Below are 144,179 nucleotides of genomic sequence, written 5' to 3'. Positions count from 1 at the left end.
AAATTAGCTAAATGCAACTGTTTATACTTCTATTAAGCATTTCCAATAAACTTAGCCATAAGTCTATTGGAAGATCTTTGAAGGTCTTTTGTAAACACTAGTTAAGGTCTGACTAGACGAGAGGAATGCAAACATAATACTATGTCTTTTTTCTTTGGTTAAAGTAGATTAGTGATTTTCCACTCATTACATATTGTGTTTGAATGTTCTGGGTGAAATTCTACTATTTTGACACTGGTTAAGTGTAATGCAATCAAAATCATGGTAATTATATTAATATATTTGTGCACTTCCTTTGAATTTTCTCAGGCTGGGCCTCAAGCCACACGTGATCACAAACATTTGGGTAATGTTGCCATTCTTGGAAATGTATAGCTTTGGAAAGAAAAAGTATTTCGGTCTGATTGAGAGCACTGTTTTGAGTAGAAATATCTACTCAATACTACTCCAATCCCAAGTGATTAAGTTAAGAAAAGCAGAAACAGTGTTTGTTGGAGCTATTCAGAATGATTCAGAAATACTGTTTAATAAGTAAGCATTGTTTCTCTCTTTTTTTTCCCGCATGGATAGACAATTTTGTTAGGCTGATGCACGAAAGATTATGTATGGAAATTTTGTTTCCAGTAGCCTTAAGATATGCATATTTTATATTTAAATAAGGTGTGTATGCTCCAAGTTCCTAAGACTAAATTAGAGCAAGAAAAACAACTGGATTTATATTTCTAATTCCAAATATTTCAAAATCAAACATAAAAAAAGAGAGAAAGGAAAAGAAGAAAACAAAAAGAAAAGAAGAAAAGAGAGAAAAAAAGAAAGAAAAACTAAAAATCCCCTAGACCATTTGTTTAGATCAAACGTGATTATTCACTGGTCTCCACTGATAGCTGTCTAACCAGCCATTCAGAAAGTTGCTCTGTTTCCCATTATGAGTTGCTAAGTATAATGTAGTCAGGATGGTTTCTAGATCAGTAATAATGCTTGACATCTTTCAGAAGACGTTTTATGAGAGAGCAGGAGCAAGTCCTTAGATGAGTAATAACTTCATCTGCAAAATATTCTCTTTACAGGTTTGAGGTGAACCTTAAAAAAACCCACTAGTTACTGTTTTACAAAGAAACATGGAAGTGTGTTTTATGATGACTGCTCTACTTAATTTTTTTTATGCTTTTGATGTAGCGAGCGCTCTCACAGTTCATGTAATTTCCTTGTCTGTTCAAATAAAAGAATGATTGCTGGTTATTTGTTTGTTTGTTTGTTTGTTAATTGTCCATTAAAATTGAAGAATATTTAAGTGAGATAATTTCAGAAGAAACTGGGATGGAGACTTATTTCCATTCACAGGACTAGATATTATCTAATCTCCCTCTGAATCTTCTCTCCTCTGTTCCAGACATAAATAGCACCATTTTCTCAGACTAATTCCTTTTCAGTAGCTTATGCCAACAAAAACAGCAATCTGAGAGATTTGATTGTTCAGTTTCAAAATTAAATACCCACTATAGGATTTCTCAAGTCTCTAAGACAATTTCCCTCCCTCCTCCCCCCCCCCAGCTCTGCCTACTAAGATCTGAAAACACATTTTGCTGGTATTGGGTATTGTAAAAAAAATCCCACTTTGATAAAATGACTTTTCTTTTCTTTTTTACTCCCTGAAATGGACTTGATAGCAAATCTCTTATGTATATAGTGCAGCAAAATATAATTATTTGCAGATAAAGAACTATCCTGTTTTATTTGCTACTGAGTAGTTTACAGGTTAGCTATGATCTGCAATGACATTGATGCAGGTGTGAATTGGGAAGGAATACAGAAGGCAGTGTGGAAAGGTTTGCAGGAAGAGAAGCACAAGGAAAAGGACAGCCAAGATATATTCATAGCTGAGGAAATCAAACCTTTGCTCTACTGATTGCAGTTTATAAGTAGAATAGATATTTATTTTTGAATGAAAAATATAGATATTTTCAATTTAAGAAATATTCTCTGCTTTATAAGTATCAAGGATACTGATTACTAGTATGCATGCTGTTATTTTTTTTTGGATTCTTGTTGAAACTTAGAGATATTTTATTTAACAATGAGTGTAAAGTGTTTACAGCTTAGGTGACCTATTTTCGAGTTGCTTTATAGGAGACACTACTCTGGATTTTAAATCTCCATAGAATTCTATTTCATTTTTAACTGAGCACTATGCTATTCAAAAGTAACATTAAATTAATGAATAGCTTTTCATACCTGCTTACTAAGCAATTAGGAACTGATATTTTTATATCCTGATATTTATAATGTCAGATGAAAAAAATAGGTGTTAAAAGGGTTGTTTTGCAAATTGCTGCTAAAAACGGAAATTCACAAACACAAAGTATTACCTGGGGTCCAACCTAGCTGATACTGAAATCAGTTCTTAACCTATACTGACAGCAGTTTTGTGGGATTGCATATTGCCTTTTCTGTATTTGGAAAGTTAATTTTACTTGTGCTAGTACAAGAAAGACAGGGAGTTGTTGGAGAGGGTCCAGAGGAGAGCCATGAAGATGATCAGGGGACTGGAGTACGAAGACAGGCTGAGGGTGCTGGGTTTGTTCAGCCTGGAGAAAAGAAGGCTGCAGGGTGACCTCATTGCAGCCTTTCAGTACCTCAAGGGATCCTACAAACAGGAGGGGAATCAACTCTTTGAAAGAGTAGATGACTGCAGGACAAGGGGAGATGGTTTGAAGTTGAGGGAGGGAAGATTTAGGTTGGATGTCAGGGGGAAGTTCTTTACAGAGAGAGTGGTGAGGTGCTGGAACAGGCTGCCCAGAGAGGTTGTGGATGCCCCGTCCCTGGTGGTGTTCAAGGCCAGACTGGATGGGGCCCTGGGCAGTCTGGTGTAGTATTAAATGTGGAGGTTGGTGGCCCTGCATGTGGCAGGGGGGTTGGAGCTTCATGATCCTTGAAGTCCCTTCCAACCCTGGCCATTCTGTGATTCTGTGATTCTGTGAAGATGGAGCTTCTCCTCATATGCACTCTAGGTGCAACAAATGTACTACTGTTCCAGCTTCAGAATACATGAAACTATTTCTGAGGATAAAAGAGCTTTCAAACCCATCCAAGCAAGCTTTATGTAACATTTTTAGAGGTGTGAAGGAACTGGCTGTGCTTAGCATCACCTCTGCCTTTTTTTTAGCCTGCAGAATTTCTCACCAAAGTCCTCTGTGTGGGATAGAAATTATTCTAGTAGATCAGCTTCAGGCAGGAGGAATGCATATGCACACTTGTCTCCATCAAAAAGTGACATTGTCTTATAATGTGCCTGGAGGACATCACTCCTACTCACCGTAAATTTTTAGTGTGGTCAATAATGTAATAGAGAAGGAGCTTCTGGGCAAACTGGGCACTGCATTAGGATGATAATTCCTGAAATAGCTTATTTCTATAGTGTTTTCCAGTTTTCCACCCTCAGTAGAAATTCAGATTAAGACAAGAAAATCCTAAATTTGATCACACAATGCAGATGCTGAGACCATAGGTATAATGGTATTTTGGGTTGGTGTAGAGAAAAGAAAGGCTCTTTACTCCTACTCCTACTTGTGAAAAAAGCTTTTTCTCTATAAACATTTGTCACATGGCAAATACTCACTAAAAGATAAGTGCAGCTTCTTTAGGTCCCTTTAAATTTAACTTCAGTGAAAATTTTTATTTCTCAGCCAGTTCATACTTCATTTGCTAAAAGGCTTTTCAGTCTATTACTTAGTGTTGATACTTCTTCCAGTCCTAACTCAGAACTCATTAGAGGTGTTGAAATAACTGGCTACAGACAGCTCTTTGGTAACAAACAGAGGATGTAACTAGCATATCTATGCTTTCTGAAGTATGACTACTTTTTTTGTGTGTGATAAGCACTTTTTTTATGTGTGATAAGCACTTTTTTTAGCTTAAAAGAATAACTTCCAAACCTTAGCATGGCAGTCTTTTTCACATACTCTGAAGTGTAGATACCATGGAAAAAATTAGGCATTTGAATGGAATTAATGCATTCAATTTATTATCATATCCTTACTTAAGCTGCTTACATAGATAATAAAGCACTTTGGAGTTCTACTGTGTTTGGTGTGACTGGCTCCCTGTGCTACCTTTGAAGGATATTGTGACTGCTGTGTACAGTGAGTAGACCAGGAAATGAGCCATCCCTTTGATGGCCTATAGATTCCTGACAACCCAAACGGATTCCTTTCAGGGTGCCATCAGTAGACTTTTCTATGAAGAGGAAAATGCTTACTGCTTTAATTTCTTTCTCCACAGGTTAATATGAGAGGAATCCAACAGCTGGCTCTCATGAAATTTGGACAAACAATGTAGGTGAGCAGCATATTATATTCTTGTTAGGTTCAGGTAGTGTGATAAGAATTTTCATTTTCATTTATTTATTTATTTATTTTCCTGGAAATACTTATTCTGCTCAAATGGGGAAAGCAAAAATGTTGGTCAGAGAGGAAAAGCAATTTAGTGAGTTCACAGAAGGTGAAATATCTGAAATTACTGACACTTGACTTAGAGTGTTGCCTGCATTCCCTGAAGATCCTAGACCTACACACAGCATGGGTTTGAGATATTTTAATGGCTTCTTTCTTCTCAGCATGTGGAAACATGTTTGTGCACCAGACAGCTCAGGTAAAGGGATTCACCCTTTCAGTAGACAGCAAACCTCATCCCTGAGCAAAAAATAGTATTTCTAGAGCTATCTAGAATTAGGCACTGCAAAGGATTTAATCCAAGTTGATGCTAAGCTCTGTAAACATAAAGAACTAGTTTTCTCCCAGTTAATTAAACTAGCAAATTATTCTTCGGAGAAACTTCCAAATTTCTAGGCTGTTTTACTGCCTAGTCTTCTTTCCATCTGTTATTTTTTGTTGCCATTTTATTGTTTTTTTTTTTTTTTTCTATTTGCTTTTTTGTTTGTTTGTTGTTTGTTTTGAAGTGGATAGTATGTTAGGAGAACTTTCAGGCCAGCAACACCAACACCACTTCACACAATTTTCCTCCCTATAAATACTCATATGCATTATATGAAACAGTCTTTTCTTACACCCAACATTTCCCTTACCCTAAGGATTAAGAAACAAATTACTAGCAAGGAGTGTCTCAGAGTGGATGAACCACAAAGACCCAAGGCAATATAATTGTGCCTAATACCATCTCACCGCTGCATTTCTCTAAGGACCACATTGATTCTTCATAGCAGCTCATGTAGAACATAATCATGTGACTGGCTTGCCTCTGTTCACTTACCTGATAAATACTTTACTGACAGAAACATTCTGGCAGAAAATTTCAAAAATGGTAGTATGCACTTTATATTGTCCAGATGCAGTGCCCAGGAACAAATTTGGATGCTGAAGTATTGAGCTTGATACAATCTTTACTGATTTTGTTTTTCCAAAGGAGAGACTGAGATAACAATGCAAGTGGAGTCCCAAAAGGATGTGCAATGTTCTGTATGCACCATGGCAAGGGAGGTCTACTGTAACTAAGGGAACATGTCCAGAAAGGAAATGAAACCAAAAACTTTGCTATGGCAATGTCCTATCCATTCTTCACTGAAATAACAATCCCCCACAGACATAAAACTTACCACACGGTTGCAATATTTTAAGAAACACCTGTAGATTATTTCCTTTGTAACTTTAGTCTTGTAGTACCGAACACAGTCTGCTGGTCCATGAGGGCTCACTGAATACCAACATGTTCATGGACCAGATGCCCTCTGGGCTTCTTTGTATATTTGGTGTGTTCACAGAAGGTGAAAGAGTTGAAATTACTGACTCTTAGTGCACTGTCTGCATTCCCTAAATCTCCTAGCACTGCTGCCCATGGCAGTGGGGAGAAGATGAGCTCGGTCATCCCTTCCTTTCCTGTGTTCCCGTGAAGCCTGTTTCTGTATGCACAGTTTCTGTTGTACTTACATATGTGTTGTCTCTAGCCTTTTGGGAGATATTAATCACCTTTGATCTAATTTTTGCCTTACCTAGAACATACCTCTCCTTGCAGATGTGAGTCTCAACTGCATACATGCCTGTAAATTGCTGATGTAGTGGCACAAAATATTTGTAAGTCTGACTTGTAGCAGGGTTCTGTGAATTGTAATGGGCCAGGCAGCTGCCGGCGTGCCTCTCACTGTCTCTCACTAATTCTGAGATCGTGCCAGCAACATGGGTACAGACACAGGCTTAAGCAATAAGGCTCAAACATTTGGATTGCTACTACATATCAGAGAGAGGAAAAAGTCAGAAAGAGTGAGAGAGGAGACAAGTACGCCTATTTAAAATTAAAAGGAAAAGAGCAGAACTTGAAGAGCTAATACTTTCATCTGGCATATCTGTCATCCAGACTAAATTGTGGCCCTAATATATGAAAGGAAAATAGAAAATTGCCACATACACACAGTCACATAATAAGCAAATGTTAATTGATGTGCTTTGCTTTTGATAGCTCCTGGGAGATTTGCAATGAGTGAGTCTTTTCTGTATGGGCAATTCTACAGCATATGCTAGCACATCTAGGAAGAGTTATCATCTCTAAGTACTTTCTACCATCTGCTAGGAAAATTGAAAGATTTCTCTCTCTTTACCTCAGTATAATTGTGATTTCAGTTCTGTCATTTTAACCCATCACGCTAAATGTTGCATTCTTAACACTTCGTAGAGTCCTTTACTGTGAGTCTTTTGTAAAGTAACATACATAAATTTATGTGTTAGTACATGCTAGTACACATATATATATACAAATACATGGGAAATACGATATATTTTTTCCTGTAGGTAAATTACATTGATGTAAAGGATACAGAAGGAACATAATATCATAATACCAAATTATTTTTCTGACAACTTAAAAATTTTATTCTTTGGCTTGTCTTTATATTTGCAGTGCATGATTCAAAGACTCTAAGTGCTCTCTACTGACAGCATTAGTCATCTCAGCTGTTAGGTTGCCTACTCACCCAACCTCCCTTTGTCCTTCTCACTGAAGTGTCCCACAGTTGTTCAGTGCTGTCCTCGGAGCCAGTGGTTTCTCCATTGGATGGGAATGACAGAGAGCAATAGTATGCTGGACATGCCGCATTCTTCCAAATATTTCTTCCTGAAAATGAGATGACTGCTTGTGGAGCAAAAAAAATTACATTCTCTTCTATTCAAGGTTCAAAATTAGATGAATTCTTTGACCCAAGATAATGGATTAGGTTCATAACCAGATATTTCCTTCTGACCTTATTTATGTCTCCTCTAACAATCGTAAGATGCTGCACTGCTATGTTTTAAGGAAACTCAGGCTCCTGACTCATAAAGAGCGTGACACAAAATCTTTCACAGAGCAATACAAACACACAGTAAGGAAAAAATTAAAGAGAAGTGGCTTGCTTAGAATGTAGAAAGTTTCAGGATGAACTGTTCTGCCATGCAGACTTAATCTTTGTGAAAATGTCTGACCTACATTCAAAGAGGCCAACAGGGCATTTAGCTCCTCTGTTTAGTTTCAATGCAGGATTTATATGTTGCACTGCTAAAGCATGAAGCATTCATTTTTAGATGAGTTCCAAGACTAGCTCAAAGAATGAAATCAAAAACTCAAGGGTAGATGCCAAGAACCTAATGCAGTGCATAAAAAGCACATTCAGACTGTGAAAAATACATAGAAGAGCAAGCCTTTATCATTTCCTTTTAATGGGACTAAGTAAAGCATATGTGTGCTAACTCACTTCTCTCCTAAGTTTAGAAACTTCACACAGGGCTACACCTACCTGAGACAGAATCTTCCACTGAGTATAAGGTTATGACTCAAGTACCTGCTGAGAAAGATAATAGTATCAAACTTCTCATATTTAATAACACAATTAACCAGTCAGTTGGAATGAGAGAGCACTATGTTATCTGTCCTTTTCAGGCAGGAGGCAGCAGAATCCACATCTATCAGCATTCATGATTTAGCTATCTATGTCCTTTTCCAATTTTGTCTCAGATCCTCAGAAAATATGATGGTAAAAAAACAAACAAACAAAAAAAAAACAAAGGAAAAAAAAATGGTAATAATAGATTTCCCAAGAAATGGAGACAGAAATTCCTGTGTATTTGATTTGTCTGGAAAACACTCTTCTAAACTCTTGGAAGAGTACTATAAAACATTAAAACAGAAATGTCACCATTTACCTGTATTTCTCACTTTTACTGCATACGAGAACAGCCAAACAAATGCAGGCATACTGAATCTCCTGTTTCTGAAGAGCACATGTGAACTTATAGGTAAATTCTCAGTGCAGAAGGTGTTTTTACAGCTGGTATAAACCCTGAATAAATGGAGTTTATAACAGAAGTGTTAACATTGCTATAATAATACAGTGATATTAGCAGAAAAGTATGAAAAATTTAAAATGTATTAAACCTGAAGAAAACTGTAGAAACAAATTGTACACTTACCAACTTTCTTAACTGAGTTGATGTACCTGTAAAACAATACTAATAAACATGTCAAAAAAAGTAAAAAAAAAATCTCAAAAAAAAAAAACAAAGCCTGGATAATACTGTTTTACAAACATAGAAAAGCAGGCTTCCTTCCATCTGTTTACTATCACAAGGATTGACAGGCAAACGAAATGAATCCTAACTGACTGGGTAGGGGTTGCATAAAGATCTACAATAATCTGCAAATAGTTTGTCATTGGTATTTGAAAGCAAAATTGACAGGTTGTGACTTCTTATTTGCTGACAAGAAGGAGCAATTATGTTACGTACATAAAAAGTGCCTGCTTAAAACATTACATGACATTTTGAAGATAACAGCTTCAATAATTATGTTCAAATTATGGCCAAAAAAATGTGCCTTATGAGCATCTCATTTAATGTTTTAACTTACAAGAGAAAAGTAATTAAAAAATGGGTGAGGACATACCAACTTGAGATGTACAAGGAGAGAAAAGTAATGCTAGAGGGCCTGTATTTTTAATGTGGAAAAGTACATTCAAAGGAATGGAAAAACATCCTCTTCTCCCTCTCTGGAATACAGAAAGAGTTTGTAATTTGTCTCCTTAGAAAGTAATCAGGCTCCTGAAATGAAGATGATTTCACTTCTTTAGCAGTAGGCTATATTGCATGTGCTCACAAGAGCCACTACTGTTGCACACCTTACCACTGAAATGAAAGCAATAAAATTTCCAAACTTTCACTGAAGCCAAGTATACATGTTCTTTGAACAACTCATTTGCTTCTATAGAGCCAATGGTGGCAAACTTGCATGTGATCAATTCACATGGGCCAACCATACACTCCAAAGATCTACTTTGCAAAAAATGCTTGTTTTCATTTTGGAGAACTTAGCTTCTCCAAGACTGTTACTGGCTATCTGACCCTTTGAATTCACTGTTTGGAAGGGTTCTGTGAAATTTGTTCTGAAGAAAATTAATGTCTGATTCAGGTCTGATCTTTACAGTGAAATACTTATATGCTTTGCATTTAAACAGCCTTGTCTGTGTTGATGTCTGTGTGTCATCTCAGTATGGTGCATTATCAAGAGTAAGCTTTTAAATAAAGATTGAAGTTTAGTGTGTGTTCTGAATTTACTTTTAACCAAGTACTCTAGGAACCTTGTTCCGTGGGGGGCAACCAGTCATCAAAATAAAATGATATCATTCAGTACTATAAAAGGCTTAGATAAAGACTTTACAAGCTAATCATGTAGCCCTTCTGCATACAAAAGTAACTGTGTGGATTTCAGAAAAATTAATAAACATTTTCTTTTATTATATTTTATTTCAGAAAGATAAGAAATAATGTTGAAACTTCTGCTACATTGTAAAAAAGTTTTGTACCAGAAGTATCAGCTATTGTATTTGTCCAGAGCAAATAGAAGTTTTGCACTTCTGTTTGGTGGTGCAGTTTCAGTGTAGCATCACTGAAATCTGCAGTGATATCTTTTTATGCAAAAAGATTTTAGAATCGATCCTTAAAATATCAGGATAACATTTTGTATCCCAAAAACTATCTCCTAATGAAAATGAGGATAGTTCAGAACCAGTTTATTGTCCTAGAAGGGACAATATATGCTCACTCCCACAGTTGGCCTAGCGTGTAATTACTAAGTCTCTGAATAAATCATCTAGAACAAAATTTGATATGATATATACATACACATCCAAGTTCTAAAAGTCATCAAGGACAAGAGCCAGTTCAAACTGAGTGTACACAAAAACCACGATGACCTTAGTGAAGACGTAAAATTCAGTCACGAAGACTAGCTAACGTCTATGTTTTACTTATTCTTCTGTGCTGTAGTGTGTCTTTCAGTGTTCATGGTATACTAAGCTTTTTCACCTTTCTAGTGTATTGAACGTGGAAGGTGCTAGCAAATTAATATTTTATTTTGTAGTTAAGAAATCTCTTTAATTTTGTAGAAATTCTATTACTCTCAGCATAAACTGAGACTGACAGTACCAAATATCAATTCTTGGTCTGAAACTAACTATTCAAATGATTTTTCAGACTACTAGTACTTTTCGTACTACAGTATGACCAGATTTTTGTTCTTCCCTTAATGTTCCATTCATGCAACTAATCCCAAAGATCTCACCCCTTTTCGGTGATAATAAAATATATGAAGCCACAGTAACATGTAAGTGTACCAAAGCTTTTGACATTAGATAAAGCTGCCTTTTTCCCTTTGTATGCATCAAAAACAAAATGTGGTAGATTGGAAATGAAGGATGACTACAGTTTGCTGCATAAATAAGGAAAAATGTAGCCCATAAAATCTCAGCTACAGTTTCAGGATCTGTATGAAGCTGCTTTGAGATCCAAAAACTAATGGCTTCTAATCTCAGGAATAACTTGTGTTCTGGAGGGAGAATATAGGCTTGGCAGCTAGCTGACTTGTCAAGCAAGTACTTTCATGAAGATAGATTCTCAGACTCATATAGCTGAGTTTAACATTGTTCAGTGAACAGATGCAAATTTGAAGTTCGGAAACATCCTGCATGTAATCTAATCAGAAGTGATTGAAATTAGGACTACTAGTTACAGCTTTCACTGTTTCTCTGTTTCTCAGTACTTTAATTTGTCAGGAACTATCAGCCATCACAACTGAATTCCAGCCTTATTTTAGCTGAGCCTGACATCTAGTGCCCTCCAGAAATGCTTGGAATATCCGAGAATCACTTTGTTATATCAGCAATTAAATTTTTCCCATTTATCCTGGCATGCTTTGGCAATCACAGTTGGAGATGGAACTGGAGGAATGGGACAGCTTCATGGGGATGTTCCTTTCTCATTGTTAACATTGCCAGTAGTGTCTAGAACTTGGAAGAGATGGGTAAAGAAATACAAGCCAAGCTGTCTGTGATACTTTAAATCAGCTGAACATCCAACTCCAGATCTGCAGGAGGTGCAGTGATACTCCATTAAGTGCATGATCCATCCTTGCTGATCTGTCTTCCCAAATTCCTATCTTCCTTTGTAGAAATGGAGAAGTGAGATGCTGATTCTTACAGGAAATTGAGATGACTATTTTCATTCCTTCTCTGGGAATTTTTTAGCCTATTAATGCTATTTGAGCTGAATCTCAAGAAGCTGTTGTGTCAAAAGGGTACCCATCTGTTATAAGCTGCCTATAACGGATTGGCATGAGTATGAAGGCAGTTTTACTGTGTTTCTGGGTTGTACTGGAGCAGAGTTCTATCACAGCCTCAACATTCTAGCTTGTGGCCTTCAGTCTTCTACCTTCTGTGTTTATCTATCCCAAAGAGTAGAATGAAGCTGTTCCTTCTTGTTACAGTAATACTCAAGTCTAGCACTGTGCCTAGGACAGTCTTTATGGAGGCCTCCAACCTTAGCAAAGGCATGTGTTGTGTAGCAATAATTACAGACCCAGGATAACTGTCTTCCAGAATGTGAGCCAGAGAGGTAATATGAGCTGGCTGTGGGACCGGCCTTAAGTGAGCTTAATATGCAACACGTCAGCAGCCACCGTTTGTGGATCTGACCAGGGATTTTGTAAAATCTAGTCATGAAGCAGGTTCTTCCTCATTTATTGATCTATCCTGACAGTTCAGCAGAGCTAGTATTTGCCAGGATGTGGGCACGACGCATGTTATATGTTTTGCAGACCTTTCATGGAATTTTGTAGCAAGAAATGTAGCTTACTTATTAATAAATAAGGAGTACGCTATATTCCATTAATTTGTTGTTGCTTTTTCTTGTTAATACATATCACTAAATAGCTTTAGAGACAGCTGACGTTATTACTTTATAAACAAGGAAATACAGTGAACAGCTACTTCAAGAATAAATTTTAGTCAAAAGCAATGTATTTAGTTCTCCTTTTTGGTTAAAGTTCTGTCCTATGTTATCTCTATAAAGAAGATGATGTCTCTGGAGGTGGGCTCTTCTGGGCATCATGCAACAATCAAGTAGTAGCTTCCTTTGATCATTTCTTGCCTGAGATTCTCCAGAGGACTGGAAATACTCCCAATTGCAAGGAAGATTCTTTTTCTCATCTGTCTTTAAGCTCCTCTGCAAAAGGAGGCATTCTACAGCATTTACTATTGATCCTGGAAAGCACCCAGTCACTTGTGGTGACTTCTGACTCTGTCTTCAACAGCAGCTGAGACACAAATACTAAGCAACATTGAGTATGATGTTCTCATTGCCTTAAGGTATTTCATTCAGAATATGACAGTGGAAAAACAGGGGAAAAAAAAGAAAAAGAAAAAAAGAGGAGAGAGAGAAAGAGAGAGAGAGAGAGAGAGAGAGAGAAAATGGGAGTTTTTTTTTTTGTACTTTAAATACTCTCTGCATTTTAAAAATAACTTCAATAAATAAAAACCCATAACCAGATGAGTAGTGCATTTCCCCTCTCACACATAGATTTGTTTTAGTACTGACTGATTTGCACACGTATCTGGTGGAATTTCTACTGACAATAAAACACACACAGATGTGACAACTTTCTCAGTTGCTTCTCTTCCTTCAAACAAAGAGTAAAACTAAGCCCAGGAAGAATAGTAATTTTGACAGAATGTCTTAGCATGTTACTGAAAAATGACATGAGGAAAAATCAGGAGGAAAAGTTAGCATACGCAAACATTTTTCTATCATAGCCAAACAGTAATCAGCTTGGCCTATTTTTATTCTCTTCCGCAGCATGGTTTGTTTATCTTGAAAATGATGCTCTGTAAGAATGAGCCACTGCTTTCTTTCCCTCTCCTCCACAAAAGCAAGCAAACAAACAAAAACAGGATTAAAAAAAGAAAAACAGCGACAACAACAAAAAAGAAAAAGTAAAAAACCCAACACTTCAGCTTGATTGATCATGATGACACAAGGAGGTAAAGAAATTCACAGTTGCTCCCCTTCTGCTATGTGCTGTGTAGCTTGAGAGTGCATCTGAACCAGCACATCCAGCTGTTCACTCTGCTGGAGACCATTGCCTTGCAGCATTTCCAAATGGGGACAGAGATGGTGGTTGTTTTCCAGTCTTTTGACATCTCAAAACGTCACAACAACTTAAAACAAACTGTGCACTTAGGTCAGCATAAAATCTGGAAATATAGATGAAAATCCTTTTTTTCCCACAACTGTGTTTGGATCTGAAGAATTCTATAAGCAAAGGGAAAGGAAAAGCTGCTAGGATCTTTGTTTCTTTGGCTGACATATCTTTTTGCATGACGTGACTTTATTGAGCTTGCCTGCATTTCCTGATATCCAAGTGACTAATAGGTAATTTATTTAATTGGATGACTCAGAATATTTTTCCATGACAGAGGTAATATGGATATAGTTCTGCCTGGCAGAAACTACAGCAAGGCCTAGAAAAACAATGATATTTTATTCCTAAGTGGGTAAGAATGATTTCCAATAAATCTTTTTTTTCTTCAACTTTTTCTAAAGTCGAATGTTTCTTAGATGCTGACATATGAAGCAGTCTGTCAAAATCATTAGTCACTAGGGGCTTGATTTTGCTTTTTTTAAAAGAGAAGGAAGGGCACGGGGGAAGGAGCAAAAGAACAGATCTAAAATATTAGGTCTATGCTGGAATGCTATTTGCATGGTTTTATTCTTTTTTAATTCACTGGAAAAATTTATGTAGGATCTGGTTAGTACAGTATAATTTCCATTTATCTTCTGTAACTACATTTGATTTTCAAAAGATTTTTCTACTCAGTGTTTGCAAGATTGTCTCCTAGTTTTGCTATTATTGATCTTTTTCTTATCTCCTTCTACATTCTAAAACTGAGATAGACAAAACAACAAAACATCCGCCTCTAAATTGTGACCTTACTTGTACTCATTCTGTGCACTACCTCAGTGAGAGCTCTTGGTGTTTTCTACTTCCTCCATGGCCAAAAGCACTATGGTCAAGTGTAGACTGCTGTTTTTGCTTATTCTTTCTTTGGTTTCAATTACAACACTTTTAAATAATACAGTTAGATAAAATGTTCATTGGGCGTTTTTTACATCGACAGAACAGAGTCAGCAAAGTCACATATCATAGACTGAAATATGTCATTGGAAGAATGGAATTATTTCTCAGCATTTCACAGACTCATGGAATCATGGTGTAGCTTAGGTTGGAGGGGATTCTAAGGACCATCTAGTTGCAACCCCTCTGTCATGGGCAAGGTTTCCACCCACAAGATCAGGCTGATCAGGAACTTATTTATCCTGGCTTTGAACATCTCCAGGGATGGGGCATCCAAAGCTTCTCTGGGCAGCCTGTGCCAGTGTCTCACCACACTCTGAGTAAAAAATATCTCCCTGACATATTACCTAAATCTCCTCTGTTTTAGTTTGATGCCATTCCACCTTTTTTTTTCCCTATATCTTCTTTCATGATGTCATTTCATTGGCTTTTACTATTGAAAATTATGTTTCTACTAGATAAGTTACAGTGAAAACTGCTAAAGGAGCAGCACTATTTTATCTATATACTATGCCAGAAAGAAAACTGTAATGCACTGTTTTCATTTTTTCAGATGTCATTTATTTTTTTAGATACATTTTTTCAGTTATGTGAATAGAACTCTTCATTTAATATCCAGCTGAGACTGCTAACTTCCCTTTATGCTACTCAGTTGGTGGCAAGAACCTAAGAGCCTTTACCCAAAAGACTCAGTGAAAGTTGAAGACCATGCAGTTAAAGAATTATAAAAGGCCTTAAGCAATTTCAAGAGCTGTGATTGAATGTATCATTACACTAAGATGAAATGAACAAGGAGATTTTCTGTGCAATAGTTTCACTGTTATAACCATCACATAGGATTTCTTATTTTTAACCCCTGATTGGATCAACACAGTGGCACTTTTGAAATATGCAGGTAATGGATATTCTTGACACAACTCAGGAATACAGAGACTCAAAATTGTCATTCAAATGGAGAAATTTCTCATTTCATCTCCTGATTTCAAGGACACAGATGCAATCTTGCCTTGGCACACATACTTTCCATCATAAGATGCTATTGACTTCCTTCATTTTACAATGAAGAACACCCCTAAAAATTGGCTGTTTTCCCTCCTCTATATTTTACTTAATAATCCAGAAACTACATTGTAACATTCTTTCTTAACATGTCCCATACTGTGCAATCATATTTGTATTCACTGCAGCTTCCCTCATTAATTCACGGTGGCTATTCACCTTTACCACAAATAGAAAAGCCCGTAACCTACAGGCTTGCCAAGTCCCAGTGGCATTTATTTTGCAATGTTGGACTAGGTAGAGGGGAAGACTTACAGTGTCAGAAGTACTCAAGAAAGAGTTTAAGCTCTACTGCTACTACTTTTATTTCAGACTTTAAAAAGTTATACTTCCTTTTGGTCTGGTAAAACAGTGATTTATTCTAATCAGCAAATAATTCATTTTTGTTAAAGTAGTAATATTTTAACAAAGGTAGTTATTTTAATTAGTGAGGGAGAACTATCTCAAAGCATGCAATATGAAAGAGAAGGCAATATAAGTATAGAAAGCAGTTAGAATAAAAGCAGTAGAATGTGAGATGCAGATGGAGAAAAAAACAACAAAAACTTCCCATAAGGAAAGACAAATAAGAAAACTTTGTAAAGTTAAGTTTTGCCTTCGTTTTTGTAACTGAATATGGTAGCTTAATGTTTTTAAGGAGTTTTTACAGTTCCTGTTGGACGTTGCACAACATGAGATCATAGTTTTCTCCTAGAGGTTGATACCTATAATACAGAATAAAGTTTTCATTATTAACATTCAGGTTAAACATCTTGTATTGGTTTTAATGTGCTCTTCAAGAATGCATATACATTATTATAATTTAGTTGTCTGTACCATAATTACGTCAACAAAATTTTACAGATACTTTATTTTTGTACAGCCAGATGAACATCTGCTGCATTGTTTAGCATTTCCTCTTTCACTTATGTTCTCTTCTTGTTTGCCACAAAGATAATGTTGAGCAGAAAATTAAAAAAAAAAAAAAACACAAAAAATGCACAACCTTACTCAGCAGAAATCTGCAAATGTTCAGTTACTAAATGAAAGCATTGCCAAATACATGTTACACTAAGCCACTTTTTGTTATTAAGGTAATACTGGGCCTTCAGTCATTGGGAGTAAAGTGACAAAAGATGTAGCATTGCTAAGTCAGAAAGAATTGCTCTTCCTAAGAAGCTATTACTGTGTTGCTGTTGTCCTAGGAACCAACATACTGTGTTTTATATAGTATGTTCTCCGGGTTTCTGGCTCACTGGAATTGTTAAGATCCTGTAGTACATTTCACAGGAGACTGATCAATCAAACCTACTTCTTTGAACTAATTCCAAAATGCAATGAGAGAAGTAACCACTGCTATAGGTAATACGTGTATATTAGGTGTTTTTGTTTGTTTTCATCTCCTGTGGTTACTTTTTTTTTTTTTTTCTCTTTTTATGGCTATGTGAGAGAAAAGATCTGCTCTCTGGAAAGCAGTAGAGAAAAGGCCCTCTTTCTTTTTAGATGTATGTGCAATGATCTTAATATTACATTAATATTGTATGTTACTGCTTTTGTGATTTCCACACATACCTGTCCTTCCGTAATATTCAAGTGCTTGTACTTTCTTTTCAAGCTAACCTACTGGACTGGATGCAAATTATTAAACTGTTGAGGTTTAACTCAGCAATTTGTTAATCACCAAATTGTCATTCATTCACACTCTGCCCTTCCTAGTGGGATGAGAGAGAAAACTGGGGAAAAAACCCCCAGAAAATGCAACTTATGGGCTGAGATAGAACTATTTACTAAGAGAGAGAAAAGGAGAAGGATAATCATTATGAATATATGTATGTGTGTATATATATATTATTTATATATATATATAAAATACATATGAATGTATATAACAATTGAATCACAAGCTCACCACCTCCTGACTGATGCCCAGCTAGCCCCCTGAAGCGGCAGAAGAGTCAGATGAACTCCCACCCCCCACAAAACTCCTTTTGTTTGATGTCATGTAGAATGGAATATCCCTTTGGCAATTTATGTCATCTGTGCTAATTCTGTTCCCTCCCAGCTCCTTGGGCCCTTCACTGCAAATGACCTTGGCTCTATACAACACTGGTCATCTGCAACTATAAACATCAGTATGTTATGAACATTACTTTTCTCTTAGAATTGAAACATAGCATCATACTAGGCCCTGAGGAAAATAGTTCCATCCCAGATGAAACTAAGATGGTATCCACGCCTTATTGCATGCCGTGTAACTTCTATATCTATGGGCTAGACATGTTTGCCCATGGTATTCATTTAGTTCATAGCTTTGGGTTCCATCTGTCAAAATAGTCCTTCAGTGCAGGAGAGATGATTCGTAGTGTTGGGTTACTGTATGCACAAACTAGTTCTGGTTCCATCAGATTTTTTTCTCTTCCTTTTCCTACTGCTTTTGTGATAGCCCTGCTCCACCTTCTTCTTTTCTGGACTTACAAGCTTCTTCCTTTGCTAAATGTTCTGACTTTTGTAGACGTTTTTTCATCTTGTTTGCAAGGACAATTGATACTGGCATTGGTTGGTACTGTGGTTGAACTATGGGGTTTGTCACAGGGGTTGGAGTGATTACAGGACTGACTGTGAGGCCACTGTCCTGTGTCACCTGCAGAACTCATTGGAAGGTTTAGAGAAACCTCAGTCTAAAAGGCTAGAGCAACTGCAGGACCCATCATGGAGGCTGGAGTAGCCACAGAGCTCATCACAGGAGATGAAGCAGCTGTAGGACTCATTGAAAGAGTCAGAGTGACCACAGGGCTCATTGAAATGCTTTGGAACAACTACCTGTTGTGGTTGTTCCAAACCACAGGAATTTGAACTATTTCAGGGTCTATCACAGGAGTTGGAGCTTCTGTTGAATTGTCCAGAGGTATTCTCTTCCTCTTGAAAACACTAAATAATGTGAATAGAGATCAGTAGGTGTAGACAGTGCCCCAGCACTCCACAGCAATTTGTTCCCCTTCAGGAACTAGGGTGTCAGCAGATCTTTTGCAGATATTAGACTGTTTTTTTCAGGATTCTGCAGTTATTCACAGTGAAGTTCCAAATCACTAGGGGTGCCCATGGCTCTAGGCACCTGCCTATATCATCCCACGCCCCCTGCAACTCAGAACTATCACACCTAGCAGCAGATCTCTGAGTGATATTCTTAAATAATTGTTTAATCTTAAACATAACCTGAAACACATTCACGACACAGCAATAGCAGCATGCTGGTTTGAACATCCCACAGATATTCAGAACTCTCAAGAGCCATTGTAACTAGCTCTTGAGCTCTAGGGAGAGAAGGAGAAGTGAAAAGAAAGCTAAGAAACTGCTGAGAAGTGTCCTCCCCTATCTCCTCCATAGCTGGGCTCCTTGAGAAGACAAAGCATAACTACTAATAGTATCAACAGTATGGCTTTAAAGCCCAGAGATGACTGCAATGCTGAACACACACAAAATGCTAGTTTCTCAGTTGCCAATTTTTTCATAATATAAGCCAACTCTTCACAGCAGGGTAAACTAAAATCCTTAATCCTGCCCCAGAGATGACAAACAATACAGCAGGGAAAACAAACAGCAAGAAAGATGCTACATAATACAGTTCCATGAGAAGACTCTCAAAGAGCTCCATAGATAGGGAAAAAATCGATGTTGTGACTAGCAATTACAAAACTACTACAGCAACATGTGTTAATATACCCTGGTCAGGTCTACTGGCATCTCAAACCTTTGTTCCCCATGTTGGGAGCAAAAAATAATTGTAGTTTAACTTGGCAGGTGGCTAAGCACTAAAGTAATTTGCACACTTCCCTCTCCTCCCAATGGGATAAGATACAGAATTGAAAAAAAACCAAAACAAAATAGAACTCGCGGGTTGAGATATAACTTTTTACTAAGATGGAGAAAATGATAAGGCTAATAGTTAATGAATACATCTACATCTATATCTATATATAAGAATGTATATAATAAGTGATACACAAGCAATTGCTCACTACCCTCCAACCAATGCCCAGCTTGCATTGGAAGAGAGCAAGATGAACTCCCATCTCCTTCAAAACTCCTTCCACATGATGTCATATGGTATGCAGTGCCCTTTGGCCAGTTAAAGTCAGTTGTGCTAATTCTATTCCATCCCAGCTCCTTTTGTCCTTCACTACAAATGGAGTTGACTCTATAGAACATTGCTTAGCTGCAACTATAAATATCGGTATGTAATCAAAATTGTTATTCTTTTGGAAGCAAAACATAGCATCTATCAGACACTGAAGAAAACAATTTAATCGCATCTGAAACTAAGATGTTCTTTTAAGTTTCTTTGTTTTTAGCTTGTACTGATACTCAGATACAAATGCAGTAAAGTCCTTCTCATAACAGAGAAAAAGACTCAACTCAGACTGACACAGAAGATCTATCTTTTCATTCTGCCATACACTAAGAATTGATTAACAAGAAGTGAAGAAGAATAAATAAGTTGGTTAGAATAGAAGTCAGAGAACAAATTATTTTATTCTGTTGTTTTAATCAAATCTCATGACATGTTGAGGCACTACATTACACCGCAAAATTCAGTCTAACAGAAAGTATGTATGTTGCTCTGAAATTAATGCCTCCTACTTATTTCCATGGAAACTACAGAAGAAATAAAGAACAAAATAGCATTATTTGACAAAGCAAATTCTCAGCAAGAAGTCAGAATTTTTCAGCATAGTAATTATGATTAGCTATGCATTTTTGCCAGCAATGAACAAAAGCTTCTGTGACCTGCTCAAAAAATCTGCAACATTGGAGGTGACCCACAGTTTCACAGCTGAAGTGATGGTGTAATTACTAGGAAAAATTTTATCCATCTTTCATTGATCAAAACAGATGGAAGTTAGAAGGTGCCTTACTATACAGTGGGTGAAGTAGGACAGTCCAGTCAAAGCTAGCAGTATGTTTCACAGTCTTCAAACAGGTGTGGCACCTACTGTTATCACCGAAACATAGAACTGTGGGAATAGGAAGAGACCTCAAGAGATCATTGAGTCCAAACGCCCTGACAAAGAAGGTACCCTACAATAGGTCTCACAAATAGGCATTCAGATGGGTCTTGAATATCTCCATAGAAGGAGACTCCACAACCTCTCTGGGCAACATGTTCCACTGCTCCATCACCCTTCCATAAAGAAGTTCTTCCATATGTTGGTATGGAACTTCCTATGTTCAAGTTTTGGGCCATTACTCTTTTACCTATTGCTACACGTCACTGAGAAGAATCTGGCCTCATCTTCCCTTTAGATATTTATAAATAATTATCAGATCCCCTCTCAGTATTCCTTTCCCCTGGCTGAATAGACCCAGATTTCTCAGTCTTTCCTCATACAGAAGATGCTCCAAGACCTTCATCACTTTTGTAGTCCTCTATTGGACTCCTTCTAGAAGATCTCTGTCTTTTTTGAACTGGAGAGCCCAGAACAGGCCACAGTATTCTAAATATTGGCTTCATCAGGGCAGAATAGAGGGGAAGAATCAGCTCCTTCAATCTGCTCACTGCATTTCAGTCCTGCACCCCAGGATACCATAGGCCTTATCAGCCACAAGGGCACACTGATGTCTCATGGCCAAGCTGTTGTTCACCAGATCCTTCTCTGAAGTGCTCATCTTCAGTTGGTCATGTCCTCATATGAACAGACAAATGCGGTTATTCTTCCCAGGTGCAAGACAACACTCACTTGTTAAATCTCATAAAATTCCATCCTGCCCAATTTTCTATTGTGTTGCAAGAGATTTTGTCTTCTTCTCTGGCCTGACTCAGGAATTTTGAACCTTCAGCTGAATCAAAGTTGTGACGTAGCTGTCAGAATTGATGGTTTGTCTGGGATCCAGGAAATCCAAGAGGTCCCCATCTTTCCTATCCCAAAAGACAGTACACATCATTTAATGTGCTGAGAGATGCATCTTGACCTTTTTCTTCGGTTGGGAATTCACATGTCACCACTCCATGGACTGCTATTTTGACTCTGGCATATAACGGTGAGACCACAGCTCGTCATTGGTGATGATACAATCCATATGATCCAGCCTCAAATTTGTTCAATAAGTCCTGACAAACTTGCTTGAAGTATTCATTCTGTTCTTGTGTGAACTTTCTGGGACCCATCTGGCACAAACTTTGCTATGTTCCAGTGTGGTCACCATTGTTTCCAACACATTCAAGCCAATATTCAGCTCCATATACAGTTTCCTGGTCATTACTGCCAATTCATGTGGGTAAACAGATCAAGACACTTTTCATTTTACAGTATGACAGCTGTGCATGGCCGTCTGGAATGTGTCTTGTCTTTCACATCACTATCACCACTGCTGAAACTCACTACCCACTGCCTCAGTGTTTGGTATCCATAAATGTTCAGCAAGCTTCGATGAATGTCAGTGGATACTGTTTTTTTCTGGATGGAGGAGTTCAATTACACATTTTTACTTCATAGGCATTTTCATGTCAGATGCCATTTTGTCAGACTGCTCCTCTGCTGCCATCTGTCACACAGCAACGAAATGGAATGGAATGGCCATACCACTGCCATACCACCACCATCCACCTCTGAGTAAGTTGAGGCATTACTTTCAAAGCCGTCCTTGTAGTAGAAGAATGATGGACAGAAACAGCATACTTATATGCCCACCATTTATAGACATGGTTAATGTTTAGATCTTCCTTTTATGACTCTCAGAGAAAAATTACTGAAAAAATGGATGCATAAGTATTTGGAGGGGCTTTCTATGTTAAAACAGACAAGGAGGAATGAGGGAAGAAACTGCCCAGAACTGAACACTTAAGTCATGGGAAGCATGTAGTGAAATAAACTTAAAAATTTCTTTTTGATAGTGCAGACAGCTTAAATCAGTCACTGTGAGTTTCCGTTAATTTCTAGATTTTCTGTGTTGACAGGATAAAATATGGATAAATTCTTATGGGTTTCCCATGGTTGGATACTTTCTGAGCTACAGGGCAATTAATATAGTTTGTGACACCAATCATAGAAGAGTTCAAATGATAAATCATGAAGACAATTCTAACAGATATAGGAACACGGTTACTACAGTGGATTGCTTCAAGCTCTGTGACATCTAACTAAGTAAGAACACTGGTTTCTTTGTCTTTCTAGTCAAACAACTCTGAAATAAAACCAACATAATCAGAAAACATTGAAACTGTAAGTCTCACTGTGTTATCCATCTGGTCTTCCTGTAGGCTGCAGAGCTGTCTAAAATCCCTTTCCATACCTTTAGGCTCATACTGTTGCCTCTATTTTCCTTCTCAGGGAAAGGTTAAAACCACATGGATTTCCATTCATAAACCTGACAGTGCTTGGGGGATAGCAGGCTGAGCACAGCAGCTGCTCCCTGACTGTCCCCATCTTTCTTAATGATATGTCCCTAGACCTGTCAGGTCCCAACTGCACAGCATCCATTGTGGGTTGCCAGAAAGGAGTTAGTTGAAACCTCCTCCAACTGGCCCTGTTTCATAATGGACATCACTAGTCATTCCTGTAATTTCTTCCCTTTTCCTTCATGGCATTGACAGTTTCACATTTAATTCCGAATAGAACACATCCTTTATTATGTGTGCTTTCATATAGTGTATCTCTGAGAAGATGCAATGCATGTATAGCCTCTATCAGAGCTTACTCAAGCTACACACATGGCATGGGTTCTTGTAAAGGACACCCAGAATGAGGATGAAAGGACAGACATTTGTACCCAAAAATTCTCTTATCTTATATGTGTCTTCTGGGATCCTCCTTCTCAGGTGGAAAGATTTTTTTCTCTTCCCCTTTAGGTTCAATAAAACTCACTCTGAACAGAAACGTGTTCATTTTTTGAGAATGACCGTATAATTGTAAGTTGTCTTTCATGAAGGAAAAGATGATCCTTTTCTCTAGCCAGCTTTTTCCTCTGTATGGCACAGACATATCTAACATTACAGTCTCACTTCTTGTAGTATAGTTTGGCAACTAGACCATTACTGAGAAGTCTGAGCATCCCTCTAGTAAAATGGACAACAACAGTGGAGTCCCAAGTTAACAGTCACATGTCTGGCTTACCAAAAAAGAAATTTACCAAAAGAAATTTGTTTATGTTTAAGGTTGTTTAGTCACATAAAATCTAGCCCTCCTGTCCCTTCAGCACACTGTTTTAAAGGAAAAAAAACATGTTGTACAAACACTTCCAAGAATGTACAGTTTGTTGGGGAAGCAGTGCCTACAGCCTCCTCAGCTACTGCGAAACAGTCATCTCATTTTGCAGAGTAAATCTTGTTATTCTTACACATTTCACTATTTGACTGTAGGCAAAACTGGCTGAATAACTGAAAGTCTGTGGGACTGGATTGTGATGTGCACAAAGGCTACTGTTACAGTAACTAGCAATTCCAATATGTCTGTGGGACTAATTTATGTAAAAGACAGAAGAATTCTATTGACAGGAACAACATACTACGTATGTCTAAGAAAAGGCTTTGTTCCTTCTATTCAGAGTATGTAGGATATTTCAAAATGTAGAATTTAAAAAAAAACAACAAAAAAAAATTAAGCATCTTTTTGTATACACCAAAATGCAAATTTAAGCAGGCCAAATTTAAATGTCAAAATTCATAGTTTTTTTCTTAGAGTTTCTAATATTAATACCAGATACTCTGAAGAAAGTAAATGGTCACAACAAAGAGAACACTTGATTTATAGTAGATAAATTGTAAATGTAAATTGATCTAGAAAACTGACAATACTGCGATGTATGTAATTAGTTTTAGAAATCTGGCTTTGAATCTTCATTTGGGGATTATTTTCTTTTGGCTGAATTATATCTTCAGAAGATTTTAATATCTTTTAACCTTGCTTAGAGCATTACTATCAACAGCAAGATAGTTTCTCCTATTTAGAAACAAAATCTGCACCACAAGAGGGCAACCTAAAGCAATCTTCGATAAAAATGGTATTTTATGCAAGATGACTGATTAGAAATGCCTACTAAACATTCTTTTAAATCCATACCATGGGTCTGAGGCAGCCATGTTTTTGAAATAATCCAGCCAGTGCCTGTAAATCATGATGCATACTTTGATTCACATCAAGTTGTCAGAATTACAGTTATTTCTAAAATCCACAACATTTTCACTCCCCTGATAATTTTTGTTGGAGGAATATCCCCAAAATTGTCTGAACACAGAGAACTGGTTTAATAAAGCAAAACAAAAAATGGTAGTGCAGTGAAATCCCTTTTAAAGGTAAAAGTAGTGTTCATAATTGAAATATGCAGGGAGAAGTGTCTAAAGAAGAGTGTTTGGCTTGAATTTCCATGGAACATTTGCAGTTTCCTAGCAAATAGCCTAGTAGCTATTGTTTTCTATGGTTCACAAACAGTGCAAATTCCCTAACCATGCAAAAATTCTGCCATTTTTCTCATACAGAGTACTTCAGCAATTTACTTTTATTTTAATTTCCATAAAAGATTATAAGCAAGTATATCCACTGGTAACTCTAATACATGGAAAGTATTGAAATGGAGTTAAAGTGTTGCATATTGTTTCAGTATTTACATTTATCTTTATCTGAATAAGAGATTATGATTATTCAATGATTACAGTATTTCAAATGAGCAGCTTGTTGGAGAAGAGCAGCTAGTTACACATCTAATAAAAAATGAATGCAGACTGTTCTCAAAATAGGATATCTGAGAGCAGTTCTATGTGCTACTGAATTCAGACCTTCAAATACACCTATAACTGAATTAACAAATCACCAAAAACAACTCTTAGCCCTGGATATTCTGTAATTAGTAGAGGATGAATAAAATCTGCATTAACTGAAATCTTATTAGATTTAGTATGCCTGTTATTTACAGTTTGTGTCCATTCAAGCACACATTTCAAGCTATCAAACAATGGAATTATACAGAAGAATTATGTGCAAAGATCTGGAAACAAATCACAGAAGACCAATATTTATCCCATGCTTTTGTTAGGCTAGACAAAATGAGTAGTACTCGCTATGTCAGGAAAGAGAACCAAGAAGCTTGCCATCTTTATGGCAAATTTTATGAAGTAATTGCTAAAATGCAGAATCTTAGACAATGAATGCTCACCCAAAATCTGTTCTTGTACAGCATGTAGAGACATCATGCATAAGTTGAACAAAGTAATTTTGAATGAAATAAATACATATTTTTAAAAGTGTCTTCTTGAATATAGAGAACAGAAAAAGAATGAAGTGAAATCTTGTTTAGTCAAACAACTTATTCCCTAATAACAATTTACTCAGCAAAATGAATTAATTTTATAGCTGTTTTAAGTCAACATTTGTAAAAGAGGAAGGTATAGATTAAAGCCAATTGCAGAGATCAAGACTCCAATATCTCTGGGCCTCTGTATATAATAATATAATTACATATCTTATCCATATGAATACTTAATCTAATTTAATATGCAATATTCACTTATTAGAAAACATGGCTTTTTTTTAAGCAATCAAAACAAACATAAGGCCATTGTAAACTAGCCTGCTTTGTGGCTTACTATAAACGTGATTCCTTTATTTCATTTTGGGTAGGCTGTTTTCCTGAAGTTTCCTCAAGGCATTTTATAAAGCAGGGAAACAGGTAAACACATTAGATTTCCCAGCATTTAGTGTTTGCCTACCAGACTAACTCAGAAATTTATGCAGTTACCTCTCCCTTACACCATTCTTATTCAAAGCAATGCTGTTTGATGAAACATTGAGGAGTATACAGTGATATATGAAGAACATATTTGAGGAGAGTTATGCAAGTATCAGACTCCTCAAAAGTCAGTAAACTTATACAAGGCAGCAACTCTCAAAGTTCCACTGCACTTTGGAGAGAAATGCTAGCCACATAGCCAAACTGCTTTAACTGGAAAATAGACTGAAAGCAGATAGTCTGCCTTGCAGGAGGCAAGCACAGTGTATCTGAATGCTCTTGCTTCTCTCAGCACAGTCAGTGAGCACATAGCCCTGAGGCACATGCTGTGGGTCAAGAAGAAAACAGGTATGATTTAATCCAAGCTACATCTGTAAGACCTGAGACAGCTGTCTACCTTTGCATGAGTTTCCAAAGACAGGAAAAATACAGGCCAGCTAAGGCTGCACTCACTGTGCACCAAAGTAGCATGATAACAAAAGGAAAATAAATGACCACCACTCTCTCCTTTCTAGACACCGGTTAGTGCAAACATGAAGATTCTCACTGGTATATGAACTTGTTAATGAACAACTCCTCCACATGCACTGTCACATACAAGTAGTATGCCTCTAGTTGCCTTGCCAAAATTACATTTCTCTTTCCCCGGCAATGTAGAGTACAGATCTGGAAGAAAGAAAATCTATAAATAGATACAGAACATTCTAAGCTGCTTTTCTACATTTAGATGGTGGTGTCTGCAAGTCCTAGGAGCTGAGGATCTGTATTAAAGTTCAATTTGAGGCATCTGATGACCAAAATTAAAACAGCTGTCTTATAAAATAATAAGGCACTAGTAATTGCAACATAACAGATTGCAAAAGCACATTAAGTTGCTGCCTGAAAAGAATCTCTACAAGACTAGCCAAGTATGAAATATATTAGAGTTGACACAGATTTGTACTTCATGTAGAGAGAAGAGTGCTTAAAGAAATTCTAGTATTTTCTGTTGTTTGTAGGGCACTGCAAAAGGCTCTCTCTTTTCTTATCTTTTCCTTCTCCCCTTATAAAGCATAATGGTTGTGGATGTAGAGAATCACATCTGCCGTGGTAGGTATGTATCTCTGTCTGTCTCTCTATATAGCCAGTATATATATGTGTGTGTGTGTATGTACAGTGAGAAGCATCGAACTAAATTCTCATATATGCAATGATAAAATATGTGCAGTTATGCCTGCACATTTCCAAAGCAAGTGCAGTTGTTACAGGTTTGGGAATGTGAAGTGTGAGTACTATACAGTTCGACATCCACAGAACAGGCTGTGATTTCAGCTTCAAGCTGGTGACTTAAAAATTACTGTATACAAACTCCCTACTCAGTAGACACTTCTAGTTCAATGTGAGTTCTACCTGAGCACTTCTCCATAGTAACAGTGGTCTTACAAATAATTTCTATACAAAATTCCCATGGTTATTCAGAAACCAGAATATATTTCAGGAATAAACGTAAAAATTTACAAGAAAAAAGAGATGGAGTCATTATGCCAACAAGTACCACAAGATATCTGCACTGCAAAATGAACCTCACCTCACGCTCCAGAGGCACGACGTATATTTCAGTAGGTTAGATGAAGGCATACAGACCAAGATATGACAGGCCAAGAATCTGTCTTCTTGTCTTACTTTATAGATAACGGCTGACCTTGGGATGTAAACATTCATTTTCTAAAGACCTCGGGGAAATGAATGTCAAGAATGAACACTGTGTATTCCTCCTCTACTCTTCTACAAATACACAATATGAGACACAGAATAAATATTCTGTTCTGTTGCCATTTTCATACATAACAGTTTTCATTTAAAACAAAATGAAAGAACAGTAGCAACAAAATTAGAAATTATGGCAATAAGCGATGATGCTGCACTACAACAAAGATATAGCACAACCACAGAGATAATAAACATAACAGTGAACTTGCAGCAGAGTAGAAAGCACTCTCTCAGAAGAATGCTAGGTTTACTTATAGAATTTCTCTCCTGTTGGTTTCTTGGGTAAGGAGATTAAATGCATGCATCTGTCATATTTTGAAGATTTATCTGAGGAGGAAAAAACCCTTCCCCTCGTTCAGATATTCTAATATCCACAATGCCCAACAACTTTTTGTGTAATCCTATCATCACACAGAATTACTGAGTTCACATACTGCTGATTTTTCCAAAGCTGAATGTGATACATCACATGATACTGTTTCATTCTAACGTCACCTCCTGTAAAATGCACAGGTATGTGCATTTTTGCCCATTTTTGAAATAATGCATTTTTACAATGCTGAAAAGGCAATGCAAAATTTGACATTTTCATTCCTCTCAAGGCTTTTAAAAATACACCAATAAAGGAATTTGCCTTTTTTTTTCTTGAACAGTAAGAAAAAAAGGAGCTTGCATTCATATAAACATGTCTAAAATATGGATTGTGAATGTCACCTAACTAACCTAAAATACAATATATGTTTTTGCAGACTTGCATGCAGTATTTAGAACGACATAGATTTTCGTGTTGCTGACCTATTGCTTATATTATTAAATTGTTACCCTTCCTCCGCAAGCTAATATGTTTCCATAAATAACTATAAAGTAAATCTTCCTCCTTCAGAATATGCTTTTAAAATTGTTCTTCATTGCAATGCCTACTTAGAGCATGACAACAGTTGTTAGGCTGATGATGATCTGAGACTACCACCTGTCAGGTTGACTGGTGTTGTCAAAGTGTTCCTTGTTCCACCAGTCTGTCTTCTTCCATCTGCTGCATCTCCTTTCCTATAGAAAACTCAAGAATAGGGATGGCTTTTGTGTTTTGTGCTTACAGCACTGAGCACAATGAGGTGCTGGTTGTGAGCAGTGTACCTGATTACTACTGGAGAAATAGAAGAAAAAGAAATTGTTCTTGCCTAAAACCTATGCAAGAAGGGAAAAAAAATCTTGAGATGTTAAGAGAAGCAGAAGGCCAGTGTAATTCTTCATATATAAAACAATCACGTAAAACCAACCAACCAACCAACCAAGCAGCCAAAACTTACATAAAAATGTGAAGTACCTATCTGGTTTCTGTGAAACATTTAGTTCTTTCACACAATAAGAAATCTCTTTTTACATCAGCTATGTGTGTTTGAGTTTCATGTGATTCCTGGCAATAGCTTCATTATCATCCATCAGCAGAGTGTTACTAACAAGCCAGTAAATGGGAAAAGTGACTATTAATTTGCCAACAAGGACTCCCTAACAGCCAAAGAGATGTAGTCTTGACTACATGATTTTCTGCCTACAGGCAGGGGGAACCCAAAGCTGACATCTCAGTATAGAAATTGTGCTTGTCACTGCAATTGCAGAAGCTCACTTTGCATGATGTTAAGAAACTTGCCATTGGTAGATCTTTCTCCTCACTGGTTGGCAATTGTTGTCATGTGTCAATAGACTAAAGCTTCTGCAAATAGGTCTGCAGCTTCCCTCAGAGGGAACTTTTAACCTCCTCTGAACCTACTCAAGTGTGCAGCGTCAGCTGCCAAGTTCATATCCTGACGCTATTGGAGCCAAATTTCCAGTGATTTCAAAGTCACAAGGCCATCATGTATGGGAATGTGGAATTCTTCCCACTGACCTTTCTTTCTTGTGAAGAAAACTGCACCTCAGCATTGCAGCATAGATACTAAATCACTTGTGATACTAAATAGTAATTCATAAAAGACATCAAACAGAACTGTAAATGAGAATCATCATTGCACAGCACAATTTACTCCATTAAACTGAACATTATTTAAAATGAAATCAGTGAAAAAGTATCAAAGTTTCTGTTAACAGTTAACCACTACCTTCAAAGGTTTGAATTTTAAAATTCTATCTAATCTGAGACCTCTTTGTTCATGGAAGTGTGTTATTGACTTTGCAGGCTATTTCAATACTGTTAGTATTGTGAGGACTCTTTTCAGGTTATTGGGCCTTTTGATGTCAAATCACATTTATTTCTTGAAGCATAATACTGCTTTTTATTGCTAGGCATATGAGATTGATGTGTTTGTTGTTAGACAACTGATGTAAAGTAATTACATTTTGGTTGGCTAATGAAGTGAGACTGGATGTTTTGCCTATTAATCATTGTGGCAGAAGTAGAAAATTTTTCTTCGCAGTAAATCAACCTGTGTTTGCTTGTTCTTTAATTTCCAGATGTGAGAAATAATGAATGTAAAGTGCGTTGTAGCCACCTGAAGCAGACAGTGTCAATTAATTAAGAAGTAATGAGCTCTGAAGTTTTTGATTCTCAAGCTGTAGGCAACCCAAGCTACTTTTTTGTTCTGTACTCCAACACTGTCATAGCATGATGCTTAAGGACTGTTCATTACTTAGAGGTGTAAGTCTAACATACATGACATTAGTGAAATTATTAACTCCTAACTCCTCTTTCTGATAACTTATTATTTTTAAAAATGCATTATTACTCCTGACTCCTGAATTTTCAAGAAAAAAAGCCTGATTTACACCCAAAAGTTGTGTTGTTAACAGACAGCTATATGGCTTAATTGGCTAACCAATGGAGTAAAATACATTTCTAAGTGACCTTACTGGATTTGATTTTAGAGCAAAATGCCCTTTGATTTTCATAGTTTTGGGGACTAATTATTTAACTTAGTCAGTTTTGAAAGATGGTGTTATTACTCTGATTCAAACATGTAAAACTTCATTTTCCTATCAGAAAATAAAGCATTGTTATGGAATTGAACTTTGTTATTTACATACTTAAAATCAGATATACTAATATTAGAGAGAACTGTGAGACCTTATGAAATGATGCATGTAAATCTCTGCAAAAATTATCCTTCTAATATTTCATGACCACATTTACAAAGTCCTACTTTCAGGCAAACATGTTAATCAATCCATTCTTTCAGTGCTTACTATCTGAATGTAAATCCATATTTGCTCTCTTAGCTCTTTCTTTCCTGCAAAACTGCAAAATGATTAGGACATAAAAATGTCTCCAAACGCTTCCCCTCCACTTCTTCTTGCCCAATGGAAAAGCAAAGCATATGACAGAGAAGTACTAAAAATTGCAACAAGGTACTTTCCAGAGTTCATTTGAAGATCCAGGAAGTTACAGGGGAAATAAATGTTTTTATTCATTGTGTGAAAATCTTACTGACAAGCATTTTTGCTAACTTCCTTATGTCCACTGGAACTGATCTGCCCTATGATTAATTGGATGACCTCTCTCTTGCTCTGGTGTTTTCAAAAAACAGAACAAGTGGCTCTAAAACATTTTCACCTTTTCACCACTGACAAAAGTAGATACTATATATGACTTCATGTTTGAAATCTCACATGAATTCTAGGTACACTTCGGATTAAAATGAGTCTATAGTTGGAGCAGAAGATTTCTTAGAGGAGGTACAAAGCATCATTCAGAAGGTGAAGTTTATTACCCTGCCTCTTGAGGGATTCCTCTGAGGGGTCCAAAACCCAATACAATCAGCTTTGCACCCATGGCACTTTTCATTCTTCTCTCCTACTCAATAGACTTGGAAAGCAAGTGATCCAGAAGCATTATTAGTAGCCCCTCAGATTAAATAAACTGAGTTGAAAATATGTGCCACAGTTAAAGAACCATTCGTATTACATGCAGATCTGTTCCATACAGATTCCCAGTCTCCTCGGAGGGATATGTCTTGCATCACAACACTTACAGCTAGGAATATGGAACCTGGAATATTCAATACCAATTTCCACTGTTTTAAAATTTGTAATACATTTAAATATCTTAGTTAAACATGCTGCCTTTTGGTCCAAACTGGAATATTTAGTTAAATAATTGAATGTTAGTCTCTGGCAGAAAATTTTCTCACATTAAATCTAAAATTGACTTAAAGTAAATTTTGGTAATAACTATCCAACAATAAAACAACACTGTAAGAAATGTGAACTGTCACCAACAACTAAATGGCAGATAAAATTAAAATAGATCATAGAAACTTTAGCTTGCAGTTCTCTGGAAAGCCCAGTTTCTCCATAATACTTCAAGAGCTCACAAAATGTACTAGGGAAAAGAACGAACCACATTTAGCTCAGCACATTTTAAATTTTTCCTACCTTCATTTCAGTTTTAGAGTTGACAGTTGAGGTGGTGGGTTACAGGCACACTATAAATCAATGAGTATGAAAGAAAGAATCCTTCTAAGGAAAGACTTTGTTACTACTCTCTAACTGCTGAACAGTTACTATGCAAACAAATAAAAGGTAACTCAGTACACAATGAAATCCAATTGATCCAATTGATTACAGGAAACTCAGCAAAAGTGATTGTACACTAGAGACATAAAATTGTCCTGGGAGGTCCAAATGCCTACCAAAAAGATTGTAACAAAACATAGCCAATATTTAAGAACCATTCAAAACATTGTTTAAAAGAAATTTAGGAAGTGCATCACATATTAGAATCAAAGAGTGTCCACCTAGGTTGGAAGAAACCTTCAAGATCATAAGGTCCAACCATCAACATAAAGACTAAGTAAAGCCTATAGCAATTACTGCACATAGCAACTCAGATTATGTTAGAATCTGATTTTATGTAAATGGTTGTTAACCACAGAGTATGGAAAAACTGTTGATCAGCATTGAAAACATCTTAGTTACACTTTGTACATTCTAGAATTTTTTTTAGTCAGAGTGCGGTGAGGCACTCACACAGGCTGCCCGGAGGAGCTGTGGATATTGCATACCTCAGGGTATTCAGGACAGGTTGGGTGGAGCCCTAGGCAGTCTTATCCAGTGGCCTTTGAACTAGATAATCATTATAGGCATCCCTGCCTATAGTAAGGAAGTTGGAACCAGATGATATTATAACTTCCTTCCAAACCAAGCCATTCTATGATTCTATGTTTCTGTGATTGCTCCTTCCAACCCAAGCCATTCTATGATTGTATGATTGTATGATTCTATTATATGCTGGCAGGGGTGACAGTTAGACAACTACTGCTCCACCTGTGCTGTCACATGTCAATGGGGGCAGATGGGATCCACCAAGGATGCTGAGGGAGCTGATGGAGGTGTTAGCCAAGCTGCTTTCTATCATCTATCAACAGTTCCTGGCCAACCAAAGATATGCCAGAATGATGGAGCTTACCAATGTGACTCCCATCTACAGGATGTGTCATAAGGAGGATCTGAGGAACTATAGGCTTGTCAGCCTAACTTCGATGCCAGGAAATGTTACGGAACAGATCTAGTGTGAGATCACACAGCATGTGCAGGACAACCTGGGAATCAGGCCCAGCCAGCTTGGGTTCATGAAACAAAGGTCCTACTTGATCAACCTGATCTCCTTTGATCGAGTGACTCTCTTGGTGGATGAGGGAAAGTCTGTTGATGTAGTCTACTCAGACTTCAGCAAATCTTTGACACTGTCTCCCACAGTATCCTCCCGGGGAAGCTGGCAGAAATCCAACCAGCAGAAATTCTCCTTTCTGAAATTAAGAAAGAATGGTTCAGCTCACCTATAGTTTAAAATTAAAAATTTTCTTGGATGGGATTCAGTTGACTTAGAGAAGAGTGAGGATACTGTAATTTATAGGGAGAAGCCCAGAGAAAATTAAGAGGCATCCAAAATATGCATTCATTCACAGAAAATAGAGCTGGTCACAGTTAAAACCCTAATTGATGGAGAACACATAAAATATTACTTTATTATAGACAGAATACTAAATGAAAACCAGAATGATCTAAGAATAATTAACTCAAATTTAAGGAAAGAAATGAGGCAGCCAGCTGTAGATACAACTAAAGATACCATAGAACAAACTGGACTCACTTCATTAAAAATTATGAAATAGCTGGCAGGCAGTCATCAAAACCCTAGTTACAAGTTTTTAGATGAGTCAAAATACTTCTGAATTCCAGGCCAGATTCTACCTCACATTATAAATCCTTTGGAGCACTCAGGTGGCTAAAATTGTCTGCAAAATCAACTTCCAGAAACAGATTGGAGTTGGAGAAAAATCTGCAACAGTGCTGAGACAGTAAAATGACTCCTTATGATCTTCATATATGGGTCTTGAGAAGAGAGGAGCATGTGGAACACTACTGCAATAGATAGACAAGGATTGTCAGCAGAAAAAAGGTCTCTCACTACTGCAGGTGACGGAATATGTTTTGTTATTGACCCAAGAACACAAAAATGTTTATCAGAAAGCTTCATATTAAAAAAAAAGGTGAATATCTCAGAACAGAGATGCAGATAGGAGCAATAACAACAAAAATACATTTTAAAATTGCTTTTTCACGTGTCCAGAAGAAATCATATTCCAATCCACTTGTGGAAAGAGAACAGCATAGTTTAGGGAGGGATGTTACACATACTGCTATGTTTGCATATTCCATTTCCTAAAATTACAATAAGGCCATTATTGTACTCCTTTCCTCCTGGCCAAAGTACAATTTTGATTCAAGTGATAATTTTGCCTACTATGCCCCATGTAAAAAATGTGTCTCAGGAAACCATTTGGATTTGCTTAAAATTTGCTTTATCCTGGAAGAGCAGGCCAAGGTCAGAGGACTACAGAGAGAAGTAGAAGCCAACATTCAAAAGGAAGATACTTAAGGTTGCATTATAGTATTTTTATAATTTTGCCATATCTAAGAAAAACTTATTTGTAAAACTAGACATGTAGAAAAGCTCTGTCTGCAAACTTTTATGGGGGGTAATGCACCACAAGTATGGAAATATTGTGATATTCAGAAGTCATTTTATTTACAGTACAAGCTTGGTTAGGAAGTAATAGATAGACAAATATCTCAATTCACTAGATGAGTCAAGAGCCTAAGGAATCAGACCACAAGGATTTATAAATGAAAATAAAAAGACATATGCTAGTAGAACTTTCCCTTTATTGGAGCTTAAAGATTTTAGTGTTACAAATAAAATGTTCATATACAATACATTAACACTGTGGCAATACTAAGGATGCTTCAGTTTACCTGTACTTAAATACTACAGTGTTATTTGCCTATGATTGCAGCAGCATGATTTTGGCAATAAATCAACATGATTTCAATAGGGCAATTTAAGCTTGTTAGCTGAATGAACATCAATTTCATTCAGCTTGGTGTTCTGGCTTACTGTGTGAAGGTAGAATGGTTTTACATTAAAGAATACTTGCTGCTTGTAGAGATGGCTCATGCTATGGACATCTGTTGGGCAGCGACAGGAGTTGGTATGCCAGCTGGCTCGAAATGTTGTAGCTGCACCAACGCACTCGGGCACTGTATCAAGCCCTTTTGAGCCTGTACACAGCAGCAGTGATTTCACTTCACCTATTTACAGTGTATTACTGTGTTACTGCAAAATATAGCCGGATTATCAGGCATATTAGCATAGTAACAACCACAAAAATCTCATTTACAAATGTCAGCTTTTCAGTATTCCTCAGAGATTTCACTGCCGCAGTATTTTGGTGTTAGAGGGCTGGTGAATATTGGAAAGAAGGAAAGTAGTAGAACTGTTGTTTTCTTGAAAGCCATATTGTGAAGTGTATGACACAACTGTTTTTCCCCTTGAAATATCACAGCCCCAAGGATATGTTCAGGAATGATTGGATTCAGGTTACATCCAGGAAAGAAACAAGAAAGAAGAATCTGATACATAAATCAACATCTATTTTCTGCTTCACTGGATTTTTTTTTTTTTTTTTTTTTTTTTTTTTTTTTTTGAGCCAGAATTTATACTTATCCTTTCCAATACTGGGTCATTTTGCCCTGAATTGATCTACTCTGACCAAGTCTATCTTAAAAAAAATTTGGGTTATTTAATGATTGCACTGAGGAAACTGCTGTTTTTACTTCAGATGATATGAAATTGTTTCCAAAAAAAATACAAGCAATGTGGATGGCTTCTCCAGATGAGACTGTGCCATGGTACTCAGCACAAAATTCAGAAGGAGGCAATGTAGAGCTAAGGAGCTGAAAGTGCAACCAATCATCAGGTTAAAGATGGTATTGGTTGGCAACAAAAAATAATATCTAACACAGCCAGTTTGTTTCCAGCTTTGATTTTACTTTTCTTCCATGTATTGTAGCCTTGATAGCTGGAGATAAAGGGCTAGACTATCAGTTTTGAAAACACATGAATAATTATTTACTTAAAAAATAGAAAACTCAAAGATTTCTAGTTTTCTTTTAAACGTTTATGCTAATATGAACTGTATAGTAAAAGTAGAATTGATCTTCCACTACAAAATTTTTTTTCTTTTCAATTTTTCTTGACAAGATAATAGAAAAACAGTCTGGATTGAGTCTCAATTGTGTAATGTTCTTACAGTGCAGCAGAATTTCAAGGCTTTTTTCAAGTAGGCAATTATTTAAAGGCCAACAACTGTGTGAAAAAGAGGGAACAATATTTTTCTGCTTTAAGGACTAAGATGACACTATGTGAATGAAGAACAAAGCGTGCATTATACCTTGCCTGCAAATTAAAAAAATATATATTATTCTCATCAGAAAAATGATACTTTCTAATTTACAAATACACTTTAAAGAGATACTCAATGAGCTAATTAGCTATTAAAAATATGGATTAATCATAATTGATGTGGCAGACGCAGTCAGAAAACTCTCAGAAAATGTTCATACTTTGAACTTGGTGTTCATCCTTCATTACCTGCTTTACCATAGACAGCTCATTGCTTGAATTTTTATAACTATTATTTTAATGAGAGTATTTATCTCAATATCAAGCCATAAAGTTATCTGAACTTAACTAAATGACAGTGATTCTCATGTAGTTTCTGTTGTATATCTAATTCCTCATATATAAAAAAATGTTGTTTTTTTAATATAATCCTTAGATAGACAATTAGTTCAAACTCCCAGCAAGTAGAAAAACATCCAGAGATTTCATAATTCACCAGCTCTGTGTGCTTTGATTGAGATTTTTTTTGTTGTTTGAAACTTATCAATCAGCAGTCACTTAATATTGCATCTGACTTTTGTGTGGAAGCATATCTGCTCAGAAACAGAGGGGAAGCACAATTTATATATAAAGGAAATTATGCACTGTAGAATTACTGCTAGAACACATCCGTGTTCAATACCACTGTGCATTTCAACTTTATCACTTAGATCACTATCACCTTAAACTTGCATGACTTTATAAGAATATCCACTCAGACTAAGACAAAAATTCAAGAGAGAACAACATTTTTTGTATCTGGAAAATTTCTACTGTCTGTATTGAAGCCTTTATGACATCTGTGAAAGCCAAGAGGCTTCTTAGTGCCTGATTGTCTTAAAGCAAAGACTGTGTTAATAACTACCATCACAGTCTGTCTGGTTACACATTCTGCAAGAGCTTGTGTTCTCTTGAGAGCAATTTATACTGAAGGCTTGCCAGAAACCCTTATGACTATCTTCTTTGTATTTATATCATTATAAGTTAGTATTCTTCATGTCTTTGTCCCTCTAGCAGTCAAGTAATTCACTGTACAGATGTTTAAGTATTACCTGTTTTTCTGGATTCAGCATTCAGTAATTACGAAGGTCATCCAAAGTGCAAGGCAGCATAGGCATAACTTTAGAAAAATATCTATTAAATGTCATACTTATTTGACAGATGTAACAAAAAGTGCAATAAAATTATTTAGGTTGTTAAAGAGAAGAAGAAATTTTTACTTACATTATGGAAACATGTTGAATTCATTCTCAACATCCATTCTTGCCATCTTTCCATTTCTGTCCTTTCAATCTTTTTGCCTCGATACCATGCATAATTCCACTATATTCTATAATCTCATCATATACTGTCAAACTCAATTCCAACATGTGTTTCAATGGTAGAAAAAAAAAAGCAGAGATTATAACAACAACAACAAAAAAAAAAACAACAAAACAACCAGATATAGTGTATTCTAGTTTTTTATTCTCCCCACATGAATGTGTTTCTTTGTCTCACTGGGATACTCTGAACACTAAAAATGATCACCTGAGATCTCTATGTTGCCAGTATGATATTAATTTGGTTTTTAATTATTACTGAATATATATATTAAATTTCATCAATCTCCCTTTTTTCATTAACTTCTCCCTTTGATATGTGATGTGCAGAAGAAAAATTACCTGCAATATGGCATTGTCCTCCTTGGTCTACCCTTGCTTCTACAGAACTTCACTTTTTGATTATTTTACTATCTAAGTGTTACACAGACAGAACTCCATCACTGTACTCTGCTACAAGCGTGGTTTCTTAGGCAGTAATCACTGTATAGCATCTAAAGTGACTTAGTGCTTGAAAATTAGCTCACAGGAGTAACATTGCCTACAACACGCCTGTGCTGTAGATGTCCATCCTGCTGCCAGGGAGGTACCTATATTGTCAGTGATTTATAACAATGGAGTTTACTACTGGTGCAAAATTCTTTCATTTTGAAAACTGCTATCTTCTTTCTGTGCACTGTGGTCCTTGCTGAAATTTAATTCTGTCAGTTGAGTTGTACAGAGGTGTAGTGGAAAATCTGATCCAAACTTTGTAAATTAGTAGGCAATGTTGTCCTTGGATAAGAGAATTCAGAAGTCAGTACTCTCAGTAACATCAGTTCACATATAATTCCATGCAACTACTCATTGCCTAACCACACAATTCTAATGTTGAAGCTATTCTTTGTACCTAGTGTTATGTGAGACTTGTCAATTCTGTCATTACAAATGCAGAGCAAGTCCAGATATATTCATAATATCTCTAAGCCTCCCTACATAAGTCCTTCCACTCTTAATCCTGCTATTGATGACACTCACTTGTCTCAGGGGTCGGTCTTGGGACTGGGGCTCTTCAACATCTTCATCAGTGACACAGACGATGGCATCAAGTGCACCCTCAGCAAGTCTGCAGATGACACCAAGCTGAGTGGTGCTGTCAAGACATTGGAAGGAGGGGAAGCCATCCAGAGGGACCTGGACAGGCTGGAGAAGTGGGCCCATGAAAACCTAATGAGGTTCAACAAGGCTAAGTGCAAGGTGCTGCACTTGGGTCAGGGCAATCCCAGGTATTTATACAAATTGGGGAAGATCTCCTTGAGAGCAGCCCTGTGGAGAAGGACTTGAGGATCCTGGTGGATGAGGAGCTGGACATGAACCAGCAGTGTGTGCTTGCAGCCCAGAAGGCCAACTCTGTTCTGGGCTGTATTCAAAAAGGGGTGGCCAGCAGGGAGAGGGAGGTGATTGTCCCCCTCTACTCGGCTCTTGTGAGGCCCCATCTACAGCACTGCGTCCAGGCCTGGTGCCCCCAGTACAGGAAGGATGTGGAGCTCTTGGAATGGTTCCAGAGGAGGGCCACTAAGATGATCAGAGGGCTGGAGCACCTCTCCTATGAGGAAAGGTTGAGGGAACTGAGCTTGTTTAGCTTGGAGAAGAGAAGGTTCTGGGGAGACTTCATTGTGGCCTTCCAGTACTTGAATGGAGTGTATGAAATAGGAGGGGGCATGACTGTTTACGCATGTGGATAGAGATAGGGAGAATGGTTTTAAAGTGAGACAGAGGAGGTTTAGGTTAGATATTAGGAAGAAGTTTTTCACCCAGAGGGTGGTGACACAATGGAACAGATTGCCCAGAGAGGTTGTGGATGCCCCATCCCTGGAGGTATTCAAGGCCAGGCTGGATGTGGCAGCCTGGTCTGGTGGCTGGCAACCCTGCACATAGCAGGGGGGTTGAAAGTAGGTGATCATTGTGGTCCTTTTCAACCCAAGTCATTTTATGATTCTAGGATTCTATGATGATTCTCATTTCTTACTAGAAAACATGCCATTGATACCATGGTAGAATGTTTACAATTATTTTAAGTTAACAAAACTTTTCTTGAACAAGTCCCTGCCCATGGAAGAAAGAACCTCAACTACACCTTAGGAAAAGGTACATACAAGAAAAGTTTCCCCTCTTTTTACTTGAGAGAAAAAGCTGTAACACATCTCCACATCCAGGATGCCCAAATTTGAAAAAATACGTTTTCATATACATTTAAATGCAGGATATTGTAATTTTAGCCAATCCAAAATTTCTTCTCACTTCACTACATGTGCTCACAGATTGCCTTTTTAAGTTATTCTGGCTGTTCTTTATTATTAGCACTTGAGGTAGCATTCAGAGGCAGACAGTATTTACACGCAGGGTTGAGGCTGCACTTCTGACAAGAATCTGATTTCTGAGCACAGGTTTCTTCAGATGTATATTTCTCACAACTAAATCTAAATCCTTTGAACCATTTTTCTGGTGACCATCTTTTATCCTTGACAAATTAGGAATATTTTTAGTCACTTCTTCTCAATAGGATTAAAACTAGCTGTAGAGTCACAGGGCCAGAGTACTGAAGTGATACATTAGTTCAGAGAACTGCATTCAGGCAGAAATTCCTCTTTTAATCAAATGTCCGTACATTCAAGGTGTTGGATTTGTTTTGTTTTGTTTATTTTGAAATGTTTTGTACTGACCTCAAACTTTGTTACTTAACAGAGGTATCAGTGTTACAAAGAAAACTTTAACTCTAGTTTGCCATAACCAAAAATAACTCTTGTTAAGGATAAGACATTGCCCATACAGTTTGGTGTTAGTGGACAGATTCAGGTGGTTAAGTGGCCATCTATTGCACTAATTACATGATAATCTAAATATTATGTTTCTTCTCTTTCTTTGATCACATATTAAAGAGTTTGTTATCCCTATTCAGAAAGTGACTATCTCCATATATTTAATTCCACATTATTACAGAAGGTACAGATTATACCAGAATTACACCAAGCAAGCTTGCTAGCATTTGCTGCATTAGAATTCAGTAAATGTATGAAGCACATTTTAGTAACTAGATTCTTTTACTTACAAGGTAAGCTCAGTACTCTATGAGTCTAGAAAAAGTAAGGTCCATCCCAAGTTCTGAATGTGCTAATGACCTTGTAAACTCCTACTTCATATGGACTTTTGCTACAAGTAATAAAACCAATATTCCACACTGCTTTACATTTTGCATTTCACTTGGATCAAATGAGAGAAAACAACCCTGAGGTTTGACAGTATTAAATTCCACATATCTTTTCTACAGCTGCAATTAAAAGAGGAGTTAATATACACATAGCATTCAAATAATTATAGATCAAAATCAAGCCCAATCCTCTAAAAACATGATTATGTCCAGGAACCTTGTGACACCACGGCTATGAGACGCACAGTTAAATATGTTGTTTTGTGCCGCTAGGTCCAGTCTTCTGCATCTGTAAGCACAATATCAAACCATGTATTTCATAAACCAAGCTTGGTGTTAAAAACAGCATACTTTCTTTGCCTGGCATGAACTGTCCATAGATTACACATAACTAGTGCCTTCAGCTATGTATCTGCTCTGTCAGTTGAAAATACCTTTATATACCACAAGCTTAAGTCTTGTTTTTCACGGTCATACATACAAATATTGCAGCAATTTCATTCTCCTTGGCTTTTTCCTAGTGATGAGTTTTGATGCATATTCCATATCTGTATAAGCACATTATTTCTATTATTTGATCTCCCCCTATCATTATTCACTTTCATTCTTTCTGCCAAAATATCCTAGCCAGGGCTAATGTGACATTTTTGCAAACTTCATTATTTCTGACGAATAATCAGTGATAATGAGTTCTATGAAGCCTGTTAAGAGAAATCATCATAATCTTGGGAGCTGCTGAAAAGTGGACATGGCTTATACATCTTCCACAGTTAAGTTTATTTTGTCATTTAAAAAATATCATTTCAGTTGTTTTTACATTTGTCACTTAAATGAATTGTAGTCCCACAGTTCGCTCTATATTGACAAATCAGATCAGGTAACGAAAGCTTTTAGCATGAAACTATTAGAATTACCAAGGCAGAAGACATAGTGGTACAATGGCTGAATCACTCATATCTTTGGCAGGTACTGACTGGGTCTTTACCTCAAAAGTGAGTACCTGAAATAGACCAGAAGAGATTTTATAGTAATAGGTTAGGTTTCATTTCACTAGAAGTTATAACAGGTAATTGTTTTAGACTACAGAAGACAGTTAAAAAATAAAAAATGATTTTAAAATATCTCCCTCCTACCACTATGCCTTTGCAGAGAACATCTTTTCTTCCAAATTTGTTCTCAGTCTTTGCTCACTGACTACAAACTGTATCTCAGGTTTCTTCTAATCTTGCACAGTCTTTCTAGGACCTTAGGAAGCATCTTTCTTTCACCATTAGAGATCATTCCAACAGGGTTATGTCCAAAGCCCATCCTGCCTTTGAGACTAGTCTAAGATATATGTCCTTATAAAAAAATACCGCAATGGGGTAAGAATATGGTGATGGTTCCCCTGTTGTGATGAAAAGTACATACCCTACATATTCCCCAAGCTACAAGCATAGGTAGCCAGGACTTCCAGAAATAGCTTCCAGATACTTAGTAAAATCAATAGATTTTTCTGATGTGAACTTGAACTCTTGAACCTTATAATAAACTTCCAGGTTTATGACTTCCTGGAACAGTGGAGTATTAAGGTTTAACCACACATGCAAAGATCTATGTTTTGTTTTGTTCTGTTTCCTGAAGATTTCAAGCTCTATTTAGTGGCTTCTGTGAGAATGGAATACTGAAAGAGACAGTGAACTATTGATCTGTGTTCTATTCTTCTTTTGTTGTCTCTTTCAAAGCCAAAACATTGGCATACTTTGCTATTCCTTGTAAAGGAACGTTATTTCAAACCTCGATTAGTTGCTATTGTTATTTTTTTTTCTTTTTTTTTTTTTCTCTGCTCTATTACAGACATTCTAAGGACATATTACATACAAGATGGAGAGAACCATAACATATTATCTGTTCTAGTTTCTACTTTTCCCCAATCATTTCTGACACTACTTTTGCTTTTTATCTGCTAGTGAGCACAAAGCTGAGTTTATGACAGTTTTCTGAAAATCTCAGTCTCACCTGAGTGGTAATGGTCTGCTCAGATAATGTTATATACCAGACTGTCAACGGTTTACGGGCTGGTTCGGCCCGGTTCCGTGACTAGAAGGGCGGAGGGATCCGCGGATCCGCGCCCCCGGAAAAAAAGAAAATAAGGGACCCCGAAATAATTGAAAACAGTGGCAACAATCTGAGGTAAAACAAAGTAATTTACTAAATATGGAATCAACAGAATTTTATAAGGAGAGAGAATGTGAAATTGATGGTGGATCGGCCTTACCACAACACTGAGATGAGAAGCGCAGGCAGAGAAGCGCAGGCAGAGAAGCGCAAGCGAAGCAGTGCAGGCAAAGAAGAGAGCATCAGGTGACCTTGCCGGGAGTTATATCTCCTCGCTGACCGCAAAGCCCCCTGGGGAAACGTAGCTGCTCTTCTCCTCTGGACAGGCACCCGGAACTTGAGCATCAGCAGTCAAACCCCCAGTGCATTGCATGATGTTATGATGTGGAATACCGATAATGAAAAATCATGAAACCATGACACAGACTCAAATTGTTTTTATCTGCATGCATCACTTCACAATTACTTACACTGAATTTCATCAGTGTTACTGCCATTCACAGTGCCTTCTAAAATTCACACAATGTTCTTCTGTGTCGATTCTCATGTATCACTACAAAACTGTCAGTTTGTCATTCATTCTCTTTTCTAGATCAACTAAGCTAAACAACACAGAAACCTGTTGAACTCTGTTAGAGATGTTTATGCACACTCTTTAATCTTTTATATATTCAAATATATTTATATTTACTTTATTCCAGACCTACCTACTTACAATCTTCAAAAGTGGGCCCATAATCTTGAAAAATGGGCCCACAGGCACCTGATGAAGTTCAACAAAGCCAAGTGCAAGGTGCAGCTCTTGGGCTGGGGCACTCCCAAAGGTGTGAACAGACCGAGAAAAGAACTCATTGAGAACAGCCTTGTAAAGAAGGATGTGGGGGTTCTGGTGGATGGAAAACTGGTCATGAACTAGTACACTTGCAGCCGAGAAGGCCAACTGTGTCATGGACTGTAACAAGAGTGGTGGCCAGAAGGTCAAGGGAGGTGACTGTCCCTCTCTGCCCTCTCTACTTTGCCCTCATGAGGCCACATTTAGAGTATTGCATCCAGGTCTGGAGTCCCAGCACAATAAAGTTGTGGATCTCTTGGAATGGGTCCAGAGGAAGGCCACAGCAATGCTCAGAGGGCTGGAACACCTCTCCTATAGTGAGCAGCAGCCTTCCAGTACATAAAGTGAGCTTATAAACAGAAGGGGGGCTGACATTTTATGTAATGTGATGGTGATAGGAGGATAGGAGAGATTTAGGTTGGATGTTAGGAGGAAATGTTTTACTCTGTGTAGTGAGGCATTAGAACAGGTAACCAAGAGGAGTTATGGATGCCCCATCTATGGAGACATTCAAGGCTCGGTTGGATAGAGCCCTGGAGAGCCAAATCTGGAAGGTGGCAACCATGCACATTGGGGGGTTGGAGCTTGATGATTTTAAGGACTCTACCAGCCTACATCAGTCTATGATTCTATGATAAGTTTTGGGTGAACTAAGAAAAACCTTTCGAAAAATCCGGATTGACTGCATTGACTAGGTAACCTATTTTCAATTCATTACCAAGTTTCAAGAGAAAAACAAGCAAACCAAAATCATCTCATAGATTTACACAGTAATATTTCCTTCTACAAGGCCATGTTAATTCTTTTGATGTGCGCTTAGCCCCATGTGATAACCTAGGTTTATTCTTCAGTTAATAAGATTTGAGGGTGGTCAACAGTTTGGCTGGACAACACTTTCTTTGACCTCTCCCACACCTCTTTCACAACTGCCAGTACTTCAGTTTCCTTCCTGTTATTTAGTATCAAAGAAATTTGGTACAATAGGTTGTGCACTACAATCATTGCTCACGTTTTTTTCCCCTTTCTTAAATGCCTTTAGATCTACTGAGCAAATTACATGTTATCTAAGGAATATTGTTAGCATTTACCTTGGCCAAGTATTGCTCCAGATCAGTCAGGCAGCATCTGCTTGTCCAGCAGTATTCATATTTCTTTGCCTACAGTCATCACCTTGCCCTTTGGAAGCTTCTCTTCCCCCAGGTATGCTCAGATGCTCCCTGGGAATGAAGAATTGCCTCTTCACTCACAGATATCCACCTGCTCCAATCATGCTCAGTTTCGCCTTGAATACTGTTTACATAAAATAAATCATAAGCAAAAAGTTTGCTGCTCAATTACAGATATTATTCAGAGTTCTTAATCATCCAAGGAAGTTATTTGGGAAGACGTAACAAAGTAGGGAAGTTACGTGAAAGTGACCTAATTCTTTCATATTAGTCCAGCAGACTGAGCAAACTGGAACAAGAACAACACCAAGTTCTCTCTAATTGGATACACTGACTTTTTTGGTTTTCTATATTATCTCACCCACGCTTCAAATTGTGTATTGCTAAACAATAGAGAACTTCTCCCCTTGGCTCTGCATCTCATCTCATTGGAATAATTTCAAGTATTGAAACACTACTAGCTATATGTATTTACATGCCAAGTATAAAGGATGCCTACTCCAAAAGTAATGTTTCCTACTTTAATTTGTTGGCCAAAAATGTCACTAGAAGTAGATGTTCAACCTTCCTGCCAATATTCTGTTACATTTTGTTGCTGTGTGACAGATGGCAGCTGAGGGGCAGTCTGACAAAATGGCGTCTGACACAGAAATGCATATGAACCAAAAGGTTGAATTCTTCCATGAAATAAAAATGGCACCCACAGACATTCATTGATACTTGCTGAACTTTTTATGGATACAAGCACAGTGAGGCAGTGGGTAGTGCGTTTCAGCAGTGGTGACAGTGACTTGATAGACAAGCCACATTCTGTTTGGCAGTGCAGAATTTTACAAGTGCAGTATGCAGGCTGTTGTTTGTCACTAGTGACGTATGCATATCTTTGCAAGCACTCATTTGTAGTCACACGTTATATCTCCCTGAACAAGCTGGGAAATGTGCTAGATGAATGTACTAAAAATTAAGGGAAGGAATTGATGAGAAATGGCACTGAGATTCATAAGCGTTGTGCTATCCAAATGGCACAGACATTAAGCATAGATAAATATCACAGAATCACAGAATTGTAGGGGATGGGAAGGACCTCTAGAGATCACCAAATCCAACCCCCCTGCCTAAGCAAGCTCCCTGCAGTATGTTGCACAGGTAGGCATCCAGATGGGTCTTGAATATCTCCAGAGAAGGAGACTCCACAACCCCTCTGGGCAGCCTGTTCCAGTTCTCCATCACTCTTTGTGAAGAATTTTCTTCGCATACTGATCTGAAACTTTCTATGCTCAAGTTCATGGCCATTTCCTCTTGTCCTGTCCCCACAGACCACTAAAAAGATGTTGTCCATGTTGCTTTGACTCTTACACTTAAGATGTTCATAAACATTAATAAGATCCCCTCTCAGTCTTCTTTTCTCAAGGCTGAACATACCCAGTTCACTCAGCCTTTCCTCATGGAAAAGATGCTCCAGGCTCTTTATCATCTTTCTGGCTCTCCATTAGACTCTTTCCCAAGAGAACCCTGCCTTTTTTGCAACAGGGAGCCCAGAACTGGATGCAGTACACCAGTTGAGGCCTGACCAAGGCAGAGTAGATCACCTCTCTTGACCTGCTGGCCTTTCAATGCACCCCACAATCCCATTGGCCCTCTTTCCCACCAGGGCAGACTGCTGGCTCATGGCCAACCTGTAATCCACCAGGATCTCTAGGTCCTCCTCCACAGAGCTCTTCTCCAGGAGAATATAATATCCAAATCTATAATCAGCTTTTTGGATAAATATGAGTTTTAGATTTCCATGTGATATCTATCCCTCTACTTAGTGGAGGGATTAGGTTTTTGCTGGAGAACAAACCGGAGTTCAGAATGGTTGCTAAAGACAATAACTTCAATCTGAAGATGAGAGTTAAAACAAACAAACAAAAAAGCATATGCAGTTATGCCAAAGCAAACAATATTAGAATAGAGAGGATCAGGTATCATTTAACAACATCTTTCTGATGCAAGGAAGGCAGGGTCCATGCTGGGAGGCAGAAATGAAAACAGAACAACCAAGTATCCTTTTATTTCACTGCAAATGCCGTGACCTTGCTAAAATACTATACTTTGAATTCCACACTTTCACAAAGATACAAATGGACTGATGACAGTTCAGGAACAAGAGTTAGGATGTTAGGTTTATATTATTTTGCTTACAAAAATTGAAGATTAGTTGAATTTGGGATTGTTTAGCCCAGACAGAAAGACTACAGGGGAGATAGTTAGAACAATGTTCAGATTCATAGAAGGCCATTGTAAAGAAGATGGTTAGTTCTCCTACTTGTCAGTTCTGTATAAGACATATTAAGTTTAAATCATGACCAGGCAGACTGACATTAGACATTATGAAACATTTTTAGCATTAAGGGTAGAAAAGCCTGAAACTGACCTATGGAGGTCTTGAAAGCAATTCAAGAAGCACCTGTAATGAAATACACAATCTCTTTAGATCTGTTTAAGCGTTCTCAATCTGCATTTACTTTCCTAAAGACAGTGACTTCAGCCAAAAACAAGCTTAAAATTCAGGTTGACTGATTCTATATAAAACTTTACACAGCATACATTTTTTCTTTATATCACTATGTCAAGATCATAATTCCAACCCCAACTCTCTCAAAGAGCTGCAGTAAGTAAAAATCTTTCTTTCTGATGCCAGTAAGAAGGTCTCATTGGATTTGTTACCCTAATCATTTTCTGTATACCCACTTCTTCTAATAAATCATAAAACATTCTTCCATGTATTGTCTTACACGATTCACTTCATTTGGTGATTTCATTATGGCTGATTTTATAAAACCAAGTTTGACAATGGAAAAAATATGTTTTGATAGTAGATTAAACATGATTTTGGAGTTAAGTTCCCATTGAGTTGTTGATATGCAGTTAGCAAATATAATGAATGAATTGAAATTTTCGTGATGATTCAAAGCATTTATCTCAGCTGAGAATTACTGTAGTCAAAGAAAGCATGCCCACATAATACAGGTTTTAGGGTAAGTTTCTCAGTAGAAAAAAGGGTTTCAGTTCAAAGTTGCACTGGTGGTCCAGCCACCTACTTAACTTACAATTCAGCCCAGAAATCACAGAACCTAGCCCTGTGCTTTTGAGGTAGTCTGTTGTATTTCCACAGGTGTATTCAAACAAATCCATGTTCCCTTTCCTGGTAGATAAGCTGCCTTCTTTCTGTAGGCAGTGTACTCCCTTCTTTTGTGCTTGATCTGAGCTATGTTGTCAGATTGAAGCAGATGCAGAGCAAGGCTGGGAATGTCTTCAGTCACTGATGTTAGTTTCAATGTGTGCTTCTCTATTCTGTGTAGAATCATAAAATCACAGAATTGTAAATCCTTAGAGCTGGAAGGGACCTTTAAAGGTCCTCTAGTCCAATTCCTCTGTGAAGAACAGGGACATTCACAGTTAGAACAGGTTGCTCAGGGTGTGATTTAAACTTGTCTTGAAAGTCTCCAGAGATGGGGCATCCACCACCTCTAAGCAACATATTTCAGTGCCTCACCTCTTTTACTTCACAAGACTTTTTCCTTATATTTAATCTAAACCTACCCTCTTTAAGCTTGAAACCATTTCCCCTTCTCCAATGACCAGAGACCCTGCTAGAAAGTGGTCACTACAAAATGTAATGAAGACCAGCAGTCTGATGCCTAAGGTAGACATCACCAGGAACTGAAAGATGTGTTACAGTGGACCTACCCACATTGCCTTGCAACTCATGTTTTTCCTATATAAGAAGCAAGAAGATGTTCTGTGGCTACCAATTCCTAATAGTCTCTACTCAAAAAATTAAACTAAACATTAAATTTATCTAAACGCTAAAATTAACTAAAAAATTGTCACTGAACACTGTCTCTTCTAAAGTCATTTCACTGAAAATAAACTTGCTTGTGCAGCATTTCCTTATCTATTTCTGTGTTATTTCTGTATTAGTTTAGAAAGAAAAGTGAATGACTTCTTCAACAGTGGCTTAAAGAGCAATGTATCTGACTTAGAGAAGAGGGCAGACTCTTCTCTAGTTCATGAAAAACAAAGAGGAAGAGAAATCCAGACAAATTAAGAAAATATGAGGAGAAAAGATCTTCATGAAAATAAAACTGCATGTATCCCCTTTCTAAAAACAAAACAAACAAACAAAGAACAACAAACAGATGAGGATCTCACAAAATCAAGAGCAGCTAACTGTTAACAAATTTCACTAACCTGCAAAAATCATCTCTATAATGCTTAGGTTCAATTTGATTCTGACATTTTCAGCGTATGTGAAAAATAACAGTTCTCAGTGTTGGTTGATTCCCCTTTTGTCATAATTTTCGTAGTAGTGTGAAACCACTGGCATTGAGGGAGCCCCACTGTTCTGAGACTGCAGCAGCAAGAGCTGCTTAGGTGCCGGTACCAGTATTTGACAATTCCTCTCATATTCTGGTGAGTAAATGCTCTGGCAAGAAGGAATTTGATGGTAGTGCCATAGCTCTTCAGATATCCCCACTTGAAAAAAACCTTGAAAGTCAGGGGCAACTCCACTACGTGCAGAATAATCCATCCACTCACAAGACCTTCCCTCAGGACCAAGCAAGAATTTGTTGTTTGTTTTGGCAGTGTAGAAAGGATAGATGACCGCTTCAGTCTCACTGTAGGTCATCTCAGCTATAAGGCCCTTGCTCATTCGTTCCTGAAACATAAAAATTAGATCAATTTTGGCACAGTTGGGAAGAACTGTGTGAATTCCTGTGTTTTGCGAATTAAAGTTGTAATTTCCCCTGGCAGCATCCTCAACCACTAATACACAAATAAAAGCCTCATATACTGGGAGGTACTATCTGTTTTTGGTATGGGACTACAGAAATCTGTAAAAGTCTCTTGAACTGCTCTTAGAACCTCAGCCAAGATGATTCATAGATTCTCTGTATTTATTCTGGGCTTCTTAATGTTGTGTATCTAGGCCTTATTTGAAATCTAAACTAAACTAGGTATGGGAGTTCATTAAGTAAGTAGTCTAAAGCTTCAGTTTCTATCCAGCCACAAAAATGCTGATGCAGAAATCAATTTTGCTATTCTTCTTGAAAGAATAGCCATATAACTGCAGCACTAAGGGCTGCTATTAGAGTGCATTTTTTCAGTTATATTTTTTCAGTATTAGAATTTGTGTTTCTTTCAATTAACTTTTGACTTATGATCACACAGTACAATTTATCATTTATAAATAGAAGTAGTTGTTATTCATTACTAAACAATTAAATATGAATTAGTTGTAAATAATTTATAAGGAGCCTTTAAGAGTTATCTCACACAAGTAGAAGCAGCAATTAAATCTTGTATTTATTACAGGGAATCTAAAATGAAACTGGCTGTAGCATCTGTCAAGTACTCTAGAAATGAATTTAGACATCAGTGACTCTTAAAGGTCTGGCGTTTTTAAGGTCTCTGTAATAGTGAACTAGAGCTACAAAGGTCTTTGAATATTTCTAGTTTCTTCCTGAAAACAATTAGCCATTTTTATGCATTTACTGGAGCTGAATGTCCAGCTGCACTACTGAAAATTTTGTATGCAACCACACACTTTCCTGATCAGATTATCTAAATCTTGGAGTGCATTTCCATAGTAGTGAGCAAGGCAGATCACACTTATTTAAGAACAAATATTTCAGATTACACAACACAACGCTATGAAAGTTCCTTGATGAGGTGCATGTCATACAGTTCCCATAGACATGCATAACACAGTCATCTTAAACTTGGACACCTCTGTAAATGGGGGAAGGCACAGTGGCTTTGCAGTGTTCTCAGGGATCCTGCTATGCCTGCTCTCACTCCTTGCAACACAGCACATGTCTGTCAGAATCCTATCTGCATTACACATCAAGGCTAGCATAGTCCCAAGGTTTCTCTTGCAGCATAAAGAGAAAATCCGTGGCCCAGATGAACATACAGGAGTTCATGCTGACAGATTCTGCTATTACAACACCAGTCACTTGAGAAAGTCCCAGCAGGGCAAGTCTGTAGTGCTCTGAAGCACAGTTAATACATTCAGCTTGTCCTTTCCAGTGCTGCTACTCTTCTTCCTCAGGTGCACAGTTTTGACCACCAGATCAACAATGAAAAGTTGTGGGACTGGGATATGGGAGTATTTTTCACTTTGCTTTTGCTGCGTTGACACATACGGACTAACTCCTAACTCGGTTCAGTGTGAGAGGAAAACTCACATCCTCTGGTGAAGATGATGGGGTTCTCCTTGTTAATAGCGTACAGAGCTTCATCAAAACACAACAAACACTTTAAAAAATCTCTCTGCCATCAGCCTATCTTGCTCTGTTACACATAGCAGGAGAGCCACTTAACAGAGCTTTGAGTGCCTTATCTTGGTGCTGCAACTGCGCTGATGCATCTTATCATCTCTGCTCTTGGGGATGAAGAGGAGATGTTTGTTTGTCAGTTTATGAATCTCAATGCTGAGAAGTCTTTTTTTTTTTCTTATGGATTCAGTCCAGATGCATCCTATAAATCATAGATTGGGCACCTGAGGTTTAAAGCATTTTGAAAACTCAGTGCTATAATGCTAGTGGCCTTCCGCTCTAACGGAATATGCACTTTTGAAATCTTATTTATAAACATCAAAGCAAACTTTGAAATGTCAAATTCCCTACTAGAAATTCAAGATACTCACCGAGTTTCACAAATGCCACTGATGATTCCTTTACTTCTGAGCAAGCTGCAATTTTCTTAGCGAGGTATCAGATTTGAAGGATTATTTAGCTTCAGTATTATTTACAAGGACTTACAAAGCCCCTAGCTAAGGACAAATTTCCATATTACCTGCTGCTGTACTGCTTTCTTATTTCCTCTCATTATTTGGGAGAACAAATAAACAAAAATACTTTAGAATTCTAGGCTGAAAAAAACAATGGACAAATTGTCAAATGGGGTGAATGTGTTCTGCGAGGGAAGGTACGTTCCATTTGTCTTTTTTTACTGCAGACGCAGCCAGATTTATGGCTCTGAACCTCCCCCTCGTGATAAATTTCACAGATGTATTTGGCTATTGCAAGTGTCTGAACAAGCCTCATTATTTTAGGAAGGCTACTCTGGTAATGCAAAGAACCACAGAATGTAAATTTTGTTTCTGTAAAGTTAGAATGAGAAGGCGTTTAATATTTCAAATATTTCCCAGCGGCCAGCTCTTTCTCCTGTTTCCTCGCCTTTCACACAGCTGAAGAGATTCATCTTCTCCAGTTACAGACTGAAATGTGAAGGAGCTGACCCCAAAGCAGCTGATAGCCCTTTAGTTACAGCACCTGACAAGAAAATGGGGCATTAAAATTAAGTTTTCTAAAAGGAGTGTTGTATTTTGGTGCCCACAGGCATTGGCTCTCATCACCATGTGACTGATGGTACACAAGTCTCTTCCTGTTTCTCCAGTTTTGACCAGAAATCACATCCCAGGCTCAACAGAATTTTTGAGCGCTGCCCAACTCCCCTCTCGGCCCCCCCAGCCCCTGACAAACTAACATCATCTGTGAAAACTGTCAGACTTTGCAAACTCTTAATCTGTGATGAAAACCCCCTGAGAATAAGCTTCCAATCATTTCTATCAGGTATTCACAGCAGGACACCCTGAAACCACAGTGTGTCCACAGCGTGTCACACATCAAAACACCTCTCTGCCCCCTTATCAGCTAAATTGTTCTGGATGTGCTGGAGAAGACTGCTGTTGAGCACTCTTCTATTTGAAGTACTTACAGGAGCTAACAGTTGACAAGCATCACATTTACTGTTGCTCAGACGCAAACTAGGCCTCACTATGGGTGGCAAGCGTGCCTGTGGAGCCCCATGCAGTGCCATTGGTTTTTTAATGACCTGCAGTGACAAATCCAGGCCGAGACAAAATGGAAGTAAACAGTGACAAAAGCAAAAGGATGGACGCAGGCTGTTAAGCATTTCTGCTCATGGTACCATGCTGAAGGTTTTCTACTGCAAAACACTCTATTTTTATGTGCTCTCTGACTTTTCTGTTTCACTCACTGCAAGTGATAACATTTCAAATCCATTTGTTTTTACTATCTTTGCTTCTGCACTTTAGTACCATTCAGTGCTCAGTCTCTATTAGCTGCCTTTAACATAAATGCAAAGTTGTCATACCACAATTAAGCATTTTCATAGCTTTTTCCCAGCAATCTTCCTTCAGATATCACAATTTCCATACAAATAGTGAGTTTAGAGAAATTGGGCATTTGTTATTTTATCTGGCCAACCGGTGGTCACTTATGCAAATGTTTCATATCTTTGTATCAACCTTCAGCCTCATTTTAAGCCAGCTTCTGTGCTACCATGGGGATTTAAGCCTGTAATTTTAATTTGCTCTACAGCAAAGCCATGTTTCTGCAGCTGCCACCAAGCCAGGTAGAAATTTTCTTACATCAGAGTAAAGAATGCAGTCTTCTCTTTATATAGATTAAAATATATATAGGAAAGAAAAAAGAAAAAGTAACAATAACAACAACAACAACAAAAAAAAAACAACCCTGGAAAAGGCTGTTGTATCAGTGAATTAGAATAACTAATTGTCAACTATAATATTCTTTTCATGGAATAACTCATCAATGTAAAGCCAAATGAGTATCAAGTAAAAAAATGCCTTAATCTATAGTCAGTTCATATATGTAGCTGTTTGGACTGAAGCAGAACTTGCAAGGTGGTGGGTAAGTGGTGGAAAGGCTGACGTGAAAAGGCACTTTTTTCTCCCCTTACTCACACAGAGTATTCAAGGCTCAAAAGATATGGAGCTAATAACAACGGAAACTGACAGGACTTCTGTTTGTTCAACAAATTCTGTACAATCTGTGGCAGATCTTAGTTGTTGCCTTGTGTGCTATAGCTATATTAAAAAACAACAACAACAACAACAACAACAAAATGTGGATTACAGAATTGACTGTTCACAAAAATGTTTATTATTATTTTTTCTAGGTACAGTTTGAATTTTTAATGAAATACCTAACAGTTCTTTATTTTGAAGTTTACTTCAGGATGTATTTCAGCTTGTTTTTTCTTATTTCTACTTTTAGAAAACTCTGTCATCTCCATGAACAATTTTTTTAGTAAAAAAAAAGAATTTCTATGAACAGCATCTCAGGGAAAGACCTTAATTTTCACTCAATGCTTCTCATTCAGACATTTATTGCTGACATCTAACTTATGCTTTCAGTTGTAGACAAATCTCTTTTACACTTGCATGTTATTTTCTTGCAAATATTACTTAAAAATTATTGATTTTCTGTGTTTAAATGTATACTTGTGTATCTATAAAGCGTATGTAACTAAACAAATACCATACATAATGCACGTTATATGAATATATGAAGTATTATACAAATATAAAAACTATCAATATAAACACAATGAATATATATGTATTCATATAAGATATAGATAAAATTTATACATAAAAATATATTTTCCATTCTTGCTTTTTGAGGCAGTTGAAGATTTGCTCTGTGACTGTCCAAAATTATGCTTTAATACCTGTCATATGTGTAAAAACTCTCTGCATAGTCATTTTTGTGTGTGTAAGTGACTCATTGGTTTTTTAAGCATTTTGGAAATATCTTGAGTCTGGCAGGCTCAATATAAAACCAAATTCAATTCAATTTAATTTTTAATATATCTGTATAAATCCCTGTGAGGTCCTATTATAATTCTTCCCTCCAGCATAAATACTTCCTTCTCTTTAATAAAGCTTGCAGCTGTGTTGCAAAGTCACAGATTCTAAATACTATCTCATGGTATGGTTTTAAAGTCTCTTGGGTGACTGATTGTTTCTCTCTCCCAGCTGCAAACCTGACATTATAAATGCTGACATTTCAGTGATAGATGAATCTGTACAGATCAAAACACAAGTGTGGGGCATTTCCAGTTAGCCTGCTAAATCCTAATAAAAGATTTTCTGTATCTGGAGGCACAGTTATGCATTAGTAGGCAGTTAGCTCATGGGGCAGTGCCAAGGAGGGAATTTCACAGAGGAAGAAATTTACCCTTTGTTAATGGCTGAGGTATGCTCCCCTTTCCTGCAAATTCAGTATGTTCCTTGCTGCATTCTGTTTATAAATTAACAAAAGAAATTGTTGTTTGAATGCAAGTTTTTTTCAGCGAGGATTTTATGCCAGATAAGTAGCACCTTATCTACTAAGGAGCTCCTGCTCCACTGCAGTAGGAGCTCAAACTAATTGAGAGCTGGTACTTTCATTTTGGAGATGCTGTTAATCTAGCTTTGTATATAAATACATTCACTTTGAATGCTTAATGCTTTAACATTTTTCAAATAAATAATATCAAGTATTATGACATATTATTAGATGTGTTTTTTCTTTTATTTACAGCTTACTTTGAAACAAATCATCCGTAGGTGTAAATCTGTCAGTAAAGGTAATGGAGCTACACTGATTTACAGTCTCTGATGGTCTGACCCTGAGAATTAAAATCAACTCTTGAAACGAACCATGAGGGTGTCTAGGACAAAATCTATGGGAACAGGTTCAGTAATACTGATTATTGATATTTGGTCGAACTAAGATGGACTCTACAAAAGGCAAAGAGCACGTATACCTTAGAAACCAATTCTGGTGAAATAAATGGAAAAGACCACTTGACTTTATATGTAAAGAGAAGCATGATATTTTTCTGCATTTTATTGCTTTTATTATTATTAATATCACTACTGTTATATTTTTACCAATACATGGGTTTTCACCAAGATCAGCCAAGGGATGGCTGAAAGATGGAAGAAGAGAATTTTAAGTATATTTTCATCTGTGAAGTAGAAGCGCTTTCTTAGAATGTTACAAAATTGGGTTTGTGAAAAGTCAAACTATTCGGACAAGAATCATACTCTCCACTGCTTTTTCAACTCCCCTTTAACAATTATGTCTTTTCAGAGCCAATCCGTGACATTCTTAATGTCTACCTCATCACAGAATAGAAATATCTCTCCTCTGAAATATGTCATAAATGAAGGATTAATCTTATGATTTATATATAACATAAAAATCACTAAGGTGCATTACCTACATTAGAAGACTAAAAAAAAATAATTTTCATGAAATGCAGAAAGTAATTGTGAGTCCCTAACATTGAGAAGGTTGCTGTTGTATTTTAAGTTATAAAATAACATGACACAGTTTTTCAAAGATGTGCGTGTTTCTACAACTATCTATAAGGGTGGATAGTGGAGCTATCCTATGGAGCTCTTGGAACAGGTCCAGAGGAGGGCCACTAAGATGATCAGAGGGCTGGAGCACCTCTCCTGTGAGGAAAGGCTGAGGGAACTGGGCTTGTTTAGCTTGGAGAAGAGAAGGCTCCGGTGAGACTTCATTGCGTCCTTCCAGTACTTGAAGGGAGTGTATGAAGAGGAGCGGGAAGGGCTGTTTACGAGGGTGGACAGTGACAGGACAAGGGAGAATGGTTTTAAAGTGAGACAGGGGAGGTTGAGGTTAGATATTAGGAGGAAGTTTTTCACTCAGAGGGTGGTGACGCACTGGAACAAGTTGCCCAAGGAGGTTTGTGGATGCCCCATTCCTGGAAGCATTCAAGGCCAGGCTGGACGTGGCTCTGGGCAGCCTGGTCTGGTCTGGTGGCTGGCGACCCTGCGCATAGCAGGGGGTTGGAACAAGATGATCATTGTGGTCCTTTTCAACCCAGGCCGTTCTATTGATTCTGAGCTGGACCTGTCACCAGCAGCCTCTGTGTGTGCCTGGACATCGTCCCTGGCTGCCCCTCGCGTTGCCTCCCATGCCTGGGCACTGCGTGACGCCCTGCAGCCCCATTGCTGCCCCCAGGTACCACCACCGCACCCCCCACCTTAAGGGGCTGGGAGCTGCCCCCTGGACAACGAGCACGGCCTCTGCCTCCCAGTGGGAGCTCAACAGGCCTGGCTGCTCCTGGGCACCTCCTCCGGCTGCTTCCTCTGCACTCTTCTTCAGGGGATGGCAATGGCAGGGGGTTACCGTCCCACAGCCGGACAACCCGGAGGGGGCACTGGCAGCAGTTATGGTGATGTAGGCCATCAGTGAGCAGGAGCTGACTGAGGAGGGGAGGGGATTTTGGAGGGGAGGAGTGGGGCCGGTGGGGCAGCCCTGGAACACGGCCCTTTGTGCTGCCCCGTCCTGCCCTGCAGGTGGGCACGAGGGTCTGGGGGGGCTTTGGGGCTGCACGAACGTCTGCAGGCAGAGGTGTACCAAAGTGAATACAAAACATTTGATACTTTAAAGTAATTTAATGTAATGTAACATAATTGAGCATGAAATAACATAAAATAGGATAATATAATGTCATCCAATGGAGTCCCACATTGTCCCAGTCCAAGGTGTTGTCGGTGGACAGCCCAGGTTTGGAGGGGTAGGGCTGGGGCCGGTGCTGGTGCCCCTGGAGCACTGCCGCTGCTGTGTGTGTGCTGCGGAGGCCGGCGAGGAGCCCAGGGCGACAGGAAGCCTTATTTGTTGTCTCCTGCTGCACCAGGCGGCCCGGTTTCTGCAGACGCTGAAGCCCACCCAGCTTTGCTTAGCGCCGGCGTTTCGGTTGTGAACCATCGTGGCCCTGCGGCAGCTTCCTCTTTAAGGCTTGGGTGCTGCCAGTGTGCTGCTGGTGCCCGCTGGTGGTGCAGGCGGGCGCTGGGCACTCGGCCGAGTGATCATCCACCAACAGATCATCCATGTGCGGGACCTCTGTTTTGGGTGCCACTTCTGGAAGAGGAAGAAAATCCCCACAGGGGTAATGCCAGCTTTCCCACACCCACTCGATGCAAACACCCCCCTACCGGGTCTGCTGCCCCCAGACTCACCGTTGTTCATCCAACTCAGGAGGTCATTGATGTCACTGATGTCCTCTGGGATGTTTGAGCTCGTTGTTGCTGCTGGAAAAGCAAGAACATCCCCAGTGAGGCAATGCCACCTTTTCCACAGCCACCCGGTGCAGACAGCCTGCCACCCTCTCTGCAGCCCCCAAACTCACCACCTGATTCCAGCGCTGCGGTGCTGCAGGTGAGCGGAGCCGACGTGGGATGGGGGCACACGTTGGTGGTTGCTGGGTGCCCCTGGTCCTCCGTGAGCACCACGGCATCTCCGAAGGGCTGCACCGCCTGCTCCCTGCTGACGAGCAGGGTGCAGGGCACGGGGAGCACGTGCTGCTGCACTGGCTGTCCTCGGAGGAGTGTTGAGGGGCTGGGGCTGCCGGGGGCCTGCAGCGGGCAGCTGCCTGCAGGCTTCCCATGCAACACAGCCCCAGGCCACAGCCCCATCGGCTGCTGGGGCTGCAGCGTCCCTGCTATCCCCTGGTAGCAGTGAGCAGGGGAACTGGGGGGAGGCATTCCTGGCTTCATCCCGCCAGGTAGGAGCAAGAGCAGCGGCTGCTGCCCTTCAGGTGGGAGCTGACCCACAACAGTGGGCAGCCCTCCAGGTGGGAGCTGACCCACAACAGTGGCAAACCCCCCGGGTGGGAGCTGACCCACAACTTGGGGAAACCCCCCAAGTGGGAACTGACCCACAAGTTGGGGAAACCCCCCGGGTGGGAGCTGACCCACAACTTGGGGCAACCCCCCGGGTGGGAGCTGACCCACAACAGTGGGCAACCCCCCAGGTGGGAGCTGACCCACAAGTTGGGGAAACCCCCCGGGTGGGAGCTGACCCACAAGTTGGGGAAACCCCCCAGGTGGGAGCTGACCCACAACAGTGGGCAACCCCCCAAGTGGGAGCTGACCCACAACAGTGGGCAGCTCTCCAGGTGGGAGCTGACCCACAACTTGGGGAAACCCCCTGGGTGGGAGCTGACCCACAACTTGGGGCAACCCTCCAGGTGGGAGCTGACCCACAACTTGGGGAAACCCCCCGGGTGGGAGCTGACCCACAACTTGGGGAAACCCCCCAGGTGGGAGCTGACCCACAACTTGGGGAAACCCCCCGGGTGGGAGCTGACCCACAACTTGGGGAAACCCCCCGGGTGGGAGCTGACCCACAACTTGGGGAAACCCCCCAGGTGGGAGCTGACCCACAACTTGGGGAAACCCCCCAGGTGGGAGCTGACCCACAACTTGGGGAAACCCCCGGGTGGGAGCTGACCCACAAGTTGGGGAAACCCCCCAAGTGGGAGCTGACCCACAAGTTGGGGAAACCCCCCGGGTGGGAGCTGACCCACAACAGTGGGCAACCCCCGGGTGGGAGCTGACCCACAACTTGGGGAAACCCCCCGGGTGGGAGCTGACCCACAACAGTGGGCAACCCCCCAAGTGGGAGCTGACCCACAACTTGAGGCAACCCCCCAGGTGGGAGCTGAACCATAGCTGGGGACATCCCCCCAGGTGGGAGCTGAACCACCATTAGGGGAAGCCCCCCAGGTGGGAGCTGCACTCCCTGTCCCTGGTTCCCTGGTACCCCGGGGCAGACAGAGGCCTGAGGCACCATGTAGGAGACACTGGAGACAGGGGGAGGTTGGATCGTCACAGGCACTGCTCCAGCGATGGTGGGCTGCATTGCAGCAGTGGCCGGTGGAGGCACAAAGGATCCGGGAAAATGCGCGTCGGGTGTCGGAAGCACCGTCAGCATCCACGGGGAAATTCTCTCTGTGGGGAAATGCCCAAATGGGCGCTGGGTTGAGATCTGGGGCACTGGGATCCCCTGGAGGGCCGCAGTGCCAGGAGAAGGAGGAGCCTGCTGCCTTACCTGCCATGGTAGCTCGAGAGTGGCAGTGAGGGGTTCCGTGACCGCTGGGGTCAGCGCCTCTCCCCTGAGCTCACATTGCCCCTCAGTGACCCGTACGGTCCTGTGATGTCAGAGGCATTGCTCTGCACCTGCCCCGTCACCAACACTTATGTGGCTGCTCAGTACAACCTTCCATTGTTTCCAAGGAGATTCTAAAGAGGAGGGAAATGAACTTTTTGTATGTGATGGTGACTGGACAAAGGGGGAGTGGTTCTAACGTAAAGGGGAGGAGATCTGAATTGGATGTGGGATGGGATTCCATCCCACTGTAACAATGGAACATATCCAAGTCCTCCTCATGAAATTGAATGTATATAAGTCCATTGGGCTGGGTGATATCCATCCTGGGGTTCTGAGAGAGATGGCTGATGTGGTTGCCAAGCTGCTCTCCGTCATATCTGTGAAATCTCGGCTGCTTGCTGAAGCCTCGGTGGCTTTAAAAAGGGAAACGTTGCTCCCATTTTTAAGAAAGGGTGAGGCCAGTGAGCCTAGAAAGGTCATGGAGCAAATCCTCCTAGAGGCTGTGTTAAGGCACGTACGAGACAAAGAGGTGATTCGAGACAGCCAGCATGGCTTCACCATGGGCAGATCGTGCCCGAGCAATCTGGTGGCCTTCTATGATGGAGTGACAGCTTTGGTGGATGGGGAAGGACAGTGGATGTCATCTACCTGGACTTCTGCAAGGCCTTTGACATGGTGCCTCACCACATCCTGCTCTCTAAATTGGAGAGGTGTGGATTTGAAGAATGGACTGTTGGGGGGATTAGGAATTGGCTGGCTGGACGCAGCCAAAGGGTTGTGATCAATGGTTCTGTGTCAGGGTGGAGGCTGGTCGCAAGCGGTGTCCCTCAGGGGAGCGGTGCTCTTCAACATCTTCATCAGCGACACAGACGGTGGCATCGAGTGCACCCTCAGCAAGTCTGCAGGTGACACCAAGCTGAGTGGTGCAGTCAAGACATTGGAAGGAGGGGAAGCCATCCAGAGGGACCTGGACAGGCTGGAGAAGTGGCCCATGAAAACCTAATGAGGTTCAATAGGGCCAAGTGCAAGGTGCTGCACTTGGGTCAGGGCAATCCCAGGTATTTACACAGACTGGAAGAAGATCTCCTTGAGAGCAGCCCTGCGGAGAAGGACTTGGGGGTCCTGGTGGATGAGGAGCTGGACATGAGCCAGCAGTGTGCGCTTGCAGCCCAGAAGGCCAACTGTGTTGGCCAGCAGGCAGAGGGAGGTGATTGATTGTCCCCCTCTGCTCGGCTCTTGTGAGGCCCATCAGGATACTGCGTCCAGGCCTCGGGCCCCTATGGAGCTCTTGGAACAGGTCCAGAGGAGGGCCACTAAGATGATCAGAGGGCTGGAGCACCTCTCCTGTGAGGAAAGGCTGAGGGAACTGGGCTTGTTTAGCTTGGAGAAGAGAAGGCTCCGGTGAGACTTCATTGCGTCCTTCCAGTACTTGAAGGGAGTGTATGAAGAGGAGCGGGAAGGGCTGTTTACGAGGGTGGACAGTGACAGGACAAGGGAGAATGGTTTTAAAGTGAGACAGGGGAGGTTGAGGTTAGATATTAGGAGGAAGTTTTTCACTCAGAGGGTGGTGACGCACTGGAACAAGTTGCCCAAGGAGGTTTGTGGATGCCCCATTCCTGGAAGCATTCAAGGCCAGGCTGGACGTGGCTCTGGGCAGCCTGGTCTGGTCTGGTGGCTGGCGACCCTGCGCATAGCAGGGGGTTGGAACAAGATGATCATTGTGGTCCTTTTCAACCCAGGCCGTTCTATTGATTCTGAGCTGGACCTGTCACCAGCAGCCTCTGTGTGTGCCTGGACATCGTCCCTGGCTGCCCCTCGCGTTGCCTCCCATGCCTGGGCACTGCGTGACGCCCTGCAGCCCCATTGCTGCCCCCAGGTACCACCACCGCACCCCCCACCTTAAGGGGCTGGGAGCTGCCCCCTGGACAACGAGCACGGCCTCTGCCTCCCAGTGGGAGCTCAACAGGCCTGGCTGCTCCTGGGCACCTCCTCCGGCTGCTTCCTCTGCACTCTTCTTCAGGGGATGGCAATGGCAGGGGGTTACCGTCCCACAGCCGGACAACCCGGAGGGGGCACTGGCAGCAGTTATGGTGATGTAGGCCATCAGTGAGCAGGAGCTGACTGAGGAGGGGAGGGGATTTTGGAGGGGAGGAGTGGGGCCGGTGGGGCAGCCCTGGAACACGGCCCTTTGTGCTGCCCCGTCCTGCCCTGCAGGTGGGCACGAGGGTCTGGGGGGGCTTTGGGGCTGCACGAACGTCTGCAGGCAGAGGTGTACCAAAGTGAATACAAAACATTTGATACTTTAAAGTAATTTAATGTAATGTAACATAATTGAGCATGAAATAACATAAAATAGGATAATATAATGTCATCCAATGGAGTCCCACATTGTCCCAGTCCAAGGTGTTGTCGGTGGACAGCCCAGGTTTGGAGGGGTAGGGCTGGGGCCGGTGCTGGTGCCCCTGGAGCACTGCCGCTGCTGTGTGTGTGCTGCGGAGGCCGGCGAGGAGCCCAGGGCGACAGGAAGCCTTATTTGTTGTCTCCTGCTGCACCAGGCGGCCCGGTTTCTGCAGACGCTGAAGCCCACCCAGCTTTGCTTAGCGCCGGCGTTTCGGTTGTGAACCATCGTGGCCCTGCGGCAGCTTCCTCTTTAAGGCTTGGGTGCTGCCAGTGTGCTGCTGGTGCCCGCTGGTGGTGCAGGCGGGCGCTGGGCACTCGGCCGAGTGATCATCCACCAACAGATCATCCATGTGCGGGACCTCTGTTTTGGGTGCCACTTCTGGAAGAGGAAGAAAATCCCCACAGGGGTAATGCCAGCTTTCCCACACCCACTCGATGCAAACACCCCCCTACCGGGTCTGCTGCCCCCAGACTCACCGTTGTTCATCCAACTCAGGAGGTCATTGATGTCACTGATGTCCTCTGGGATGTTTGAGCTCGTTGTCGCTGCTGGAAAAGCAAGAACATCCCCAGTGAGGCAATGCCACCTTTTCCACAGCCACCCGGTGCAGACAGCCTGCCACCCTCTCTGCAGCCCCCAAACTCACCACCTGATTCCAGCGCTGCGGTGCTGCAGGTGAGCGGAGCCGACGTGGGATGGGGGCACACGTTGGTGGTTGCTGGGTGCCCCTGGTCCTCCGTGAGCACCACGGCATCTCCGAAGGGCTGCACCGCCTGCTCCCTGCTGACGAGCAGGGTGCAGGGCACGGGGAGCACGTGCTGCTGCACTGGCTGTCCTCGGAGGAGTGTTGAGGGGCTGGGGCTGCCGGGGGCCTGCAGCGGGCAGCTGCCTGCAGGCTTCCCATGCAACACAGCCCCAGGCCACAGCCCCATCGGCTGCTGGGGCTGCAGCGTCCCTGCTATCCCCTGGTAGCAGTGAGCAGGGGAACTGGGGGGAGGCATTCCTGGCTTCATCCCGCCAGGTAGGAGCAAGAGCAGCGGCTGCTGCCCTTCAGGTGGGAGCTGACCCACAACAGTGGGCAGCCCTCCAGGTGGGAGCTGACCCACAACAGTGGCAAACCCCCCGGGTGGGAGCTGACCCACAACTTGGGGAAACCCCCCAAGTGGGAACTGACCCACAAGTTGGGGAAACCCCCCGGGTGGGAGCTGACCCACAACTTGGGGCAACCCCCCGGGTGGGAGCTGACCCACAACAGTGGGCAACCCCCCAGGTGGGAGCTGACCCACAAGTTGGGGAAACCCCCCGGGTGGGAGCTGACCCACAAGTTGGGGAAACCCCCCAGGTGGGAGCTGACCCACAACAGTGGGCAACCCCCCAAGTGGGAGCTGACCCACAACAGTGGGCAGCTCTCCAGGTGGGAGCTGACCCACAACTTGGGGAAACCCCCCGGGTGGGAGCTGACCCACAACTTGGGGCAACCCCCCAGGTGGGAGCTGACCCACAACTTGGGGAAACCCCCCGGGTGGGAGCTGACCCACAAGTTGGGGAAACCCCCCAGGTGGGAGCTGACCCACAACTTGGGGAAACCCCCCAAGTGGGAGCTGACCCACAACTTGGGGAAACCCCCCGGGTGGGAGCTGACCCACAACTTGGGGAAACCCCCCAGGTGGGAGCTGACCCACAACTTGGGGAAACCCCCCAGGTGGGAGCTGACCCACAACTTGGGGAAACCCCCCGGGTGGGAGCTGACCCACAAGTTGGGGAAACCCCCCAAGTGGGAGCTGACCCACAAGTTGGGGAAACCCCCCAGGTGGGAGCTGACCCACAACAGTGGGCAACCCCCCGGGTGGGAGCTGACCCACAACTTGGGGAAACCCCCCGGGTGGGAGCTGACCCACAACAGTGGGCAACCCCCCAAGTGGGAGCTGACCCACAACTTGAGGCAACCCCCCAGGTGGGAGCTGAACCATAGCTGGGGACATCCCCCCAGGTGGGAGCTGAACCACCATTAGGGGAAGCCCCCCAGGTGGGAGCTGCACTCCCTGTCCCTGGTTCCCTGGTACCCCGGGGCAGACAGAGGCCTGAGGCACCATGTAGGAGACACTGGAGACAGGGGGAGGTTGGATCGTCACAGGCACTGCTCCAGCGATGGTGGGCTGCATTGCAGCAGTGGCCGGTGGAGGCACAAAGGATCCGGGAAAATGCGCGTCGGGTGTCGGAAGCACCGTCAGCATCCACGGGGAAATTCTCTCTGTGGGGAAATGCCCAAATGGGTGCTGGGTTGAGATCTGGGGCACTGGGATCCCCTGGAGGGCCGCAGTGCCTGGAGAAGGAGGAGCCTGCTGCCTTACCTGCCATGGTAGCTCGAGAGTGGCAGTGAGGGGTTCCGTGACCGCTGGGGTCAGCGCCTCTCCCCTGAGCTCACATTGCCCCTCAGTGACCCGTACGGTCCTGTGATGTCAGAGGCATTGCTCTGCGCCTGCCCCGTCACCAACACTTATGTGGCTGCTCAGTACAACCTTCCATTGTTTCCAAGGAGATTCTAAAGAGGAGGGAAATGAACTTTTTGTATGTGATGGTGACTGGACAAAGGGGGAGTGGTTCTAACGTAAAGGGGGAGGAGATCTGAATTGGATGTGGGATGGGATTCCATCCCACTGTAACAATGGAACATATCCAAGTCCTCCTCATGAAATTGAATGTATATAAGTCCATTGGGCTGGGTGATATCCATCCTGGGGTTCTGAGAGAGATGGCTGATGTGGTTGCCAAGCTGCTCTCCGTCATATCTGTGAAATCTCGGCTGCTTGCTGAAGCCTCGGTGGCTTTAAAAAGGGAAACGTTGCTCCCATTTTTAAGAAAGGGTGAGGCCAGTGAGCCTAGAAAGGTCATGGAGCAAATCCTCCTAGAGGCTGTGTTAAGGCACGTACGAGACAAAGAGGTGATTCGAGACAGCCAGCATGGCTTCACCATGGGCAGATCGTGCCCGAGCAATCTGGTGGCCTTCTATGATGGAGTGACAGCTTTGGTGGATGGGGAAGGACAGTGGATGTCATCTACCTGGACTTCTGCAAGGCCTTTGACATGGTGCCTCACCACATCCTGCTCTCTAAATTGGAGAGGTGTGGATTTGAAGAATGGACTGTTGGGGGGATTAGGAATTGGCTGGCTGGACGCAGCCAAAGGGTTGTGATCAATGGTTCTGTGTCAGGGTGGAGGCTGGTCGCAAGCGGTGTCCCTCAGGGGAGCGGTGCTCTTCAACATCTTCATCAGCGACACAGACGGTGGCATCGAGTGCACCCTCAGCAAGTCTGCAGGTGACACCAAGCTGAGTGGTGCAGTCAAGACATTGGAAGGAGGGGAAGCCATCCAGAGGGACCTGGACAGGCTGGAGAAGTGGCCCATGAAAACCTAATGAGGTTCAATAGGGCCAAGTGCAAGGTGCTGCACTTGGGTCAGGGCAATCCCAGGTATTTACACAGACTGGAAGAAGATCTCCTTGAGAGCAGCCCTGCGGAGAAGGACTTGGGGGTCCTGGTGGATGAGGAGCTGGACATGAGCCAGCAGTGTGCGCTTGCAGCCCAGAAGGCCAACTGTGTTGGCCAGCAGGCAGAGGGAGGTGATTGATTGTCCCCCTCTGCTCGGCTCTTGTGAGGCCCATCAGGATACTGCGTCCAGGCCTCGGGCCCCTATGGAGCTCTTGGAACAGGTCCAGAGGAGGGCCACTAAGATGATCAGAGGGCTGGAGCACCTCTCCTGTGAGGAAAGGCTGAGGGAACTGGGCTTGTTTAGCTTGGAGAAGAGAAGGCTCCGGTGAGACTTCATTGCGTCCTTCCAGTACTTGAAGGGAGTGTATGAAGAGGAGCGGGAAGGGCTGTTTACGAGGGTGGACAGTGACAGGACAAGGGAGAATGGTTTTAAAGTGAGACAGGGGAGGTTGAGGTTAGATATTAGGAGGAAGTTTTTCACTCAGAGGGTGGTGACGCACTGGAACAAGTTGCCCAAGGAGGTTTGTGGATGCCCCATTCCTGGAAGCATTCAAGGCCAGGCTGGACGTGGCTCTGGGCAGCCTGGTCTGGTCTGGTGGCTGGCGACCCTGCGCATAGCAGGGGGTTGGAACAAGATGATCATTGTGGTCCTTTTCAACCCAGGCCGTTCTATTGATTCTGAGCTGGACCTGTCACCAGCAGCCTCTGTGTGTGCCTGGACATCGTCCCTGGCTGCCCCTCGCGTTGCCTCCCATGCCTGGGCACTGCGTGACGCCCTGCAGCCCCATTGCTGCCCCCAGGTACCACCACCGCACCCCCCACCTTAAGGGGCTGGGAGCTGCCCCCTGGACAACGAGCACGGCCTCTGCCTCCCAGTGGGAGCTCAACAGGCCTGGCTGCTCCTGGGCACCTCCTCCGGCTGCTTCCTCTGCACTCTTCTTCAGGGGATGGCAATGGCAGGGGGTTACCGTCCCACAGCCGGACAACCCGGAGGGGGCACTGGCAGCAGTTATGGTGATGTAGGCCATCAGTGAGCAGGAGCTGACTGAGGAGGGGAGGGGATTTTGGAGGGGAGGAGTGGGGCCGGTGGGGCAGCCCTGGAACACGGCCCTTTGTGCTGCCCCGTCCTGCCCTGCAGGTGGGCACGAGGGTCTGGGGGGGCTTTGGGGCTGCACGAACGTCTGCAGGCAGAGGTGTACCAAAGTGAATACAAAACATTTGATACTTTAAAGTAATTTAATGTAATGTAACATAATTGAGCATGAAATAACATAAAATAGGATAATATAATGTCATCCAATGGAGTCCCACATTGTCCCAGTCCAAGGTGTTGTCGGTGGACAGCCCAGGTTTGGAGGGGTAGGGCTGGGGCCGGTGCTGGTGCCCCTGGAGCACTGCCGCTGCTGTGTGTGTGCTGCGGAGGCCGGCGAGGAGCCCAGGGCGACAGGAAGCCTTATTTGTTGTCTCCTGCTGCACCAGGCGGCCCGGTTTCTGCAGACGCTGAAGCCCACCCAGCTTTGCTTAGCGCCGGCGTTTCGGTTGTGAACCATCGTGGCCCTGCGGCAGCTTCCTCTTTAAGGCTTGGGTGCTGCCAGTGTGCTGCTGGTGCCCGCTGGTGGTGCAGGCGGGCGCTGGGCACTCGGCCGAGTGATCATCCACCAACAGATCATCCATGTGCGGGACCTCTGTTTTGGGTGCCACTTCTGGAAGAGGAAGAAAATCCCCACAGGGGTAATGCCAGCTTTCCCACACCCACTCGATGCAAACACCCCCCTACCGGGTCTGCTGCCCCCAGACTCACCGTTGTTCATCCAACTCAGGAGGTCATTGATGTCACTGATGTCCTCTGGGATGTTTGAGCTCGTTGTCGCTGCTGGAAAAGCAAGAACATCCCCAGTGAGGCAATGCCACCTTTTCCACAGCCACCCGGTGCGGACAGCCTGCCACCCTCTCTGCAGCCCCCAAACTCACCACCTGATTCCAGCGCTGCGGTGCTGCATGTGAGCGGAGCCGACGTGGGTTGGGGGCACACGTTGGTGGTTGCTGGGTGCCCCTGGTCCTCCGTGAGCACCACGGCATCTCCGAAGGGCTGCACCGCCTGCTCCCTGCTGACGAGCAGGGTGCAGGGCACGGGGAGCACGTGCTGCTGCACTGGCTGTCCTCGGAGGAGTGTTGAGGGGCTGGGGCGGCCGGGGGCCTGCAGCGGGCAGCTGCCTGCAGGCTTCCCATGCAACACAGCCCCAGGCCACAGCCCCATCGGCTGCTGGGGCTGCAGCGTCCCTGCTATCCCCTGGTAGCAGTGAGCAGGGGAACTGGGGGGAGGCATTCCTGGCTTCATCCCGCCAGGTAGGAGCAAGAGCAGCGGCTGCTGCCCTTCAGGTGGGAGCTGACCCACAAGTTGGGGAAACCCCCCAGGTGGGAGCTGACCCACAACTTGGGGAAACCCCCCGGGTGGGAGCTGACCCACAACTTGCGGAAACCCCCCAGGTGGGAGCTGACCCACAACAGTGGGAAACCCCCCGGGTGGGAGCTGACCCACAAGTTGGGGAAACCCCCCAGGTGGGAGCTGACCCACAAGTTGGGGAAACCCCCTGGGTGGGAGCTGACCCACAACTTGGGGAAACCCCCCAGGTGGGAGCTGACCCACAACAGTGGGCAACCCCCCAAGTGGGAGTTGACCCACAACTTGGGGAAACCCCCCGGGTGGGAGCTGACCCACAACAGTGGGCAACCCCCCGGGTGGGAGCTGACCCACAACTTGGGGAAACCCCCCGGGCGGGAGCTGACCCACAACTTGAGGCAACCCCCCAGGTGGGAGCTGAACCATAGTTGGGGACATCCCCCCAGGTGGGAGCTGAACCACCATTAGGGGAAGCCCCCCAGGTGGGAGCTGCACTCCCTGTCCCTGGTTCCCTGGTACCCCAGGGCAGACAGAGGCCTGAGGCACCATGTAGGAGACACTGGAGACAGGGGGAGGTTGGATCGTCACAGGCACTGCTCCAGCGATGGTGGGCTGCATTGCAGCAGTGGCCGGTGGAGGCACAAAGGATCCGGGAAAATGCGCGTCGGGTGTCGGAAGCACCGTCAGCATCCACGGGGAAATTCTCTCTGTGGGGAAATGCCCAAATGGGTGCTGGGTTGAGATCTGGGGCACTGGGATCCCCTGGAGGGCCGCAGTGCCAGGAGAAGGAGGAGCCTGCTGCCTTACCTGCCATGGTAGCTCGAGAGTGGCAGTGAGGGGTTCCGTGACCGCTGGGGTCAGCGCCTCTCCCCTGAGCTCACATTGCCCCTCAGTGACCCGTACGGTCCTGTGATGTCAGAGGCATTGCTCTGCGCCTGCCCCGTCACCAACACTTACTGTGGCTGCTCAGTACAACCTTCCATTGTTTCCAAGGAGATTCTAAAGAGGAGGGAAATGAACTTTTTGTATGTGATGGTGACTGGACAAAGGGGGAGTGGTTCTAACGTAAAGGGGGAGGAGATCTGAATTGGATGTGGGATGGGATTCCATCCCACTGTAACAATGGAACATATCCAAGTCCTCCTCATGAAATTGAATGTATATAAGTCCATTGGGCTGGGTGATATCCATCCTGGGGTTCTGAGAGAGATGGCTGATGTGGTTGCCAAGCTGCTCTCCGTCATATCTGTGAAATCTCGGCTGCTTGCTGAAGCCTCGGTGGCTTTAAAAAGGGAAACGTTGCTCCCATTTTTAAGAAAGGGTGAGGCCAGTGAGCCTAGAAAGGTCATGGAGCAAATCCTCCTAGAGGCTGTGTTAAGGCACGTACGAGACAAAGAGGTGATTCGAGACAGCCAGCATGGCTTCACCATGGGCAGATCGTGCCCGAGCAATCTGGTGGCCTTCTGTGATGGAGTGACAGCTTTGGTGGATGGGGAAGGACAGTGGATGTCACCTACCTGGACTTCTGTAAGGTTTGGAGACCCTGCACATTGCAGAGGGATTGAAACTACATAATCATTATGCTCCTTTTCAACCGTGGTCACTCTATGATTCTATGATTCTCCCTTTTCAGAAAAAAATAGCTGTTTCAGCAAAGTATCTGTGTTGTTTTTGAATCTGTCTTGAGGTAAATCAGTATTAAAGCTGTCCAAAAATATTTTATGTATGCAAAACATTATCTGTCAAGACCATTGTCACCTATCCCATTTGTGAACCCATGACTGAGTAAAATATTTACACCCAGATGGTAGCACTACTCATTTCAGTTAGTTACCTAAGTTACTCCAGCAAAGAATTTAACGTTTAATATTAAGGGATAAAGGTTTCACAGGAGTTGGCTTCAATAAATTGAAAATTCAAAGCAGAAATGATAAAGCTAATATGATCTGTCAGAACCAAAACCATAGCAGTGAGTCAAGATAACAGTAATCAGTGCTATGGACTGTAGTGTATAACTGATATTTATGTCTTGTACCAAAAATGATGAGGATGCTGTGATCAAAGAAAGAATGGCAGCACAAGAACAAGAGGGGATGTATTCTGCATTTGAAGGTCACAAGAATATAAACATGTTTAAGAAGACAATTTGTCTGAGAGGATATCCATGAGTGTACCTCACAGCTAATCTGTCATTAATTTGATTTTCATTTCTATTACTAATGGAATAACTGTACCAAGAACTTTGATATAGCATAATCATTCAGCTACATAATATAATTTCTTCTTTTTCCTCTATATCACCAATTGATTAACAAAATACCATCTGGCAGGAGCTAAAGGAAATCATTAAACCATCACCATCAATTCATTTTGGAGCAAGATGTAAATTCCTTACATTATCTTCTTTAGTCAAGCAACAAAATTTTATAGAATCCAATCCACACATGCTAGACCTTCACAAATACCTGCATGCTGCAGTGCCAAATGTTTGGCTGAATCCTCAGACCTGACAAGCAGTCAAGCCCCACTCAGTGCAGAGGCAGTGCTAGACACTTGTCATCCAGAAAACAGTTGAAAAAGAAGCTAAGATGGCAGAGGAGATTGTGAGAACAGCAACGGTGCTTTCACAATTGGTGTGATCACATCTTTTAGCTGTGTCTACACAGGACTCCAGGCTGTGTATCCTTCTGAGAAAAAGACAGCTACATCCTAATGGTGAAAACTGAAACATATGCCCATTTTATCAGTGCCCTGCAGGTGACTACTGGAAGACTCCATGGTAAGGGAAGACCTTTATTTAAAATGGTATCTCACTAAGAACAAGTTTCTATTTTCCCTAAGAAAAATACACATTCACACAGGATGGTAGGTGCTGTAAGAGAAGTTCACTTCCTTCACTTCACCACACTTGCATTTTGCAGATATTTTTCATAAATACTTGTAACAGAAACTTGAACCTTGGTTTCTAGCATTCTATCTGAATGTTCTTGTGAGTTAGCCTCCATTCTCAGTGACCAGTGTTAGGCATCATTTTGGAAAGGAGAGAGGTATAAACTTCGCACAGTTTGATCATACCTGCCAGCTAGCACAGGCTGCATCTTCCTCCTTGTATTAATGTGGCTGGTTCTTGGTGTACAGCATATGGGAAGTCAAGATCTGTGGTTTGGGGCCAAAGTTTCTAAGAGTGTATTGAGCAGAGATGGCAGGAACTGCTGAGATCTTCACTTACATGGCATAGATAAAAGTAGCACTATGTACAAAGGGAGTCACAGAGAAATGCAGTGAAGTAGAAGTATTTTTACCCATTCTGATGCTACATGTTTATTGCTATTTGACTCTATGTGACTGCTATTGCTCTTGTTGCACTTGTTCCCAACTGCTGACCTGCCTGTAATGCTTTAGTGCAAAACAGGATTCAGATAAGCCTGTGACAGACATCAGTGTTTAGATTCATGAACTCATCTATAGACACTTAGGCCACATACTTACAGAACACATGAGCAACAATTACAACCAATTGCACAAAAAAAACCCCTGACACCTTGTCCATCTTTGCCAACAAACTGCAGTGCAGTGGTGTATGCATCCACCCCCAGTGCTACTTCAGACGGGCAGGGAGCATAAAATGGAAATGATGGAATAATCTGTGCCTGGGGTGCTGTCAATCAGCTTTCATCTGATTAGTGTCAATAGGTGCAAACTGCTTGGTTTATACTCTGTAAGACCTTGGGAAAAATGATTCCTGGAAGACACTTTTAGGGATAGAAATGTTAGTAATTTAATTTTATTTCAGAAACTAAAGGTATACTCATATGCTGTAGATGTCTTTCTCAGTTGGTGAAACATGCTGTAAAAAACTGCTATTACTATTAATATTTGTTGTTCAGATGAATAAGTTGTTTCATGCTCATTTATTCTACTCTGTAAAAAAAGGCATTGAAAACAGTATAAAGGAAAGTGTAAAAAAAATAAATCAAAATATTCAGTTGCTAGGTTTTTTTGTATTGTTTTGTTTTGTTTTGCAATTATCATGCAGAAAATTCTCACTTTAAAATGGTAATACCTAATTTTCTGTTGCACCTCTCAGAATAAGTAAATGAATAAATAAAAAACAGAACAAAACACAGAAAAAAAAAAAAACACACAAAAAGTAATTTGAAATTAATAAGTGTTGTTTTCTTTTATCGTCATGGAAAAAAAGAAACCAAAGGTCTGTATGTTAACTTAAATCTTACTTTTTTTTTACCGATAAACCAGACTGATCGAATGACATGTAAGACAACGGCCAGTCCAATTATAAAATCATTCCAAATGCCTTAAAGCTGATATATATTGATTCCAACTTATGATATCAAGACAGCAATACACAGAGAAACTTTTTTTTTTTTTTTTTTTTTGCATAAACTAATGGCAAAACTAATCTCCTTATAGCCTGTGAATTTATAGTGAGCATTCTGACCCCAAGGAAGTTATGGGATTTATAAATCAGACTTGCATGTCTCAGAGGGGGGCTATCCTCCTGACTAACAATGTAATGGTTTGTTTCTGTGAATATCAGTTTATTTTTCCTCATCATAAATATTGACTTTGCCTTCTCCTTGTTCCACATTAATGTATTCCATCAATAAATAATGTTATGTATCTCAACATCTATTTATTACAATACTTTTGCTGGTACCATAATAATGAGAAAATCTTTTTATTCAGGATAGAAAACAAAATGATTGTGGTTGTTCATTGGACTAAAAGACTCGTTATTTCCTACTCTACTTTGGAATGGCTGCTGCTTTGATCTTTCATAGCATAAGATATGCAACAAAGAGGGACAAACCTTTGCCACAGTTCTTTGTCAAAAAATCCTTGGATGTATTCTGGGACATCCTATAGGTATTAACTGCACAGAAATAAAGTCATAAAAAAATATGAGGAAATGATTTATCTTTTTTCCTTCCAGTGTAGAGTGGCTTCCAATTTTATCTATTTATTTATGGAACACAGCGTCATCCTTTCAACCACACAGTAATATATGTATAGAGATTTCCTTGGAAGAACTACACCCTAAAATAAACAAAATTTAGTTGTCTAATTCAATGGCTGTGTGTGGCACATGAATTGGGAAGAAGGAACAAAGTGGGGAAAGCACAGGTTTGAAGGTCTGTATTAATTACTTAATGTAGCAGCAGTTTGTCTACACTAGTAATAGATAGTAATCTGAGCTTTTGCTTTGTTTGCTATCTTATACTGGAAAATAACGTGGAAGTGTCTCATTGGAGGGAAGTAGAATGGGGTTGAAAAGGTACAGACAGTCATGCTCACCTTGTTTCATTTTCAGGAGCATATAGTTTAAGAGAATGTATCTTCTGTAAAATGCACAGTGTATTTTTACTGATATGGAAAAATAAATACTGTAGCACAAATCATGACACAAATACCTAATGAAATGGATGCACTCATAAATAACACAAGTTGAACAAAATCTACTTCTGTTGAATCAGATAGATATTGAAGATTCTATTGAACCAAATGGATAGTTATAAATCTTTTGCACTAAAAGAAAGTTAGGAAAAATTTCAAGAATTTATCTTCATGTATTTTTTCCATGTTCACATATTAATTCCCTGTCTATATTTGATATTCTACTGCATCAAGCTGATTGCTTTCTACATCTCCCTGAAACATTATTATACTCTTATTTTGGCCTGCCAGATCAGACCCCATTTGAAGGACAGAATTCCAGGTTGGATTTTTAAGGCATAACCCTTTCAGTCTCCAGTGAGATGCTGCTGTTTCTCTTCATGCCTCATCAGTGAGTCTTGTTACATATACAGCCTAATGGCAGGAGGATTTCAGTCCTTCTGGAGACTTTTTTTTCTTCAAAGAATGGCTGCCACTGCAACAGGCAGAAGACCAGGCTCCTCAGAATACTCTCCAGTGTATTTATGCGAATGAGAAGTTTATATGTGATGCTATCACCTTTGTTTCTAAAGGAAGGAAGGAAGGAAGGAAGGAAGGAAGGAGGGAGGGAGGGAGGGAGGGAAGGAAGGAAGGAAGGAAGGAAGGAAGGAAGGAAGGAAGGAAGGAAGGAAGGAAGGAAGGAAGGAAGGAACGAAGGAAGGAAGGAAGGAAGGAAGGAAGGAAGGAAGGAAGGAAGGAAGGAAGGAAGGAAGGAACGAAGGAAGGAACGAAGGAACGAAGGAAGGAAGGAAGGAAGGAAGGAGGGAGGGAGGGAAGGAGGGAGGGAGGGAGGGAGGGAGGGAGGGAGGGAGGGAAGGAGGGAAAGAAGGAAGGAGGGAGGGAGGGAAGGAAGGAAGGAAGGAAGGATGGAGGGAGGGAGGGAAGGAAGGAAGGGAGGGAGGGAGGGAGGGAGGGAGGGAAGGAAGGAGGGAAGGAGGGAAGGAGGGAAGGAGGGAGGGAGGGAAGGAAGGAGGGAGGGAAGGAGGAAAGGAGGGAAGGAAGGAGGGAGGGAGGGAGGGAGGGAGGGAAGGAAGGAAGGAAGGAAGGAAGGAAGGAAGGAAGGAAGGAAGGAAGGAAGGAAGGAAGGAAGGAAGGAAGGAAGGAAGGAAGGAGGGAGGGAGGGAGGGAGGGAGGGAACGAAGGAAGGAAGGAAGGAAGGAAGGAAGGAAGGAAGGAAGGAAGGAGGGAGGGAGGGAGGGAGGGAAGGAGGGAGGGAGGGAAGGAGGGAAGGAGGGAAGGAGGGAAGGAGGGAAGGAGGGAAGGAGGAAAGGAAGGAGGGAGGGAGGGAGGGAAGGAGGGAGGGAGGAAGGGAGGGAGGGAGGGAGGGAGGGAGGGAAGGAGGGAAGGAGGGAAGGAGGGAAGGAGGGAAGGAGGAAAGGAAGGAGGGAGGGAGGGAGGGAGGGAGGGAGGGAGGGAGGGAGGGAGGGAGGGAGGGAGGGAAGGAAGGAAGGAAGGAAGGAAGGAAGGAAGGAAGGAAGGAAGGAAGGAAGGAGGGAGGGAGGGAGGGAGGAAAAGAAAACCAGCCCTCAGCAACAATGGTTTTTATTTTAACAAGGAAAAAAAGGGACACAAAGAGAACAACACTTATGCATACAAATGGTTGGTTTAACACATGCTGAACAAATTTATGCATAAATTGCCTATGATAAATGCTTGTGTTAAATGGTTATTTATTATGTTTTCTATTACATAAATTGGTTGCAGAATTATAACAAATGCTCTTTATTAATCTTACCTTCCCAGTGGCTGCAGAATGACTTGAAGCAATTATCTCCAGTGTGGAACCCAATTCCACTATTGTTGATAGGCAGAAGAGGCTCAGCAGCCTCTTAATACTGCACAGATAGCTCAAATCCTCCTGCTTCTGCTTTTAGGCATCCTGCATCTCACCTTGTCTTGGAATGGGAGGAAATCAGGAGTGGAAGCGTAGGCTGCTGTGTGCTTTAAACATGCACTCAGTCACAAAAACAAAGCAATATTAAACAAAAAAAGAAAGAACACTCCACCACCTTTAATTCTTATTTGCATCTTTTACTTAAGAGCTAAGGTAAGACCAAAACACTGTTTCAGTTTTCTAGAATATGTAAGTACTGTCACTGAAGATTTAATGGTCTTGTTCCTGACCTGCACCTGGCTGGCAGTGTGTGTTTATGCTGGCAAGAATTAAAACATTTCCAATTCTTGTTTTATGAGAAGATAATTTGGTTTAGCAACTGTAATGTGCCATAGGAGGTTGAGGCTAGCATGGTCCCATGCTCCATCTTATTTCACAAGCTTGATGAAGACGAGAATCCTTCTGCCGAGATACTGACAGGCGCTCCCTAGCAGCCTCCTTCTCAGTTTTCTCTGAAGGGCTCAATAGAGTAAGTTTTTTGAGCACTACTGTTGTCAGCTTACAATACAGACGACTTGACTGTTTTGCTCCTTCATTCACAACTTTTCTAGTTTTCTGAGGTGAACAGGATGGAATGACCATCAGGACAGATTACTCGTGTAATTTTTAGAGGAGAAAACTGTTTGGAAAGAGCTATGAGAAGTGAAAAAAAAGGCGAAAGTGAATACAGATGGATCTTTCAAATGTATTTTCAAATGATGTTTCCATATTATTATTATCCTTTTCGAGATGATTATCTTCCCAGTGCAAATACCTCATAACCTCTGTACTGTGTACTGCAGAGGTCTCCTGCTGCTAACTGCTTCCAGATGCCATCCTGAAGGAGATAACAAAAGGACACTGTAGGGTGCTGCTCACATCAACACTGGTAAGACAGCTGGGCCCCACAGCATGGTTCACAGGTAGAGACCAGGGCTGTGGGCAGGTGGCACAGCACTCAGCACAGCCAGCCATGTCCTGACCTCTAGGAAGGGAGCAGAAGATGACTCTGCAGTATTAAGTTGCAAAAACGGCAGCGCTTGGTACTTCTACCCAGCTGACAACTGGGTCATTTCACTGTTAGTTTAAAAATCTGATGTCCTTTTACATAGAAATAATGTGGAAAAAAAAAAAAGAAAAAAACCAAAAACAATTAAACCCATAGATTGTCTTAGAGCTCAGTGAATTTTATTTTCAGGACATACAAAACCCCTAATATGTAACTAGAAAACTCAGTAGACACCTAATATTTGCTGTCACTTAGATGTTTTTCTGTCTTATATTATGAGAATCTAAGGTTAAAAGAAGAGAAACTTTAGAGACCTGGATGTTAAGTAGTTTGATGTCAGAGTAGGCAGCCTGTTATGCTGCTCTCTGATTAATTTTCTAACTTTCTTCTAAGAAGTGTCTGAAAAATAACAAAATTGCCCCACAGTGCATCATATTGAACTTAATTGCATTTTTTTCAGGAGGGTAATGACACATGGCTTTTGGCTTCTGAGCTTCGTACATGGCAGACCTGAAATACACTGGTAACACTTGGTAGATTCACTGTGTTCCCACTATTTTATTGCAAAGAGGCAACACAGGAACTTTAGTGTCAAAATAACTATGAATATCATCCAACCACTCTCCTATATTAGCACATCTGCCTGTTCCAGATGTCTGCAATTAATATTCTGAAATCTTGACTAAATTACCAGGGTAGTTACCTTACGGTTTCTTCTCCAGATATATATAATGGCATTTGTATTTTATGTAGTTGTAAAACTGCACTACTTGATAAAAGATCAATATAAGCATAAATGTCAGCAAATGGAAGGAACTGAGGAGAAGCTAGAAGTTTTTTAGCAGTTCAAAGCAGTAAGACAGAAATTAATCTTCTACTGAAGAGGGGGAGAAGCTAAAATGCAAGTGATAAAAGCAAAGGCAGTAGCAAATACATGCGAAGTGTCAAGTACATGGGAACTGGTAAATACATGGGGTGCAGCAAATACAAAGGGAGCGGAAAACACATGGGGAATGTAAATACTTAGGGAATACAAATACAATAGAGAGTCTGCTTCAGGAATCATCAGTTGTTTTACGTCCCTACTTTCATTCTCATCCCACTGTTGCTTCCCCAGTGTCATTTTAAGCATATTTTCTTGAAATAAAATAATTTCTGCAAGAATTTTCCTTTGGAGCATGCACATGCCCCAGGACAATTACCATTGCCTTTATATTATAAGTAGCAGTGAAGGGAAAAGAATACTATACATGTTAAAGAGGTGAAGTGACAGAGGTGAAAACATCGTGTAACCACTCTCCATCATTACAATGCTTTAAATTTTGTTACTTGAGAAATTGTGTATTAGCAAAAGTGCAGTACTGAACTTTGCCCACATAGTATCTCCAAAGACTCATCCTTGGGTTTGCAACCATTTTAAAGAATTAAAAAATAAAATTCAAGACCTAGTCTATGCCTACATTAAATCAATATTAACTTTAAACTCCTCTGATCCAAATTTGTGTTTTGACTATGATTTGTCCAGTATTTCCCAATATCTTCAATGTTTCCTCGTTCCTCCCTCATTACAGAGACTTGCTGTACAAAGTCCACATTCTGGAAAAGTCCAGACATCTTCAGGTTTCAAAGTGAGGGCAGTAGATTGCACAGTGTTGCCTCAAGAGTTCTGGAGCCTGAGTGCAGCAGACTGTGAACTGGTATCTGTGGAGGCAAGGTGTAGGGAGGCTGAGTCTCCTCAACTGCCAGTGGGCTCAGTGCCCAGTTGGTCCAACAGGGCAAGAGCTCTATTCATTGATGTGCAGTGCATGTTCAATATGGACCCTGCCCTCCTGCAATTAGTCTCACAAAATGCTGAAGAAAGTTGGCATCAAATTCCTGATTCAGTCTCCTGGTTTTGAATCATAAAATCACAGAATCATAGAATTGTTCAAGGTGGAAAAGACCTTAAAAATCAAGTCCAACTACATACTAATCATACTACCCTAACTCTAACAACTCTCTGCTAAATCATGTCCCTAAGCACCACATCCAAACGGTTTTTGAACACATTCAGGGATGATGACTCAACCACCTCCCTGAGGAGCCTATTCCAGTGCTTAACAACCCTTTCTGTAAAGAAGTTTTTCCTCATATCCAATCTAAACCTCCCCTCACACCTTGAAGCCATTTCCCCTTGCCCTGTCACCTGTCACCAGTGAGAAGAGATCAATGCTGCTCTTGATGCAATCGCCTTTCAGGTATTGGAAGACAGCAGTAAAGTCTTCATTCAGCCTCCTCTTCCTCAGACTAAACTGCCTAGTTCCTTTAGTTGCTCTTTGCTCCAAGCCCTTTGCAAGCCTTGTTGCCCTTCCTTAGATTTGCTCCAGCACCTTAATGTCCTTGCTGTACTGAGGTGCCCAAAACTTAACACAGTACTCAAGCTGGGGCCTCACCAATGCCGAGTCCTGCTCACTAGACCATTTCTGATACCAGCTACGATGCCATTGGCCTTCTCTGCCACCTGGGCACACTGCTGGCTCATATTCAGCCGACTGTCCATCAGTACACCAACGTCTCTTTCAGTCCCAGGTCTTACCAGCCATTCTTCCCCAAGCCCATAAAGTTGTCTGGGGTTGTTGTGACCAAAATGCAGGACCCGACACTTGGTCCTATTGAAACTCATACAGTTGACTTTGGCCCATCAATCCAGTCTGTCCAGGCCCCTCTGTAGTGCCTTTCTCTCCTCTGGCAGATGAACACTCCCTCCCAACTTGGTGTCACCTACAAACTTGCAGAGGGTGCACTCAATCCTCTCATCAAGATTGTTAGTAAAGATGTTAAATAGAAGCGGCCCCAGTACTGAGCCCCGGGGGACACCGCTCGTGACTGGTCACCAACTGGATTTAACTCCATTGACCACAACTCTTTGGGCCCAGCCATCCAGTCAGCAGAGCACACGCCTTTCCAAACCAGAAGGATTATTTGCAGGAATGTGACTTCACCACAGCTGCTCTCATCTTTCTGAAGAATAACAGGTAACAATGTATGAGCAGAAGTTCCCTTAAGGGAAGCAGGGAATCTTTAGAGTGTAAGAATAATGAAATGTTGATCTTCCCCACCATTTCCACATCTCAAGTGTATATGCCTGTAGCTGACAGGTATGCAAGATTCAGCTTTACCAGAAAATGTCTTTAAGAATCAGTAGTCTTCACCCTTGGGAAGATAGGTCTGAGAAGCCTGTTAATTTAATCAGATTTAGTGATAGTAAAGAGATGGTTTTTTTCTAGTGATTTATCTGTCAGCGTGCCATGAGGGCAGTGAGGCATTGACAGAGGCTGTCCAGAAAAGCTGTGGGTGTCTCATCCCTGGGGGTGTTCAAGGCCAGACTGAGCAGCTCTTCAAGCAATCCTGTCTAGAGAAATGTGTACTTGCCTGTAGCTGGGAAGTTGGCACTAGATCATAATTAGGGTCCCTTCCAATCCAAATCACAGTGTTTCTGCAGTCCTTATTTGGGCCAAGGCTTACTTCAAACAACAGTTAATGAGACTTCAAGTAAAGGAGGGTTGGGACCTGCATGAGAAAGCTTGAAGTTCTCTCAAGGTAGATTATCAGTAATTGAGAAGACACTTGTGCTAATTTACCACTGGTACATAAATCCTAATTATTAAATATTTTAAAAAATATTACAGCTGATTCTCTCTTTCTGGTGAAGAGACAGAATCACTCATTCAACCACTGTCCTCCCTGTTTGGAGATTCCTTATGTCCAGAAAAGAGTACATACACCTGCTGCCCATTAAATTTTAGAAGGAAGAGAGAAACCACAGCTGTGGGTATTCTAGCTATAGCATTCTTCCCCTTCCTGCAGATATTCCTGATAATCCAGAGGCTGAAAGATAGTGCAAGTTGCTTCAGTTCTCAGTCAGTTAGAGATAGAGGGCATTCCCAGTAAAGGATTATGTCCATTCTGTACTTTCCAGTGTGCAAGAAAAGAAAACTGGGAAAACATTTTTTGTTTTGCTTTATTTTTTCTCTATTCTCTGCCATTAATTCCTGTATCTTATGGTTCTTTTTTTTTTTTTTTTTTTTTCCACAGGAATGATTTACAGAGATTGCTATGCAAAAATAATACATTCTCTGTTATGCACGCTTTCTGCCATGAGGGGAAATGGGTACACTTCTTAGGATTGCAGGTGTATTCTCCCAGTCCTCCAGAGAGACATATTAGTTCATAATTTAACTTCACTTTGTCAACAGTACCCTAGAGCCTGCACTTGCACTTTAAATGGAACACTTTATCCTGCAGTGAAATGATATTTTACTCATACCCAGGCAATTTCAGGGATATTTTGTGAGCCGTATTCCATGCTTTTAGTGGGATCACATAAAAAGATAAGTCTGCTGTATAAACTTCTGCTGCATGCTCCCCAGAGCAGCTCTCTATATTACTCTTCTCCTACAGAAGAGAAAGTATATTGCTAGTTGTTAGCAGAAGTATCCTAAATAGATAATTTTCTTTTACAAACAATCAATTTTGCAGCAAGCTTTGGAAGAAGAGATGTTCATTTCAGCTTTGGCATCAGAGCAAAATACTAATGTTGACTTTACATGTTCACAGTCCCGTAGTGTCAGGATACATTTCACCTAATAATGGATATAAATTTAAAATCACCAAAAGAACTTCGAAACTTAATCATTGGTCTGTATTTAAGAGAATATTATTGTACACCATGAGAATTAGGATGAGAATACATTCAAATTCTTGAAGAAATGTTAAGCTCGTGGAATGATTTTCCTAACATTGAATAGATTCGTGTATGAAATATAAAGTCTAGGGAAGGGGTAGACATTTTTCATGTTGTAGATAGCAATACCCAAATTAGGATGAAAATAGAGAAGAAAAAAATCTGAAATAAATGAACTCTTACATAAACATTTTTGTTAAAACTCCTGCTCGGTAATTTTTATCAGCTCTTTTTAAATGCACACACACAGCAGTCAAGGAGCCATCTAAGGATATATTTTAGTCTCACTCAAATATACACGTAATGTTTCCTCAAGTGCCAGCCAAATCAAAAGCACATTATATTTGAAGTTGCATTCTTTCCTTCTGCTTTTATAAGCATTAGTTCTTTCTAATTTATCTAAGGTATTTCCAAGATATCTACTGCTGTGGTGTTTAAGTGCCAATATCTGATGTTTCCTTTAGCTGTAAATTGATTCTTTGTACCTTGTCAGATGTGAGAACTCTCCTACCGTGCAACTAAATGCACAGGGAATTTGCCTGAGAGCTCCTGGCTATTACAAGTCACACAGACCATCCCTATTATGTCTCAATCGCTTGGAACATAAGGGGTTAGCAAGAAGAGGGTAACTCCCTTTTTGCTATTTCCAGATCTGGTTAAAGTCATGCCAGTGAAAACTGTAGAAGATTGCCTCAACTCAGCCCTAAAAAAGCTCAGGTTGTTTAGATCAAATAGGAAAAGGGCATGCTTTGCTTAGCATTAACCTGATACTCTTGTTTGTTTTGTTTGTTTGTTTGTTTGTTCCATGTAGATTCCTGCTGGCTTTATTTTATAAAGGTTGTGGGTTTTTTTCTTTTTTTTTTTTTCTTTTTTTCTCTCCAATCAATGTGATTTTGGAATGACCTTGCTTACTTTTGTCCATGTTTAAAGGAGAGCGTTATTTGCTTTCAATTAATCTTTTCAGAATTGATTTTGACATCTTACATTTTAACAGTATTGTGATAGTATTCTTATAAATTTAAGACCATAACTTGCAATCTTCATTCATGGATAAATATTTCTTCTTCTCAACAACAGCAATACTTTAGATTAACATGAATTCATTATCTCAGAGTATTAAACATAAGCCAATTTCATCATAAAGAACAAAATAGTTCAACCGGAAGGAATTGAGAAAGATCATTGAGTCCAGTGCTTGACCTTCAGGGCTATCTGAAAGTTAAAGCAAGTTTCTGAGGGCATTGTCTAAATGTCCCCCGAACACTAACATGAGGCATCTACCACCTTTCTGGGAAGCCTGTTTCAATGTTTGACCCACCCTCATGGTAAAGAAATTTTTCCTAATGCCTCATCTGAACTTCCCTTGGTGCTCCTTTGTGCCACTGCCACATGTCCTGCCATCAGCTCCCAGGAGCAAAGCCCAGCACTTCCCTCTGCTTTCTCTTCTCAGGGAGCTGCAGAGAGCGGTGAGGTCACCTCTTGGCCTTCTCTTTTCAAGGCTGGACAGCACAATGTCCCTAGCCTCTCCTCATAGGAGATGTCACCTAGCCATGACATCCAATAAGCTTTCTTGCTTTTCTCTGAACAATCAGTTCAGCTGTCCTCTATTATTGGCTGAAGAATAGTGGTAATTCTTAATTTTAAAGACAGATAAACAGGGTTTTTTTTTTTCCCATGAGTTTTGTTGTTGTTGTTTTTTGTTTGTTTTGTGTGTGTTTGCTATCTATTATGAGTCAGTTGATAAATAGTTGACTTATTTATCTGGATCAGCTTTGTGCACCTGGCTATAGCAAAACAGCATTGCTGTATGAACTTGTAGTAACAAATGTCTTAGAAATGAGAAACTGTTAAAATGAATTTGTTACTAAGACTAAGACTACAAGTCAAAGTATTCTGTAAATAATAAAAACAGTGCTATGGTTATAATAAATATGTTTGACATGATAAGCACTGTGAAGTCTTCCTGGGAAAGAGCATAGTGAGGAGAGAAAAAAAATTTTGTGCCAAGTCTTTTTCCATGGAAAGATTTTTTATGAGAAATAAAGTGTTTGCTTTTCTTGTGTTAGAATTTAGAAGTCTGAAAGGAACTCTGAACCATTTCTCAGATTCAATTCCTAGTAAATTAGTATTTTACCTCTATGTATCTCTATGTATACTGCAAGCTCTTATCTCTTCAGTCTCATTAGCAATGAGCAAGTATTTCAACTGTCCCTGACTCCCTGTGAAAGCACAACGTAAGATAGATGGGGAAAACCTTACAGTATTTAGCACAAATGTATCAGTCTCCTTGGGAGCTAAGGGTTGAGGAGGTACAATCCTCACTCATTTTTAAAGGGTTCTTGGCGTGATGAAAGTGAAAGCAAATGGAAAATATAATCATTTACGAAGAAGCTCCTGAGATTTTAGAATGGTTAAACTAAGAAGAAGAACTGAGACATGCAAAGAGTTGTGCCCTTCCATGAGAGCTATTTGGAGTGGATAAATGAAGCGGAAAAGAATGGAGGACATCACCTTAGACTTTGTTAGCTATAATATTTTTCCTTTGTTTACAGGCATAGTACAGAGGTGAACCTGAAATCTTATCTGAATAATCATAGATATTACCTACTGGAAAATTGACCTTAGTAGATTCTACAAGTTTCCACACATTTAGGCTATTCTGTTTCCAGAAACTGAACAAGAACACAATATGAAGGTTAAAAAAAAAAAAAAAAGAAAAATGGAGTCAGCAACGTCTTTTGGAACTCAATCCTACACACAGAGTGAATCCTACACCCAGGAGAACAGGTAAGCTCAAGTTCCTTTTTTTTTTTTTTTATTGCCACAGCTAGAAGTCAAATTTATTGATTAGGATCCAGTGATTGACATACAGATCAAAATCACACTCTGACTCCAAGAAGTGTAGAACTTTAATTCTATATGTATGACCTGGTGTGACCCACTTTATCAGAAAACTTTATGTCTTTGACTAGCATGATCAGGGATTTCAGTAAGAAGATCATGGGTATATTATTGCATAAACCTGCTTTTGCGAGTTTCTCTTTTCTGATCTCCAGTGTTCTAGAATGTGTAGATGTCTGCATAAAAATAGAAATCTTTGGAAGAGCCATTGTACTATTTATTTCTATGAGCAGTTTTCACTTTCCAAACAGGCATATCTGCCATTAATTTTTTTTTATTCATAGAAGATAAGAAAACTAACAGAACTACTATAATTTAATTAGTATTTACATTTTCAGAAACTGATAATTTGATCAACCTTTTCCTTCTCTCACTTATTAAGAAGTATATATTGTCATACTCAGTAAGTTAGACAAACAAAATACATCTGGAGTCAAAAGATATTTAAAACTCAATGGAATACATACTTGGCTAAGCAGAAAGAGATTTCTAACTCCTCAGCTGCATGGAGGATATTCGTCATGCAGCCACCTTTAAATAGATATTCATTCACATTTTCAACCCTGAAGGAATATTGTCAGCCAGATGCCACATCTCTGAGCAAGAAAACTGCTGCTCATTTACAAGGTAACATCAAAATATGAAGAAAAAAAGTAGGTATTTTCAAATGCAATATTCAATATCCACGTTGATTAAAATTGATCTGTTTAAATTATTTAAATAAGGTAACTCTTTTTGGTCATAAGTGCTCATTTCCAGAGTGAAGACACTTCATTCAGTCTTGAAGCCTTAATTAAAGATGATAACCTGAATTAGCATTCATTTGCTTATCATGTTTGTCACATGCTAAGCAAATACACCTTTCTTCTTAAGCTTCTCCAGCCTCTTACCGTAGAGCTGGGAATTCACACAGATGTTAAAGAAGTTCAGGAGATCAGCTAGGGGCTATTTTTACTCAAAGACGACAGCACTTGTACGAACAGCAGCAGCAATGCCAAAAATGTTGCCAAAAGGGGATGGCCACTTTTATTTTTAAAATCTTAAAGCAGGAGCACATCAGAACCAAACATATTTAAGGACTGTTAATTTACAGTGCTGACAGTCCTGGAAAGCTGTTTCAAGAGATCAGGTGGCACTTCTTCATTATGCCCTTTGGGAGCTTGTGTCATCTAATTCTGAATGGTTAGCACACAACAGAAAAGAGCTCTCTATTATATTTCTATTATATAGAATATTATATAATAGAATATTATATATTCTATTATACTGCTATTATACAATTAAAAAAAATAAATAAATCAAAGGCATATATTGGTGTTTGTTATACAAAGCCTCATCATAAATAAAGGACCAGCAACTTTTATTTTAGTAAAAGAATTCTTCTGTTAAAATCTCTCAGGATAAAAATTTTTACCATTATGCGAAACAGGTAGTGGAAAATACCTTAACTAATCCCTGCCACATACTCTAAAGCTTTGTTGTACCTAAAAAAAACAAAAGCAAATCTGTATGATTCTATACACATTGCCCACCAACATGCAAGTGTCCAAACTCTGAACCTTTAGCTTACCAGAATGAAGCTGAATGCACGTTACCCCTTAACTCAAGAAGTCTTCGGCATGTGACAGTCTAACTTATACTGAATATCTTCCATAGATAGCAGGACTGTAGTCTTGGTGCCACAGGTAGGATTACAGAGTCATCGAATATCTTAGAACAATGAACCATAGACTACGATTAGGAAAAAAAAACACAAAGATCATTAGCTCTAGCTCCCACAGACTTATCTAAAAGCTGATCTACTTCTTGGAGACCATTGTCCAAAGGTAAAAATGTGTTCATTCAGATATCTAGGAGAAATAATAAGTAAGAAATAAATTTGTCTTAGAGTCAAGAGAACGTTATTGTCTGAAATTAATCAGCCCAATTCTGCCAGTATTACTCCACCATGAATAAAATTCAATGATACTGCCCACCATATGAATCATACTAGAGTGTCTTTTCTTCAACATCTCTCAGAAGTGGGAGTAAAGAAGTATGGAAACATTACTGCAGCTATTTTTCAGCTGAAACACTGGAGGAGACTAATAGTTGTGTGCATTCCTGATAAGAAATCCTTTGTATTATACGAGCCATATTTTATAACACGGTATTAATGCTAATTTTAACAATCAAATTACCAAGCTGACTTCAATTGGCAGCTGTATTAGCAATTATTCGTCATCTCTCATTAGCATTAGATATGAAAGCTATTGATGCAGCAAGACTTTAAATATGTATTAGCAAAGAAGTAATTTTAGTACGTTCTTATGAAAGGCTTCTAATTTAATGCAGTGGGCTCATCCAGAAGAAATTTGGCAGAGGATATCTGAATTTTCTCAACATTGATACCATCCAGAAATTCATGAACCCTAATGACGAAAAAAGATAAAGCACCTAATTAGAAGTTATTATGGTAGACAGATCTTATATGAATTGTATGTCACCTTTGATGTTTGAAAGCGCAGATGTGCTCTATCATGGCTATATTTATAGGTTTCATTTACTTCTCTGGCATCTACCCAATAAGAGCAGTAGTCAGTTTAAGAGATTTCTTCCAGACAAGAGCGGTTTTATCCTAAAAGTTAGGCTCCATCACTTGGCCATAGAAAAACAATAGATTCAGCTCAAAGGCAATGCATCATTCCAAACCTACGCTACCCTCTTCAATAGTTTGTGCCCTGACGAAACAGAACTAAGGAAGTCTGCATCACAACAATTTTACAATAAAGTCAGTATTCTATTACTGATACTGAAATCGAGTGCTGATATCACCAAACAGAAGTTAAGCACCATCTGTATGTTAATAATAGTGAATACTGAAGTTCGATTTCATTTTGTAAACTGATAATGATTTATTGCTTATATTCAAGTAAAGTTACAATTGATTTTTATCTATTTATCTATCCTGCTCAAAGTGGACACTAAAGATATTTTACTCTTTCCCTGAAATATAGAGGATAGCTCTTGATACATAATCCTTTCTGTAGGCTTTCTACGGAAATTTCAAAATGGAGATTTTTTTTGCCTTATTTGCTATAACTTTGACAAGGTGACCTGCTTAGTGGATTAAAGTAAGACTGTCAATGTGGTAAAGCCTTTAACCATGTCCCCCACAACATCCTCATTGAAAAACTGGCTGCCCATGGTTTCAATGGGCGTACACTCCACAGGGTGAAACACTGGCTGGATGGCCGGGCCCAAAGATTTGTGGTCAATGGAGTTAAATCCAGTTGGCGACCAGTCACAAGCGGTGTCCCCCAGTGCTCTGCAAAAGGGGAGAAAAGCACTACAGAGGGACCTGGACAGACTGGATTGATGGGCCAAGGTCAACTGTATGAGCTTCAAAAGGGCCAAGTGTCAGGTCCTGTGTTTTGGTCACAACAACCCTTGGCAACCGTACAGGCTTGGGGAGGAATGGCTGGAAAGCTGCCTGATGGAAATAGATGTTGGTGTTCTGATGGACAGTCAGCTGAATATGAGCCAGCAGTGTGCCCAGGTGGCAGAGAAGGCCAGTGGCATCCTGACTGGTATCAGGAATGATGTGGTGAGCAGGACTAGGGAAGTCATCCTGCCCTGTACTCGGCATTGGTGAGGCCCCAGCTTGAGTACTGTGTTAAGTTTTGGGCACCTCAGTACAGCAAGGACATTAAGGTGCTGGAGCAAATCTAAGGAAGGGCAACAAGGCTTGCAAAGGGCTTGGAGAATATGCCCTATGAGGAGAGACTGAAGGAACTGGGGCTGTTTAGTCTGAGGAAGAGGAGGCTGAGGGGAGACCTTATTGCTGTCTTCCAATATCTGAAAGGTGATTGCATCAAGAGCAGGGTTGGTCTCTTCTTGCTGGTGACAGGTGACAGGACGAGGGGAAATGGCCTCAAATTGTGCCAGGGAAGTTTAGATTGAATATGAGGAAAATCTTCTTTACAGAAAGGGTTGTTAAGCACTGGAATAGGCTCCCCAGGGATGTGGTTGAATCACCATCCCTGAATGTATTTAAAAACCATTTGGATCTGGTGCTTAGGGACATGATTTAGCAGAGAGTTGTTAGTGTTAGGGTAGTATGCTTAGGCTGTGATTAGACTTAATGTTTTTAAGGTCTTTTCCAACCTGAGCAATTCTATGATCCTATGCTGAAATACTATGTCATTGTATTTGGAGTGTCTATAGGTCTGACTATTTTTGCGAATAAGATTGTGAAGAAAAATTAGAATTTGAATGGCATACTCATTCACCAGGAGAATTAAAAGAAGGAAACTTAAAAAATCCTGCAAGATCAGTGCAAATGTATTTTGCAAGAGTAATTATCAAAAGGGTTATAGGGAATACGCTAATTTATAACATGGCTGACTATAAGGATAAAAAAAAAAAAAGTACAGCAATATCTTAATATATCTGACTGGGAGCCACTTTTTTTTTTAAACAAATACTCGTATATTGTATTTATAATGTACCTCTCTGAGAAGAAAGTCAACATCAGTAGCAGCAAAGCCTGTTTCATAAATGATGTTCTTGAGGAAACATCACAGTCGCTCCCAGATTATTATCCAAAAAGAAGTCTTTGAAGCCATGATACTGTGGGTTGCTAAGACACGTGTGGACAAAAGAAGTGACAGCCTCACTTCTCAGACACAGCAGAGTCTTCTGTAGCAAAGTTTCTCCATAACAGATTTTCAGTATTCTGTTGTATCTGAGAAATGTGCTTTACTGGAACTGGACCACCTTCTGTTCCCAGAGTAAAGAACATTTACTTTGCCTTTTCTAGGCTTGAATCAAAAACAAGACAAACCAAACAAACAACACCAAAAACACCTAGATCCGTGCAAATGACTTCTTTATAATGCCAAGAGCAAAACCCCATAATCATCCATATGCCAAACAATACAGCTATCAAGTCTCCTCACAGAAAAGGAAAAAAAGAATAAATCATGAACGTAACAATTGAAATTTAGTTGAGTGTATAGAAGGGAGTGAAGAGAATGGTTTGGGGCATCACAGAATGGCTTGGGTTGGAAGAGATCTCCAAGATCTAGTTCCGTGAGTAGGGTTGCCAGTCACTAGATCAGACTGTCCAGGAACCCATCAAGCCTGGCCTGGAATGTCTCCAGGGACTTAGGATCCACAGCTTTTTTGGGCAACCTGTTCCAACACCTCACCATCCTCTGCATAAAGAATTTCTTCCTAACATCTAAATCTTCCCTTTCAGTTTAAATCCCCTCCCTCTTGTTCTATCACTGTCTATGTAAAAAGTTGGACTCTCTACTGCTTGTAAGCTCCTTTCCAGTATTGGAAGGCTGCAATGAGATCTCCCTCCCCATTTAACTTCTCCAAGTTAAACAATCCCAATCTTCTCAACCTTCCATCATAGAAGAAGTGCTCTAGTCCTCTGAAAATCTTCACTGTCCTCTTCCGGACCCACTCCAGCAGCTCTGTGTCCTTCTTGTTCTGGGAGTCCCAGGCAGTACTCCAAATGGAGAGTTACAAGAGCAGAGTAGAAGGTGACAACTTCTCCCTCTACCTGCTGACCACCCTTCTTCTGATACATCCTATAGCCTTCCAGGCTTCAAGAGCACACTGCTTATCATATTCAGCATTTTGTTCATCAGGGTTCCCAGGTCCTTCTTTGCAGAACTACTCTCAAGTAGATCTTCTTCCAGACTGTACACATCCCTAGAATTTTGCCAACCCAAGTTCAACACCTTGCAGTTGACCTTATTAAATATTATTATATTTTCACAGGCCCAGTTTTCAAGCCTGCCCAGACCTCCCCTGATGGCATCTCTTCTTTCTATTGTATTGACTGCACCATTCATCTTTGCGTGATAAGCAAACTTGGTGAGGTTACACTCAATCTCACAGTCTAAGTCATTGATAAAGATGTTGAAAAGCTCTAATCTTAATAAACACCTGGAGGACACCACACTACTCGTGACTGGCCTCCACCAAAATGTACAGCCACTGACAACACCACTCTGTGACCATCCATTTAATTCCTTTTCTGTTGAAGATTTCACCCTTCAAATCATATCTCCTTAATTTAGAGGTAAAGATGTGATGTGGGACTATGTCAAAGGCCTTGTGCAAGTCTAAGTAGATGCCATCAGTACATCATAGAAGGCTGCCAGATCAGTCAAGCACAATCTACCCTTGGTGAACCTGTGCTGGCTTTCTCAGATCACCTCCTCATCTCACATATACCTCTGCATTTGCTCCAGGACGATCCACTCCATGATCTTCCCAGGCACAGAAGTGAGGCTCACTGGCCTGTAGTTCCCTGGATTTTCCTTTCTCAAAAATGGGAGTGATGTTTCCCTTTTTGCAGTCACATGACAGCCATGACTTTTCAAACACAATGGAGAGAGGTCTGGCAAACACAGCAGCCAGCCTATTCAGGATCTTCAATGCATATAGTACAAGTCTGTGGGGCTGGACATGTTCACCTCATGAAGTAGTCTCAGATTTGCTCCTCTCTTACACTTTTGCTGCCCCAGTCCCTGCTTGGATGCTCAGGGACATGAGACGCTCGGGCAGCCTGATAGGCAGCAAGGCAAAGAACTCATTAAGCACCTTAGCCTTCTCCACATATGAGGAGGCCAGTTTCTCCTTTTAATTTCTCAGATGTTGTACACTTTGTCCTTTGCCTGTCTCTTGTGACCAATGTACCTAAAGAAGTCCTTTTTACATCCCTTGCCAAGCTTTATTTTACCTACACCCTGGCTTTCCCGATCCCATCCCTGTATATCCTACAGCATCTCTGTGTTCCTCCTAGGCCATCCATCCCTGCTTCCACTGGTTGTTTTTTTCTGTCTTTTCCCTTAACCTTACCAGCAAGTCCTTCTCAGCCATACTGGTTTCCTGTCTTCACTGCCTGATTTCTTATTTTTCTGTCTTATTCTCTTCCAACAATTCTTTAAACAGCCTGAAGTTCATTCATCTGAGTTCCAGTGTCCTAACTCCACTCTTCGCTAGGCCCACATTCCTCGAGATCACCAACTCAGCCAGGGCACAGTCATCCAGGCTGTCTCCAATCTTAACATCTTTAATCATGTCCTCCAGATTTGTAATGCTATAATGGGATGATAGAGCACTGTGGCAATATCTTTAGCTACTGCTAATGAGAATGGGCCCAAGTGCAGCAGAAATGAAGAAAAAAGGGCTGCTTACCTTTGGAAGATCTCAGGTTGGCAAGGACCTCTGACAAGAGATACCCTCACCTCCACTGCCAGCCCTCAAATGAGGTCTGGGAAGGGAGGGATCCTGGCTCCACCCCTTCCAGTCTCTCAAGCGTAATGTTTGCACCTGAGCTCCCCTGTGTTTGCTCTGCCTTCCAACCAAGTGCTCAATCACTCTTTCAGCCATGACTTAGCATTTCTGCTACAACACTGGTGAGCACCATGTCCAGCAGTGCTTCATCTCTCGTTGAGGTATACAATATCTTAATAAGAAAGTTATTGTTGATAGACTCCAAGAGTCTCCTGGATCACTTGCAGCTCACCTTGTCATTTTTCCAGCAGATATCCAGGTAGCTGAGATTCCCCGCTGGGATAAGAGACTGTCAGTGCAACACGTCTTTTAACTGAAGCAACAAGGCCTCATTGGCAGTCTCCCTTTCATCAGGTGGCCTCTGTTAGACCCTGGCCAGCAACTGCCTTTTGTTTCTCCGTTCCCTGATTTTAACCCACAGACTCTCAGTCTGTTCCTGACTGTTCTTCAGAGGCAGCTTGTCACAGTCTATCCACTTCTTAACACAGAGGACAACTCCCCTGCAAATCATTCCACCCTGTTTTTGTGATAGGCCATAGTCTTCCAAGTGCACGATTGTTTCTAACTCCTCCTCCTTATTTCCTATGCCGTATGAATTGGTATAGAGGTGCTTCATCTGGACTTTCAGATGCACTGCCTTTCTAGAGGAGCTCTCCCAGAAAACTCTGCGATAAATCTAAGATTTTCCCTCACTGCTGTCTGAAGTGATAGTGTTCCCTGGTTCTTGTTTGTCTCTCAGCAGTACACCCCCTTCCCTCAGCAGCTGTAGTTTAAAACCCTGGTATTAAGACCAGCCTGCTACCTAGAACATTTTTGCCCCCCTTGGTCACTTGCATCCTGTCCCATGTCAACATTCCAGAATTGTTGAAGGTGCATCCAAGAAGGGTAGGCTGGGGTGGAGTAAGTTGGAGATGGAATGGCCCAGAACAGAGGAAAATCAAATCCATTCAAAATATACATGCAAGAACACTGTTGTTTATGCTTGTCCTACGTAAAGTCCTAAAGCATTAAAACTACTAATACATCATTAAAAGGTACTAGATCTTCTCAATTTTTAATCCTTACCTACATGTATCTGTGCCTCTTAATCCTTTACTTAATCCTTAATCTTCCTCAATCAGTAACAAAGTGAAGAAGGTGGAGGATACTTTTCCCTGTAGCTTCTCCTGCCCATTCTATTTAACTGTGACGAAAATAGATAATACAATTATTTTTTAGAATTACTTGTTGTAATGTAATTTCAGTATAAAAATTGTAAAAATGGCAGGCTATCCTGCTTGATACTAAGGCATAAACTACTAACTAACTGTAAAGCTTACAAGATTTCTTCATAAATTGACTTTCTATTAGCTGTTCAGTTTTTTATGGTTTTGGCCTGACAAGAGAAACCCATTGAACAACAGAGGTAAAGCTAGTAACTAGCAGGTAAACAGAAGTAAATGTTACTAGCTGACTTCAGTTTTTTTTTAATTTCACCACAGTTCTACATTCATTTAAAAACCTAAACTCTTCTTTCAAAAGTAGATCTGTGTCATGAACTTGGAATTAGTCTGTTTAAAGACTGAGGCTTCTACTGAGCATCAGTGTAGACATACTAGCTTTGTTTAGAGAGAAAACATAAGATACGTGATAGCATTTCTTTTTCCTGGGTCAGTGATCTTTAACAAAATTAGTCAAAGCTACTAAGGAAGATGAAAAATGAAATCATAACATTAAAGGCATATACCAGCTGAAATGCCTAGTTTTGCACAGAGAGACAGAAGATGTGAGAACTGATGGTTGGATTATACGTGTTTTTATCACCAGTCAGTAAGATAGCAGTGAGGAGGAAAAGATTCATAAGCGTCATGTAAAAGGACTATTGAAACTCCTATCAAAACTCCTTCTAGCACTCCCTGGGTGATAAAACACAGAAAGAGGGCAGGACTATCAAGGAGGCCATTTCTTTTACCCAGTAGCTCGTAGAGCTGCCTAGGAGTTGAAGGGAAGCTTCCTACACTGAGCTGCTCAGCACATTACAGAGAGTTCAGGACCATAGAATGCCTGACAAGATACAATATTTCCCTGAAATGGCTTGGTGCGGTGAGGCATCACGTTACCCTTTACTATTATACATCATGCAATCTCACTGTAAGCCTGGGCATCTGGGTAGCAAAACATTATTTCTTCACTTCATGCATTTGTAGTAGGAAAAGATAGTCATATTTTAAAACATCTCTACGTTTTATGTGTGATAAAATGTGAACTTTGTTAACGGCAGCATCTAACTACACTAAAGTAACCCATGACTACAAATTGCCAGTAAGTTTCCGTGAAGAAATGTGTTTTTCCTCGAGAAGCTAGGCTCAATTTTCTTCTGTATACAGATAATTTTGGGGTGGGTATTCATGTGATAAAATTCAGCCTGGAGAGCCTCGTATCATTGAACACAAGAGAGAACACAGCATTTTCCTGAAGACAAAGATAAAATCTCCATGTTGAGATTCTGTTAATTAAAGGTTAATGTCAACTTGGAAATGCTTTCTTTTCGCTGTCTATTTAGGGATGGTAGCAATTTATAAGAGTTTTGATTTATTCCTTCCATAACAGTAAGTAGTTAATTCTGTTTTAGCTAAAAACAATTGTCTCAAATATAACTTTTAAAACAGCTAATTCTGGCCATAGACAATGAAGGCTAATGAAACTTCAGCACTGGGGGGAAGCAGAAAAAGGTGAAGCTAGCTATATTCACACTCTGCAGTCTGCTCAGGGTTGGTATAGAATGGCAATAAGCACCAGGGAAGCCAGAAAGCATCTGGCACTGTGAAACCTGAAATAAAATGAAAAGAATAACAAAGAAGCTGGTTTCAGTTCTAGGGAAAGTCTCACAGTCTCGCAGTTGTCACTAAACAGCCATGGCACTATAAACCACATCCCAGAAATCCAGTGCTTGTGATGTGTCCATCTAAAGGCCAGAGAGTCAGGAGCTCTTGCTCGTATTTCCTTAGTTCCTATGATTCTGGTATGCTTTTCTGAATGCTTTGGATTTAATGTGAGAGGCAGAAACTGGATTTCAAACATAACTAGCCAGGAGGCTGCTGCAAAATACAGAAGCGATTCAGAGATTCAGAGGCCCATTCCATCCATATCCTATATGAAGATCACAGAGGGCCAGATTTCCTACCTGAGGTATCTAGCTAGATTATTGTTATAGCAAATCAGGAGAATCCAGCCTCCTTCTTCGGCTGGGAGAATAGTGATTAACTGTTGTACTCAGAGCTCAGAAGCTGATGTGTGACAGGCTGTCCTGAATACATTCACAAGATAAGGTAACTTTATATAGAGATTTTGTTGCCACCTCTCTCTTTCTGCACAGTAATTCAAGCAACAGTTAGGTACCCACCTAATCAGCAGAACTCTTCTCAAATAGAACAACTGGGCATCCTGAAGTGAGCAGGAATGCTTGCTTTAATTTTTATTTTTTATTTTTATTTTTATTTTTTTTTTGAGGGCTCGGGAACAAACGATTGGTTAGAGTTGATGAGGAACTGCTAATGTTTTGGAAGCTGCTACTCATCAACAGATAACTGGATGCAATATGTTAAAGAAAAATGTTACAGAGCACAAATGGTTTACTCAGGAAACCAAGCACAAATATATTGTTAAAGTTACCTGTTATTTTCTTAGGCATGGTATTAAAATGTTCAATTTATGCTTTAGGAAACAGAGAACTTTGACAAAACATACCATAATTATCCCACATATAGTTTATAATAGCAATATAATTTAATTTAAATGTCATGAGATGGCTATTCAGACCCCATAAAGAATGGGAGCACTTTAGCTGTGAGTCAGTTTTGCAATATTGAAGAGCCATGACTGTCCCATGTAAATTTATACTTATTTATGCATTATAGCTTCATTTCTCTGTAGTCCCAACAAACAGTAATTACAAAATAGGAACATCAAAATGAAAATGTATCATAATAAAATAGGAAAAAAAAATAGCATATATCCAAAAATTTAAGAATTACAATCATTGTGATGAATTAAAATTTGATACAAATGGTCAACATTTCTTGTTCCTTTAAGGTGTTTGTGTATTTTCAATCTAACAAGAAAGCAAGTTTTTCTGGCCAGTAATTATAATTTTATGTTTAAATTCTAAATATTCACTGGAAATGTCTTAGCTTTAAATGTGAAGAGTTCAACATTCCTTTCTCCCATCCACCGTCAGAAAACATTACAAATATGTCAGCATTCTCAACAAACTTCAGATACGCTAGCAAACATAATGATTTTTTGTTGTCCCCAACCCAACGAGAAATGAAGAGGAATAAGAGCTGAATAAAAATAACTCGCATATAGAAGTGGGTAGCTGGACATTGTTCAATGATAAATGTTGAAGGGTGTGTCCAATATATTAAGCTGAGCATCATCTTAAAATTTAATAGTGGTTTTTTACTAAAAGTTCCTCTCAGGAAATTCTAATTCTTGGTCATTTATATGCTCGTATTTCAGTGTGGACTATTCAATGAGTTAAAGCTGATAGAGTTATGCAGGTCTCTGAAGATAGTTTCAGCACATGGCAATAAAAGCCTGAATTATTTCCAACACAGTGCATAAATCATGTTTTTAAATGAAAACAATGATTTGCTATCTTTTTTCAAAGTACTCTCTATTCTGTTGCTGATGTTGACCATAAAGGGACATCAGTGGATGCCAGGGTCAAATTCAGAAAGATGTAAGACATGTAAGAAAGATGTAAGATGTAAGAAAATGACAAGGAACTCAAGCCGAGGTTTTCTTAGTGGATCTACATGATGACTCTGCTATTAAGGCAGCCTTTGTGAAATCACAAAATCTACAGTCAACTCTTTGTGGATTTAGTTTAGCTGGATGATACTGTTCATATCATAAATAAAGAAGCTCATCACTAAGACTGTCATCTGCCTACCTCCATATAGCAGAAAAACAATTGGAAGATTCATTCTCTACACAAATCGCTAAGTATGAAGCACTCTAGAACGTCAAAACAAGCTATTATCTGATTATAATCGCTAATTAAAGTCCAAAGAGATCAGAGATGCAAGTTTAGAGGAAATTAAGAGAGAATTTGGAATGTTAACTAGGCAATTGTCAATGTCTTCCCTGTGAGTAACCACAAGTCAGTTTCTGTTGGAGATGAATTTCAGCAGCTGTTAACACTTAAAAAATTGAAGTTATTATGCAGGGGCAAAATAATGTCCCCTATATGTAGAATCATAACAAGAGCTGTGTAAAGCTTCATGTAGTGAATATGCAGAATTTGTGCTTTGCTCTGGGAAGAAATGTAGCTAACTTGCCAATATGAACACATACATCACTTTATCTAAGTAAAACAAAAGATCATAAACCTCAGAATATATAAGGTAAACATAAACATGATATTTGGAAAATATTTAGTGCTAAATTATAATTCGCAAAATCCCATTCTTACATTGTGTTCTCTCTTGTCTGTTTTAGTGCAGTTAATGGTATAAAGATCTAATTTGCTACTGGATGAACTAAATCAGATTCTTAATTTAGGTTTTGAATAGAAACTGAAAACTTCAAATGAACATTGAGACATGATCTGCTGCAAAAAAATATCTTACTCAATGAATAATATTAAAAGCAGGTGCAAGCACAGGAAATGTAACATGGAAGCATTGTCATGGTTGCTCTAGCTAGCTATCTCTGACTCTCATTTACATTCCAGACCTTGTATTTACATTCACTGAAAATCTATTACTCTTTACTTTCCTTCTGTCATATCTATAAAGGACAGTCAACTTAAATATGATTACTATAAACCTCTTTTATCTTTACATTTATATTTTCTTTTGATTTTATTGGATAAAATTTAACTCAATAGGAAAAAAAATCCATTTTCCTTTGTGCTTTAAAAAGATTGTTCTTTAATGCCTTATGATTCCTGATATCTTATTTATATTTGGCCATTAACTTCTATTTGTAAAAATGTGAATGTGTTTATTCTAATGTAATGCAGATCTTGCAATGCTGACTGATCCCTTGATGTGGTAATTTGAAGGTCCAGTCTCAGGTTATTTACCGACTTCTTGACCACGTTCTTCTTTTGTCCTATTAACAGATTTTCAGCAGATATACATTACCCCATACTCCATACACCATATTTCCAGGTTGATTCTTGCTTGTTTGTTTGTGTGTTTATTTTTCTGGAATACACAAACATAAGCACTCTTTTCACATTATTCATACACTCAGGACCACTGAATGTAGAAATGCTGATTTGATGAATATTATTTGTTATTACGCAACATATATAATTTGATCTCTAAACTCAAGCTTTTTGCCCTCAGGGGATCAAATATTTGTAGTAGGCTTTGAATCTTGACTGATTAATGTTTATCTATTGTCTTTGTCATCTTTGCTAAATGTTATAATTTGGGCTCCACATTTTAACATCGAGTATTACAACAGGACAAAGTGATTCCTCCTCTCAGAGTGTAAATTAACTCAGGCATGACTGGCCACACATTTTCTTTCCATTAGCAGCTTTCTTAATATCATTAGTGATTTTAACAACCAGCTTAGCTTCACTGTTAGGCTGGTATTGTCATTGTGATGTAGTGACATAGCTATTACAGTTTTTCTTGTGTAACTGAGTGGAAAGGGTAAGTATATTTCTAATATGTTTATTACACAAGTGAAAAAAAGTATCTTCAGATTAGCAACAGCATATGGCAAACATATAAAACAAGCTCAATATGTCAATCTCTGCTTTTCTTCTTTGCCTCTAAACAATATGATCTGTAATTTCTACCATTCAGCACAATACTACAGTAGCAAATTCAGTATTCATCTTCCCATGAGAAAAAAATACAATTCACATATTGACAAAATAAATAGCATAAATTTGTTACAGATATACTATGTCCCTCTGCCTGAAGAGACACAGTGTGCAATATCAAACTTATTCAAGCACTTCATTGCTTTTTATGAAGGTATTTAGGTCTGCATTTATCTCCCATGAAATGAGCACAAAATAGTCTGTAGGAAAGTAGAAGCTAGCAGTAAAGCTCTTTCTTTTCTACTTTGCACCACAAAACAAAAACCAACCACAAAAACAAGTAAATGAAGTTGTATATAGTCTTGTTTGTTCTTTGCATTACATTTTACACAAGCATTAGAGAAGCCTTCCAAGTCATATTTAGTCAACAGACAGTAAATTCTCATTTACTGTCTCTTTACTGCACCTCCCCTCCCCTCCCCTCCCCTCCCCTCCCCTCCCCTCCCCTCCCCTCCCCTCCCCTCCCCTCCCCTCCCCTCCCCTCCCCTCCCCTCCCCTCCCCTCCCCTCCCCTCCCCTCCCCTCCCCTCCCCTCCCCTCCCCTCCCTTCCCCTCCCTTCCCTTCCCTTCCCTTCCCTTCCCTTCCCTTCCCTTCCCTTCCCTTCCCTTCCCTTCCCTTCCCTTCCCTTCCCTTCCCTTCCCTTCCCTCCTCCTCCGTCTCCCCCTCCCCCTCCCCTTACTCCTTTTCCTTTTCCTTTTCCTTTTCCTTTTCCTTTTCCTTTTCCTTTCTTCTTCCTTTTTTTCCTTTATTATAAATTACTACAAGAATCTTTTAGATAAGAAGTATCTCATGTTCTCAGATAATGGAAAAAGTATAAGTTTTCCCAGAAACTGTTGGAGGTGTCCAACTAGTCTACAGCCTTTTCATCAGCTTGTTTGTCACTGCCAGGTTGACAGCCTGAACAGATTGCAAACACATTCTTCCTAGCCCTGGAGATTAGAAATTAGTGCATAACCTGATCTGGCTGACATTTAGTGTGTTTCTATTTTTCTGTATGACTTTTTCTTACACCTTCCACCTTCCTCTGCTTACATATTTTATATACAAAGAGGACTTTGTACTTTTTTTTTTTTTTTTTTTTCATTCATAAAAGCTGACAGCGTTTCAGGCTACTAGTAGTAGCCTTGAAAGAATGCTTTCTACTAGATTATGGTCACTTTCTATTTGAAGGGTATATGTGCTTACTTTTAAGTAAATCTAGCAATGCTAAAATTAAATTAAAACTTTCTTTTTCACCTTGAATATATTTTTTCCTCCACTGGTAACTGTGTAAAGTGATTGTTTTGATTTGTGATTGTTTCGATTTGTGATTGTTTTGATCAAAGTGATCTTTGTACCCAGGATTGATGTCTAAATGAAAGAAATGATATTTTCCTTACCAAGTAGAAACTGCTAGTATCTTTCATTGAAATCAGTATAGACAACAGTTAGTTCTTCTCCTTCAGACATTTGTCCCTTTCCCAGTACGTTTGTCCCATTCCCAGAAGTTATATATTCCTCTTTGTTCATACAATGCAACAATAACGAAAACAAAAAGTTGACAGTAGAGCAGATCATTGAAAGATGTCATCATCTAACCATGTTTATGCTGGAGTTTTTTTCAGTATTTACCCTAAAAATTCATGCATTTTAAGATAGGTAACAGATACTTTGCGTCAATTCACAATAATAATGCTTACAATCTTTAACAATAGTCAGTGTGCAGTCTTTAGAATACTTAGCATAGTCTGTAGGAATCTGCATACAAATGTTGCCTAATATTAATGATATTCTAACATGTCTTGTAATGAATATACAAATTTTAAAAGACCAGCGAGGATATGAATGAAACATATCATTATTCCTGCCGTACCATTTCCATGTTCTTTCTCCACAATCTCATGAATCAGATCATCAATTCATGTTACTCTTGTTAACATTTTTTTTTAACATTATGATGACATTCTTCCTAGCAAGAAGGGTATCATATAGCATCCTCAGCCATCTTTGTACCCAGGATTTGTGCCTAAATGAAAGGAATTATATTTTCCTTTACCAAGTAGAAACTGTTAGTATCTTTCGTCGAAATCAATATGGACAAAGGGTAGTTCTTCCACTTCAGGCATTTAGAAGTAAGGTGTCTTGAGTGTTTCAACTGGTCACCAAGCTACTGAACAAACTTATACCTCTGTGAATCTCTCTCCACCTGCCTCATTGCTTACTCTTTCTCTCTGAAGTTGCAAAGGCCAAATATATGTGTAACCTTGTATTATTAGTAGCTGTTTACCAATTTCTTAAATACCATGTTTGTATCTAACCAACACCTGAATTTTATGAAACATTTACTTTCACTATTTCAAATAACATTTATGCCATAAACATTACAATTTTTGTCTTCTGAGTTACTCATCTCCCTTCTTTATTGATTTAGGACCTTCTCTTCATTTTTCTTGGCTGCAGGCTTTGGAGGAATACTTTTCTTGAGAGAAGTATTGAATACAATGCCATCTGTAGGATTTTTTCACCATAGTGAACACAGGTCTTTATCTACAATCTAGTTTTATCTTCTGTCCTATGTTTGTGTATTTCCTTTTTCTGCGATTCAGGTGTTGTTTCGTGTTTTTTTTTCTTTTCTACTTTCATGTTTGTTTGTTTTTTTCTTTTGTGTGTTCTTTCTGGAGAGTTATCTCTGTCAGCTCAGCAGTAATCATTAGTTTTAAAAGCTTTTTTAGATTTTGGAAAAACTACTGTAGTCTGAGTGCTCACAGTCAGGCTTCTGCACTCAGTTTTCTGGCCAGTTACTCTGTACGTTATTCTGTGTAGTTTGGCAATGTAAACCAGTGGATTATTTCTCCAGACTCTTCATTACACCATTTTTCTGAAGCATTCAAAATACATTTTAAAAATCTACAAAAAATCTACATGTCAAAACATTGCTGGAAACTGTAGTAACCATTATGATTGTTCATTAATAAAATGATGACATCCCATTTAAATTTTCTTTTTTTTTTTTTTTAATTCTTTACTGCTATTTATTTCATTTGGCATGAAAAAGAAATGGGAATTAATTTCTAATTTGTCTTCATTTCATATACATCTTGTCAGAAGCAGGAATTTGGCAGGTTGCTCACAAGTTATTATTTGTTTTTACAGAAATTTTTGTTGCTGTTTAAACTTCATGAGTTGTTGGAAGCCAGCTATATCTGACTCCCTGTCCAGTGCATAGAAAAAGTGAGTTTAAAAGTCCACTGTTCCTCTTTGATGACTGCCATACAAAAGAACTTCTGACCATTAATATTCTCCCTTCTTGTCTAGCAAAGTTGTTCGTGAAACATGTAACCTCACAGAAGATGAGTTTGTCTATTGACACGTTTGATCTCCAGCTACTCTCAGTTTTGTCACTTCACACTTTCTACCTTTCTCTCTCTCTTTTCCTGACAAATGGGGCTGGGATTAGAAACAGCAACACCCAGTAAGCAGTGCTTGAGTTACAAGACTGCTGGGCTGTGAGGAGTGCTGTGTGCTCCAGAAAGTGATGATACCAGCAATCTGGAGCTATGCATGTACAGGCAGGCAGATGAGGTCACAATCCCCATGTTACTCACAGTATGCCTGCAAGCACACAAAATGTGCTCTCACACTCGAGGTGTGAGCATCTGTTAAAACCAATTCACACTGTTGCAGCCAGGCACCAGCATCAGAAGGCAGGCAATAACTAGTTATGTCTGAGGTAGCAGTTTCCTGAAGAGCCTCTCTGCTGATTCCAACTGTCAGTGCTGCTCCTTCTGTTCCTCTCCGTTTCAGAACAAGTTCAGACTCATTATCCTAAAATGATCAGCATTCTGTGCTACAAGGACAGTGATGGATGGGAGGGGTGGATGCTAACTTCTGCACCTCTCTGCTCTCGGAGACCCTGGGAGTACCACACAGAGGTACTGTTCTCAGTCAGGGGGTACAAGGCAAGAAGCTGAGGTTGTTGTGTACCAGCCCAGGCTAGTGTTTGAAGGCATGAATGGTCTTATGTCAGGGGCTAAAATAACTTTTCCAGCACTCCTGTAGAGGAAATGAGAGGAGGAACATTCACGCAAATCATTATTTGTCCTCATTTAGGCTTAAATAGGGTTAATTTTTTTTCAAGTTTTATTTCTATTTTTTAATTTTTCCCCTACAAGGACAGTCTGAGAGAGCTGGGGCTCTTCAGCCTGGAGAAGTCTCTGGGGGAACTTATAGTGGCCTTCCAGTACCTGAAGGGGACCTACAACAAAATCAGGGAGGGACTTTTTACAAGGGCAGGTAACAACAGGACAAGGGGAAATGATTTTAAACTGGAAGAGGATAGGTTTAGACTAGGTATTCTTCACTGTGAGAGTGGTGAGACACTGGAACAGGTTGCCCAGCAAGGTTGTGAATGCCCCCTCTCTGGAAGTATTGAAGACCAGACTGAATGGGACTTTGAGCAGCCTGGTGTAGAGGAGGTGTCCCTGCCTAGAAGCTAGATAATCTTAAGGGTCGCTTTTAATCCATACCATCCTGTGATTCCATGATATGATTCTATGAATAGAACCTGTGTTTTTGATTTAGAATGTTAACATTGATAACACACTAGTGTTTTAGCTGTTGCTGAACAGAGCCAAGAAATTTGTAGTTTCTTTGTGCTGCCTGGCCAGCAAGGAGCTGGAGAGAATAAGAAGCTGGAGAGAACAAGAAGCTGGGAAGAGACAGAACCAGGACAGTTGACCTAGACAGGCCAAAGGGATGTCCCATATCATGTGGTGTCATGCATATACTCTAAAACTGAGGAGACCTGGCTGGGTGAGGAGCAGGAGCTACCACTGACTGGGGCACCTGGGCACTGGTAAGTGGATGGTGAAAAACTACATTAGTAAATAATAATAATAATAAAAATAATAATTTCAATTTCCTTTTCTTTCCTATTATACCATCCTTATCCCAACCCATGAATTCTACCTTTTCCTTGTTCTATCTTCATCCCACTCTGCGGCAGTGAGCAAACAGCCGTGTGGTGCTGAGCTGCTGCTGGTTTAAACCACAGCAGTTCTCAAGTGCAAGCTGGTTGATCTCACCTCTTGCAGTGAAGACATCTGTATTAGCTGGTTAACTATAAAGGACTAGAAATGGTCCACAATCTGTTATTGACATTTGAAACCATTTGGAGATTTATAACTACAAGACAATAGTCTGGGGATCATTCTCTTCACTTTGAAATGGCAGAAATGAGGAGGTCAGCCATGTACAGGCCCAGTTCCCACAACGATCTATGTAATGCCAGCTTTATGCCACTTGAGTGTTCTCTAACATATGGGCTTTAAACTTTGAAATTGTCTCAATGCAAGTGTATTGTGGTCAGATAGACACATCTTGAAAATGTTTGTATTGAAATAATTCTCAGTATTTCAGTTAAAATAATAACATTTGAATGACACCTTAACATCATCTCATCTTCACTGATCTTAAAAAATCACAAAGTTTTCTCCTACATCCTTTGGTCAGCTGAAGATTCCAACAACAGAATTAAACTTTATTTTTCTCTCTTCAATATATGTTGAAGAGTCTCTTTGACTCTTTTTCTCAGCTTCTTTTTTCTCAGCTGTCTGACAAACCTGATTTCATTCTATGACAAGGTGACCCGCTTAGTGGATGAGGATCAAGCTGTCGATGTGGTCTACCTGGACTTCAATAAGGCCTTTGATACTGTCCCCCATATCATTCTTGTGGAGAAGCTGGCTGCCCATGGTCTGAATAGGTGTACGCTCCACTGGGTGAAGCACTGGCTGAATGGCCGGGCCCAAAGAGTCGTGGTCAATGGAGTTGGATCTAGTTGGTGGCTGGTCACGAGCGGTGTCCTCCAGGGCTCAGTACTGGGGCCGCTTCTGTTTAACATCTTCACTGATGATCTTGATGAGGGGATTGAGTGCACCCTCAGTAAGTTTGTAGATGACACCAAGTTGGGAGGGAGTGTTGATCTGCCTGAGGGGAGAAAGGCACTACAGAGGGATCTGGACAGACTGGATCAATGGGCCAAGGTTAACGGCATGAGTTTCAATAGGGCCAAGTGTCGGGTCCTGCATTTTTGTCACAACAACTCCAGGCAACCCTACAGGCTTGGGGAGGTGTGGCTGGAAAGCTGCCGCTGGAAAGGGATCTTGGTGTTCTGATGGACAGTCAGCTGAACATGAGCCAGCAGTGTGCCCAGGTGATCAAGAAGGCCAATGGCATCCTGGCTTGTATCAGGAATGGTGAGCATACTAGGGAAGTCATCCTGCCCTGTACTCGGCACTGGTGAGGCCTGACCTTGAGTACTGTGTTCAGTTTTGGGCACCTCAGTACAGAAAGGACGTGGAGGTACTGGAGCAGGTCCAGAGAAGGGCAACGAGGCTAGTGAAGGGCTTGGAAAATATGCCCTATGAGGAGAGGCTGAGGGAGCTGGGGCTGTTTAATCTGAGGAAGAGGCGGCTGAGGGGAGACCTTGTTGCTCTCTTCCAATACCTGAAAGGTGCTTACAGTGAGAGTGGGGTAGGTCTCTTCTCACTGATGACAGGTGACAAGATGAGGGGAAATGGCCTCAAGTTGCGCCAAGGTAAGTTTAGGTTGGACGCTAGGAAACACTTCTTTACAGAAAAGGTGGTTAAACATTGGAATAGGCTCCCCAGGGAAGTGGTTGAGTCACCGTCCCTGGATGTGTTTAAGAGCCGTTTGGATGTGGTGCTCAGAGATATGATTTAGCAGAGGGTTGTTGGAGTTAGGGTACTGTGGTTAGGCTGCGGTTCGACTTGAGGTCCCTTCCAACCTGAGTAATTCTCTGATTCTGTGATTCTATATATGTCTCATTTGTCTTTGTGTGTGGTGAGTTCCCAGGGCTGAAAAGCAGTGTGACAAGTGAATGAGAGTTTGATTATATAAGAGTGGGTATTGCCCACAAGGAACAGCTGGTAACTTCAGAGTATAAGAGCAAAAATATGGACAGAATATTAAGTTTCTACTATTTTCTTCAACACATTCAGAGATTGTGACTCTACCTTCTCTTAGCCTTTTTGCCCACCTGAGCACACTGCTGGCTCATGTTTGGCCTAGCACTGACCAACACCCCCAGGTGTTTCTTCCACACAGTCTTCCAGCCACTTTACCCTAAGCCTATAGTGGTGCCTGGGATTGTTTTGGCCAAAGTATAGGACCCAAAACTTGGTCGTGTTGAACTTCATCTCAGTAGTCTCAGACCAGTAATCCAGCCTGTCCAGATCCCTCAGAAGAGTGTTCCTATCACCAGGCATATCAGCACTTTCTTTCTACTTGGTGTCATCTCCAAACTTACTGGGGACACGCTCAATTCCCTCACCCAGGTCATCAATAAGGGTATGAAACGGGACAGGTCCCAATACCGAGCCCTGGGAAACTCCACTTGTGATTGGATGTCAGCTGAATTTACCTCCAGTCACCACCGCTTTCTTGGCCCAACTTTCTAGCTTTCTAGCTAGTTCTTTACCTAGCAAAGAGTATACCCATCCAAGCCAAGGACTGCCAGCTTCCCCAAAAGAATATTGAGGGAAACATCTTTACTGAACTCTAGGTAGACTATGTCAACAGACTTTGCCTCATCCACTAGGCTGGTCACTTGATCATAGAAGGAGATCAGGTTGGTCAAGTTCTCTCAGCATCCTTGGTGGATCCCATCTGGCCCCATGAACTTGTGACCAGTCCATTTGTCCAGGTGGAGAAGCATATAAGCTTCTCCTTCTGTCTTCGCCTGAATTGTGTGGGGGTTATTCTGTTCCCCATCCCAGGCATCCAGGTGGGGAGGTAGACTGTCCCAAGGATAACTGATCTAACTTGTAAAGACAGATGTAAAGAAGGCATTGAGAATCTCAGCCTTTTCCTTAGCCTCAGTGGACAGTTCCCTGCCACATCGAGTAAAGGCTGGAGATTCTCCTTAGTTCTCTTAATACATTTGTAAAAAATTTTTTTGTTCTTTTGTTGTACAGTGGCTAGGTTGAATTCAGGCTGTGTTTGCCCTTCTAAATTTCTCTCTGCATATCCTAACAACTTCTTTGTACTCTCCCTGAGTTGCCCATCCACCCTTCACTTTTACAACTATTACACAAACATACTACTATGAAATGCTTATATGCTCTCCCTCCCAGAACACAAAGGTATTTGGATGTGAGGTCTAACTACAACTCAAGTATTTACAGACCATATTTGTCTGTATGAAATAGAATAGTAGTATGAAATAAAATAGCAGTAGATTTTGTAATAAATATTTTTTCTGGTGGAGAAAAATACCATGATGGTAATCACTTGTCACACCTGGTAGGACCTGTTGCATGTATTAATTGATGAAATCCTGATAACTGAGCAAAGAAAAGATAAATATATATTTCTGTGCAATTTAAACGCTAGACCAGTAGTGTCTGCTGACAAGGGAACAAACAAACTAATCTTACTTAAGCAATCACCATAGTCCCCCAGTCTGTGGCTGATCTTGCTGTGCGTGTGACAATCACATCTTCAGACAGACAGAAATTGGGGTCCCACAGACTGCAAGAGGCCATGAGGCTCATTGAGTAAAAGAGACATTTCTGACAGTGTGGCACGAGTATCAGGGGCTACACTATTTTTTTCTCAACAAGAACTCAGTCTCACACAGAAAAGTTATCATACTTGATGCTTTTAATGAGCCTTTTATCCTGAGCTGGGTCTAGTTGGATGATTATTACATCTTTTAGGCTGCAAATAAAAAATAATAAAATGTATTTTGTCAGAAAATATAGGTTCATATATTCTCTTCCTCTCTGGCAAAACATAAAAACTGCATCTAGGCAAAATGTGAAAAAATGGTAGGCCTAACGAAGTCATAAAGTCCAGGTACAGGATATTTCCTCTCCTTCACAGCTTAAAAGCATGAAACGCAAATCTATGAATGTCTCTAGGAAAGCCATCAATCTCTCAGGATATTATTATATATTTATTTATTTATTTTATCTGATGGAATGTATATTTCACTTCTGATTCTTTTCCTTAATTGGAGTATATATTACAGATATTCTCAAGCAAGTATATCCATGTACACAGAATAAGCTAAATTCTGAAACTCTTAAGTAGGCAAATTTTAAATCATTCTTACAACTGACTGATTTCTTTTAACTGGCTGGTAACCCTGCAGCATCTAGCTCATCTCATGTGACAAGATACCACAAACTCAGTCTAGTGCTTCTTAATTAAAGATGTTAAATTACTGCCATGCTTTCCTTGTCTGGTCTAGTCATTTGAACATGATGGAGTAATTAGCTTACTGAAATATCAAAAAGAGCAAGCAATATAATATGTGAATTCTTAAAAAGATGTGAGTAGAGATTTCACATTTGTTTTGGCTGTATTGTCAGAATTTTATATACAAGAATCAACTACATCCCTCATTAGCGGATTTCTAGGTTTTACTACACAGTAAAACCATCTTCACTCATACATAAGTATCTAATTCCCTAATAAGTTCTTTATAGTTAGTTACATGATTTCCCAACAGACTTTAATGAGGTGCTAATAGCCAAGAGATTATCTCTACCAACCATTCACATAGCAAAGGGCAAACAGTAGATGCACATATGCCATGTAATAGGGTAGATGCACAGTTTTAAAAAGGATCATAATTATGAAGGAGGGAAATCCAAATGGTTTCACTACCTGTCATGGATAAAGAGATATTGAAAGTGATAGTCAGACGTATTGCGAACGAATTTCTGTTTATTACTTTACTAATTATTTTCTCATATCTGGAGCTGAAAGTTTTCTGGGCTGGCTGCAGAAAAGAGAAAAAACAGAACTTAAGGTCTGTCTAATATGTGTCTCTGTGTCTTAGCTGTAACACTGGGCAGCATCCCTCAGAGATACATGGCTTTAGAAGGTGCTTTGGGCTCCAGACACAGACTGCTAAGCCACAGGTGATTCAGCTGAGGATCTGATGAGAGCTGCACCATGACAATTTTAAGAAGAAACATAAATTACTTCAATTTACTCTGAAATACTGTCCTGTTAGCTACAGTGGTTCAAGAACATCTGCAAAAACACCTCAGAAATCTGTCTGTAGAAAGAACAAGTGGGGACAATGGCTTCAAGTGGTTAATGGAGTTAAATCCAGCTGGCGAGCCGTTACGAGTGGTGTCCCCCAGGGTCGGTACTGGGACCCATCTTGTTTAATATATTTATTGATGACCTAGATGAGGGGATTGAGTGCACTCTCAGTAAGTTTGCAGATGACACCAAGTTGGGAGGTGGTGTTGATCTGCCTGAGGGTAGGGAGGCTCTACAGAGGGATCTAGATAAGCTGGATCGCTGGGCTGAGGTGAATGGGATGAGGTTCAACAAGGCCAAGTGTCGGGTCCTGCACTTTGGCTGCAATAACCCCAAGCAGCGTTATAGGCTTGGGAATGAGTGGCTGGAAGATTGTGAAGAGGAAAGAGACCTGGGGGTGCTGGTTGATGCTCAGCTGAACATGAGCTGGCAGTGTGCCTGAGTGGCCAAGAGGGCCAACGGCATCCTGGCCTGCATTAGAAATAGTGTGGCCAGAAGAAGCAGGGAGGTGATCATCCCTCTCTACTCAGCACTGGTGAGGCCGCACCTCAAGTATTGTGTTCAGTTTTGAGCCCCTCACTACAGGAAAGATGTTGAGGCCCTGGAGCGTGTCCAGAGAAGGGCAACGAAACTGGTGAGGGGTCTGGAGCACAAGTCTTATGAGGAGCGGCTGAGGGAGCTGGGATTGTTCAGTCTGGAGAAGAGGAGGCTCAGGGGAGACCTCATTACACTCTCCAACTTCCTGAAGGGAGGTTGTGGTGAGGAGGGGTTTGGCCTCTTCTCCCAGGCAATGAACAGGACCTGAGGAAATGGCCACAAGTTGTATCAGAGGAGGTTTAGGTTAGACACGAGGAAAAACTTTTTCTCTCAGAGAGTGGTCAGGCACTGGAATGGCTGCCCAGGGAGGTGGTGGAGTCACCGTCCCTGGCAGTGTTCAAGAGGTGTCTGGACAAGGAGCTGCGAGATATGGTTTAGTAGCTTGTGGTAGCAGTGGTAATGAGAAGACAGTTGGACTGGATGATCTTATAGGTCATTTCCAACCTTGTGATTCTATGATTCTGTGATTCTCAATAGAACCATCATAAGCCGGTCCTGCTTGAGAGTCAGAGCCTGAGAGAGCTCATTTTCTCCCTCCCGATATTACACTACAGTAACATAGTACATGTGAAGGGAATGCATGTTGTTCTATATTAAATTACTAAGTAGATAAATTGCATCAATTAACCTGAGTTTTCTAATTCATTAAAAATGTATATTTTTATTATTGAGACTGTCTAGTACATATCTATGTAATGATTACAAGGGGCACAATTATTCTTTCATGCAATATTAATCATAACTTGTATATCATAGAAATGCAAAATTGATAGGAAGTCATAGTATAGTTTAGACAGGAGATTATGTCTAAGTTAATATATATAAAAAAATTATCCAATATTCTGAAAGGTTCGGTGATGTTTAAACTTTAAAAATCAAGCACAGATTAGAATGTGTTAATGCCAGCCAGTTATTAATCAAAATTACCTCTTTCTGTCCCCAAAGGAGAAGCTGGAATATTTGTACTTTCACAAAGCTGAAGGAATCACACATTTCTAAAGGCTTCTCCACATTTAATGTAGTGGAATTAGCAAGTGCTGCTTCTGGCCTTTTTAAATCCCTTACTTCATTTGATTATCTCCCCTTGTACCTTGAGGACATTCTCTGCTGTTAAAATTAGAAACTGGAGAGCTCTGAGAAGAGGAGCCAATACCTTGCAACTGCATCTTGAAGGGATTGTGTGTTTGCTTATTCCGTGAAACATAATTTAGTTCTAAGCAGTGCTTCATGCACTTTAGCTAATGGTTTTCAGGAGTTCTAAATGACCTCTCTAAGTCTTCTGTGGCTTGTCCTTGTAGCCTCAAGGGGAAAACACTACACATTAGGGAAGAAACAGTTCAGAAAATCATTCTGTTTCATCTGGTGTTTATTAAGTTTCTGAACACATATGAGAATAGCAAGGTATTTTTGCCCTAGATTGCACTGACCTTTGTGTTATATAGGTAGACCAACACAAATCCTGAAGGAGAGTACAGATCACATGAGCAGTGTTACTAGACTCGGCTGAATGGCAGCAATGGCAAAGTAATGAACTGCATACATCATGCACTCTGATGCCGGTTTCTTTTATTTCCATGAAGCTGCTTAATGAGACTTTTCATGCATAAAATTAATTTTTGCCCTATTCTATCAGCTTCCTGCACTAAAGGATTTACTTACAATTTTGTCAGATTTTATTTATATTTGCAATAAAAGGGATCAGAATCATAATGAATGCTTTCATTGATAAAGACAGGAAACACAAAAGAACTAAGGAAAACACAGAGACCACTTTCAGTTATGTTTAGAAAGTGCTCATGAGATGCTACTCAAAAAATACATGGAAGTCCATCTAGACAGAGAAGTCATATTTCAAAGATAGAGATTTTGAATGCTGTCCAGTCATCCATGTCAAGATAAAACCAAAGCTATTAACAGCTAGCTCTATTCATTGCAGGCAAAAAATCACCTTTGTCAATCCCTTTGAAGTTTATGCTGCTCTCCTTACACAGCAATGATAGGTGATTGCCTTCGGCAGTCAGGCCAGTTATTCACATATGCTGCCCCTTTCTTTCTGAAGGAGGAATTCAAAAGAATCTACAACTGTGCACGACCATTTTTGCAGGAAAACAGTGAAGACAACTGGAGAAGGAGCAGGATGTTTTGTTCTTTTCAATTATACAAAAAAAAAGCATAAATAATTGCTTTTAGCCCTGGTAATATTTATAGTCAGAAAAATATTTTTTCTTTGCTAATCAAATTTGCATGAATTATTAGTGGTTGAAAAAAAAGGAAGGAAGAAAACTGAACTACAATTTTCATAATGAGTGTGCTATAGCTTGAGAGTCTTCATTTACAGTGTCAGATGGTACTTGTCAATGGTTTACAGGCTGGTGCACCCTGGTTCCGTGACTAGCAGGGCAGAGGGATTTCATGGATCTGCGCCTCTGGAAAAGGGAAACAAGGGACCCCAAAATAATTAAATACAGTGGCAACGATCTGAGGAGAAACAAACTAATTTACTAAATATGGTATCGGAATGAAAGATAACACAATATAATACAATATAATTAGAACTGAAGCTAATGAAACAAATATAATGGAAAAGAGTGTCCGAAAGCTGGATAGGTCTCACCATAACACTGAGGTGAGATGCGCAGTCCGGTTGAGCAGCAGACAATAGAGCCTGATGAAGAAGAGCACATCAGGTGTCCTTGCCAGGGGTTATATCTCCTCTGTCCGCAAAGCCCCCTGGGGTGTGTAATTCCTCTTCTCTTCCAGACAGGTGCCCAGAACTGGAGCATTAACACCTTAACTCCCAGTGCACTACATGATGTTATGATGTGGAATACCAATAAACAAAAATCACAAAAACATGACAGTATTGATGGTAGATGATCAGGGGACTGGAGCACCTCCCCTGTGAAGACAAGCTGAGGGAGCTGGGCTTGTTCAGCCTGGAGAAAAGAAGGCTGCGGGGTGACCTCATTGCAGCTTTTCAGTACCTAAAGAGAGCCTACAAACAGGAGGGGAAACAAGTCTTTGAAAGGGTAGATAGCAGCAGGACAAGGGGAAATGGTTTGAAGTTGAGGGAGGGAAGATTGAGGTTGGATGTCAGGGGGAAGATCTTTACAGAGAGAGTGGTGAGGTGCTGGAACAGGCTGCCCAGAGAGGTTGTGGATGCCCCGTCCCTGAAGGTGTTCAAGGCCAGGTTGGATGGGGCCCTGGGCAGCCTGGTCTAGTATTAAATGTGGAAGTTGGTGGCCCTGCATGTGGCAGGGGGTTTGGAGATTCACAATCCTTGAGGTCCCTTCCAACCCTAGCCATTGTGTGATTCTTTGATTCTATGATTCTGTGCACAGGCTACATACCAGAATGGCTTAATCAGAGGGCACAGAAGAGAAAGGATAGTGTGCCCCTTCATATAATTAACATCTTTCCCCAGCAGGGCAGACATATCCATGCTAGTTTCATCAAAATAGCACAAGTAACAATAGCAGAGCTAAGGAAACAACACTGGCTTCAGACAGTTTTGTAAAAGGAAATGACCACAGGGCAAGAAATTCAGCTGCATGTGGCAGCCTTACCAGTTTTCTCAGGCTTTGGCCAGGGAGGACATACTGGGTACCCATTTAGTGATAGTTGTAATATTACATAGTTTCCTCACCCATCCTCAAAACTCTGCCTTGTGGAAGTTACTGTTAGGGAAAACAAAATGAAAGAAATTCATTAGGTATTCTTCCAAATTAGTGCACCAAATGACTTTGATCAAATAAATTAATCTTCATTTATTTCAGGCACAGGAAAAACACCCGCTTTGGTTGCAAGCCGGATGTCGTAACTAGAAAGTTTATTTTGGGATCATTGGATACAACCTGAGGTGCTCAAGATGAAGCATAGGATGATAGGTTTGTTTTTTTCCCCTTCCCCCTGCTAGTTGCCATTTTAATATAATCACTGGAGGCAGTTTGTGAAAATGTGAACATATAAAACAATCTGAATGCTTTGAATTCGATACAAAGAGTGGAGGAGGAGCAAGATCAAATTCCACCTGCCTGGCAAGTATAGGTAGTGCAATGGCACCTACAGAATATTGATGATTCTTCTGCTCGCTTCTTTTTGCGGCCATATGGATGATCACAAAAAACAGGGGATGCTGAATATTGCTCATCCTTTTACTTTCACCTGGGACTCATCACATATCTGCAGCTTTATTTCTACTTCTCTCTCTAGGAGGAAGCTGATACATTTCTGAATAAATTCACTCAGAGCTGAAACAAACTAATACACAAGAGCATTCAAAACACCTGCTTTAAAAGGCTCATCTAGAGAAAATTACAGCAAATTATTTCAAAAAACTATGAGATGATTTAAATGGACGAGATTTTCTGCCCTTTATCTTCATAGCTAGAATGGAAACAATAAAAATAAACATTCTCCCAAGAATCCTATTTCTGTGCAAATATGTTCAACAGACAATCCTCATGAAACTGAATTACTTGATAAACACGTCTCCATGAATGGTGATGTTTATAAAATGAATCATTAGGATCTTGAAGAATTCTGATGGGCTCCCCTGCTGGTCTTAATGGTTATATGCACACGAAGAGCAAGACAAATCAAATAGTACTGAATTAGGTCAATGATGTAAAAATCTAATGACTGCAAACAAATAAAATGATGCTGATATAATATAAAAGTTATTCTGCTAAGAGTCAGAAAGAAATAAGTATTCCAAACACCTATTGGACATGATCCTGAAATTACAAATTTCCTAAGACAAGTAATTCCAATTTTTCCTGTAAACACATTTCCTAAGAAAATACAACAACAACAACAACAACAACAAAGTTTGAAGTAGTATTTTTCTCTAAGTAATCCACCCTAAGTTGCTGCTTCAATCACCTTCAACCTTCCAGAGGGATAGCTAGATAGTAAGTATTAACCCACTTTGCAGACAAGACAAAACCAAATTCATCTGAAGATCAGCATCATCTGTCCCACTGCATAGGAAATCACATATACATGACAGTATAGTGTAAAGTTTATTCTTTGACATCACTGACTCTACTCTCCCTCTAACAGTGAGCCAGACTTTGGTAAACTGGACTCTGATAAATATAAAACCAAAAACCACCTCTCAGTGACAAATATGCCATCAAATATATTACGCTCAATGAAATATTACGTTCAAAGAAATGACTTCAGTGTCACAAAGAGGCTGATGTGATTTGCAGTGAGCATAAAGGAGAACCATGAAAACAGATAACATCACAATAAAAATATTTCCAGCTTTGCACTGAGCATTTATTGTGTGACTGTAAAACCGTTTGATAAAACTTCAGTATCAAGAACATCAAAATAGGAATGTGAGGTTTCTGAATATTGTTGTGAATATTGTACAAAGACAGTGACATCCATTCAGTGTGAAAAGCATAAGACATAGATCAGACAGATTATAAATAAGTAGTCTGTTCTGAAAGTTATGGTCCCTGATTATTTTCATGTAAACTACAATAGACACAATGACCACAATAAGACTTTTTGATAGAGCAAATTCTTAGCTCCAAAGCACGATTTTTCAACACATGTTGCTATTCAGCATGCAGTAACAAATCTTACTTACTCATAACTTATGAACTGGAGGGAAAGAGACACTGAGCTAAGAATTTGGGGCATGCAGTTGTAAAACTTGATAGAATCTCATTTTGCTTGGACTGTGTCCAAGCCTAACAGAATACCCTCAGCATGAAACATCAAGACATAAACTGCTTAAAAAAGCTGTTAACATAGGATGCATGGTAAACATCTGAGAGTACCATGCAGGCACAAGGCCAGCTATACAACCTTTGTCCACCACTTGCATGAAGAAAGGACTTTGCTGTAAATATTAAATCCTTAGAGAATGTAGGAAATTGCTTTCTGAAAAGGTTAATAAAATTTGATAATAGATTGTTCCACAGAATCAGAGAATTTCTGTTGATCAACTTCAGAGTCGTTTGAAATGTAGAAAGATACCAAGAGCCAGGAGTTGGGGTTCTTTTCTGTATTTGTGTTTGTGCAAATGTCTGGCAAAATTCCAGATACACTGGAACCAGTTGTAAAAGCAATTTGGGCATACAGTATTGGCATGAACATACACTGACACAGGCCTGAATACAGAGAACAGAATCATCAGAAGTCACAGAAACAAATTCATTTAATGAACTTTCTATAGCTAAAGATGTCTAATACTAAATGTTATTTGGAAATGGCCATACTTCTGAAATTGAACTATTTTATATACATCTAGGTTAAACAATGAGAGAAAGATCAATACTTCCTATGCATAGACAGAAACTTCAGCTCAACAATAGCTATTTTTATCTGCATAATGGCTGTATGAAATAAACACACCATATTTTGAACTTTTACTGCATGCCTAAGAACATAAAGTTATGATTTTTACTTGCACGTAATCAAAATCTCACTGTTTTCCTAGACAGGAACAGAAAAATTTCTTTCAAAGTATGCATAATATAATGTTGCTGTACCATCTCTCACATTCTTCGGAAGACTAACTATAATGATGCTGCATTTTCATACCAAGGACTGCATGATTTAAATGTAAGATATAAGAAACGCATGAGTTAACAATGAAGAACTTATTTTAATACCTAAGGCTTCATTACCTTGACAAAATGTATAAGGCAACATTATTATGATTGAGATAGGATTTTAATGGTACATTCTGAAGCAGAACTGAAACATTATATGATTCTATTCCTGAAGACAATGACTAAAGACCAAGATAGATTTAAGCATTTTGTAACCAACAAACTTTGTTATATATTGCACAAAACAATGCAGATTCTACTACATGAAAATTAAATGCAATTTTTATTATGCTGGTCCTTTCATTTATTGACTGAATCTTATGAAGAAATCAACAGACAGGTGAATATTGTGAAGACAGTCAATAATCTTAGAAGAGGGGAAAGATAAGAGAGGGCTCCAAAAGTGATAAACCTTGAAAAAAACTTTAAGAGTGAGTACATTGCATTTCTTTTGTACTATCATTCACCTAAATAATAAAATAAGGGAAACAGAGGATGATTAATCTCTATGTTCAGTAATCTATAGGGTTTTAAAATAGAAGTAAATGTATCACAGTAACACTGAGTTCCTGTGTTTCCTTCACTGAGTGAAGGAAAAAATTGGTTTATCATACAATCATAGAATGGCTTAGTTTAGAGGGGACCTTAAAGATCATCCATTTCCAACACCCTGCCATGGGCAGAGTTACCAGCCACTAGATCAGGCTGCTCAGGGCCCATCCAACCAGGCCTTGAATGCTCCCAGGGATGGGGTACCCACAGCTTACCTGAGTACCTTGTTCCACAGCCTCACCACCCTTTGAGTAAAAAATTTCTTCCAAACATCTAACCTAAATCTCACCTTTTTTAGCTTCAAGCCATTCCCCTTTCTCTTATTACTATCAGATTGCGTAAGTAGTCAGTCCTCTTTTATTTGTTTTAAAATCATCTCCTCCTAGTTTCAGTGGATGTCCCTTCATCAAATACAGTAGAAATCCCAGGGGACATCAGCATTCCTTAATTACCTTCGATGATATGAAAAAAAATAGTGAACAGTTTTCTGGGCAAAGTGTTAAAGACGTGTATCTCAAGTAACACCCTAGAGATGTTCAAGACCAGATTGGAAGGGGCCCTGGGCAACCTGTATTAAATGGGGAGGTTTGTGGCCCTGCCTGTGGCAGGGGGGTTGGAGATTCATGATCCTTGAGGTCCCTTCCAACCCTGGCCATCCTGTGATTCCGTGGTTCTGTGATTCTGTAAGCGCTGAATTTATGTATTATAGGAGACATAGAAGAGCTGAGACATGAGTTCCAAATGAATCTCCAGTAATCTAGGTTCCAGATGAATACATCTGGAGGAAACAGCTGTCAGCAACTTCATCACTGATAACAACCTATCTTGTAGACCTGTGAAATATTTGGAGGGTTTTCTGGCTGAGAATAGACCAGGAATAGGAAGTTAGTCATCATGATTTAATTTATATTTATGAATCTCTTTTCAACTACAGCTCTTGATATTTAAGTTTTTCAACTTACTAAAATAAATATATTTTTTGCTGCAATAAGTTTGTGCAGATGCCCATCACCACAGCTAGGAAGGCAGAGTTTCAGCATATTAAGCTGAGCCCACTTAAAACAGAAAAGACAAATCATGTCAATGATATCATGTCTTAGATTGTAGTGCTGCAGCCAATAAAATAAAAACACAGCATACAGATCAGTAATCATTTGTTGCCGTAAGCAGAAACTCTGCTGTGTGCAACAAAAATTTATTGTAACATATTTTTTTCCCATTTTCACACCCAAACATGAATCTTCTCAGCCTCACTGTAGAATCTTCAAAGTAAAACTTGTCTCTTTTGAAATGAGTGCAGTGAAGTCTCAATGGAATTGAGGAGTTTTCATGCCACCCTTTTTTTCTTCTTTTCCCCATCTCTTAGTTCTTATAAATACAACAAAAATAGTATTAACTCACAGGAATACTAACCAAGATTTTGAAGCTCATATATACTCAGAAGACTTGGTTGTTCTCAATTTTTCATCTCTTAGAAACTTCACTTCTCCCTAACTTATGATTTTTTTTCTCATTTTCTTATTAGCTGGCTTCCTTCTGTGTCCAACAATTTGATCTCTGAATTGTTAGTTTTTTCTTTCTCTATAGATGCTCCATTTCTTTAGACCTTAATGTTTTTTTAGAAAAAATAAAGAAAGATCATGTGTATGTTTTTCTACCTATTTTCCTTACTTTCTGCTTTAGTTTTGCATTCAAGTTTGCACATAATCAAAAACTAAACCGTATGAACACAGAGGCTGACATGTTCCAGAGGAGCAGCACCACGGCCTATCTAGCCTTGAAGAAAAAGGCAGAATACAGAGAATATAAGCAAGAGTCAAGAATTCTAATACAATTCTGAAATCTAGAAAATCAACTTACTTCCTTACAACTTTTTTCCTACATTACTGAAGAGTAATTCTGCCACCGAATCAAACTCATTCCTGAAAAAAAGGTGTGGGTTTCTTTTTGGGTTTTTTTGGGGGGGAAGGGAGGGGAAGGGAAGTTTTTTTAATTTGTTTTTTGTTTTTTGCTTTTTGCTTCTTTGCATTGAGGATTAATATTTTAAAGAGAAAGTTCTGAACACACACACACACACACACACACACACACACACACACACACACAGGGGATATATTTTTCCCAAAAACTCAGCTGAAAGTCATGACACTTTGTACATGAGCAATTTTCTCATTCAATTTAGCAAGTTGGAGTTACATTGCTAAAGATTTTAGATGTACTGGAGCAAGGAAATGGCAAACATCATCTTAATGAATCACTCCAGGCACACCTTACAGCCTATCTAAACAGAGATGATGCTTAACAAACTGTGTAACGTAAGATTTTAAAAAAGGAATAAAGAAAAGAGCAGGTCATAGGCAGTATCTTTCATTTAGTTTAACCTACACTACAAAACAAACAAATAAATGAATAACTCCTCCCCCAAGCAAACAACCAATAACAAAGAAACAAGAATTAGTTGATGTGAAACAAATAGTCTAAATACATATATTTTTAATGAACCTTTATTTTAGCAGTGTTCTACAATGAAAAGTGAGAGAAATTTGTTTTTCCTGCATGTTCAAGCAAGAGCTTTCATCCCCATCCCAGACTCAACATGCAAGTGACAGAAAGTGAAGTGCCAACAAATTTGATCAGAATATGAGTGCTGCCTTCATATACATTGTCCAACTGCCCTGCACATGGGAATCTAGTTCACAGCAGCTAATAGTATATTAAAGAATGTGTTCATATGTTTTCTTACAGATATTTTGATTACAAATCTGTATGCTATTTGCATACTGTCACTCCTTGCTACGTGTTCCACATGCTCTGGCCTTTCTCCTTCACAGTCTCTCCAGCCTGGTAAGCTTGAAGAGCTTTTGCTTACTCAAATTTTCACATTTTAGTTTGGTTAAATAATTTATTTTTTTAAGCACAGTCTTCTCAAGATGACACTATACCAATTCTCTCTAAGCATTTAAGCATTGTGTTTCTGCCTGCACTGAATACTCTGCATGCAGTTAGTTTTCTGTTGCTTTCTTTCTTATGAGGCAGAAATCAGATCAATAGTTAGTTGCTATTTCATCATAGTTGCATGTTTAAAGAACACAGGAGTAAAACTGGAACAAAACTAACTGCCTCACAATAGTTTTAGACTTTTTTCAAACATCATAAAAGCAAGAAAGGATTGTCCCATCATCAATGACACAAACATTACTTCTTTTTCAGAGAAGTAATTTTGCTTTGTACTTCAAGTTCTTAGTGTTCAGACCAGTTAATAACTCAAAATAAAAGCATAGTGTCATTGCTAGAGCTGGATACAAAACCTCTTGTTTTTTGTTTTCATTTCTTACTACAGCAATTCTCTTTCTTTTTCCAGTCTAGGTGAGTAATCTCCTTACATGAAAATCTGTAGATAATACTGCATTACCTCAGCAAATAATCACGCTAGATAAAGCACCTGAATAACTCACCCAGTGTGGTCATACTAAATAGTTGCAATTTGGTTCAGATTTCAGTTCATTGCCAGTAGTACAAACCATGCTTGCAGTCAGGAAATGACAACACCCCTAACAAGAGAATGTGGTAACTTAAAGATACAAACATTTTTCATTGAATGTCCTCTCCTTACCAGAGGATGTGAAAGAAGAGGATGCATTCTTTCTACATATTTCCTGAACAAATATGAGTTTTAAAAAACTATCTTCAGTATGTGCTCTCCAGATCAAAGTGGCTGGCTAGGTATTATTCCAGGATCAGGTACTCCAGCTGGGAAGGAACTACTCGAGTCACTGAAGTGTAATTTGCATATTTTCACTTTAGCATGGGACAAGTTCGAATAGACAATATGAGTTCTTGTCTCAGTATCAGAGTATATTTTTAGTTCTTCCTTCAGAAATCATATTGACACTGAATTTCTCTCACTTTATGTAGCACAGTCCTCTACACTGAGAACAGGGATAGTGGAGTAAAATGCTAGGATCATTCATTTTTTTTCTGAATTCCTTCTGCCTAGATTTTCTTATTTAATATCAATGTATCCCTGATAGCTAAGGTTCCTCTTTCACAGTACACATGCTAAGTTTCTTCCCACAGAAGACCATGTCGTGAATGGTATTTTTCTTAATTTCTGCCACAGTTCTTTAATTTCCAGGTTCAGTTGTGAGACACCCCAGAAGGGGTTGTGTAGCACAGAAGTTAACCACAATAACTTTGCCATCTAATTACTTACACTTTCTAAAAGAATTTAGCAGAGAACAATATTAAATGAAATTTAAATGCAAAAAACTCGCAGTGGCTAGAGGACAGTGGATTTGTTCTGCTATCTGCTGACAGTGCAAAAGAAAAAGCCTCCATAGAACTTTTAGTATGTTCTTCATCATTGTCATCAAAGTTCTGTGAAGTTTCACACTCTTCAAACTATCAACAGCTTTAATTCTTTCTCTAATGTACATCTTTGCTTACAACTTATCATAGAATGATAGAATCATAAAATCGCTCAAGTTGGAAAAGACCATAGAGATGAACAAGTCCAACCACAACCTAATCACAGCAAATTAACCTGGATGTTTCAATAACACTCAGCATCACCAAATCTCAAAATGCTTTCTAAATATTAATCCAAAAGAGATGGTAACAATTTCTACAATTCTAACAAAATGGCTGCAAACACAGCACATATCTTTATGATTTAAAAAGTAAGAAATAAAAATGAGGTCCACCAAAATACGTTTAAAATTTATGCTTGAACTTGATTTGATGGTCCAGATGCTGTGTGAATTTTATAACAACTAAAGCCATTCTAGTCTATATCTATGTTATGTTATGGAATAAGGCTGAGGTGCTTAATGCCTTCTTTGCCTCAGTCTCTAATAGTAAGACTTGTTACTCCCTGGGCACACAGCCCCCTGCACTGGTAGATAGGGATGGGGAACAGAATAGGCCCTGCATGATCCACGATTAGATGGTTTTGGACCTGCTCCAAAAGCTGGATATTCACGAGCCCATGTGGCCGGACGGATTGTATCCTAGAGTACTGAAGGAGTTGGCAGGTGTTGTTGCCCAGCCACTCTCCAACATTCTTCAGCAGTCTTGGCTGATTGGGGATGTCCTAGTGGATTGGAGACTGGCAAATGTGACGCTCATCTTCAAAGGGCCAGAAAGATGATCCTGGTAGCTACAGAGCTATCAGTCTCAGCTTGGTGCCAGGGAAGGTTATGAAACGGATAATCTCACGAGCCATCATGGGCCAATTAAAAGTCAACCAGGGGATCAGGCCCAGTCAGCATGGGTTTATGAATGTTAGATCCTCTTTGACAAACCTGACTTCATTCTATGACAATGAATAGACCCACTTAGTCGATGAAGACAAGGCTGTTGATGTGGTCTACCTGGACTTCAGTAAGGCCTTTGACACTGTCCCCCACAACATCCACATGGAAAAACTGGCTGCCCATGGTTTCAATGGGCGTACTCTCTGTTGGGTGAAACAATGGCTGGGCCCAAAGATTTGTGGTCAATGGAGTTAAATCCATTCACGAGCGGTGTTCCCCATGGCTTGGTACTGGGGCCTCTTCTATTTAACATCTTGAGTGCACCCTCTGCAAGTTTGTAGATGACACCAAGTTGTGAGGAAGTGTTGATTTTCAGAGGGGAGAAAGGTACTACAGAGGGACCTGGACAGACTGGATTGATGGGCCAAGGTCAACTGTATGAGTTTCAATAGGGCCAAGTGTCAGATCCTGTGTTTTGGTCACAACAACCCCAGGCAACCCTGCAGGCTTGGGGAGGAGTGGCTGGAAAGCTGCCTGATGGAAAGAGATCTTGGTGTTCTGATGGACAGTCAGCTGAATATGAGCCAGCAGTATGTCCAGGTGGCCAAGAAGGCCAGTGGCATCCTGGCTGGTATCAGGAATGATGTGGTGAGCAGGACTAGGGAAATCATCCTGTCCCTGTACTCAGCACTTGTGAGGCCCCAGCTTGAGTACTGTGTTAAGTTTTGGGCACCTCAGTACAGCAAGGACATTAAAGTGCTGGAGCAGGTCCAAGGAAAGGCAACAAGGCTTGTGAAGGGCTTGGAGAATATGCCCTATGAGGAGAGACTGAAGGAACTGGAGCTGTTTAGACTGAGGGAAAGGAGGCTGAGAGGAGACCCTTTATTCTTTTCCAATACCTGAAAGGTGTTTACAGTGAGAGCAGGATTGATCTTTTCTCACTGGTGACAGGTGACAAGACGAGGGGAAATGGCCTTGAGTTACACCAGGGTAAGTTTAGGTCGGATATGAGGAAAATCTTCTTTACAGAAAGGGTTGTTAAGCTCTGGAATAGGCTCCCCAGGGATGTGGTTGAGTCACCATCCCTGGATGTGTTTAAAAACCATTTGGATGTGGTGCTCAGGGTCATGATATGGCATAGGGTTGTTAGTGTTGGGGTGGTGTGGTTAGACTCGATGATCTTTGAGGTTTTTTCCAGCCCAGGAGATTCTATGATTCTATGATTCTATTATTCTATGTTCTTAGTAACTTTGAACAGCCAAGAAATCTGGCAAAAAACATATTTAATTTCTAATCAATTCAGAATGCTGAAACACTCTTAGTACTTTTCTTTCAACATGTAAGACATTTACACTGGCGGTAACAATAATGATAAAGTACACGTAAGTGGATTTTTTTGTGTGTGTGCTTTTCATTTTTGTATCTTTGATTAAAGGAATAAATTTGAAAGTTCGGTACAGACTTGACTACAATACGGACAAATGATTTAAACCAACAGTTAAATATACTTGCATATTTATGAGACACTTCGTGCTATTTTGTCATTAACATTCATACATATACAAAACCTGAAGAGGATAACATTAACTTCCAAATGATGCAGTGACTTCTATATGTAATGTCAAGCTTGAATGAACTTTTACTTTAACCCTCTCAGTTGTGTTAATAATGTGACTTGTAATTTTATTGTAATTGTGGTTAGAAAAAGAACTATCTTGTTTATTAAAAAAGTTTTATTTGAAATGTTGGCATCCAAAATGTCAGTGACCATCCCCATGTACCTAATATAGTGAAAATGTTATTTAAACAGTTTGGTTGCTCTAACATAAAGGAACCAAATGATATTGTATTTAACTGCTCTTAAAATATCAACTTTTTCTTTAAACTCAGTCTCATTTCTCCGGAAAACTTTCATTCTCCCCTCATAGAAATGAAAGCCTTGTAAAAGATTGGTCTTTAAAAATGGAATAATTACTAAACTAACCCAAATGGAAAAAAAAAAGAACATTCAGGCTATTATATATAACTTAATTTTATGTAATCAAAATTAAGTTAAATAATCATAGCTGCATCTTCTGATATTCTGATGCAATCCTCTGTCTCATTTAATATTTTAGGTGCTTTTAACAAGGCTGCATGGAGTGCAAGAAGTCTTTTTTTATTTTAGACTTCAATAAATGAGCTTGCCTCATGCACTTACTTTCTGCACACTTTTTCTTCAGTAAGTAACAGTAACAGTAGTAACAGTAGTAACATATGGAAGCCTGAGAAATGCACTGGGCAAAACAGAGAAAAGCTTTTCAGGCTGGCATAGGCTGCACTGGGGATCCTTCCAATAAGTGCTATTTCTCTGGGCTAGAACAGCATGGGACTACCAGCATACTACATACAGCCATGTACATGAGAAGGTTGTAGTGATTTAGAGTGATCTTCTCCTAAAGTCCGAGCTTAAAATTTCTCACAGTTGAAAAGGTATTATAGCATGTTGTACTCATTTATCCTGTGTAGAATTGGGAAAAGGCTCAATGATTTCTGAAATGGTCAGAAACAATGTGCAGTCATCAGTGTGCTTTGAACAGAATGAGGAGCAAACTGGAAGACCTAACAGTAAAACAAAGAATGTCATGTTGAAACTGTGGCCTGGAAAAGTTTATATGTGAGACTCAGTAATGTATTACAGCAAAAAATTCAAACAATAGCACAGATTGAGGGCTTTCTATTCTTCCACCCACAGATACTGTACAGTAACTAGAACAGTTCTGAAGCTTTGTCAAAAGTTAATTCTATTATAATAAAATCTGTCAATGGAGTCGAATTAAATTCTCAGACAAGATCAACAATAATATATGACTAAATCTTTCATCTTAAGGACCATGCTACACCAAGAGCTATTATGTTGAAGTGAGCTGTCTATGCAGACAGTCTGTTTTGTTTTTTTCTTCATTTTAATTTTTGCTGAAGCCTCTAAAACCAACAGTAGCATAAAGCAAGAGCACAAGTTACTCAGACATCTCCCATTAACAAAAAAAAACTTACAATGAATTTAATAGTATTAATTTGTCTAGATGCTCCATGATAAATTCCTGTCACAATCTACATAGCCATTTGCTGCATATTCATGTATCACCACACTCCGAAATGCTTGCATACACATTCTAAAAATCCTTCTTCAAATCCGCAAGCAGTGAAAAACAGCAACAACAAAATGATTTTATTTTCCAAGGAATTGGATGGGAATTACAATAAAATTGCTTCAATTCCTTTCTTTGCTTTAGATTCAGATATGTCAAAACTCAGGATTCATCTTGGTTGTTCCCCTCCTACGTTTTCTTGCAGCAGTATGCACATCCCTGTATTTTTCCCACAGTAAGTTAGATTCTATCTTTACAAGGACCCAATAAATTAGAGAGAGTGAATCAGATCCACCACCCTGCTGTGTCTGATACACAGGGGTCTGAGGCAGGAGGGAAGGGAGTTGTGACACTATGATCCATCCTGGTGCCATACATTTTCCAATGGGGATAGTGCTCAGAGAAGATCTGATGGACCTGCATCCACCATCATCTGTCCAGTGTGCACAAGGCCTCACTTTCTATGAAACACGTCACCCACGTGTGCCTACCATACCACTAAACGCATCAGGATTTCCTTCTCATTGCAGAATCTAGATTGTGGAGTAAAGTGGAACATTAAAGATTTTCTTGCTAGACAGTCTGGTCAGTTCAAAACATAATGCATAGGAAGCTTCTCTGCAACTCTCATTTGTCAGAATTCCCTGTGTATAGTTGCAGATTTTTGTGAAAGATAATGAACTCCGGAATCCTTACAGTGCGTCACTGTTATCATTCCAGCCCTTATTTCACATCACTACATCATGCTTAATATATCACAGACTCATAGAATCAGAGGGTTGGAAAGGACTTTCAAGATCATCTAGTCCAACTGTCCTCTTAGCACCATTACTACTACTAAGCTACTAAACCATATCTTATAGCACCTCATTCACCACCAGGGATGATAATTCCACCACCTCTCTGGACAGGTCATCCCAGTGCCTGACCATTCTTTGAGAGAAAAGATTTTTCCATATATCTAATCTAAATCTCTCCTGGAGCAACCTGTGGCCTTTTCCTCAGGTCCTAAATAGAATCACAGAATCATATATACAAACAAACAATAATTAACATTTATTAAACACACATAGACACTTACATACATACATACATATATATATACACATGGAATTACTGACTACACTCCCCCAACATCAAATTCCCTTGTTGTACACATGGAACATCCCCATTACTCTGTATTACTCACCAAACATGGACTCACGTCATTAAGCAAAAAAAGTTTCACAGTGAGGTTTGCCCTTTCTAGAAGCTGGAAAACCCCAAATCACTTCTCCCAGCATGCCCTTTACGTGTAATACAGGGACCTTATCTCCCTCTACAGTATGTTGGAAGTTCTACTGGGCAGGACCATCTCAATTGGTTGAATCTCAATTGACCAACCAGGTGGCTTCTGCCAAATGCTTCTCCCAGTGCTTAAATGTTCCACCACCCATTGTTTTCAACATAATTTTTTAAGCTGGTGCATGATAGGGGATATGAAAAATCCACTCAATGCCATGATCTTTGGCACAGGTATTTACAGGAGAATTTTTGAAATGAGTCCCATTATCTGACTCAACTCTTTCTGGAGTGCCACGTTGCCATAGGGCTTGTTTCTCGAGACCTAATATGATGTTTCAGGTGGTAGCATGGCGTACTGCATATGTTTCAAGCCACCCACTGGTAGCTTCCACCATGGTAAACATATAATGCGTACCAACGCAGGTTCATGGCAAGGTGATATAATCAACCTACCATGCCTCCCCATATTTATACTCTTGCCATCACCATTCCTCCCAGAGGGGTTTTATCTTCTTGACTTGTTTAATTGAGGTGTATGTTTCACAGTCATGAATAACCTGGGCAATAGTGTTCACAATCCACTCCTGGGTCTCTAGCCCACTTATATATTGCATCTCTTCCTTGATGGCCAAAGATTTTAAGGGCCCACTGAGCTAGAAATAATTCACCCTTGTGTTGCCAGTCCATATCTACTTGAGCCACTTCAGTTTTAGCAACTAGATCTACCTGGTGGTTATTTTGTTGTTCTTCAGTAGCCCAATTCCTGGGAACATGAGAATCTATATGACAAAACTTTACAATCATATTCTCTATTGGGGCAGTAGTGTCTCTCAATAATCCAACAGCCCAAATAAATTTAGTTCTTCACTGCCAGTTTTTTTGTTCCCACTGCAGTAACCAGCCCCATGAGGCATTTGCCACCACCCATGAGTCAGTATAAAGGATTGGTCACCTCCCCTGTTCAGCAACACCTAAGGTCAGTTGGACAGCCTTAACCTCTGCAAATTAGCTTGATTCTCCTTTTCCTTTGGAGGCCTCTGCAACTTACTGTGTAGAATTCCACACTGTAGCTTTTCATCTGTGATGCTTCCCCACAGTACAACTTGATCCATCTGTAAACAGGGCGTATCTCTTTTCATTTTCTGATAATTATTGTATGGCGGGGCCTCTTTAGCATGTGTTACTTTTTCTCCTGGTGATGTTCCAAACTTTTTACTTTCAGGCCAGTCTGTGATCATGTCTAGGATTCCTGAATGACTGACGTTCTCCATCTAAGCTCATTGTATAATCAATTCAATCCACTTACTCCAAGTGGTATCAGTAGAATGATGGGTGGAGGTAACTCTTCCTTTAAATATCCAACTTAGCACCAGCGGTCAAAGTGCTAGAAGGAGCTGTATTTCAGTACCAATTACTTTGGAAGCAGCTCGAACTCCATCGTATGTGACTAGTATCTCCTCCACGACTGGAGTAGTACTCTTTAGAACCCTTATATACTCAACTCCAAAATCCAAGGCCAAAGACTCCAAATGGGCTTCTCTTTCCAGCAGCAGTGCAGAGCATTTTTTTTTTCCATCACCTACTATCCATACTGGCCTTAGAGCCATGGCACGGGCTATATCCTGTTCAATTTGCTCAAAAGTCTGCTGCTCCTCAGGTTCTTCTTTTGCATCACCTGATGAAGGAAGCTTACAATGAGGCTACAGTTTGGAACATGCACTCTCCAAAAACCCACTACACCCTGAAAAGATTGAGTTTCTTTCTTACTGTTGGGCAGAGTGATAGCAGTAATTTTGTTGACCACATCCGTTGGTATATGAAGACATCCATCTTGGCATTTTGTATCTAGGAACTGAATTTCCTGTGCAGGTCCTTTCATTTTGCTTTGCTTAATAGAGAAAGACCGTCTCACAGAAGGATTTGTCTTATTCTCTCTCCTTTATTGAAAGCTTCTTCTGCTGTATTGTCCCACACAATAACATCATCAATATACTGCAGGTGTTCAGGAGCACTGCCCAGTTTCAGTGAGGTTTGGATCAATCAGCGGTGAACAGTCTACATTTCCACCCCTGGGGTAATACCAGGTACACTGAACGCCCCTCCAAGTGAAAGCAAACTGTGGCTTACATTCTGTGGCCAAAGGAGTAGAGAAAAAGATGTTAGCAATGTCAATGGTGCCATACCACTTGGCTGCTTTTGACTCCTATTCATACTGGAGTTCTACCATGTGTGGTACAGCAGCAATCAGTGGAGGAAATGTGACTCCATTCAGACCGTGGTAGTCTATTGTCAGCCTCCACTCTTCACTGGCTTTATTCACTGGCCATATGGGGCTGTTAAAAAGTGAGTTTTGCTTATCACTTTCTGACTCTCTAGTCAACGAGTCAATTGATGAATGGGAAGCAAGGAATCTTGTTCGTGCAGTACCATCTCTGTGCACTGTTTTTGTAGCAGTTGGTACCTGTTGCTCTTCCACCTGTTAGAACCCCAAAACATATGGATCTCAACATCTGCTTAACACCTTTTGTGTCTAAAGCAGCTATTCCAAAGGCCCATAAATACTCCTTTGTATCCTTAAAAACCCTCTTCTGAGCTAATTGATACCAAGTATGCATGGAACTTCTGGGCCTACTACAAAATGATGCTTTTGAGGTCTTTGCCAGTGAGGCTTATTTCAGCCTCCAACACAGAGCTATCTCTTGAGTACCCCTAGTCACTCCAGAAATATGAATTGATTTTGTCCCTTCATGACCCAAGGAAGGAATTAGAATACTCTGCATACCAGTGTCTGCCAGTGCCATATATCTCTGCAGGTCTGATGTGACCGAATCCTCACAGTCCAATACGTTCTATTATCCCTTTCCCTGCACTGGCTGTTGGCAGGACTCCTCTAATAGTTAGGTTTATTGTTTTTCTCTTGGTGACGTGCGGAATCAAATTCTATAACCACAAAGTAGTTATAAAAGTAGTATGTTTTAATCAGTCTGCGCAGACACCAGGTGCAATGGGGATCATTCCTCCTAACTTGCACAACGTAGGCAAAAGCTTGGTACAGATATAGGCCAAACTAATACATAATCAATGATTTTCCTGGAATTCGTATACATATTCATTACGTTTCCAAGAACACATCAGCATATGGTCCCTCTCTCTTGCATGTGCCCCTTGGGCAGTGGGCACATGCCCAGTCTCCTTCTGGTGGTCATGAGATGAAGGCTCATTGCCTTCAACAGAAGTAATCTGATCCTGACCTGTTCCTTGCCTAATCTTTCTTCAAGTTTACAATAGAGTTTCGATATGTTCTTTTCTTATCTGGCCTCACATCCTGCTTACCTGCATTCCTATACAATGGTTAACCCTCAGTTTGTCCTCTCCTAACTCACTGGGAGTCATGATCTGGGTCCTTTCGGCTTTTGCTGTGTCCTGCAGCAACTGGAGCGATTAATTTCAAGGAGGAGTTTGCCTTGGTGGTTAATCTGTTTTGCAGGTTTTTTTGCCTGTGCTCATTGTGCTGTTTATGCCATTTCTTCATATCTTCTCCATGCTCATATAGGTAACTCCACAAGGCAATACGTGACATAGGCTTACTATTGCCACTTGCTTGAGCAGTAGGACATCTGCTTTTAATAGGTGAGATACTGGATGATACAGGTAGGGAGCAAATCAATTTGATCAGCCCCTTCCAGTAGACTGTTTTGATGATTCTGATCTTATCATGTGTCTCTGATGCCACCACGGGTTCATCACAATGAAGCAAGGTCGACAGTTCCTCCATCATATCTTCCTGTTTACTCTCCATTCTATCCTGTCTTTCAGTTACTTTTGAAATGGCTGGAATATAAACTTGTAGAGGAGATAAATGTTTTTCAAAGTTATGAAATCTAATAATCATGAGTAAAGTTTTATGACAGTGGGGATGCCTATCTCTCTAAAGTCTCTTCCAAATCCCTCCACACTCCCTGCCATTCAGTATTCTCTGGCTTTGGGTAAGGCTCCCTCAAAATATTATAAAAACACTGAGTGAAATGATGAGGAGTACATTCAGGGAGACAGACAACATGATTATTGAGTGAGCACTCAAAAAACATACAAGAGATTCAAGGGAGAAACTGGAAGTCTGTTTAAAAATCACACATTCTGTAAAATTAGTAACTCCCTCTGGGACATAGCTTTCAATGTTCAAACCATACCAAACTGTATAGAGACACCAAATATGTGTTTCCACCAGTGTTTTTAATTTATTATATATACATACATCTCTACAGAGTAGAGTGGCAGACTTAACAAGGGCCCAATACATTCAAAGTATTAAAATGGGAAACATGGTGGAAAGTAATCTTGCAAAAGTGTTTTAAAAGAGAAAGAATATCCATCGTTTCTTCTCCTTAAAAAAACAAGTTGATGCAGAGGTCCCACAAGGTTGGCAGTAAGCCCCGACTTAAAGGTCTTGTTTGCAGGCCTGCAATACAGACAACAGCTAAGCTTTCTAACAAAACTCTCTGAAAATACAGTTTCATTCTAAAAGTATGTTTTTCATGGACAATGCCACCAGTAAATTCTCACGGTTCTGGCCTGGTTTGTCCTAGTTCTATGACTAATGGGAAGGAGTGACCCACAAACCCACACCCTGGGAAGGGGAGAAGGGAAAAGGTAGGGAGATGGGCCTGAAAACAAAAATAGTGACAATGAGCTAAGGAAGAAAAAGAATTTACTAAATATGATAGTGGAATGGGAGATAAAACAATATAATACAACGATTGGAATTGAAGCTGATAAAACAAAGAAAATTAGAGTGTCCAAAAGCAAAGGCCTTACTCTAATGCTGAAGATGAGACAGCTAGGGAGCACACACCACAGAGATGAACAGAAATAAAGAAGGGCAGACCTGTGACACCCAATCAGTTTTATCTTTCCCTCTAATGGAAAGGGGAAACAGAACAGTGAAATTTCCTGGGATCTATAGTTCATTCTTTCTATTCTGAGAACCAGATACTCAGAACAATGGACAATCCACAGAAACGGAGCATTAATTCTTCAATTTCCAGCGCAGTTCATGATGCTACGATGTGGAATACCAGTAACAAAAATTATAAATCCATGACACTCACCTATATTCTAAGTAACAAACACTATTATAATACAAGTAAATGAGAATAAATACTTTAAAGCTGAAATTACATTACATGATGCTTTCACACCAGAAATCCTTGCTATAGTCTTAAAATGTAGTACTATAATCTTGCTTTTTAAAATAACCATTCACAGTTAGCATTACAATTAGCATTACAAAAGCACAGTAAAAACAGTAAAGCAGCGTAGTATCAGATAAAATTTCATTATTTACCTTTATTGTCATGTATAGGAATAACAAAGCATATGATACACAGAATTGTTCTAAAAATGCAAATCTACGCAATCCCAATTTGCTGCAAATGGCAGCTCTAATTTTATCCACTTACATAAATACATTAACATAATAAGATGTCCTGTGATACACAACAGAGTGGGCTCAGCACTACCAGAGACCAGGACAATCATGTTGACTCATACCTGCATAAGGCTAACATTTGCTATTCTTTTCATCACATTGTTCCAAAACCATCTCTCCTGTCTCCACCTCTACTTGACGTGTGCCTAGCAACCTATATGATCAAAGAAAATGAAATATGATGTTCAGATACCTGCTTGAATAATATTGCTAATCAGAAGAGAATGTGAGAAAATGTTATGGAAAAGATGTTTTGAGTGCAAGAGAGACTTTTTATCATTCCCCAGATCTATGAGGAATAAATTACACAGGCAGCGCAGAGAGTTAGCACATAAAATTTAGGGATCCTCACCACATTTGCAAAGGACAATGCTACAAGACAAGCAGTGCCTTAGGCATGAAATATCAGTAAAAGCAGCAGAAAAGTTCTACACTTGACTTTATATATAATATACTTTATAATAATATACTTGACCTTTATAATAATATACTGATAACAAGATGTAGCAGATTATTCTAGGACAATCTGTTATCGCTTCCTAGCCCTTTAGAGGGGAACATCAGATTCCAAATTTCAACTTCTGAGACTGAATTTTTAATCAGACAAGAAAAAGTTTGGAGAAAGTTAGGTGATTCTTATACGGATCATAAAATGTGTTATTCAGGTTCACTGGAACTCCTATCAAGGTAAAGATAAGCAGTCAGATAGATAGAGGTATAACAAGTTAGCCCGCAGGAAAATTTCACTCATTTTGCAAAAGGCTTATTAAAAAAAATGGTGGATACTATAAACTAAGGTTTGCAAACTAGATACCTTTTATTTTGTGTTTATGAAAGGAAGTATTATCACTTTAATTGATGAAAGTCCATCACAATGTTTATTTGGTAAATAAAAACTGAGCTAGAAGCTTAAGCTATTGCTCTCACCATCTCGAGTTTTCCATTTCCAGCTGATTACAGTCAAATCAAGTTTCTGTATGCAACTTTATTGTCTCAAAACCAAACACATGGAATTGCAGAATCACAGAATCATTAAGGTTGGAAAAGACTACTAAGATCATCTAGTCCATCCATTAAACCAACATCAACTTGTCTACTAGCCATGTCCCCAAATGCTCAAGTTGGACTTCAATATCCCATCAAAATACTAGCTATAGTTATCCAGGTGTCAATCTAATATCACCTAGTAAATTGCCATCTACAAACTCACTCAGTTTTATACAGTGTAGGATGGTGTTCAATTATCAGCCACATAACTAATGAGGAAAGAACTTGAAATACCCTACTGATGAAAGCTGAAAAACCACGTTCCCCTGATGGAAGACAGGGGAGACAGATATGATAGTATGAAGAACATTACTACAAAGGTTGGAATAAGCACAAGTATTCTAGCAGTATAAAGTCTACTGTGTCCATGTTAAACGTTCTAGTAAGTCTACACTAACACAATTTTCATAAAGGCTGAAGGCTGGTATTAATCAACCCCTTCAAATACAAGCAGTAATTGAAAGACTAGGTAATAGAATTAAATTAATTGTTACTCAAATTGAGTGAAATTAAATATTATTCAAATAAAAGAGATAACTTACATTAAAAAATGTTGAATTGCTAAATATTGGAATAAATATCAACAATGTATGAAATGAAAGGTTTGTTAGCTCTACTAACCATGAAAAATGTTCAAACAATACTAGTGAAGCCCTAATACATCTCCTAATATAAAGGAGAAAAACTTCAAAAAATCATACATCATATTTTCAGATTTAAGTATCTTTTCAAAGAATTAGTCTTCTAAAGTGTTTGGTGTCTCTAAGATTTTTAAAAAGATAACTCCTTTGATATCAGGAAAATTATAATGACTTTGATGTTAAACTCCACAAAGAGAAGACCTAAAACAAGATTGTCTAAGATGTTACTTGGTATTCCACCTCTAGATTCCATATACTCCAGTCCGACTCTGCTGTCATTTTCAGATGTCTTAGAGATTGTGAACACACTATCTGATGGTTGTCTTCAAGTGTCAGTTATCCGTGATACTCCAGGAAATCATGAAATGCACCTGAAGCACCATGCTAAGGATTTGTTTAGGAGAAGCCTTTGTTCTCAAGAACTGAAGCATAACTCTCTCTTCAAGGAAGTGTATAATGCTGTGAATGAGTCTCTGAGAAATCAGAAGTCGTGGTCTGAAGCAGCATGTATTAAGTGCTGCTGTCTTCATACTGTGTGATTTTCTCTGTCGTATTTGTGCATCTATTTCAATTGATCCTACAGAGCCTCAGTAACTGAAATAACCATAAATGCAACAGACATTCATTCCTCAGTGGCACTGAAAAGTAGATAGCTTTGGTACCGGCAACAACATCTTATTCTATCTAGTAATAAAAATGCACCTGAAATCATTAAAAGAAAGAAAATTACCAGAGGAGGAAAGCAAGTAAACACAAAGTAAATAGTATTTTTCTTTGAAATAGAAAAGACTCTGTAGTTTCTTTCATATTGTCTTCATATCTGACTTTTTTGCTCTTTCCTTTTCTTCTCTCCACTTAAGAAAATAGGGAGGCATTCTGATACATAGGCAAAGGTAACAGGTAAGATCCCTCAGATATGTGATAAAGCCTTGGAAATGATCTCTTATTCTGAAAAATACATTTTATAGCTTTTAGAGAAACTTCATAGCTGGATCAGGATGAGATATCACGGCAGTGAATAAGCACATCCTCAGTGCTTACTGACATCAGAAAAAATGCACTTGCTCTTTAAAATAATTTATCCAATATCTTTGAATTTGTTTCCTGTCTACCACAAAATTAAAAAAATTGCTAGCATAACCTTAGACAATTATTTGCAAAGAAATTTAAGATCAGTTTTCAGGATGATATGCTATTTAGAAGTGATAACCAATCCCTGTCACTCTCTGCCTTCTATCATTTTTCTTCAATAGAGAAAGATCCTCTTTGTTTTTTCCCTCCTTCTAGTCCTCAGTGGTATCCAGGGTATACATGTACAGTACATTAAAAGTTGTTTCTGTGAATTACTGAGCACACTGATCAAAACAAAAGATTTATATTATGAAACCATAGCTCTCTGCATTTTGTATTTACTGTATTATCTGGAACAATGGAATGTCTCTCATGTTTCTCTCTCTGATAGCCCATAAAGATCACAAAAGCTAAAGCCAAATTTAATGGCATAGAGAAACATCTCAACTGCTGAGTGACTACTAGCTGACTATAATAGCATCAATTTAATATCAGACCATGAAGTTCCAATTTGGAGCAAATAAATAAGCTTCAAATTAGATTATTTTTACTGTATGAATAAACCAGTTTCATTTGACACTGGAGTAAGGAAGTCAGTCTTTTTCTAAGTCTGCTGTTTAAGGCTACAAGGATAATATCTATCTCCTATGTAATTCCAATAACTAAATCTGCTATATCAAGCCAAGTGTGAATTCTGTCAATCTGCTATATCAGGTAGCATAAGCATAAACATCAAACCATGAGATTACTCAGGCCTTAACTTACAGTAATTATTCCCTTGAAATCCATTTTGATAAGAAATTTTAACTTTCCTAAATGACAGAGGGACAATCCATGCTTTTTTTTTTCCTTCTTCCTCTTTTTTAGTGTAAAGTTGGAATAATACTGGGGAAGATGAAATGATCTCATAAACTGATGTGCAACAGGACACACCTGTCAACATTCTCCAGCCAGTTATACCTAATTATACTATAATGGCAATATGCTCTTTCTGCAGATGTGAGTGACTACACGAAGTCTAAGAACATCAAGAATTTTGACTCTGCATATTGTATGGGAAACCCAAAATCTACGAATCAAAATATACTACTGGTATGCATAAATGATGTAATGAATTTGCTGAAGGTGTCTTGATTAATTTTCGACATGATAACTGAAATAGTAGATGCACTTTGGCATAAAGTATTTTAGTAGGACACATCAACTTGGTCAGAGCACAGCAGTAATAGGACATTCACGTTTTTGGCATCTGAACTGTTGTCTTAAGATAGAAGCAAATCTTGTTTCTAGACAAATTAGCTCATTCACAAACAGCACAAAAGTCTCATTGTAATCTAACTATAAGATGATACATAAGTTCTTATAGTTGAACAATATCTGCTTTTCTTAGAACACTGCAGAACTCTGAAGTTCAACTGTGTAGAGGATAGAGGGGATGAAATTCAGCCAAATTTTTTCAATTTCTTATCATCAGCAGCAAAATTGAGGTGGTTGTGAGAGTTCATCTCACAAGGATGTTTTTAACAGCATAGAAAAGATCTTTTCATTTGCTGCTTGTTGGCGCCCACAGTGTGCATGCACATCTGATTTAAAAGTATTGTGAAGGTAGAATAGCTACATGCTTCACAAATAACACACTGAACTATGGTTCTGGGGTAGAAATAACCTGGCACGAAGAAGAAGGAAAGTAATTCCTCTTAGAATAAATCTTTAAATCCCATAGTAAAAGAAATATAAAATGGAGACAAAGATAGATTTTATGTCCTAAAAATTTTCGTACCATGTTGAGCTTACATAAAGAATTGGACAACAAAGTTAACCCAAGTTATGGAACTTACTCTGCTTTGCTGAGTGTGCTTAACTTCTTTTTACTCAAGTTCCCAAAGAAGAAGAGATAATATTGCATTTTGCTGCAGATATCACAGTGATATTCTCAGGACTGTGGGGAAGGATGGCTGGGGAAACTGCTGCTCACAAGGCCCTGGGCTGGAACATTTCCTGAAGGATAAGCCCTGTTGTAAAGAGCCATGTTGGAACAGCACCCATGAGAAGCTTACGCAGGATCTGTCTGGGAAGGACAGCATCCTGTGGGAGCATTGAGACCATGAAGGAACTGCAGAGTCAAAGTGTTATGGTCCAACCACAAACCCCATTCCTTGTTCCCTTGTATCACTTGTGAGGAAGTAACAGAAGAGGTTGGATGGGAAAAAAAGGCATTTTAGTTTTCTTTTTGATCTCAGTGCTCTAGTGTGTTAGTAATATGCAACAAATTATATTATATTCCCTAACAATTGCCCCCTAGACTGTTTTGTCATAGTCATAATTGGTGATCAATCTCCCCATCCTTATCTCAATCCTCAAGCTCTTTTTCATTGTATTTTCTCCCCCTCATTGTTTGAGGTGTGTGGGCAGAGGCGTGCACGGAGAATAAGAATGTGATGTAGTAGAGTTCAGATAGCCATCAGAGGGAAACCATCATGGAGAGCTAGACTGTTTTTCCAGACTGGCCTCTCACGTGTTACACGTATATCTGCAGCATGCTCCAACACCTTCTCTACATTTCTCTCCTCATTAAAAAAATAAATCTAAAGAGTATACTAGACAAGAACAAGAAAACATGTAAAATCAATGTAATCATGGGACAGGCTGAGAAGACCTTTGGAGTAATATCACAATCTTTTTGATAGTGAAGGCAAGCAGAGACCTTCAACTCCCTACTAGTTTAATAGGGAGGTTCATTCCAAATCTAAAATCTGGTCAGTTTGCTGACACATGACTCATCTGGAAGCAAACTTGAGGTTATTCTTCATGCTATGTCAGCAGTCTCACCAGTTCAGTATCCTATTTTCATATGTGTTAATAGAATCTTAGAACTGTTTGAATTGGAAGGGACCTTTAAAAGTCATCTGGTCCAACTCCCCTTCAACAATAGGGACACCTGTCCAGCCTGATCTTGGATGTCTCCAGGAATGGGTCTTCTACTGTATCTCTGGGCAACATGTTCCAGTGCATTATTACCCTCACTATAAAAAAAACCTTTTTATTTATGTCTACTCTAAATCTCCCCTCTTTTAGTTCAAAATTATTCCTCCCCCCCAGCCACAATAGCTTCTGCTAAAGAGTCTGTCCTCTTCCTTCTTACAGCTTCCACTACCAGTTCTCCCCAGAACCTTCTCTTCTCCAGTCTTAACTGCTCCAGCCCTCTCAGCCTGTCCTGGTAGGAGAGATGTTCCACCCCTTGGATCATTTCTGGGGCCCTCCTCTGGATGTGCTCCAACAGGTCTGTGTCTCTCCTGCACTGAGAACTCCACATCTGGATGCAGTACTCCAGGTGCGATCTCACCAGAGCAGAACAGAGGAGCAGGATCATTTCCCTCTAGTTGCTGGTCACATCTTTTTTTGATGCAGCCCAGCATAATGTTGGCTTTCTGGGCTGCAAGGGCACATTGCTAACTCATGTCAAGCTTGCCATATACCAGTACCCCCAAGTCCTTTCCAGCAAGATTGTGGTCCATCCTTAATTTGCCAGTTTGCACTGATACTGGGGATTTATTGAATCTCATGAGGTTCTCCTGGGCCCACTCCTCAAGACTGATAACTGCCAATGCTTCATTATACTCAAATTTCCTAACAATTTAGTGCTAGAGAAGACAGATTCTTGCTGCTTGAAAAGAGCATCAAAGGAGCTGCTATACAAAGAGGATGGACAGAAGTTCTTTGAAACTGTTCTCATTGCTCCAGACTGGCAGTCTGACTGGAATGAAAGTTTACATCAACTCATTTTCAAGTAGTCACTAGCTGTAAAGTCAGTTTGGTTTTCAGGCAGGCAAATCATAACTTGCAATTTCCCAGATGCATTCAGAAAGGGAGTTTCAAATGGGATGTTTCTGCTCTTAGAGCACAAGTTCTCTCCATAAGAACTGTGAAACATAAAGAGAAAGTATACGCAGAGGGAGTTTGTATCTCTTGCTCTCTTCTGAAATCAGGAGGCTTAGTATTTACTATAATGTATCTTACAGCAAGGTATATATATCTTTGAGTAAAACATTTTCCTAGCAAGGTTTGAGGTCTTTAGACTATACTTAATATCTGGCATTTTTATTAAGAGACTGATGTACAACAGAGAGCTCTGCTACCATTCTTGAAAGAAACACAGTATTGGGTACATTTGCATATAAAGATACTAGTGATGATTGTCTTAGAAATGTGTGGTAATAAAAATAACAAAACAAAGCAATTCTGTCAGTGTCTTTTGGGGGAAATACAATATTAAATCTTGTGTGATGATATAAGGCACAAAGCAGAAAGGCTAGTGATTGTAATCACCCAAGAAGGCTTAAAAAGTTTACTGTTCCACAGAAGGGTGTTACTGCTCAGAGCGCTGCTGCAAATACAAAATTGAATTTTTAAGGAAAAATAATTTTTATGGGTACAAAATTGCTGACAGCCATTCAGAAATCTCAAGTGGTATATAGTTTTCTGAAACTATCTCATTGCAAGGGGAAAGGGAAAATGACCTCATAAAGTCTGTTTCATCTCTAACTTCTATCATCTTGCATAAAAAACTATTTGCCTATCTAAGAAAAGCAATTGTTGTCCACATCTAGATAATATTTTACAACATAAACACATATTAAATGCATTTAGCACAAATATTCAGCTGGAAACTTCAGAATTTCCCTGTTTCTTCTTCTTCTTTGGGATTCTAAAAAATACAACTTTTTAAAGGTGGCTGGTTTTGTTTGTTGTTGTTGTTGTTTGTTTGTTTGCTTTTGCCTTCAGAATTTCTCAGTCCGAGACAAGTTTTCAAAAGCTTTTTAGAGGAGAAATTTTTCTAGATCCCATTACTACGTTTCCATTCTCTTTCAAGTGCTAAGCAATGAACATTGCTCTATAGTATATTTTCAACATCAGTCAACGTTAATCACAAAAGCAAAACACTAGCAAATCCTGAATGAGAACAAATTAGTCTGTTGCAAGGGACTGATTATTGATCTCATTTTTCTTAAGAAAAAAATATTATTTCTTTAAATAAAATAGATAATTTCCCCAAATCTTTACCTCTCTTTGGAATCAGGTTTTTTTTTTTTTTTTTTTTTTTTTTTTTTTTTTTTGTCTTTTTCAGTTTTAATACTAGAAATGTCGGATAGTAAAAGTCTAAACAAACCAGCATATTTAATAGAGAATTTAATAAAGAAAACATGTTTTTTTTGTTTTTTTTTTGGTTTTTTGGTTTTTTTTGTTTGTTTGTTTTTTACTGCAAGCATTTTTACAGTGAGTAGACTGTGCATCAGCTATGAGATAAAGACATTTTTATTCACAAGATTAATTGGCAGTCGTGAGCAAAGAATTAGTCATAAAATCATAGAATAGTTTGGGTTGGAAGGGACCTCTAAGATCATCTAATTCCAGCCCCTCTTCAGGGACACCCCCTTCTAGATCAGGTTGCTCAAAGCTTCATCCAGCCTGGCCTTGAATGCTTCCAGGAGGGGGCATCCACAACCTCACTGGGCAACTTGTTCCAGTGTCTCACCACCCTCACAGTAAAGTATTTCTTCCTAATATCTAGTCTAAATCTACCCCCTGCCAGTTTAAAACCATTTCCCCTTGTCCTATTGCTACCTGCCTTTATAAAAAGTCCTTCCCCAGTTTTTCTGTAGGACCCCTTCAGGTTCGGGAAGGCTGCTATAAGGTCTTCTCAAAGCATTCTCTTCTCCAGGCTGAAGAGTCTCGTCTCTCTCAGCCCTCTGATCGCCTTTGTGGCCTTCATCTGGATCTGTTCCATTCCTTCTTGTGTTGAGGGCCCCAGAACTGCATGCAGATCTCCATGCGGGTTCTCACAAAAGCAGAATAGAAGGACAGTCTGTCCTCCCTCAACCTGCTGGTCACATTTCTCTTGATGCAACCTAGGATATTGTTGACCTTCTGGGCTGCAAACACACATTGTGGGCTCACGTTGAATCTTTCATCAATCAACACACCTGAATCCTTCTCCTCAGGGCCACTCTCAAGACATTCATTGCCTAACCTCTATCTATTCTTGGGATTGCCCGAATCCAGGTGCAGAACCTTGCAGGTGGCATTGTTGAATATCATGAGGTTGGCATGGGCCCACCTCTTAAGCCTGTCCAGATCCCTCTGGATAGCGTCCGTTCCCTCTAGCATATCAACTGCAAAACTCAGCTTGGTGTTGTCTGCAAACTTGCTGAGGGTGCACTTGATCTCACTGTCCATGTCCTACAAAGACACCTACAAAGACACTAAACAGCATTAGTCCCAACACAGATCCCACTTGTTACAGATCTTCACTTGGACACTGAGCTACTGACCACAACACTCGGAGTGCGACCATCCAGCCAATTCCTTATGCAGCAAGTGTTTCATCCATCAAATCCATTTTTCTCCAATTTGGTCACCAGGATGTCATGTGGGACAGTGTCAAATGCTTTTTACAAGTCCAGGTAGATGACAACAGTTGCTCTTCCTTTATCCACTGATACTATAACTCCATTATACAAGGCCACCAAGTTTGTCAGGCATGACTTGCCCTTGGTGAAGCCACATTGGTTACCAGCATTCACCTCATCTTTATTTTCCATGTGCCTTCATGCATTTTCATGTAGGGCCTTCAGGAGGATCTGCTCCATAATCTTGTCAGGCAGAGGTGAGACTGACTGGCCTGCTTTCTTTCCTGACTGGATCTTGTTTTTTTTCCTTCCTGAAATAGGGGTTCTGTTTCCCCTTTTCCAGCAACTTCAACAGATTGCCATTATCTTTCAAATACGACCATAGGAGGTAGAACCACTGCAATATATATTTTAATCTGCAACTAGATTACTCACTTAGGGCTAACAAAGAAAGAAAGCTGAGATTAGTAAAATTGTAATTACGGGGAGTGGAAGGCGCTGTAACACTGTTACACTGCAATTTTGATAAACCATGCTTTTTTTCCCAGTAAACCGCCATTCTCTGAGTTCAGATCATTTTAGCAACTGAGGCCCTTAAGGTACATTTCTCTACTATTGATTCATCTGTACTAATTGTGCTTATGGCAGTGTTGCTTACATCAGTCTGGGATCTCCCCTTTCTTTCATTTGGTATGCTTGAAAATGCCTCCTGGCATTGCTGCCTGGCATATCTTTTCTGAAGCTGAGTTCTCCTTTTCACTTCTTAAATGGACTACTGCTGTGAAAACAGACAGCTCTTTTCTCTCTCTTGCTTTCATGCAGTGCTCAGAAGGCAGTCATACAATATGACAGATCTAGTTTTATCTTCTGCTGAGTGACAACATCAGATATATAATTAAATCTACTTTTTCCGCAGGGAAAGAATTCCTTTCCCTCCCCACCCCCCCCCCCTCCACCCCTTCCCATGTAAAGACAATTAACTATAATCTAAAATCATAATAGGAAAAGAAAATGCTTTTCCTTCAGTAAAGACAAACTCCAAACATGCAAGCACTGGGTAATGCAGCGTGAGTGGGCGTAAATTTTACTCAATATTCCAAGAACATCTTTCTTCAGTATGGCAGGGGAAACAGAATGGCAGGGTAATATTCCCTACTAACAAGCTGCTTGAAAGGGGTAAGAAAGAGATACCACTACAGACACATAGGTAAAGACAGTCACACATCTGTCTACAAGGGAGGCTCCTCTAAACTTATTTCCTTTTATATCTGTCTCTCTATTGCAAGTTATTTCTATTTCTGTTATTCATGTGTTCATTTTAATCTTTTTATGCATTATTTAAGTAATAAGAATTTGAAGAGCAGTCTAATATTGGTAGCACAACATGTGTTGAAACATTCCAAAGTAAAACACTCAGTAGAGGAAAACAAAGACATAGTATTTTTAAAACAGTTTATGATAAAAAATATTTTGCTAGCAAGAAAAGAGGAAAATCTCTGCTAGTTAAAACAAAATGCAAAGGATTTAAGAGCACAACAACAGGTGAGATACAGTGTAGGAGAGAAATACATTTGCCTTTCTGTAGTAAAATTAGATTATTCTAGTATATAAGGTAAGCACAGAGCACTGGGTGAAGTGCTGTGGTGAGGTAGTGGTAAGGGACTTAGCTCATAAGAATCAGTATCAGCTCAGGTCTATTATAGGAGGCTGCACAAGCAAAAATAATCATGTTCAAAATTATGTACTCATGTTGTTACCATGCATCATGCTGATACTTAGATGGCAGAGACAGAAAGGGCGTATATTATCACAGATTCCCATAGATATTTCATGGGATACAGTCTCCGGTACGTATATATATATATATACATATATAGTTATATATATATTATATGCAGATATAAAAATACAGTAAAGTCTCTTACATAAACATTCTGGAAATCTCCTCAGAAGCCTCTGGTGAGCTTGAGAATCACATTCAAATAGCTTGTTATGTCACTTAGATTACCTGTCTTTGCAGCTGATCTACCCACACCATGTAACAATATAATGATCTTACTATTATAGGCTGAAGGCATTTGAATATGCTTGAAGAGACTTCAGACAAGTGTTTAAGTGTTTCACTAAACTCATAGGAAACTGAACAGTTTATGATTTGCATATCACTGGTAACTAGCTTTTTATAACCCACATATCCATCACTTCTTTTAGAACTACAGATGCTTCTCCTCATTTAGCTCAAAACATTTTGTATGACATTTTTTAGATGATATGCCAAACAAAGAATCAAAGCCTACAAAAGGTACTCATAAAAGCACATTTCCCTCCGAGATTGAATGCAGTAATTTACATTCAGCATAACATGAAAATATCTCCAAGGTCAAAAAAGAACTGTTTGTACTTCCACACTTAAGATAGCTTGAAGTAAAGACTGTTGGACATTGCGTAAGGGAGTGGCACAATGTCAACTACAAACACAAAGACATAGAAAGTAGTAGAAAGTAGTTGGGGCACATGGATTTGGTTTTTTGCAAGAACAACAATGTACTTTGGAATGTTTGAGGATAAGAAAAATACACTTTGGCATTAATTATAAACTTGCAAAGTTTAATTATAGGAAAATTTATGTCATAATAAATAAAAGTAAGGAATGCTTACTCTGACTACTCGGATAATTCATGAAAAAGCATGATTTGTGCACAGTTGTCAAAGAAGCAAGATCCATTACTTGTGCCATACACGTGGAAAAAGAATTAATGTAAAAAACAAATCCTGGCTTACATTTCCAGAAATGGATGATTCTGGGTTCCTCTGCAGTGCTGCTCAGTCAGAGATCCTGCACCTCATGTCCAGTACTCTTCGTCTTGCTTTACTTCTACTTCAGCATTTGCAGTCTGAAGCTTACTCACTCCAACCTCGTTTTAGTATTTTTTTCTAATCCATTTATTTATGTTTTCTTTTAGTGCAGAAGGATGATCTGAATGATTCTATAGTGCTCAGCACACAAGGAAGTGTTCCTGATTTCACTGACCTCATGACTCAGAATCCTGCCCAAGAGGTATAGGAGAAGACAGCAGTGAGGCTTCACTACAGTGTCATACCAGAGCTCTGATTTGATGCTGAATTTCTTCACAAGTCAGAATGCCATATTCATTCAAGCTGAGTATCTACCCCAGTGGATTAAAAAAAATAAAATAAAATACAACAGTGCTTGGTCAAAAATTGCTCTTATACGGTAGTTCAGTCACAGAGCTGATATTTTGATACACCACATTGGACCATATGATTTCCAGATGTCCTTTCCAATCTCTGTGAGTAGATGTACCCACTAATATTATCCACACAGTTAAGCTCTTCCTTGTCTTAAAAGAGAGGCAAGGTTTTTGCAATGAGGAAAATTTTGAAATCCCAGAAAGCTGTACAAAGCCTGACTTCTTCAGCCAGCTTCCTGCAAACTAAGCATCATGATCATTACTATCAAACTTACGGCATATTTTAGCATTTTAAAGATTATATATGTATGTCATTTTAAACAATACTTAATGAGACCAACTGTTATATGACTTTCACTGATGTAAATACAGCAAAATGGAAGACTGTGAGTCAAAAATTCTTCTTGGTTTAAGCCATT

The 144,179-nt window shown here is 40.1% G+C and overlaps 3 protein-coding genes across 3 annotated transcripts; all 3 read right to left on the bottom strand.

Annotated features, from left to right (window-relative positions):
* Positions 1-57,844: 57,844 nt before the first annotated feature.
* On the bottom strand, positions 57,845-60,004 carry LOC146542330 (uncharacterized). Its single transcript, XM_085214095.1, has 4 exons — positions 59,998-60,004; positions 58,295-59,188; positions 58,125-58,196; positions 57,845-58,026 (listed from the first exon to the last, which is right to left on the bottom strand). The coding sequence occupies exons 1-4, from the start codon at positions 60,002-60,004 to the stop codon at positions 57,845-57,847; spliced, it is 1,155 nt and encodes a 384-aa protein (XP_085070221.1).
* A 2,650-nt stretch (positions 60,005-62,654) lies between these two features.
* Positions 62,655-64,816, bottom strand: LOC146542329 (uncharacterized). Its single transcript, XM_085214094.1, has 5 exons — positions 64,810-64,816; positions 63,637-63,962; positions 63,105-63,498; positions 62,935-63,006; positions 62,655-62,836 (listed from the first exon to the last, which is right to left on the bottom strand). Exons 1-5 carry the CDS (start codon positions 64,814-64,816, stop codon positions 62,655-62,657), a joined length of 981 nt encoding a protein of 326 aa, XP_085070220.1.
* A 2,651-nt stretch (positions 64,817-67,467) lies between these two features.
* On the bottom strand, positions 67,468-127,165 carry LOC109367559 (uncharacterized). The gene is made up of 4 exons (XM_085214093.1): positions 126,943-127,165; positions 67,918-68,319; positions 67,748-67,819; positions 67,468-67,649 (listed from the first exon to the last, which is right to left on the bottom strand). The coding sequence occupies exons 1-4, from the start codon at positions 127,163-127,165 to the stop codon at positions 67,468-67,470; spliced, it is 879 nt and encodes a 292-aa protein (XP_085070219.1).
* Between the last annotated feature and the right edge of the window lie 17,014 nt (positions 127,166-144,179).

The sequence above is a fragment of the Meleagris gallopavo genome, chromosome Z, assembly GCF_905368555.1.
Source record: "Meleagris gallopavo chromosome Z, MGAL_WU_HG_1.1, whole genome shotgun sequence".
NCBI lineage: Eukaryota > Metazoa > Chordata > Aves > Galliformes > Phasianidae > Meleagris > Meleagris gallopavo.
Note: the sequence above shows the minus strand (reverse complement) of the source record. Positions and strands in the feature narration are given on the sequence as shown.

Coding starts and splice junctions, on each gene's coding strand:
- LOC146542330 (XM_085214095.1), bottom strand. Junction 58,197..58,294: donor CGCAGCGCTGGAATCAGGTG/GTGAGTTTGGGG, acceptor TTGCTTTTCCAG/CAGCAACAACGAGCTCAAAC. Junction 58,027..58,124: donor CCTGAGTTGGATGAACAACG/GTGAGTCTGGGG, acceptor TTCCTCTTCCAG/AAGTGGCACCCAAAACAGAG.
- LOC146542329 (XM_085214094.1), bottom strand. Junction 63,499..63,636: donor CCGGGGGGTTTCCCCAACTT/GTGGGTCAGTTC, acceptor GAAGGGCAGCAG/CCGCTGCTCTTGCTCCTACC. Junction 62,837..62,934: donor CCTGAGTTGGATGAACAACG/GTGAGTCTGGGG, acceptor TTCCTCTTCCAG/AAGTGGCACCCAAAACAGAG.
- LOC109367559 (XM_085214093.1), bottom strand. CDS start 127,165: ATGGAGAACGTCAGTCATTCAGGAATCCTAGACATGATCACAGACTGG. Junction 68,320..126,942: donor ACAGTGTGGAATTCTACACA/GTAAGTTGCAGA, acceptor TCCCACCTGAAG/GGCAGCAGCCGCTGCTCTTG. Junction 67,820..67,917: donor CGCAGCGCTGGAATCAGGTG/GTGAGTTTGGGG, acceptor TTGCTTTTCCAG/CAGCGACAACGAGCTCAAAC.